Source organism: Typopeltis vanoorti, chromosome 24 (genome assembly GCF_054136105.1).
Source record: "Typopeltis vanoorti isolate ZY-2024b chromosome 24, IOZ_Tvanoo_1.0, whole genome shotgun sequence".
NCBI classification, from domain to species: Eukaryota; Metazoa; Arthropoda; class Arachnida; order Uropygi; family Thelyphonidae; genus Typopeltis; species Typopeltis vanoorti.
In genome coordinates this window covers 79,392,035-79,536,213 of record NC_143572.1, presented here as the reverse complement: position 1 = coordinate 79,536,213, position 144,179 = coordinate 79,392,035, and the positions used below count along the sequence as shown (strand labels likewise).

Below are 144,179 nucleotides of genomic sequence, written 5' to 3'. Positions count from 1 at the left end.
TAACATCCGCGTATACGAGGGTTACCTGTAATATAATTCTAAATATGGAAAGCATAAGGGTCAAATGAATAATAGTTATTCTTCTCTCGCGCCGTGTATGCGAAAAGCACAAGGGGATTTACGCTTCTTGGAGGGGGGATTATATTATCATTGGCAAACACTACAGTGAGACTCGAATAATTTGAATTTTGATACGATTGTTAAATACAGCCATATAATAAACATAGAAATCGAAAAAAGTAATCCCTTGGGAAATTATTAATTTTCGGTATTGAACTAAAGAAAGGCTGAAATAATTCGTTTTACTTATTTATACACAAGTTCTTACCTCCTTCATCTGTAATACAATCCGCGAAAGCTCTTGCAGAAAACGCGACATTCGGAAGATCGTCAACACTGTTTCCAATTGTAAATATGGGCAGAAAAGGTTATAGAAAATTACTTGTCTATGTCGGTGTCATAAATAAGTCAGTTCACACTTCACACACGTAAAACATGAAATCAGTAAACAAAAACAACTCATGACAAATGAGAACGTTCCATCGGAGTGCATGACACAAAAACCAATCACAGCCACTGATTTCTAGATGCATTTGTCTCAGCGCACATCCTGCCTCACGCTTTGGACGGTTTAAAACCATTGGAACGCAACAATTTGACCAGCTGCGCCATCTGTACGTCTGAAAGTTGTATTTGTTGCCGCACATCCAGGCTGTTAACGCGAACGTAAGGAGTGTTTTAGACAGGAGAGTGTTGTGGTCGGATTCTATTCCATGTTCCTATAATCCAGACTTATCGGATTTGTTGTGAAGAATATAAGATTGATGTTCTTGTATTTTTTTTTTTTATTGAACGTTCGTTTTGTCCAAAGTAAGAAATATGGCAGTCACATGGAACTTGGTATACACCAAGAAGAGACAGAGTTGAGCATTTATCTTTAGAAAATGGGAAATACGTGGAGAGTATATTAATACGAATATAAGTAGCTACTAACTTAAAAAAAAAAAAAAAAAACATAAAATAAGGAATTTTATTTCCTGAAAGGGAGTAAGAAGTGGTAAAACGGCTTAGTCAAATACGACTTTTACAAAAGTGCCTCAAGTGAGGAAATAAAATCGAATTTCTTTTTGGACTGCTTTTTGTTAATAGTTGAACAATTCTCTCCAGTACCAACTTGTACACGCAGATGACCTGTCTACACTTCGTACAAATAACAAAGCTATGAATCAGTGACATCGTGAAAAATTCTCAGACATACGGTTCGCTGCGTTCTGAAAATAAATTTTTAAAATTCATTATACCACAGCACAGCTTTAGACATGTTATCATCAGGTAGGTAAACACCCTAACAGGATGTGTTACTGTCTGAAATAATATGGGTACTACGGTCGATTTACTGTAATACATGGGAACAAAATCCCAACTTTCCGAGAGAAAAAAAACCTACTTCCCCGTGCCAGAGATCGACTATCTCGATAACAGTTCGAAGATAGTCTTGGAAAAAGTGCCTGCAGTCGACGACTAGATTTGAATCTAAGTCTAATTTCGAGCGACCAAGCCGAAGAGGACGCAAGTGCCACTTCCACTCTGCTACACAGATAATAAACGTAGAATAAATTATAAGAAAATTATTTATAATAATTCACAATATTAGAATAATTTTTAACGTGTTTAAAAATAACAGAATAATGCAAAAAAAAAAAAAATGCACACAAATTGCAGTCAAATGGAAACAACATGATAAATGGTTTGTTGCCTCATCCTTAGCTTTTACGACCGTTCGACGGTTGGGTATATTATTTACTAGCAGTTGTCTTTTTTTTTTTTTTAATCAAAAGATGCCCACGTGGTCTCCAGATAGGAAACAGTTTCATTTTTGTCTCTTAGGAATACTTCATGAAGGTGTTTCATCGTAATTCCCCACAAAATCTCAATTCGGTTTAAATCTAGTAAGTTTGCCAGCCATTGATTTGTCAGCTTGTAAATGAAGTCATTTACAAGCACAATTGGGAGTGTTACAAGAAGCTGAAAAAGGAAATCTCCATCACATTAATTTTGGAGCGCTTTCTGTTAACAGCATCAGATGATTTATATGATGGTGATTTCCTTTTTCGGTAAGATGGTACACTTTGGAATTAAATTTTTCGTACACAATACAGCTTCCCTAGACCCTTTGCGGTCATAAAAGCCCATACCATTAACAGAGGTTGCAAATTTCAAACGTTTCATGCATTCTTTATCAAATATTATAATTACAATCATATATTATAAAGTTTTAAGTATAATTTTGCTGTATTTTACAGTGCACCACATCCTTTACTCAAAGCACGAAAGAAATTATCAATTCCTTACATAGTGCTGTAACCACCTGTTTCACTATTAATTTCAGCAGCATCAGCTGAAATTAATAGTGATGTGTGTCTCTTAACGCTCAAGTGTTCGCTCGTTACCGTATTCTTGTTTCCGTGAATTTTTAATTTCTAAATATAAATATTTAATTCTCAGAGGTACAAGGATAAACCTTCAGACTTTGTGAAAGTTTGTTAGCTGTTTTTCCTGTTTCTTTTTCATGTTCTTTTTCCGCTTTTCGTTTTTTTATTTTTTTTATAAGCTCCGTATAATTTTTTTGTTCCCTTATACCCAAAAATTTATTTTAAAGTAAAATACCTATTGTACAAAAACTTGGTAAGATATAAAAATAAATATGAATACTTAAAGGCATAAATTCTCCTTTTGATTTGTAGACTTATTGGTTAAATTTTGAATCTACTTACTTTGGTGTATTCTCTGTGCGTTTAGCAATCAAAAATTCGAATCCTCAAAGAACGCGTAAATGTCACTGTGTAATAGAGATTAAGCCGGATACACGAACGCGCCTCAGATCCTAACTGGTGAATGCATGCACCATGTAAGAAAGAAAGTCGATAGTGTAAGGTTCCCAATGCCCTGGGCGAGATCCGGACTCATCCATTACTTCTCCCAACTCTATACTACACATAACGAAAAAAACTTGCGGTGTTTGCTAAATGTTATTAAAATTTGCAGTAATTAATACGATCTATTTAGTGCATGTGCATATTTTATTTTTTCCACTCACTTCAGCAGCCCTTAAAGAAGGCCCCGCGATGCGATGCATCGCCTGCTTACCACGAGGTTATGCCGACCCTACACACAAAACATAATTTCTCAGCATAAAAGTACATTTTTCCAGTCCTGTTGACCCTACAAAGTCTTTGCTTGCATCATCGCACTCTAGCCGCCTTTTGCTTGGAAGTCATAAAGGGCTTCGTCTTAGGCACACGTGATTTAAAACCTAATTTCTGAATATGTTCCAACATCGTACATTTAGACACATTCAAATCTACTTCTTTCCATCTCCTATGAAAATACCTCACTTCAGTAACGGTTTTTCCTCGACATTCTTCAATCTCCTTTCATCTCTTGATGTAGTGATTACCTTTCGATCGCTTCAACAGCGGTCGAAAGGTAATAACTAACGGTTTGAAATTGCGTTATTACTGTTAGTAATAACTAAAGGTAACTACAAAGGTTTGAAAACTCCGCTGATTAGAATACTGTTTCAATACTCTACTCACGCTTGCATTACAACATATCAATTCCTCAGCTAAAATCTGTGGAGAGAAATTTCGTACTCTGTCTCTATGCAAAGAAGGCCATTTATAATGGCCTTCTTTGCATAGAGACACCGTACGAATTTTCTTAGCTTCCGATATGTCACTCGTTCGACCCCTGGTTAGCAAATGATTAAGATTCCTCCCATACGAGTCAGTCCCGCAAATACTGAAATATATGTTATTTTTCTGCTCTCCTCAAAACCGATCGAAGAAATTTAGAATATTGTAATATTTTGAATCACATTAAAAATTATTCTAATTTTTTTGAATGTTTTCAAATAACCATTTTCTTATAATTTAAATTACATTCATACATTATTTAAATGGTTAAATAATATACAAAGTAAGTAGATTTAGACGATGATAATTTATATTTTGTAATAATTTTGCTTTGCAATAAATTAGAATTGCAAGTTTTAAACACATTTTGTTTGATTTTCTAATTTTTTGATTAGAAAGATTGGAGTGACTGTTAACAATCACTGCTTGTTAACAGTCACTCCAATAATACCAGTTTTATTATTTCATAATGTAGTGATTGTAATATATACTAATAAATATAATAATGAATGAAATTTAATAATTGACCCCAAATACACTTTGCAATTTGAGAATGTAGTTTCATTCTCAAACGAAAGTACACCATACAGGAAAGAAAAATTTGCATAACGAAAGAGCATTATGAGAGAAATAAATGAATAAAATTGAATTTAAAGTGATTATGAATGGATTAGAAATTAGGTAGTTCGCTGTCATCAATAGAACAGAATACTCGCATTAGTTCATTTGCATGAAGTTTTTTGAAGGGAGTTTCAAGAAACATTTCCATGAGTGAAAGTCGATGAGAGATGTACAAGTCTTATTTTGAAGTAGAGAAACGACTGTGTGTGTGTTTGTGTGATTATTGATCTAATTTGCTTTTTTAGAATTAAATTCAGTTATATCTCCAGAGACACATTGTCATATCGAAACCTGTTTTTTATAATTTTTTGAAAAGCTTATATATTAAAACGAGTTTTTGTTAAAAGCAATTATGTTATTAAAATATTATCATATTACAAAAAGAACTGCATTTTATTAAATATCAGAAAGTGAAGCTCCTCAGGGGGAAATTGCTAAGAAATTTCTGTTACATCACTTTTCTGCAAAGTAAATGAAAACAATTCTCATTTCACACTAAACTAAAAAATGTGGTAATGTAAACATAAATAAAAACTAAATAAACCAATAATGAATACAATAAAATTAATTAACTAAAATTTTATTCACCCAAAAAGTCACTGAAAAAGTCCTCTTTAAAATTTAGGATGAAAAAAATCTAAAACGTGTAGAATGAATTTGCACATTACGGTTTACTAGCTGCTGCCGTCTCCCACTCTCATTACTTTCGTTTTCTTATCTACTCTGACGGTCTCGAAACATTAACTTCAAAGGACGATGGGTAGTATGGCTACGCATTTATTGTGTAGCCATACTATACTACCCATCGGTTAGGCGATTACATCTCATGGTTACTAGATATCAGCATCTACAAATTCACTCGAGAGTTCTCAGAGAACAGAAGAAAATAATCAGAGTGATCTGAAATTATTTTCATCTGCCTAGGGCCTCGTACGAGAAACGCTCTTCAAACACTTATCTGAAACAGATTTTTCTTCTCTTTTCATCGTCAATTGCCAATCCATCTCTTTAATTTAAACATGCAAGGAACCGACCGAATACCATCAAAAAAAGAAAATCGCAGATAGTCCGTTAGTGAAACAAGTGTATGCATATCTTCAAGAGGATTTTATTTCTAAATTATTAGCAAAAATTAAGCAAAAAAATTTGTGAACCTTTGAAGTGACATCGGAAAATCCCTGCTTGATGTTAGCAGGTTCCCGATACCGCATTGAACTAAAGAATGTCTACAAGAGTTAAATTTTTGTGTGATATTAAAACCCATTCCGTTCGCACTGTTTTGATAAATTTTCCTTTAATCCACGTATGATATTTAAAACTCAAGTGACACTTGGAAAAGCAGTGCTTTTCAAAAAAATATCAATTTATTTTCGAAAAACAAATAATAATAAACCCATTCAGAAGGATTAATTTTAAGTTGTGCTTAAAAGGGCGACTTGGAGAAATGCAAATATAATTGTACATATGTGACAAGGACACCCACACATCCACCCACCACTCATTACCAGTGATGAATTCTTCAGTGCGTTACAAGATGTTCCTTTCAAGAGAATGTTTACCCGAACGTTAATAAGTGCCATGTGTAAATAATATAATATATAAATAATACACGGAAAAAGTTTCTTGGTGTGAACATTTTAGTGTCTTTTCAGGCGACCAGCCAAAAAATTTATTCTGGTAGATTTTGCATGCAAATAAACTATATCTGGTGTGCCTTTTCATGTCATTATTAAGAAAGCCTTCTTCAAAAAATTGTTTCCCACATATTTTACACGAAAAAATCTTTTCTTTAGCCAGAAGGTGTCGTTTCTGGTGCTTTTCAAGGAAGCTTAGAGTTGAAAAAATTGATCTTAACACCTGAAGTGAAAGTTTTCTCATCAGTATGTATTCTTTGATGTATTTTCAGACTTGAACTGACCGAAACCACTTGCTTCAAATTTCGCAGAGAAAAGATTTCTCACCAGTGTGAATTCTTAGATGTGTTTTCAGATGTGAACTCTGTGAAAAGCTCTTGTTGCAAATTTGGCATAGAAACGTTTTCTCACCATCATGTATCCTTCGATGTATTTCCAATCTCGAATTGACAGAAAATTTCTTGTTGCAAATACTGCACTGAAAAGGTTTCTCACCAGTATGAACTCTTAAATGTCTCTTTAGTGACGAACTGTTCGAAAACTTCTTGTTGCAAATCTCGCAGAGAAAAGGTTTCTCACCAGTATGAATTCTTCGATGTGAATTCAGACTAGATTTGTCTGAAAACTTCTTGTTGCAAATTTCGCAAAGAAAAGGTTTCTCACCAGTATGAATTCTAATATGTGTTTTCAGATGTGAACTCTGTAAAAACATCTTGTTGCAAATTTCGCAGAGAAAATCTTTCTCACCAGTGTGAATTCTTAGATGTTTTTCCAGATGTGAACTGTAAGAAAACCGCTCGTTGCAAATTTCACATAGAAATATTTTCTCAACAGTATGTACCCTTAGATGTCTTTTCAGAGTCAAACTGTTTAAAAACTCCTTCTTGCAAATCTTGCACAGAAAAGGTTTCTCATCAGTATGAATTCTTAGATGTCTTTTCAGACTCGAATGGTCTGAAAATTTCTTGTTGCAAATTTCGCATAGAAAAGGTTTCTCACCAGTATGAACTCTTAGATGTGTTTTAAGAGTCGAACTGTTTGAAAATTTCTTGTTGCAAATCTCGCATAGAAAAGGTTTCTCACCAGTATGAATTCTTCGATGTGATTTCAGACTCGATATGTCTGAAAACTTCTTGTTGCAAATTTCACATAAAAAAGGTTTCTCACCAGTATGGATTCTTTTATGTGTTTTCAGATGTGAACTCTGTGAAAACCTCTTGTTGCAAATTTGGCAGAGAAAAGATTTCTCGCCATCATGTATTCTTCGATGTTTTTCCAGGTTCCACCTGTAAGAAAACATCTTGTTGCAAATTTCGCATAAAAAAGGTTTCTCACCAGTATGAATTCTTTTATGTGTTTTCAGATGTGAACTCCATGAAAACCTCTTGTTGCAAATTTCACAAAGAAAAGGTTTCTCGTCGTCATGTATTCTTCGATGTATTTCCAGTCTCGAATCGACAGAAAATTTCTTGTTGCAAATTCCACATTGAAAAGGTTTCTCGTCGTCATGTATTCTTCGATGTATTTTCAGAGTAAAACTGTCTGAAAATTTCTTGTTGCAAATCTCGCATAGAAAAGATTTCTCACCAGTATGAATCTGTAGATGTTTTTTCAGACTCGAATTTTCAGAAAACATCTTGTAGCAAATTTCGCATAGAAAAAATTTCTAACCAGTATGAATTATTTTATGTGTTTTCAGATGTGAACTCATTGAAAACCTCTTGTTACAAATTTCACAGAGAAAAGGTATCTCGCCATCATGTATTCTTCGATGTTTTTCTAGATTCCAATTGTCTGAAAACTTCTTGTTGCAAATTAGGCATAGAAACGGATTCTCATTAGTATGAATTCTTACATGTGTTTTCAGATGGGAATTCTGTGAAAACCACTTGTTGCAAATTTCACAGAGAAAAGGTTTCTCACTAGCGTGAATTCTTCAATTTTTTTCCAGATTCGAACTATTAGAAAATCTCTTGTTGCAAATTTCACATGAACTGTTAAATGTGAACACTGTGGAAACCTCTTTTTGCAAATTTTGCCGAGAATAGGTTTCTCACCATCATGTGTTCTTCGATGTATTTCCAGGCTCGACTTTTCTGAAAATTTCTTCTTGTAAATTCCACATTGATAAGCTTTCTCACCAGTATGAACTCTTAGATGTCTTTTCAGAGTCGAACTGTTTGAAAACATATTGTTACAAATTTCGCATTGAAAAGGTTTCTCACCAGTATGAATTCGGTCTTTTCAGATCTGAAATCTGTGAAAAACCTCTTGTTGCAAATTTCGCATAGAAAAGGTTTCTCGCCATCATGTATTCTTCGATTTATTTCAAGACAGGAATTGTATAAAAATGTCTTGTTGCAAATTTCGCACAGAAAATGTTTCTCACCACTATGAATTCTCAGATGTCTTTTCATTTGCGAATTCTCTGTAAAACTCTTGTTGCAAATTTTGCAGAGAAAAGGCTTCTCACCAGTATGAATTCTTAGATGCTTTTCAGAATCAAACTACCTGTAAACGTCATGTTGCAAATTTAACATGGAAACGGTTTCTCTCTGGTGTGAACTCTTTCATTTCTTTTCAGGTTAAAGGAGTCCAAAAATTTCTCATGGCTTTCCATATCGTATGAAAGGAGCAATCTGTGGTGTGCCTTTTCATATGATTTTTAAAATAAGCCGATTGAGAAAATTGTTTCACATATTTTACTACAAAACGGTTTTTTCGCTCAGATTATGGCGTTTTTGTTGCTTTTTATAGGACTATAAACTCGAAAACATGGAGCTACACACAGGACTAGTAAAAGTTTTCTCACCAGTATGAACTCAGATTTGTTTTCACACTCGAACTGTCTGAAAGCGTCTTGTTGCAAATTTAGTACGGAAAATGTCTCTCTCTGGTGTGTATCCTTTCGTGACTTCTCAGGTGAGATGGGTCGAAGAATTTCTTGTAACAGCTTTCGGATGTAAACGAGTTATCTTTAGTTTGCCTTGTGATATGGTTTTTATGATTGAGAAAATTGTTTGCCACGTATTTAACACGAAAATCTTTTCTTTGGTGAAAGCATGATCATGGTGCCCTTAAAAAAGTTTCTACTGAATTCTACTGAGATGCTTCTTAAGGATGTCTATAGTCATATGATTTTCTACAAATTTCGCACTCATGCGGCTTCTCTGTTTCGGAGAACCTCTGATGTGAAACAAAAGCTCTCCGTTTTTATAAAGGTTCTCTCACATATTTCACAGCTGAAAGGTTTATCCTTTAAGTGCACACTACCTACTTTTTGTGGTGTTTTATTGTCTAGAGAAAGCAAATGTCTTGTGGCATATTTAGGATTGAAAAGGCTACTCAATTCGTGTGAAAAACGGAATGTCTTTTAAGAAATGCCATCGAGGAAAATGATTTGGCACCCACTTCACAGGAAACACGCCTTTCTCTCCTAGGAACTTTGCAGATTGATTTGAGGTCGGCTGTATTTGCTTTCTTTGTGCCTGGTAATTTAATCGGGAAGTATTTGCACTGTTTAAAATTTCTCAAATGCAACTCAAAAGAGTTAAAATAGGAAAATTCCTTTTTACTTTCGAATAAATGAAAACGTTTCCCAGTATGATACAGTTTCATGTCTTTGAAGACAGGACTGTAAGCGATATGTCTTTTTGCATTTGTCTCACTTGATGTTCCGATGCGTGAACCACAAGTTTGTGTATCTTCAAATAATATAAACTGGAAAACCGCCTGTCGCATATTTCACATGTCAACATATATTCATTGCCGTTCACTGTAGCCTTGTCCCTCTTCATTGTGTAAGCAAGTAAAAGGTCTTGCTCTAATTTTCAATGGAAATTGCTTCTCGATTGCGTGCGTTTTCAGATGCTCTCGAAGATTTGATGAATCAAGGAAATTCTTCTGACATGTTATACAGAAGGAATGTTTTTCTTCATCTTTCATGAGCATTTTCTGGTGCCTCTTTAGGCTGTCACAGCGATGAAAGTTTTTCTCATATTTTTCGCATGAATCTTTACTACTGGAGTCTGTTATTGTCCGATTCCTACGAATTGTCTCGTGGGATTTAAGTTGATCTAATCGGTTAAAGGCGTGTGGCATACTTTTGACATATATAAAGATTTTTTTTTTATTCGACTTATTATTGTGAGTTTTCTGATGTCAGTTTAGGCGACTTTGATATACAAACTGCTTCTTGCATGATCACATGCGAAATACTTTTGACTATTTTCATCTAAGCTGAATTATTTCAATAGGAAATGTGATTGAACCTTCTTCTCTGTTGCAGGAGCAGAATTACTCATTGCTTTTTGAATTTGTGTCGTAGATTCCATTCTCATTTTGAGGATTTTCCCTTATGGCACTAGAAATGCAACCTTCTCGGAAATATTTGATTTTTTATTTCGCAAATTCAACAACTTAACAATCTTCATAAATTGCTGGTTATCGGCTTGGTTTTAATGCATTGGTAGGCAAAATATTTCATGTCAGTAAACCTATTAACAATCTGTAAAGAAAAACGAGGTAATTAATGATAAATTAAAATTCCATTTAGTAAATAAATTATTCTGAACATATTATCTAATATTTAATGTATGAATTTTAATGTAGAAATTAACATTTCAAGTCTTTTTTTTTAAAAATATGTTTTTGTTAAACCTTGATAAATGGGAATCCTAGAGAATTCGACATCTATCATCGTTTAACAGATAGAAAATTAAGATACAAATTTTATGTACGAAAATGCTGGCTTCTAAGTATGTGATATAAAATTATTATTATTATTATTATTATTACGGGCAACTCCAGGGAGTCATTAGACTCATCACTTATGTTAGCATAAAGAAGAGAGATTGTAAATTGTTAGAGGAAATAATTTTTTTGATTGTGCAAGGCCTTTAATACTTGTATAAATTGAACAAAGATTTACTAAAATTTGTAATATTGTGAGGAATGACTTGCAAAAATATATTGTAAACAAAGGTTCAAAGGGCAAAGGCACGCCAACAGGAGAGGAGGCCTCAGGCATTCGCGTGCTCACGGCCCGTGCCGGAGCGCGGTCAGAAGAAAATCTGAAACAAACGGTACGAAGCGAGACCCACGTGGGTGAAGTGCTATGCATTGGGTGAGTTAAGAAGGTTGCAGTGATTACCGGTAAGGGAGATAGAAATAAAAGGGTTAGGAACCCACTCCCTTCTCTCTCTCACGAGTGAATTCGATTGACGGTTAGTGGTTACGAGATGGATTACGTAGTGTGATGTCGCTATCTGATCGTGCGCTACGAAAGACTGATTTCTGGAGTATGGATTATTCTGTCTCTTTTTTCTGAAAGAACTGTTACCAGCTAGATAGTAAAGTGATTGTGAATACCGTACAGCCTATGTTCCTACCAGCACCCGCACAGGTAACGGTAAGCTTTTGGCTCTTTCAGGCAAGTACCCCAGGCCCTCTCCTGTCCCCTGCCGTATGCCCGACAGTAGTTTTCCGCCTCTCGAAGGAGATTTCGACTGTCGGTCTACACTTCGTGGAAGAAAAGGGACAAGGCAGGTACTGAACTCCCCCCCCCCCCCCATTAACACCTACCATACATAATGAACGAATTAGACACCGACGCCTTGATAGAAACAGTAGATAAAGGACTGGCGTTAAGCTTACTCAAAAAGTTACTGAAAAAAGTTGAAGTGGAATGGCCAGGCTCCTTGAACCTGTACTCCACAACGAGGGACGATGAGGATAGCAAGGATATCTCTAACACCGAGGAAAAACTGGATTTGGTGGTCTTCAACACACCGCACCCCCCAGGACCAAGGAGAGACCCATACGCGGAAAAAATGCAAATCACAGACGACAGAACCACCCACGGATGAAGATATCGAGGAAGACGAACACAACCCAGACTCACCTCCCCCCCAAAAAAAAACTAAAGAGAAAGTGCCCCCAATTATCTTAAGAAAAAAGAACAGGTGGACAGAACTAAGGGCCACCATGACTGGTCTACAGATAGCAAACACAACAGCAAAGAATTTAGACGATGGCAAAAAAATCCAGCCTGCCACTATAATGGACTACTGCAGATTCACAAAGGAGCAAGACAATAAAGGTGTACAATACCACACCGTCACCCTCGACCTAGAGAGGAGCCTGAAGGTGGTTCTCCGTGGAGTATCAGAGCACATGCATACAGAAGACATAGCCGCCGATCTCTGCTACCAAGACCTACCACCCATCAAAGTCAGCAGAATAACAAGAGCAGATAAAAGTCCGATGTCACTCGTCTTAGTAGAGATCCACCACCATGCCTATAAAAACATATACGACCTAACATCAATTTGCAACCTAAAAATCAGCCCAGGAACCACTAAGAAAAAGGGCCTCATCAGGATAGTGCCAGGTGCCAAAGTATGGTCATGCCCAGAGATTATGCAAGGCTGAATATAAGTGCTTAAAATTCGGCGAGATCCACCCCATAAACACCTGCACCAAGCCAAAATTCACTCAGGGCTAAATGTGCAAACTGCGGGGGCCCTCATCCAGCAAACTACAAGGGATGTATGCAACACCAAAAAATCAGACGACCTACCTCCTCTTCTAGTCTACAAAGACAAGTAGCAGTAGTCCCAGCTCCTCAACCCACCAAAGGTCGCCAAAACACGACAGAGAACCAACTGCCACAATCAGAAGTTCCGATCGGAGCAAACTACAAACAGCAGACAAAGACCTATGCAGACATAGTCTGCTCAACCAAGGCCACTCAATACCACCCAAATTTAGCAGCCGTCATTACAAACTCCTTCGCGAATATGCTACAGGACTATAGCAAATCAAACCCCACATCTGACTCCAGAAAAAGATTTCTACAACATACCCAATCCATCCTAGCAGCACTCATAAATGCATGAAAACAAAAACATCCCAGATTCCATACAGATCATCGCGTGGAACGCGAATGGACTTAAAAACAAGAATTCGCAGTGAGATACAACCCAGACATCATCCTCATAAATGAATCTCACTTAAGACCAGCAGACAACCCCAAACTTAGAGGATACCTCCTCCACAGAAACGACAGATTAAACTACAGAGGCGGTGGCACCGCCATTTTCATAAAAAACTACATCGATCACCACTCAGTAAACAACCCCTCAACCAGAATCTAGAACTCACAGGAAGAGTAGTACCCACAAACTCAGCTGGGAAACTAAAACTTTATGCAGCTTACAACCCTCCATCAAAAAATCTGCTACATTCAGATCTGGATGCCATCCTGGGCAATAAAGAGCAAGTCATCATTGCCGGTGACCTAAAGGCGAAACACCCTGCATGGAACAGCAAAACCACCAACAGAAACGGCCACACCCTCTTCAGCTACTCCAGTTCAAACTATGCAGTTGTGGCAGGTCCAACGGAACCAACACATCATAGTACGTACGGCACAACTGACATACTTGACACTGCTACCCTGCAAAATATTAAGCTATAGTATAGCCTAGATTCTTTAAATGAGCTGACATCCGATCACAACCCAATCCTGCTCCAGCTGGGAAAGCAAGAACAATTGCCACCTGGCCCCCACTCCTTCATCTCATGGGAAAAAATTTCGGAAGCTCTACCGGAATACATCGGACCAGTCCCTTACATCATCTCCATAAAAGAAATTGAAAATGCTGTCAAAACTCTAACCCAGCAAATCAACACAGCCACAAAGGTTGTCACCTCTACTAAAACCTTCTTCAAGCCAAATCATCTTCCCGAAGATATCATGGATTTAATTAGGGACAAAAACAAAGCAACGAAAAGGTACCATAATACCCGTGCACCTCAAGACAAAAAGATCCTCGCCCAACTAAACAATGAAGTTAGAGAAGCAGTAAAGCTCACAGAAACGAAACATGGGGAGCCAAATTAGCCTCTATATCAACCGGTGAACACTCTACCTGGAAATTATTAAGAAGCCTCAGAAACAAAAACAAATTTCTTCCCCCGTACAACTTGAATATCAAGCATGTGTAAATCCACCACCATGTCAGATATGCACTAAAACTCCCCAAAGTCTGCAACAAACCCGCAACCACCTCACCAGCAGAAATCTACGATATCATAAAGAAGCTAAAGAATAAAAAAGCCCCTGGTCCTGATGGCATTACAAATAGAATTATTAAACTGCTGCCCAGAAGAGCAGTCGTTCATCTCACCACAATAATTAATGCCATGTTCAGATTCAACTATTTTCCCTCCTACTGGAAAGTGGCAGATGTGGTCGCAGTACATAAGCCAGATAAAGATCCACACACCTGCCTGAAAGCTATTGGCCTATCAGCCTGATCTCAAATTTAGGCAAAATTGCCGAAAAAAAATCATCCTCTCCAAACTCCAAGCCTCAGTAAATGATTAAATATCCTCCCAAAGGAACAATTTGGCTTTCGACAACATCACAGTACTACTCAAGAAATTCACAGGCTAATTGAGTACATTACCACCGGCTACAATTGGCACCAGCACAATGGAGCAGTCTTCCTCGACATAGCAAACGCTTTTGATAAGATATGGCACTTCGGATTACTATACAAACTCATCTCAGCAGGTATACCATCAAAAATATGCCCTAATTAAATCTTGCCTCCAGGACAGACACATACAAGTCAAAATAAACGGAACAGTTTCAAATCACCGACGGATCACAGCGGGAGTTCCCCAAGGTTCCCTACTCGCACCACTCTTATTTTCGATATATATGGCAGACATCATGCACAATCCAATGACATTCATCTTAGTACTCTATGTGGATGACACAGCAGTACTAGCCAGATCTCTACAGCCACATCTCGTCACTAAAAAACTGCAAGGAAATCTGCAAAACTAGAACAATGGTTCTCCAAATGGAGATTACAAGTGACTCCTCAAAAGAGTATAGCGATACTTTTCACCAGAAGATTGGCAACTCCCAAGGGGGACCTTTATCTATTCAACACCAAAATCCACTGGCAAACAGAAACAAAATATCTTGGGGTAACACTGGACAAGAGATTAACTATTAACTTTCAACCCACACATGAAAGCATCTAAAACCATCGCACAACTTTACCCTCTAATAAACAGAAAAAGCAAGTAAATACAAGAATCAAAGTACTCCTCTACCTGATGATGATCTGCCCAATAGTTACATATGCATCGTCAGCTTGGAGTCACACATCGAACACCAACATCCTCAAGCTACAAAGAGTGCAAAACAAATGTTTGCACATGATCCTACAAGCACCATGGTTTGTAAGAACCCTCCAACTGCATTGAGACACAAACACCCGTTACATCTACTCCTTCCTACAAACTACAGTGGCAAAATTCTTCTCAACAATCTCTACACATCCCAACTATCTAGTGAAACATGCAGCAAGCTACGACGAAACTGACCTCTTCAAACACAAGAGGCCAAAAGCCATCCTAAAAAGTAGCAAAGTCGAGTAATCACCATGACCCCCCCCCCCCCAGGACGAGCTTCCAGCTCATAAATATTTCCTTCAATTTGTCTTCCCTATCATACAACGAGGAATGAATAAAAAAGCATCTTGCTTCACCCTTCTGGCCAGTGATGTTATGGTTATTATGGTTATGGCCCCCCTCTCTAGCGCGAATTTTTTCTTCCCTTGGCTGGTGGTCGGAGGTCGTCTGGCAGGTAGAAGGTTGCACGGAGGAGCAGCTCTATCCCAAAGTGCTTCGACTAGGAACAGCGGTAAGCTATGTTCGGAGTCCGGTAGCAGGAAGGAAATGCCGCCCAAGTGTTGGCGATGTTAAAAGCTCCTGATCGTACGATGGAGTAAATCTCTGCTTATGTATCCACAGGCCTTGGAAACACTGAGCATCGAGGTAGCAGATACGCGAAGGAGAAATCACCCAATTCAACAGTTATGCCTGGAACAAGTCAGTCATGCCAGAATCTTGTGAATTCAGAGTGATCGGAGAATCCAAGACACTCACCAACTAAGTGAACAAGAAGGAAGATCGACCGGAAGAAAGCAGCCCAAATTGAGGGAACCAGTATGAAAAACAGTGTATGGTAACGTTAGAATTTCTTTTGTTTATGTTGTGTGTAACTTACTATGGTGTTAAGATAAGTGAAATTAAGAGACATTAAGGATCGAGGAATTTGATTTGATTTATTCGTGGAGGACTGTAGCATATTAACATTAGAAAGTACAGTGAGTTAGCTCATATACAGGTTAAATTAATGCGTATACTTTAGAGAAAACCGAGATGAATTAGCCTGAGTAACCTGATATAAAATGAATGTTTAATGAGAAAATATCACTCTAGAATAACCATTTTTGTGAATGATTTATTAGGAATTCCGTTTTTGATACTCTTGTTTCATTAAGGATACATGTAGTCTTATCTGATTAGTATTGGAATTCAGCATGAATGTCAATTGTATTGTAAAATGTGTTAATATGTTTAATAAACCGTTGCTATTTTTAAACTTAAGTGTCAGAGTACTAGAATCTAATGCACCACTTGTAAAAAGGTTCGAATCTGAGCAGGGAAGAATTGGAATGTTACATAGTGGGTCACGATTGCAAATCAATAGTCACTTGTGTACGTCTCGAAATCACTTCTTGGTTAAGAGAACTTTTCTTAATCTAACTGTTTTAAGTGGTGCAGCAAAAAAAAAAAAAATAATAAATATTCATAGAACTCTATGAGAAGATGGATTTCAAGAACCTTGCCACTTTGGTTTTGTATCACTCCTGAGGCAATACCTTTGTGTTTTGGAGGTACCACGTGACTCTTTAGGGAAGATCGGAAGTATAGAACACAAAATTAACAGTTTAAGAGATTGGGACACAACACTTTAAACATCGCAATTATTTCCAGATCCATTGGTTGTAAAAGAGAAGTCATATTTGGAGGTAAAAAGACTATTTTTACATTGGGGCAAATGTAAACTGATGAGAGATGACTAGGTGCATTGTTAATTATCAGAAGCACTTTATAAATACAAATTGTTTTTTCTAACAATAAAGTTTCACTTCATTAATAAAGTGATGCATAAGCTAATCTTCGAATAGGCAACCCGTGAACCAAGCCTTATTTGAATTCCGTATTGCTGGGAGAGTAGCTTTATTAATTACTTTTAAGCTTCTTGAATTTTCTGATCGATGCACAAATAAGGTGTTTAATTTGCAACAGCCAGCAGCATTTCCTCCTAATAGGAAAATGATGCGATCTTTCGATGCTTTAAAACCCGCCACTGATGAACCTTCTTTTGCAATATAAGGTCTTGCATACATCCGTTTCCAAAATACATCCGTCTTCGAGGTTACAAATCTGCGATGGCGAGTAATTTCCTTCTTTAATTATTTCTAATAATTTTTCTGGATAACATTTTGCAGCCTCACTATCAGCGATTGCAGCTTCACCTTGTATTTTAATTTTTTGCCAACCAGTCCGCTTTTTACAGCGGTCAAACCACTACTTGCAGCAAAAGTCTCATTGCAGTCATCCCCCTTTTTGGTCTTTCAGCATTCTAAAAACGGGTAATGCTTTGATGGGTCGTGATAATTTCGTATTCATTTATTTATTAACTATATGTATTAATCAAGGAACTGAAAATACAAAGCTTAGAAAATGTCAATCTAATTTGATTTCTATCTATTATTTATTTAGCGTTGTGTTTTATTCAATTTCAATAGTTGTTAATTACGAATTTTTAATGTAATATATAGTCAGGTATTAATATCAAAATAATCAATAATGAAAAACATAAAAGAAAAAAATTAAAAGAATAATAACTTCCCGAATCAACATCTGTACATAGGACAGATGTACGTGGGATAGAATTATTGAACTGGTGCTAAACTAGAAAACTAATTTTGCAATTTTCTTTTACATTATTGTAGTTTATGTTGTTCCAGTCTGGTATTGACGAACACGTTCGTGTTAAACTTATCTGAGTATGATACAGGATAAATAAGGTTTTGATCAGTTGAGACTTTGCCATTCCATTTTCAACCCCCCCCCCACATATTCCTCAAAAACACATTATCCGATTCTTATTTCCTCCTAATACATTAAGAGGTAAGAAATTCACCTTTGGTATCAACCAAAAATGCTGACACACCTTTAGCTGTCTAAAAACCCCTCTAAGTAATGCATACAATATAATAACTACATCCAGAGAAATAAGAATCGCTGAAAATGTCACTCAGATCCAAACGTATGACAAAAATTATTATATTTACAGCTATTTTGCCTGCTTTTGTTTAGGAGTGCCCTGTTTAAATGACAAAAATTTTCTAAGGTCAGATCGAAACATTAATAAAAGGGCGCCATAATCATCATCATACGTATCAAGGATTTAGGCCTAGAATGGCCTGTTCCGGCCTTAGAAGTCATCGTTGAATCGTTTAAGAGGACGTACTGGTTTTCTTTTTTTTTTTTTTTTTCTGGTATTGACGACCACGTTCGTGTTAAATTTATCTGAGTATGATATAAAATAAATAAGGTTTTGATCAGTTGAGTCATAATAAAAAAATAAATTATCTAACAAATTTATTGATGCAGATGGTGTCATCCTAGCTTTTCTATTACCCACCTGCATTTTCTGCGTGCCCTCTGCCACCAATCATTGCGCTCTTAGATTGGTATAACCATCTACATGCATTCTTTCGACAAAATGGAGGTTTTATGCAACGTTTAAAGAGAACACATCATCCTCCCTTCCCAGAAAATAAATATTCTCTCTAGAAATGAATATATTACTTCAAATTATAAAGACCAATTTGATTATTCCAATGAAAATATTCCAGTTCTTGTTTAATGCGAACATAATCGCATACTGATTTATGTTGAGAATTCAGAATATGGTAGAGCTGTTGTTCGATATAAGTGTTTAATAAGAAAAATAAGACCAATTTTGCATTTAAAATAAAAATGTCTGATCTTTTGCCCTCTGAGAACTCAATTTTTCATCCAAACAAGATATCATTTAAAGTGAAAAACAATGATTTTCAGATATTTTTTGTTTCGTAATATACAAAAAACTGCATTATCAATCAAATGATACGCAGGCACTCTGCTCATGTCTGGAGAATGGCTAGTATTAGTGACGCGTCATTCACGTTTGCTGCAGAGGCTTTCCTGAATTAGGATTTGGAGATGGATGAGTTCTTTCAAACGATGACATTCTAGTGAGTTTCGTTTGATCTGCCATCTCTTAGAAGAAAGTAATTGTGTTACTCTTAGCATATGGCACCCATGTATGCCTTTCCAGTGCGCAACGTGTAAACTACGTGATATGATGCTTTTTCTCAATACTTATTCGAAGTGATTTGCTTAATGATAAATGCGTACTCGATTAAAACTGACTTTTAGAGAGTTGTAGAAGGGCTATTGTTAATTATTAAATCACAAGAATGGGATAACGATTACTGTTGAATAATAAATTCAGTATAATAAACTTTACTCAAATTTTAAAAATGAAAAAAATAGATGTTATTTGTATATGATTTGATTTTTTTAAAATAAAGATGCCATTTGATATTAATGGGAACAGGTGAAATTCCATCAAGAAGTATTAGAAACCACCTTAAATAACATCATTTAAACCCATTCGTACTTTTCATAGAATTCCTTTAAAATATTCTGCTGACTGTTATTCTTGCCTTGTGTTCTGTTATGATGTTTCATTCCTGTCGTACAAATGAAATAAAAGCCTTTCTCTGCTTTCAAACATGCCGAGGATTCGTTCAATGCCAATACATGTGCCACTTTTTTTTCTGTTTAGTTCTGCTTGTTCTTGCGTATTCTACTTTTCCTTAAACTATTCATTTCACAAACAATCAAGAATAGCTGATCAAGTAAATGAATGAAATGATTAAATATCCTCGATCTTGTTAATTCTTGTCATTTCAAGTAGATGACATGGAAGACACTGATCGTGAAAATAGTTGCACTACCACTTTACTCTCTTCAAGATCAAATCATCACACGCTAGTCATTCCATGAAATAAACAGCAGATGGCAGCACAAGAAATCTTGAGCACATTTCGTCATCCGTTGTGACAGTGACAACGAAAATTCATTAAATATAATAGAACAAAAAAGAAGCAATGTTGAGAATAGTTGAGAAATTGTGTATGCAAATATTTCCTTTATATAAAGTTCTTGATCATAAAGAATTTTTAACCATTTCACTTCTCTCCATCATTTTTTCAAACTTCTAGTGTTACAGTTGTTGATAAAAAAGAAATTTGAAGTAGGAATATCCAAATGAATGCAATACAGCTAATCATGTCCATATGTTATCCGTTTCTACCAGCAATAGCATAAATCAATCAGCTTTTATTATACAACATATACAACTATTCGAAACTTTCCAGCCCTCATCTGCTGTGATGTGCTATTCGAATGCAATCGCACTTAGACGCCTACATCTTTCAACGCTTCACAGATTGAAAAAAAAAAAGAAAATTCTTCAATTTAAATTGCTCAGAAATACCTGTCTCCAATCCATTAGCCATCTTAAATGGAAACGTACTCAATATTCCGTTTGACCATATCAGATGGTGTTGATTGGTGAATTCTCAATCTTTTCTCAAGGTTTGTAATTCAGATCTTTACCATCTTATTTTCAGATGTCGCATTATGCTGGAACCTTTTATTAGATTAGTGGCAGTCCTGTGAGGAAAGGGAAAGAGAAATGAGTTTGAATCTTGCAGAGAACATGGGTTTGAATTTGAATGTGTTGGGGATGAATTTCATTTTCCGATACAACTAACTCGGGGACCTGATGGAGTTTCAAAATTTTCCTTTTCCGCTATCTAGAACACCGTTTCTGGGCTACAAAAATCAATCAAAACCCAACAGAATTATAATATTAATAAACAACAGGAAAAGATAATTAGGCAACGCAAGGTACGAAAGTTTACAAAAACCTTTCACATAGTGGGAGCAAGATAAAAAAAAAAAGTGTGCATACTTTTAAAGAGTGAAATCATAAATTGGAAGGAGGAAATTAATAAAATAAAAAATTAAAATAAAAAGGAGGAGGTTGAATAGAATAAATCAGCAGCAGTTCGCGAATTTTCGAGATAACACTGTTTCATGCAGTTAGTGATGGAGGTAATGTGGAACGGGTTATAAATTTGGAAACCACGTTGGATAATGAGAGGGTAGACGATATATTACCTTCCAGAACGGTTGCTGGAAACATCTGCGATAAGAGACCCTCTCTCCATTTTTCCGACAGAAGGCTATAAAATACTTGAAAATCAACTTAGAGTATTATGAGTAAAATAAAATAAAAATCTCTAATGCAGGAGATCAAAAGATTATTACGAGTATTTGGTTGAGACAGCACGAGCTTACTATAAAACAGGAATCTGTGTGAAGTAAATGAACAGAGAAAACACGCAAAGCAATAACACCATGTAGAAATATTTGGCAGTCACTTTATTATTTGTATGTAGTGATTCTGCTGGGTTTTTTTAGGATTTCGAGAGGATACCCCATGGAACACTGGTAAGCAAACTAGAAAAATTGGGAATGGATATTAAATTAGGGATAAGAGAATGGCTCATGGACAGATACCAAAAAAGTAGTGTATGGAGAAGCAGATGACCAGTGGTGTGTCTCAAGGCTCTGTGCTAGAACCATTATTGTTCAATTTGTACAAAAATGACATAGAAATGACTTGAAGAAAGATATTCAGTTGCTTGCTGATGATGCAAAGTTCGATAGCGCAATAATTAACCAAGCTGATGTAGAGAGTTTGAAAGGACGGTTTAAATAAGCTGGCAAATGGACAAAAGATAATGGATGTCAGTTCAAGTTGAAAAAGTGTAAAGCTATGCATTTTGGAATTAAAAAATTACAAGCAGTGTAATTGATGTAACTGTACCCCGAGAGATTGTGAGGTAAGAGATTTGGGGGGAGGGGTGTTGGTGGACAGGAAGTTGAAGTTCAGAGGTCATCATAAAACCCTCTACTGTTATCTGAAATAGTGTGAATTCTAAGTTGTTTTCCTTCCAGAATTTCCTGGAAGGAAAAAATCCTAGTTTCCTGCGCTGAATGTCGACCATCTGGAGACCCACCTTCAAAAGTAGTCTAGAAAACCTCACTCAACTCTTAGAGTCGTCCAGTGTAGTCATTGCTAACTCTAAAGATTCTGGCTCCACAATGTAATTTTAAAATGTGCGTCCCTTGCCTTTTTTTTTTAAATGTAATTTTACATTTTTGACGGTTAAAAACTCCCAACACATATTTTTATATAACATTGTATACTGTACTTTGAAAAACACATATATTAACTTCCCAACCTGCCAGGACGTCTATATCCGTCTAGCAAAATTAGACACGATGCATGCTGTCTGCTGAAAGAACATGGATAAATTTGGCGTCATTTTATTTGAATGTGCGATAATGCTTGACACTGAAGAGAAAACTTAATCAGATTATCTCGCGAACAAAGCTGTCTCGGTTGCCTATAACAAGAAATGCAGTTCCTTGTTTTATGCTGGGTATCGGACTATTAGTTATATTGGATAGACTAGAAATATGGAAATTGTTTTATTTTTTTTTCTCCTGTTATTGTACAATTTTTAATGCCAGAACAAAATTAGAGATCCTTGCATACTTTCTTCACTTAAATATATACTGCATTACCTTGGAGAACCAATGTCATTTTTATTTATTTCTAATTTTGCCTAATCACTTAGTCGACAACGCATTTTATTTCTTCTCAAAGAACTTAATTGAAGATAATAATTCGAAATATTTTGAAGGGGAAAACACAAAACAACAACAAAAAAAAGAACGGGCTGTTGACATTTCAGATTTTGTTCAAAATCAAATTTCGTAGAATATGTTAACAATTGCGTGAAGGACGCACATTGACGACGTTGTTTCATAGTTAGTAATATGAAAATCGTTAATCATTTCAAACGAAGTGAACAGTCTGAGAAAAGTGTTTAATGCGAAATTAAAAGAAAATAGACATTTTTAATTAATTTACTCTGCGTAGTTTTGTCAACGGTAAGAGGGTCGGAATACTTTCAAACTAACATAACATTTTAATAAGTTCCGTATAGGAGACATGTCTCAAATAATTTCGTCATATCTAGATTTATGTTCCTTCCACCCACGAAAGGTTAACAGCTGCCATGCATTTTTCCATACATCATAGTCGCGCAAGGTGAAATAAGAAGTATTGTTCAAACCTTATTTTTTGCAATAAATTTTGCTTGATAGCATTTTTTTTTCAGAATATTTAAAAAAAAACGGGAAAAAAGGCAGATAGTCCCCCACCAAAAAAAAAAAAAGCTGAACGCTTCTTCAAAACACATGAACTATTTTTTTTTTCAAAAAGAAAAAATTAAGTTTTCGATATTATAATTGAAATTGTGGTTATTACAAATTAAAAAATTATTTTGAAATAAAGACTGTATGAGACAGTATTGGAAATCTCTGAATTTCTATTTAGAATATAACTGAAAACAAAACAAGACTGCTGATGTATGACGCACTACTGCTTGAGACTCTTTAGTGTCATCTTCTAAAGAAGTGGTCTTTCTTTCGCAGTAGCGTTTAGCCTTAACCCTCCAGCTAAGATTATTCTTAAGACAAAAGTTATTTCCAAGCTGTAAAAGTCGTCATATTTCGAATTTTTTTCTGAAAAAACAAATAAACTCTATTGAACTTTCTTTTTTGTTGCATAGATGTACACGGTTATTAAACGGTGTAAATATGGAAAAGAATTTCTAAAACTAAGAACAATGTCGACAAACACCAGAACAAATGATTGTAGAGTGCAAAATAAAAAGTAAGGAATTACAAGTATCTGCTTCGACGGGTACAACAATGTTACTTCTTTTATCAAACGGTAATATGAAGTTAGAAATATTATTATTACGGGCAACTCCAGAGAGTCCTTAGACTCATCGAGGGAGGCCCTAAACATCATGCCAACACAACTTTATGACATTCTCACAGTATCTATCATACCTTGCCTTGAACTCACTCACCGTCATAGCACCCAAAACAGATTCTGGCAGCTTATTCCACTCATTTACCATTCTAAAAGTAAAGAACCCAGCTCTAACACCCCTGCTAGCCACACTCCTTCCCAGCTTCCATAGGTGTCCCCTAGTTCTCCCACCACCAGTCCTGATATCAAAAATATCCTCTGAATTAATCCTATAGAAACCCTTTAGCAATTTGAATGTCTCAATCATATCTCCCCTTTTCCGCCTATCAACCAATTTCTGCACCCACAAATATTCAACACGTTCTCATATGGTTCATTCCATAGATCCGCTATCATCTTAGTCACTCGCCTCTGGATCCTCTCCATCTCCTCCCCATCAAGAAGGAACCGAGGTGACCAAATCTGGGCACAGCAGTCGAGATGAGATCTTATCAAGGCTCGGTACAGAGGTACAATAACTTGCTTGTCTCTGCTCATCAAGGTATATTTCGACAACCAAGTGAGTTGATGAGCTGATTTAGCTACTTTTGCAATGTGCCCCCTAAACTTCATCTCCCTATCCACCAACACTCCCAAGTCCCTGGCCTCATCAATCTCCCGAGTACAGTTCCACCAATGTGGTATACTGCTGCTAATCTTTTCACCCCAAAATGCATAACCATACATTTTGTCACATTAAATTGACATCCATTCTCCTTAGTCCAGAACTCCAATCTATCCAAGTCATCCTGCAAGATTTTGACATCTTCTGCATTCACTATCGCCCTACCCAACTTTGCATCATCAGCGAACAAATGAACTGTCCCTCGTAGATCCTTCCCTATATCGTTAATGAACAGATTAAACAGCAATGGTCCAAGAACAGAACCCTGCAGCACACCACTTCACAGGCCGTCTTTGGGACTCTACTCCTGAATAAACTACTCTTTGATATCTCTCCATCAACCACATAAATATAAACATAAATGAATGGAACACATTCAAAGAATGAAAATAGAAAGATTACCAAAACAAGCCTTAAAGTACAAGCCATTAGGAAAAAGAAAACCAGGACGTTCTCTTAAACAATGACTTCTAAGGCCGGAACAGGCCATGCTAGGCCTAAATTCTTGATATGCATGATAACGATGACTAATATTCCCCCCCCCCTTCTTTCTTATGGTGAAAAGGAAATAACAGCAGTGCACATGCTTAAATTGGAATCGCTCTAGGTATACAATCACATGTTAATGGATTAAAACTACTGGGATGAAATTAAAATATATGAGATAAATTTATTTAATACAATTGAAGATAACAATTTTCCAAAGTTTTGGAATAGTGTATTGCATTTTTGTTGCCTAGATTATTATTATTAGACACCTCCAGGGAGTCGAAAGACTCATCAAGGGAGGATACTATAGCTCTGTCTCCGCCATCATCATGCGTATCAAGGATTTAGGCCTAACATGGCCTGTTCCGGCCTTAGAAGTCATCGTTGAATCGTTTAAGAGGACGTCCTGGTTTTCTTTTTCCTAATGGCTTGTACTTTAAGGCTTGTTTTGGTAATCTTTCTGTTTTCATTCTTTGAACGTGTTCCATCCATTCATGTTTATATTTTTTAATTTTTTCGATTACTGGTTCTTGGTTTAATTCTTTCATATCTTCGTTTCTTTTGTGATCAAATAGGATATACTTTGCAGTTTTTCTCATAAACTTCATTTCTGCTGTTGTTAATCTTTGTCTTTTTGTTTTATTGTCCAGATTTCGCTTCCATACATTAAGACCGGTAAGGCTAATGTATTGTATACTTTTAGCCTGGTTTGTTTTTGAACTAGGTTTGGTTTAAATATAGAGTTAATTACTCCTGTTATTTTTAAATATTTTGCAATTTTTATGTTTATATCTTTTTCATTTTCATAAGTGATCATACATCCTAGATAGTTAAATGAATTCATCTGTTCTAAGATCTTGTTATCTATTACTATTTTAGTTCTTGCTGGATCTTGTCCTTTAAAGGCCATAGTTTTTGATTTTTCTGTTGATATTATCATACCATGATCTTTGGATATCTTATTTAGATCTAAAATAGCTTTCTGTAAGTTATTTTAAGAATTTTTAATTATTATTTGGTCATCGGCAAAGAGGAGAGTGTTTATGTTAACTGTAGGAGAAAGTTCAATTCCTTGATGTAAATTTTTATTCCATTTTATTATTTCATTTAAGTAGATATTAAAAAGAGTTGCTGAGAGGGGACATCCCTGTCGGACCCCTTGGTTTATCTCTCTCGTATATGATAGCTCGTGATTTAATCTTATTTGTATTTGATTATTTTCATATATACTTGTGATAGCTTTTAGGATATTATTTAGTTTTTTTTTTTTTCTTTTAATATGTTTCTTTTAACTTTGTCAAATACTTTTTGAAAGTCAATAAATGCAATATGGGTTTCTAAATTGTATTCTCTTCTTTTCTCTATTATTCATTTTTGCCAAAAGGCCGGGTGAATACATGATCATCCTTTTCTAAATCCATTCTGTACTTCTAAAATAAAGTTTTCGGAATATTTAATTAGTTTGCTATTTAAGATTCTGCTATATATTTTGTAACAGGAATTTATTTATTACTGTTTGATTTGAGTAACCATTTTGATGAAAGGAAGTAAGAAGAAATTGAAGCTCCTTGTTAATATCTTCTTCACAGAGGAGTGAGCGAGCACCTTTGCCTGGTGTAGAGATAATACCAAGTTTTTGAGGTGGATAATGATGGGACAGTGCATGGAGATCTGTTGGTGTGAGTTGGTTTCTTGTAAATGGAGAGTTTTAATTTCTCAGAAATATGAGTGAGTTTGACATCCAGGAGCGGAAGAGAAAGCCATCAATTTCCAAGTCAACACTAAATTTGATTTTGGGGTGTTGACTGTTGAAGTGGTCAAGGAAGTTCTTTAAAGATTCAAGATTGTGCCTCCAGCTTAAGATGTCATCGATATTTCTCTTCCACAATTTTGTTTTCAAAGGAAAGGAGTAGACAGCTTTTTCTTCAACAGATTCCAAATATAGATTTGTTAGTAGAGGCGATAACGGGTTACCCATGGTTAAACCAGATTTTTTTTTGTTCATACAAACAAACAAAAAACAAAAATAAGGAGCCTCAGTTTCTTCTTATTACTACCTTTCAGCAAAATTGTTATTCGGAACAAACAGTTAGTAAATCATTTTTCAATCCACTTCCTCGCCATACTAAAGATAGAACTAGTCAAAGACGCTACATATTCCTGCATTCTCTCAGCTCTGATTTGCCTAAATTGGTGAATGCTCTTAAAAATATACCGTCTTGACTTGTTTCACTTCATTCTTTGCAAGTAAGCCCAAACAAAAACATGGCAAGCTGCAATATCTCGGTGCTTACCGAATTTGGTGCAACTGCAATAAACCTTATTTTGGCCATACAGAAAAATCCATCGAATTACGTCTTGAAGAACATAAAAGTGACGTCACATATGGCAAAACAAGAGCAAGTGCTCTGTCGAAACATGTCATGAATTCTTCTGACACTAATGAGCAAAACGTCATTCATCCAGTCTTATGGGACAAATCTGAAAATATCGTTTGCTGCTATGATGAACTAGAAACAATTGTGGAATCCAAAGAAATCGTCCTCAATCAAATACATCTTAACAACAACCTCATTTATAATCTCTCAGGTGCCATCCAACTTTGGTGTTCACAAGATGGTGAACGCATCAGCACACCCAACAATGAGGAGACACCCAGAACACCTTCAATTGTCAATCAGCTAATGCTTTAATGTGTAGATTTTTATTCTTTTGTAATTTTTAGTTATTTGTTCTCTCGGATTGGGCACCTGTCAAGATGACATTAATCGTGCTTTCTTAAACATTATTTTTTACTTTTATCTCTCGGTTATTCACCCATTTTAAAATCTTTTTAAAAGATATCTCTCAAAAAAAAATATATATATATCTACTCTATAATATAAAATTATAAGCTTTTTATGAAACATTTTTGTGTCACGTTTTTTGAAACGTTTTGAAACTCAGGCACTACCCTGAGTTTCGAGCCTTCAAAATTCTAGTTATCAGAATTCAAAGTGAACTGGCTTACCTGTCTGCAACTTAGTGGGGTGGCACCCATTCAAATAATCAGAATCCAAGGAGAACTGGGCTACCAATCAGAAACTCAGGAGTTTGGGCGCCGTAGGCACCGGGGGGAGGGTTGGCCCTCTTTTGAAGACTCTACACTCAGGGGCTACCCTGAGGGTCGAGTCTCCAAAATTCGAGTCATCAGAAATCGAAGTGAACTGGCTTACCAGTCCGGAACTCGGGTGGTTGGTTCGGGGGGGAGGGGGAGGAACCCCTTTCGAATACAAAATTCGAGTCATCCGAATTCAAGAACCGGCCTACCAGTCCGGAACTGGGGGGGGGGGTTGCCGTAGATATCAGTGGGGCAGAGCCCCCCCCCCTGCCAGTACACACACACACTACTTCTGAATTTCGTTTTTACATGCAGCTCGCATTTGCCAGTTAGTACATGAGGTGTACATAAGCATGTACACTTCATGTACTAACTGGCAAATACATGTACACTCTATGTTGGTAAATCATTGAATTGTTGACTGTTAAACACCCCACGAATATTACTTCTCACGGAGGTAAGTATATTCGAAATTTAAATCCAAGAATTATTGCATTGCTTTAAGTATTTATTTTTATTTTTTTCTATACATTTATTTTTTATGTCTTTCCAAATTTTTGGTTCAATATTTTTTTTTTATTATTTCAGAATGTTATGCCTAGAACTAAATTAATAATAACTACTCAATCTAATTTTCTACTGGTCTGAAAGTTTTCACAAACACAGTATTCAATATCTATCTTACTTCATTTACCCCGTTTGATAAAACAAGTAATATTGTTGTACTCACCAAGTTTTAGAAATTCTATTCTATATTTTCAAGATTTAAAAAAAAGGAAGTTCAGTAATGTTAGTTTTTTTTTTCTTTTTCTAAAAAAACTTCCAAAAATTACGACTTTTGCTGCTGCTGTAAATAACTTTGTCTTAACAATAATCTCCTTAGCTGCAGGTAAAGTCTAAAAGCTACTGCGAAAGAAAGGCCACTTCTTTAGAAGCGACACTAAATAACCTCAAACATTCTGTATTGCATCAGCAGTCTTATTTTGTTTTCAATTCTTCCCTAAATGGAAATAGCGATAATTTTTTTACAGTATGATACAATATTTATTTCAAAATAATTTTTTAATTTGTAATAAACACAATTTCAATTTATTATCAGAAACTTATAAATAATTTGATGCAGTTATTTAAGAAAGAAAGAAAATTGAATTTAGAAAAAAATTATGCATGTGTTGCAGAAGTTTTCAGCTTTTTTTGGCCTTCCCCTGGAAAAAATAGAATGGAACGGACCTGTTCCACCCTTGTTTGGAAATATTCTAGAAAAAAAATGTTATCAAGCAAAATGTATTGCAATAAGTAAGTTCTGAACATTACTTTTTTTTATTTTATCTTGCACTACTATGCTGTGCTAAAATATGCATGTCACATTCTTATGCTTACAGATTGAGATCTACTGCTGCTGTTTGAGAACAACGCTTTCTGTTTTTATGAACAAGATGTTAAATTACATTCCATTCTTCTTTCAAGGATAATTTTAATATATCGCTAAATTATATTCAGTGGTAATTCATATGAAATTGTAGTTGTAAAATGAAACAAAGTCATTATTTCTACGGTGCTCATTTCAATAATGTTGCCGTAAAGGCTTTATAAAATAACCGTTTGTGGGTGGAAGCAATAAATATGCATATGAAGAAATTATCTGAAACATGTCCTGTACAGAATTGGTTAAAATTTTGTTTTGAAGTATTATTCAACCCTCCCTCCTCCCTCCAGCTGCCACGACGCTGATAGTAACTGAATTATAAATGTCTAATTTGATCTAATTTTGTATTTCATACTTTTCACTGTATGTTCACTTCACATTTGATGTTATTAAACATTTTCATATTTTTGTCTGTAAAGCAAAGATGTCAAAGGGCTTCCTTCGGGCAATCTACGAAATTTGATTTTGAATAAAAATCAAAATAACCAAATCTGGAAAGTCGACAGACTATTTTTTTTTCCCCAAAACACTTTACATAATTATCTAGAAAAATGTTCTTCGAGAACAAATAAAATGTATTGTCGACTAGCCAGAATTACCACAAAAAATTGAAAATGACATTAGTTTTCTAAGGTAATGTAATATTCAAGTGAATAAAGTGTGCAAGGATCTCTTATTTTTTGCCTGGCATTAAAAATTGCTGGACGCACACAAACAGGCGTTCTGGCTTGTTGGGAGGTTAACGTATGTATTTTTCTAATACACACTTCTTCATTAAAAAAAAAAAAGCAGTTCTCACTTAATGAATTTTAAGTGGAATTATTAAAAGAAGAAAGGATAGAAACATTATACCACGACAGATTAAAACACATTTTAAAGATAACTCACTAAGCAGCGAACAACACATAGAAGATAATTGGAAGATTTTTAAAACAAATTTAACTGAAAGAAGAACAGAAATATTATGGGAAATATTAGGTCATTCGTAGGATAAATGAAGTTATTAAAGTGGCAAGTAAAGTCAGTAATGCGGCGTCATTTTTCACTGATTGGAGTTTCTTGTACGCGTTGAGTTAGGCCCAATTTACAATTGTATTACAACCATTGTATTGCTGGTAAATATATAACAATTTAGCTGCTAGTTTCATTGTTCCAACTTGTTACTGAACTTAAAAAATAAAAAAAACATTGTTACTAGATTATGAAGATGGAGGCTCAGCATATCTGCTTAAGAAGGAATAATCACCATATCAATGTACTAACTACTTTTAATGAATACTTTTTACGGAAACTTTTATAGGTGTGACTTTAGTATGTGAAGTTGAGAGACTTGTTGAGAGCACACAAAATAGTGTTGTCTGCTTGCAGTTCTTTCTTTTATGGCATATTTCTTGAAAACTCTTGTAAACATCCAGTTGTTATTCTCAAATATATAAAATACACTGATTTAAAAATGATAATAGATTTTAAGTACAAGGTTGAAGTGATCATTTTGCAGGACAAACTTGTTACACTGCTGCTAAAAGTCTGAATGTCGAGATGTGTACAGAAGTTGCACAGCAGGATACTTCCAGTATTGATATTCAGGAGAAGAGTGAACATGACTCAAGTAACCAGGCCTTGTTACTTGCTGAGTTGCAACTGAAAAAATGCAGCACAGAATTGTCACCAGTAATTAAGAAGAAGAGGAAGACCAAGGAGTAGATATCTTCAGGGTTCTAACAGTAAAGGCATGAAGACCAATGTGTCATCAAAAGTAAATGAATTATTCACACCAGAAGATACCAACAGGTCAATAAAGTCGTTCACAAGTGAAAGAAGGTTAGAACTGTCAGGAATTGATTATCCATGAAATGAGATTTCTGTTTCTAATTCACATATATATCCTAGTCCAACTCAGAACTCATTTCCATTTATACATAGTTCAGTGTTGGTAAAAGGATCACAACAAAGTGAAGATACAATAATAGAATTGGAGGAATCACAGGCAGTGGCAAAATCTTTTGAGAGTTTGCTCAAAGATTTGTTGTCAATCCCAGTAATCAATACAATGCCTATTCTTAATACTGTTGAGTTCATTGAAACTCACTCAAATAACACAGAATCGGGGATAAGTACAGATAGCCAAATATTAGTTCCTTGTTCTGTATCACCTGAATTATCTACTTTTCAAGTTGCACTGAGTATGATAAAAGAAATCAAACCTGGTGTCTCACTCTTATTATCTGGAGCTTTCACCTTGTGCTAGTTCTTCACATCAAGTCAGTAGATCCATGATGATGTTTGGGATACTGCTGTTATGCCAAACATTCCTAAAATGCATGATCAGCAGCTTCCATTACAGGATCAGAATGTTGCTCAAGAGAAGGAAAATTGGTCAGTTAATTATCCTTGGATATCCTAGTAAGAACATCAGCGTGAGGACTGTTGTAGATGCTGCACGACCAAATATATCCAAAGACATAATATGAAACTACATAAAAATGTCAGAAGGAATATATATTGGATGCAGACATGAAAGCAGAGTTGATAATGATGAGGCAAGAGATGAACTCCATGCGAAATCAGATGAAAAGAATTAGACATACATGGAAGAGTGAAAAAGAGCAAAAGGAAAGATGGCCATGCAAAAGATATATTGAATGATTCGAGAGTGGCTTTATATGGAGATTCCATTATTAGAGGTGTGGTGAATGAGAGGATGCATAAGGTTTGTTTTCCTGATGGTGGAATGGAGAGATTGATTGAAGCATTGGACATGAGGTATAAGACAGCACAAGGGTTGGTGGTTCTAGTAGGAGCAAATATTTGAATGGGAACAAGGAAAATGCCAGATTGGACCTAGAGGGAGCTTCAAAAATGAGATAAACTCTGTGTACGTAAGAAATAATATTGATATAAAATTAGTTGATGCTTGGTTTCACTACATTTCATTTGACTAATCTGGACATAGAGTGGCACAGTCTAAAAATATAAATTTCTCTATATTTAAATTAGTAATCAATAATCAACTTATTACTTGTTTAAGAATAGAGTTAAAACAAGATGGTGGATTAAAAACAAGGAAGTATGATCCAACACCGGTTCAGTGGGTCTGTGCAACTCCCACTATTCCCCATGTGAACAGTTCCAGTTCTCTCTATCAGTTTAATTTACCAAGTTTGTACAATGTTCTGATGTTGACAGTTGAAATATTATATATGCTCTTTGTGTTCCACATAGCTGTCTTCTTGCCTACTCTAAGTGGGCTTGAGTTAGTCATGTCAGCTCTCCCATATGCAGTAGCATTATTTCTGCATATATTTCCTGGAGAATTCATCTTTAAGGATTTTATGCAATTAATACAGCTGGCATGTTATTCCTCTGCTGCATACCTGTTGTCTGTATGATCAACGAATATGCAGAAAATTATAGAGAAGTAAGTTATTAAATACTTAATTAAAAGTATTAACAAGAATTCTAACTAATAAAATAAAGGAAATTAATCTAGTAGATGTTTTAGAGAACATAGATCATGTACAGATGCAATATTTATAATTAGACAATTGATAGAGAAAAGAATAGAATACAATAGGAAATTATTTATATGCTTTATATACCTGGAAAAAGCATTTGACAGAATATTAATTCAAGATGTAATGGAAATATTCTAGACAAGAAAAGTATCAGAAAACATAATACAAATAATTAAAGAAATATATGATAACAATAGTTGTATAAAAAAAACACAAGGAAAAACAAGTAAAGAAATACAAATTAATAATGGCATTTGACAAGGAGACTCCTTAAGTCCAAGAATATTCAATATAATGATGGACAAAATAATACAAAACGTTAATAAAATACAAAATGCAAGAGTGGAAATAAAAAAATAGAATAATAGCAACTATATGTTATGCAGGCGGCATCATATTAATTGCAGAAAATGAAACCCAGTTACTACTAATCACTACATGCATTTAACCCTGCTGAGTTTGCAGCTGATCTGACAGATACCTGCAAAATGGTTATGATATATATTCTTACACAATTCAGTGTGTAGCATGGAGGTCATGAGCAGCTGTGTATTCATATGATACATGTAATATTCTTCACTTTTTGCTGTCAGTTTGTTTTAACACATGTTATGTAAACGCTTGTGATATTTGACAGTAAACTGTATCTGAGAGATACCACGACTTCCAATGTCAGTCGAGTAGGGTTTGGTTTTTTTTTATTATTGTTATTCTTTGTTCAATAATTTCTAGATTGTAAATGAAAATAAATAAACCATCATGTATTACTGAAGTAGAGAGCCAAAGGCTTATTTATCAGACATGCCCTCTAGGAGATGTGCTTTACATTTATACCAAATAGTAAGGAAAGTGATCTGGAGATAACTCCACTTTTACTACAAGTTGCCCATAAGGTTGCTTATGCTTGCATCTGCCAAAACTTTTAGTTTCTAATTTGGCAGAAAGCTCTTGTAGTTTCTATATTCGGCTATTAAATAATGTTGGTTTCAATATCCACTTAATTTTTACCATCATGTATTATATTTGCAGTGTTTTATTGCATTTTACGACATACTAGTAGTGAATGTATCTCTCAGATATACCGCGATTTACGCTGCTATTATTACCACTGCGAGTTCCACAGAGTTAATAAAGCAGAAAAATTATATATTATGAAGATATAAAAAATTAAAACAAAATGTGTGAGAATATCAAAAGAACCACAAAGATGTGAATTAAATTGGAAGGTACTATTATAGAACAAATAACGCAATACAACTATTTAGGTATACAACTGAACTGCGAACGAAGTCAGAGAACAAGTTGAACAAGCTGCAAGAATATCAGGAAGCTTGACTGAAACAGTGTGGAAAAATAAATACCTTAGAGTAGAGAAAAAAACAGAATTTACAAAGCAGTAATCATGCACCCATTATGATATATAATGCAGATACAACACCAGACAGTACGAAAACAAGACAAATGTTAATTAAACAGAGGGAAATGAATATATTAAGAAAAATAGTAAATAAAACTAGACTGGATAAAATAAAAAATACAGATATAAGAAAACAATGTGAAAAATGAAGGACCTCCAACGATGAGTCTTTTGACTCCATTGAGGCCTGAATAATAATAATAAACAACTGGCTTTCAACCCTGAGGTAAAAATGGATTGAACATGTGCAGAGAAGTGAAAAAATAATCTCCAGTTGAAAACCAAACAATTAAAGAGGTACAGGAAGAACTAGAAAAATATTAAAAGATACCAATTACTCAAGAGCGTGTGCGACGCGAGTCTGTTATTCGTAGTTTTCTTCAATTACACCTGATTTTTTATTTTGTTTTCTTTTTTAACTATAATCCTTTTGCTCTTCCAAGAACGTCAAAAACAAGCAATAGTATGACAGAAAATGAGCAAAAGAAACAAAGAAAAGCAGATTAGAAAAAAAACGCGAAATTATCACAGCCATCAAGCGGGTATCACAGTTAAAGCTCTATCTGAGAAATTTTCTCTGCCGGTTCTCCGGTTTGCACCATTCTAAAGGATAAAGAAAAATATTTGAAAGAAAATAAAAAATGCAAAATCTTCGCCATCTAACATGGTTGCATAATAAAGAAACAGGTAGTATAATTCCTCATAAGGAAAAACTGTTAACTCCTTGAATCGGCACTGCAGTACCGAGCCGTTATCGTTCTGCTCTAGGAGAACTGTGCGTCACCTAGCCTTTGAATTGGAATTATCCATTTTGTCCCTTCCTACCGGTAACGTCAGATCCGGTTGCCAATGGAGACGGAGTGTCCTCACACCCAGTTATGCATCCGATGTGTTCTCCAATAGACTCCCGTGTTAACGAAGTGATCGTTTGGAAAGAAAGAGTTCGATTTTCAAAAAGGAATAATTCACAATGTGCTAATGAGTCTTAATTTTTCTTTGGTTGAGCTGCCATAACTAAAGGTTAAGAAAATGCATCATATGCAAATTATGACATTTAAACGATTCCGTAGATGCACTACTGTCAGGGCTTAGTGACACATTTGCTTGCTTTCAGTAGTGGAATGCATACCACTTTCGGACAAAGGCCTTCACCACTTTGAGCTTGATTGCTCTCTAAATTTTCATGTCATACTCTGACAGGTCAGGTTTCTGTCTTCTGATGATTTTTTGTACTGATTTCACTCAGTTCTGCGCAATAAACGTATAAAAATAACTCTAATTGTAAAAAAAAAAATTTTTCAATTAGAGTTGTCGCATCTAAGTAACACGCATGGGAAGCGGGAATAATGCGTAGTGAAAGAAGAAGAGTTAACACACACCTTATAATAGTCTTGTCATTAATTGTTATTTCCTCGCCTTTGCAGTGTATCGCCATATCCCAAGATCGGTACTTGCCATGTACGTAGGTCAGAAGTTTATGGTAGTACTCGGGTACGGAAACCTTTTTCATTGACTGTTAAGATACTATAAAGCGCACAATTATGAGTTACATCACCTTGTAAAATAGTTGATAAGGTTCATGACACTAAAATTTACTTACTAATTTGCAGTTAACCATACCGTGAGACTGTATTACATCAACTTACTCATGCTTCGCCACTGGAGTTCAAAACAAGGACTTCGCTACACTACTGTACAGATAGTGCAACAAACGACATCGGCTTGTTTATTCGACTGCTATGGGCGACACCTGTCGGAATTAAATTCAATCGGATGAAGAACAGTAATATAAAATTATATACAGTGTTATATTAAGGATACCAAGTAATTTTATGAAATTCCTTTTTTTACTCCTTCTCCCAAGTAAGCAAAATAGTTAAGTTTACGCCTGAACGTAGTTCAAGTCTAAAGGCAGTGCAACACCAGGAGTAAAAATAAATAAAAATAATACAAAATAAAAAACCAAGTTTATAAGGTTAAAAAATAAAAAAATAAAAACTTTTCAAATCTTATATACAGTGCTTTATACATAGTGGTGAAGTGATTAATTCGCGGTGTGTCGTATAAATGAAGTGGGAGGTCTCGAAGAAACTAGTGATGAAAATAATTGAACTTTAATTTTTACTCTCTTCGGGATGGTTTGGAACTCCATCATTTGCCAGTGAATATCCAGTGGGTAGGCAGCGGAACAAAAAATCATTTCCTACATTGCTCAAACCGTAGCGAAATGGACGATCAAATAAATTCGTCAAAACTCAGGGAACCAAAAGCACAAATTGTGAGTTATTTATGCCAATTCTTCAGATAAATAATCCTTACATAATTTGCGATTACAATATTTTTCGACATGGGATGAAATTCACGACATACGTACAAGTAAGAAATCACATCTGCTTATTTAGTACCTTCTCATGCACAACATCTATGCAAAGGACCACAAGCCAAAGAAATCCGATTGTTCAGCGGATATCAAAAATTCTTCCACAAAAGTATTTCAAAAACCCATAAAAACAAAACAAAATCCAAACATAAAAAAAAAAATAATCCAATACTAATTCTTAAGAAAAAAAAAAAACTTTTCATAACTTCACTAAATATCGAAGGCTTAAAAAGCAGTATAAACGATGTGCAGTGCCACTTACATAATGGAAATCAGAATAACTCTTCCTATGAGAACTCCATATGACAAAATACTAATCTTTTTGCCCAAAGGGTGGAACTTTTGCATTTACCAGAACCAAGATACCATGCCACACTGCAAATCCTTGAATATCAACTAACTGAACTGAATTGGCTCAAAATTTCTCTTCCAAATCAACTTGCCCTTTTCATGTGATCTGTTATTGCCCTACAAACTCCATCAAACACTCTAACATCTTCAGCTATCTTTGTCTAAAACTGAACTTTCTGCCGTCGAAATAATGCAATAGTTTAGAACTGTGAAGTCCTCCTCTTGGGGGACTTCAAAGTCCTAAATTCATATTGGTTCATATTCAGATTTCATATTCTTCAGTTTCATCAATCAATGGAGAAGGGATGTTGAAGTATTTTTCATCAGCAATGACCTATCTCAGATCGTCAATCTGCCTACTAGAATACCTTTCAACCCCCTTCAGTTTGCAAACGTACTTGACCTCATCGTAAAAAGCTTCCCATCCACGTGTACTGTGGTTATCATTTCTCTACTTGGTAACTAAGTAACACAAGTGTGCTATTTAGGAGGATCTCAGTGGATTATATTCCACCGTCCAATTGTCCGTCTATTGCATCAGTTCTTCAAATCTAAACCTCTGCCTAGATTGATTAACAGAAATTATCTTAACAGGAATGAAGCTTTGATCTCTAATTCCACTGGAAATTTTCATCCACCATCAAAGCCATGGTCTCAAAAAATGCCATCAATGCTGTAGAAGAAAAACACCTCTGCATATGATGGCTGTGTGAAGGCAAAATCTTCTGTTGCCCACTCTTACTGTTCTAAACCTCGCAACAGTCATAAAAGAATCATCACCAAATCGAAGTCGGACTTTGAAAAGGACAAATTCTGTTAACTCGTCTCATGCCCTAATAGCAGTCGGTCCTTCTGGTCCATTGCCAAGGCCATTAGGAGCAACTTCCACCCAAGTTCCTGGGTGGAAGTTGCTGGGATCATATCCTGGGAAGGTCTGGATATGATCTTACAGAAGTTATCCCACATAAAGACAAAGCCAACTTACTGGAATCATCCTTTCTTCCAATTCCTGCATTAACGATCTGGAGAAAGGGTACTTACCTCCACCAACAAAAGCACTCTTCATGGCATCGAGAGTTAACCGACAAAATGAAATCCGATGAATGCTTAATAACTTGAACAAAAACAAAGCATCTGGTCTTGACACTATCCTACCTATTTTTCTAAAAATTATTATTTTTTTTTATATTCGGCCCATATACTATAGTTTATTATATAGAAATTTATTATATAGTTTATATATAGAAAGTACTATAGGTTGGCTGGTCAACCTATAGTACTTTAGTACTGTACACGTGTATTGGGATAGGAAATGAGAAACTTGTTAACATTCGATTTAAAAGTCTCTATATTGTATTCCTTGGGAAATACATCAGGGGGAAACCGTTCCAGAGTACAGCAGTAGCAGGGATGAAGGAGTAGATAAGGAAATGTGTTCTGTAGGATTCAAAGTGAACTGTAAAGGGATGTTGGGAGGTGGCTGTATGCGTTCCAATGGGTTTAGTACAAAGTGGGAGAATTATTGATGTTGTTTCAGATGAGCATTTTCCATTAAAATGTTTGTGGATTATACAAATTGCAGAGACTAAATGTCTATGTGAAAGTGAGGGGATTGAGACGGTAAGAGATTAATCATTTATCAGTCTAATTGCTCTCCACTGTATTGAGTCAAGCATTTTGGGGGAGCTTTTAGGAGCCACACTCGAAAAGTGAGAACAGTGTTCGATATAGGGGCGGATTTGCGATTTGTATAAGGTTAACAGCTGTTTTGAAGTGAAGTAACGTCTTAAGTGAAAGAGAAGGCCAAGATTTTTGGAAGCCGAGGATGCAATCGTTGTGATGTGTTTGTGCCAGGAGAGGCCTGATATCATAGTGATTCCAAAAAGCGAAATTTCATCTTGTCTGGAAATTTGAGTGTTATCAAAAATAGTACTGAGGGAAACGGTTCGTTTTTGTGGAAAATAAGACAGAACTGGATATTATTAGCGTTGAAGTTGACAAGATTATCTGAGCCCCATCGGAGGATGTTTTGGAGCTCTGAGTTAAGGGAAGTTGTGGTTGATGTTCTGTGGGTTAAAGTGAGTTGTGTGGGGTAAGGTTTATGAAATGAAACAGAGGAGTGCAATGCGCTGTCATCTGCAAAACTGTGTATTGGGTTGGAGGTAAACTGAAGTAGGTCATCGATGTACAGCGGGAAGAGGGTCGGTGAGAGAACTGAACCTTGTGGGACCCCAGCATCAGTTGGGTAGTGGTAGGATAGGGAGCCATCAACCATTACACATAGAATGTCCTGACAGGGAGCCTGCAATCCATCTGCAGAAGTCCTGAAAAAGTCCAAATGATAAGTTTGCTTAGTAAGCCTTTGTGCCAGACCCAGTCAAAGGCTTTAGAGATATTAAGTCCCACTTCTTGGGATTTCCCAAATTTTTCCATGGCATATGTCCAGAGATGGGTGATATATGAGTGCAGGTCACCTGTTGATCGTCATCGACGGAATCCGTACTGGTGGTCACTTAATAGCTGGGTATCTTCAAGGTGGAGTAGGTGTGAATTGATGATTTTCTTCATCATTTTACATAGGATTCAGATGAGTTAGATGGGGCGGTAGTTAGATGGCAGCGATTTGTCTCACTTTTGGGGTGAGAAATCGCTGAATGGGTTAAATATAGGCCAATTTCCAGGCTTTGGGATATATACCAGTGGAGTAAGAGAGTGTTTACAGATAGCATAGGATAGTAGTCAGTTCTGCTGCACAGACCTTCAGAACAATTGGAGTTATGCTATCAGGACCAGCAGCTTTTCTGTGTCTAATTTTGAGAGCAGGTTTATGATCTCCCTCTGTCAAAAGCATATGGGAGCATTGTATGTTGGACAGTTGGGACAACTGGGGGCATTTACCATTGTCAATTATGCATGCATTTGAGGGAGAATGTGAAGCCAGGAGATTAGCTTTTTCTGTGGGTGATGTTGCAATTGAGCCATCTGGGTATGATTGGGGTGAGAGTAGTGTAGAGCAAAAGTTATGACTAATTGCTTTGGCAAGAGACAAATTGGCATGGCTGCTGCTAGGACAAGCCTGCAAGTTTCCTGGTTTTTTCCCGTTCAAAATCTCTTTTGGAATCATTGATAATTTTTTTCCTTCTGTTTCGGGCTTCAGTATAGAAACTAAAGAAGGATGGGGTTCTTAATTTGAGCCAATTGCAGTATGCCTGATTTTTCATTTGTACAGCATTGGCATATATCTTTTGGAGGACCAGGGTTTGGATAGGGCATGGCAGTTCAGAGTGGTGTATGGAATGTATGTTATCATGCCAGTGATGATTAGTTTGGTGATGTGTTCTGTGCATATGTTTGGATTGGAAGTTTGCAAACAATAGTCCAACCATGGGAAGGAAGCATAGTAGTTTCGGGGGCCGTCCCATTTGGCACTGTTAAAATGACAAACTCCTCTTATACAGGTTTGACTCTGTAAGCATTGTTGCATGGGGCAGATGAGCACTAGGTTGTGCTCAGAATTACCCACGTGGGCTCACTACATTCACTGTATCTTTGGACTAGATCTCTTCACTGGTAAGGAAGAGATCTAGGGTATTTGAGGAGTGATTTGGGTTATCTGGTATTCTGGTCGGCTTGTGAACAATTTGTGTAAAGTTGTGATGACAACTATTTCAGCTTCTCTGCCTGCAAGATCTGTACAACTGGAAGAGGAAAACCAGTTGGTGTTAGGGACATTAAAATCACCTAGGAGGATGATTTCACTATTAGGACAGTGGGACTGGAGGAAATAAACTTTTCAGGAGAGCACATTAAAGAGCTCGGGGTAATTGGTGGTATTGGGAGAGCGATAGAGACAGCAGATGAATTTGACTGAGTGGGGGAGGGATATTTTTAGCCAAAGAAGGTCAATGTTGGGTAATTCTAGGTTAGGTGCTCTCTGGTAGGGGATGTCAGAGCAGATATATATGCACGCTTCTTTTGATCCTTGGGTCAAAAGAAGTTAAATAGTGAATCGTTTGGATGGTTGAGCTGGACGGTGCCAGGGGATGGTGAAATTTGAGTTTCTGTTAAGAAGTGTAGGTGGGGTTTGGTTGACTGCAGATGATGGTGAATGCTATTAAGGTTGGAATTGAGACCACGGATGTTGGTATAGTGGATATGGAAGGGTCTGTGGGGCCTGGCTTTCACAGCACGAGACTTGCACGTTTCCTGTGCAGTGGCTGCATACTGGTCTTCTTGGTGGCTACTAGTGGCATCACTTGGTTTTTACACTAGTTTGGTTTGTTTGTAGTCTATGGTCCAGCTGTTGTCTAAATTTTGGTGTTTTTCTTCTAGCTGTCTTCGGAGTTGGCGTATTTTGTACAAAGATTTAGTCAGGGTGAGCATGTACACGCGATTGGGGCAACTCTCCTTTAGCTTGCTATTTATCGCCGTTATTAATTTGGAAGTGTTTGTCTGTGTATCACAGATCACTTTCACGAGACGTGGAAAGTTCGTTTCCTCCTTTCTTTTGTTTTTGGGACAGAAACGATGACATTTGATGATATTCCTGCGATCGAAGTTGAATCCACCTGCTAGTTTGCTAACTCTTCTTTTAAATATTTATATTTACTGTTTTCCTCAGGAAACTTCAGGATAACTGCGTGAGTATCCTGTTTTCGCCCTCGCGCGACACCGTTTACCGTTATACGATTAAATAACGGAGTTCGTTATCGGGTACAGATCTGCTTGAGATCGGTCGCGGGTCGTCGAGTATCTCGAGCGTTATTTCCAATTTTCGGATTTTGGACGAGAAAGTATTGATCGTGTTACTAAGTTGTTGTACGAGAGTTTCATCTCGTTTGCCTAGGTTCAGCAGCAGCAGAGCCGGGCCTAGAGGTATTTTCACCTGGAAACTTTCGCTCCTATGTATATAGTTTTTTTATTAGTAATAAGTATTAAATAAAAAATAAATAAATAAATGATTTTGGGAACAAAATAAATTTATTAATTATTAAATTAAAAAGTGACAGAACGCAGTAATAGTACAATAGTAGTAGGAACAAGAAAGTACACATATTAAAAATAAAATCACACCAACCGTAACAAAAGAAAAACAAAATAAGTATTACGCATGAGATGAATTAAAATATTACAAATTTTTCAGTAATTTTATTTAATAATAGAGACAAAATAATATTAATAACACTTAAATAAATAAATGCCGAATATAAAATATGTTTTAAAGTTTCACTTTTCTTGATTTTAGTGAAGCCAATTCATAAATTTTTTATCAAAATTAATTTGTTTTGTAAATTCTTGTTCGATTGATAAAATTGCCATATTTGACAATTTTTCCTGAGCAAATGACGATCTTAAATATGTTTTGATAATTTTAAGTTTACTAAAGCCTCTTTCACCAGAAGCTACAGTAACATATATTGTTAGGTCTATACTCAATGCAACTTCTAAATTTGGCTAGGACTGAACTAAACTATATTCATGAATCGTTTTCAAAAGATCTAAACTTGTAGCTGCTTTAAGGTCTGGAATTAACATCATTGTCTGATTTTTGAAACTAATTATTTCTGATAATAATACATAATTTATGTCGTTTTGACATTTACGGGATAAATCACAAGCTGCATTTTTTAAATTTTCTCTATCCGTCGACTTTAATTTTTCACCTGTTAAAAATTCGAAGTCAGTCGAAATCCCATATCGTTTTTCATATCTTAATCTAAGTTGTGTTATTAAAATAACTATTACTACTTTCATAATTACTGTAAATAAACATTTATCATTATAAGGAGCTGATTTCTGACATTGATCATCTAATTTAATAATTTGGCTTCGTTTGTTTTTAAAATCTGTAGACAATTACATTTCTGAAGCCAAATTTTCACTCTTAGAAAAATATTTTCCCATAAGGTGTCTCTCATTTGCTGCAACGAATTACATAATTCTTCTATTAAACGTGAAGCTTTAATTATAGTTATCGTTTCTGATTGCAAACGAACATAAGAATTTAAAATTTATTTGTTTCAATATGCTTTTAATTTCAGCGCATTGCAATGATTGCTCATTTTTCAAAACAGTTAAATCTTATACATTTTGGGTATTTGTTGGTGCAATTCCTTGATGGCATTTGCTCTTGAGGCCCATCGTGTGCCTGTATGCCCTTTTAAACTTGTTTTTTATGCAGACAGTAGTTTATCCCACCTAGTCGTCGAATTCACAAAAAACGTATAAAATCTCTGAACGATTCCGAAAAATGTGATCATGTTAGCATTTGAAGAAGCAGCATTTTTACAAACCATATTACGGCTGTGTGCCTCACAAGGAATCTACATAGCTTGTTCAATTTTTTTTTTTTTTTGAGAAATTATGGCTTGTACTCCATTATAAACACCCGCCATGTTCGCTCCATTGTGATATCCTTGGCCTCTAACGTTCAGAATATCGAGTCCATCTTTTTTTAATTTATTGACAATTTTATAGGCTAAACCGCAACCAGTTTTTACTTTTATCGCTATAAAATCTATAGAGCTTTCTTCAATCTTAATAGAATCGTTCCTAATAACTACATATCGAATAATTTCGCACATTTGTTCGTGATGCGATACATCAGGTGCGTAGTCAAGGAAAAGTATTTCGATTCTTTAATTCTAGAAAGAATTTCAGATCGAACATGGTTCCCTAAGAGTAAAAGAAATTCGTCCTGAATTTTATGAGATAACTATGAAACAGACTCCTTCTTATGATTAGCAACATGTTCTGCGATGGTCATATTGTATCGGCTTATTAATTCGGTCAAGTTTAGAAAAATTCCAGCATTCGGATTACCAATAATTTCTTGCGTACCTCTAAGAGGTATATTCTTTGCACAAAATAAAATTACATCCAACATCACACCTAAAATATTTCGCCATCTTTTCTTTTCTGTCTGTATTGCTTTTCGCAACAAACCTTCTATAAAACCCCCAGTTTTAAGTTTCTTTTCAAAGCATTTCCAATGGAAATACGCGTCGCGATGAAATACAGAATTTTCATGATCGAAAATTCGATTTAGATTTTTTCAATCTTTAAATCTTCGGCTTTGATTGCTGATGGCAGAATCCGTTTTACCTCCTTTACCAAAAAGGATACATGGAAAACAAAATATCGACATAGATATTTTTGAAAAAAAACGAGCCAGTAACGATAGACTCGCTCTCCATTGGAACATATTTTAAAAAACCATTCCTTTGAAAATCTCCTGCCATCCCCTGAAGCACATTCCCTAACATCTGCGTCTTCTCTTGTGTTCTAATTGAACATGAATCAGAACAATCTAATTTTATCCGTAATAGGCAGCCATGAAGGAGGATCGTTGAAATTAATTGAATTAAATACCTCTTTTTCTTGTTCTGTCGAATTTTCTCGTATTTCAATTTCTTCTTCTTCAACTTCCCTTCCTTTTTCTTGATCTTCAGTGGTAGTGTTTTCTTCAAATTCAATCGTCTTTTCTTGAAAGTCGATCGGTATTGTCTCGAGTGAACTGCTTCTATTTGAATACTCGGTTTTTCTAGCCAATTTTGCAACTGTATTACACTATGTTGATGTGTTTCGTTTCTCAATTTTCTTCTTTTCCTATATTCAGCACCACTGGCTTTTCTTGACGCTTCATCTGAAAAAGAAAAATTATATATTTGTAATGTAATCAAAAGTGATTACATTACAAATAAAAATGGAAAATAATATTGCAGTCGTAATATTATGTAACATACAATGAAACATTTTTACGAATTTCTATAATAGGAAACTTAAAATAATACCTTCTGCTCGCAGTCATGCTAGCACACTGCACAAATAATGCACATTAATGTACAACGACCATGCCCAAACTCGCGTACCATACCCCTTACTAGGGCGATATCTTACGAGGAAACGAGTGTATCGAGCGAGAGCGTCCGAAGCAAATCGTTAGTTTGCTTAAAGTATTTGACGAACATTACAAGATACATTTGGCTTTTTATTATTTTTTTATTTCAAGTTATTCATTTTTATTTTTCACCAATTTGCCGCCTTTTCCAATTGTTCACCTGAGGCAAATGCCTCGTTTGCCTCACCCTTGTCCCGGCTCGGTTCAGCAGCTGTTTAACTGAAGGAAGGCACATCGAACAGAAAAATGGCTGGTTCAGTTCGATAAAAGCTTGAGCGTCGATTCATCTATTTTCGCGCAGTTGCAACAGAAATCTCACGATATACCTTTTTTCCTTTCGGTAACTTCGGTTCCCGAACTGCGGCTCTTCGAATTGTCTTTCTGTTTGTTGACTATTGGCTGCGCTAAGCTGACTGGAGTCGAAGTAATCTTTCGTTGTTGGCCTTTGTTGCCGCCATCTTTACTTCACATGGTGGGCATATCTGGCGCTTTCACGTGGCTGTTTTTTTAGTTGAAAAAATTACGGATAATAATCCCTCAATGAAGCGCTCGGGAAAATTCACGAGACAATTCGATATTTGTTTAGCGCCATATTATGAACTTAAAAAATTGCAGCATATTGGTAAGCAAAGTCTTGTTACTGAGTTCTTGATAACTAAACCAGAAGAAGTGTGCAACGAGAATTAAAACAAATGATGTCCAAGAGATTTCAAGTGGCCAGAGGTCGTGATGACCTCTGGCCACTTAAAGAACATTTACGAAATATTATTTCTGAAGAAAGTGATGACGATTAAAATATGCGCTTTAATTTATAGCGTCTAAAACATTTATGCATTATGTGCAATGAAATTTATGTACAATTTGCAATTTTTATAATTTTATTCTATGTATTTGTCTCAGTTTATGTTTTCTTAACTTACATGAATTACCCTGAATTAAATAAAAATATTGTTTTTGCTGGATAAGTCATTGTTGTTTATATAATTTAAAAAAAAAAAAAACGATTTCGGAACCTAACCCTACTTTTTCTATATGATCTAAGTTTCGCATAATGCGATTTATATAATGCGGCATTTCTATGGAACCTAACATCCGCGTATACGAGGGTTACCTGTAATATAATTCTAAATATGGAAAGTATAAGTGTCAAATGAACAATAGCTATTCTTCTCTCGCGCCATGCGAGAAGCACAAGGGGATTTACGGTTCTTGGGGGTGATTAGATTATCACTGGCAAACACTAGAGTGAGACTCGAATAATTTGAATTTTGATGCGATTTTTAAATAACAGCCATATAATAAACACGGAAATCGAAAAAAGTAATCACTTGAGAAATTATTAATTTTCGGTATTGAACTAAAGAAAGGCTGAAATAATTCGTTTTACTTATTTATACACAAGTTCTTACCTTTAACTGTAATCTATCACACAATCCGCGAAAGCTCTTGCAGAAAACGCGACATTCGGAAGATCGTCAACACTGTTTCCAATTCTAAATATGGGCAGAAACGTTTATAGAAAATTACTTGTCTATGTCGGTGTCATAAACAAGTCAGTTCACACTTCACACACATAAAACATGAAATCAGAAAACAAAAACAGCAACTCATGACAAATGAGAACGTTCCATCGGAGTGCATGACACAAAAACCAATCACAGCCACTGATTCTAGGTTGTATTGTCTCAGCGCACATCCTGCCTCACGGTTTGGGCGGTTTAAAACCATTGGAACGCAAGAATTTGACCAGCTGCGCCATCTGTACGTCTGAAAGCTGTATTTGTTGCCGCATATCCAGGCTATTAACGCGAACGTAAGGCGTGTTTTAGAGAGGAGAGTGTTGTGGTCGGATTCTATTCAATGTTCCGATAATCCAGACTTATCGGATTTGTTGTGAAGAATATAACATTGTTGTTCTTGTATTCTTTATTTTTTATTGAACGTTCGTTTTGTCCAAAGTAAGAAATATGGCAGTCACATGGAACTTGGTATACATACACCAAGAAGAGACAGAGTTGAGCATTTATCTTTAAAAAATGGGAAATACGTGGAGAGTATATTAATACGAATATAAGTAGCTACTAACTTTAAAAAAAAATAACATAAAATAAGGAATTTTATTTCCTGAAAGGGAGTAAGAAGTGGTAAAACGGCTTAGTCAAATACGACTTTTACAAAAGAGCCTCCAGCAGTGAGAAAATAGAATCGAATTTCTTTTTGGACTGCTTTTTCTAAGTTGAACAATTCTCACCAGTACCAACTTGAACACAGAGATGACCTGTCTACACTTCGTACAAATAACAAAGATATGAATCAGTGACATCGTGAAAAATTCTCAGACATACGGATCGCTGAGTTCTGAAAATAAATTTTTAAAATTCATTATACCACAGCTTTAGACATGTTATCTTCAGGTAGGTAAACACCCTAACAGGATGTGTTACTGTCTGAAATAATATGGGTACTACGGTCGATTTACTGTAATACATGGGAACAAAATCCCAACTTTCCGAGAGAAAAAAACTGCTTCCCAGTGCCAGAGATCGACTATCTCGATAACAGTTCGAACACAGGCTTAGAAAAAGTACCTGCAGTCGACGACTAGATTTGAACCTAAGTCTAGCTTCGAGCCAAAGAGGACTCAAGTGCCATTTCCACTCTGCTACACAGACCATAAACGTAGAATAAATTATAAGAAAATTATTTGAAATCATTCACAATATTACAATAATTTTTAGCGTTGTTAAAAACAACAGAATAATGCAACAAAAAAAAAATGCACACATATTACAGTCAAAGGGAAACAACATGATGAATAGTTTGTTGCCTCATACTTAGCTTTTATAACCGTTCGTAAACGGTTGGGTATATTATTTGCTAACAGTTTTTTTATTTTTATTTTTTTAAATCAAAAAATGCCCACGTGGTCTTCAGACTAGAAACAGTTTCATTTTTGTCTCTTAGGAATACTTCATGAAGGTGTTTCATCGTAATTCCCCACAAAATCTCAACGGGGTTGCAATCTGGTAAGTTTGCCAGCCATTGATTTGTCTTCCTTTGAAGTCATTTATAAGCGCAATTGGGAGTGTTACAAGAAGCTGAAAAAGGAAATCTCCATCACATTAATTTTGGAGCGCTTTCTGTTAACAGCATCAGATGATTTATATGATGGTGATTTCCTTTTTCGGTAAGATGGTACACTTTGGAATTAAATTTTTCGTACACAATACAGCTTCCCTAGACTCTTTGCAGTCATAAAAGCCCATACCATTAACAGAGGTTGCAAATTTCATCAAACGTTTCATGCATTCTTTATCAAATATTATATACTATAATCATATATTATAAAGTTTTAAGTGTAATTTTGTTGTATTTTACAGTGCACCACATCCTTTACTCAAAGCACGAAAGAAAATTTCAAATCCTTACATAGTGCTGTACAACCACCTGTTTCACTATTAACTTCAGCAGCATCAGCGTCACCTAATTTAATGTGTGAACTGCGCATGTCTCTTAACGCTTAAGTGTTCGCCCAGTACCCGTATTCTTGTTTCCGTGAATTTTTAATTTCTAAATATAAATATTTTATTCTAAGAGGTACAAGGATAAACCTTCAGACTTTGTGAAAGTTTGTTAGCTGTTTTTCCTGTTTCTTTTTCAAGTTCTTTTTCCGCTTTTCGTTTTTTTATTTTTTTTATAAGCTCCGTATAATTTTTTTGTTCCCTTATACCCAAAAATTTATTTTAAAGTAAAATACCTATTGTACAAAAACTTGGTAAGATATAAAAATAAATCTGAATACTTAAAGGCATAAATTCTCCTTTTGATTTGTAAACTTATTGGTTAAATTTTGAATCTACTTACGTTGGTGTGTTCTCTGTGCGTTTAGCAATCAAAAATTCGAATCCTCAAAGAACGTCTAAATGTCACTGTGTAATAGAGATTAAGCCCGATACACGTACGCGCCTCAGATCCCACCTGGTGAATACATGCACCATGTAAGAAAGAAAGTCGATAGCGTAGGGTTCTCAATGCCCTGGGCGAGATCCGGACTCATCCATTACTTCTCCCAACTCTATACTACACATAACGAAAAAACTTGCAGCGTTTGCTAAATGTTATTAAAATTTTCAGTATTTAATACGATCTATTTAGTGCATGTCCACATTTAATAAACGCTAATATTAAAACATGTTCATATTTTATTTTTTCCACTCAGCAGCCCTTAAAGAAGGCCCCGCGACGCGATGCATCGCTTGCTTACCGGGTTAAGCCGACCCTGCACACAAAACATAATTTCATCGCATAAAAGTACATTTTCCCAGCCCTGTTGACCCTACAAATTCTTTGCTTACATCATCGCACTCTAGCCGGGTTTTGCTTGGAAGTCATAAAGCGCTTCATCTTAGGCACACGTGATTTAAAACCTAATTTGTGTATTTGTCACATCATACATTCAGACACATTCACATCTACTTCTTTCCATCTCCTATGAAAATACCTCACAGAAACGTTTTTCCTCGACATTCTACAATCTCCTCTCATCTCTTGATGTAGTTATTACCTTTCGATCACTTCAACAGCAGTCGAAAGGTGATAACTAACGGTTTGAAATTTCGTTATTACTGTTAGTAATAACTAAAGGTAACTACAAAGGTTTGAAAACTCCGGTGATTAGAATACTGTTTCAATACTCTACTCTCGCTTGCATGATAACATATCAATTCCTCGGCTAAAATCTGTGGAGAGAAAATTCGTACTGCGTCTCTATGGAAAGGCCATTATAAATGGCCTTCTTTGCATAGAACACTGCACAAAATATCTTAGCTTCCGATATATCGCTCGCTCTACTCCTGGTTAGCAAATGATAAATTGAAATACATGCGCAAACGATTCCTCCCATACGAGTCAGTCCCGCACGTACTGAAATATATGTTATTTCTATGATCTCCTCAAAACCGATCGATGAATTTTGGAATATGTAATATTTAATATTTTGAATCACATTAAAAATTATTCTAATTTTTTGAATGTTTGCAAATAACCATTTTCTTGTAATTTAAATTACACTTATATATGATTTAAATGGTTAAATAATCTAGAAAGTAAGTAGATTTAGACGAATGCTAATTCATATTTTGTAATAATTATGCTTTGCAATAAATTAGAATTGCAAATTTTTCAACACATTTTCTTTGATTAATCTAATTTTTTGATTCGGAGGTGTGGAATCTGTGGGGGACTTATAAGTGGTGACTGTTAACAATCACTACTGCCTGAAATTTTAATAATTGACCCTAAATACACTTTGCAATTTGAGAATGTAGTTTCATTCTTAAATGAAATTACACCATACAGGAAAGAAAACTTTGCATAGAGAAAGAGCATCATGAGAAATAAATGAATAAAATTGAATTTAAAATTAGGTAAATCGCTGTCATCAATAGAAGAGAATACTCTCATCAGTTCATTTGGGTGAAGTTTCCTCAAGGAAGTTTCAAGAAACATTTCCATGAGTAAAAGTCGATGAGAGATGTACAAGTCTTATTTTGAAGTAGAGAAACGACTGTGTGATTATTGATCTAATTTGCTTTTTTAGAATTGAATTTCAGTTATATCCCCAGAGACACATTGTCATATCGAAATCACTTTATTGTAATTTTTTATAAAGCTTATACATTAAAACGAGTATTTGTTGAAAGCAATTATGTTATTAAAATATTCTCACATTACAAAAAGAACTGCATTTTATTAAATATCAAAAAGTGAAGCTCCTAAGCCGAAATTGCTAAGCAATTTCTGTTACACTAATTTTCTGCAAAGTAAATGAGTTTTCTGAAATTATTTTCATCTGCCTCGTACGAGAAACGCCAATTTCTTCAAACACTTCTCTGAAACAGATTTTTTTCTCTTTTCATTATTAATTGCGAAGTCCTCAATTTAATTTAAACAATATGTGAGAAACTGACCGAATAACATAAAAAAAAGAAAATCGTGGATAGTCCGTTAGTCAGACAAGTGTATCCTTTCCTCCAAGAGGATTTTATTTCTAAATTATTAGCAAAAATTAAGCAAAAAAAATTGAGAACCCTTGAAATGTAATCGGAAAATCCCTGCTTGATGTTAGCAGGTTTTCGATACTGCATTGCACTAAACAGTATCTTCAATAGTTAAATATTTGGGTGATATTAAAACACATCCCGTTCACACTGTTTTGATAAATTTGCGATGAATTTTCCTTCAGTCCACGTAAGTATATTATTTAAAACTCAAGTGACACTTAGAATAGCAGTGCCTCTCAATAATGTATTATTTATTTTCGAAATAATAATAAAAATAAACCCATTCACAAGGATTGATTTTAAGTTGTGCTTAAAAGGGCGACTTGACGAAATGCAAATATAATTGTACATATGTGACAAGGACACACATACACACACCACCACACATTAGCAGTGATGAATTCTTCAGTGGGTCACCAGATGTTCCTACCACGAGAATGTTTTCCCGAACGTTGACAAGTACCTTGTTTCTCATCAGAATGTGCAAATTATACACGGTGTGAACATCTTAGTGTCTTCTCAGATGAGACCAGCCAAAAAATTTATTCTCGCAGATTTTGCATGCAAAGAGACTATCTCTGGTGTGCTTTTTCATGTCATTATTAAGAAGTCTTCTTCAAAAAATTATTTTCTGCATATTTTACACGAAGAAAGCTTTTCTTTAGTCAGAGGGTGCCGTTTCCGATGCTTTTTAAGGGAGCTTAGAGTTGAAAATTAGAGCTAAACACGTGACGAGTGAAAGTTTTCTCATCAGCATATATTCTTAGATGTATTTTTAGACTTGAACTCACGGAAACCGTTTGTTGTAAATTCTACATAGAAAAGATTTCTCACCAGTATGAATGCTTATGTTTCAGGTGTGAAGTCTCTTGTTGCAAATTTTGCAGAAAAAAGATTTCTCACCAGTGTGAATTCCTAGATGCATCTTCAGATGTGAACTTTGTGAAAACTTCTTGTTGCAAATTCCGCATTAAAGAGGTTTCTCGCCAATATGAACTCTTAAATATCTATTCAGAGTCGAACTGTTCGAAAACTTCTTGTTGCAAATCTCGCATAGAAAAGATTTCTCACCAGTATGAATTCTTCGATGTTTTTTCAGACTGGATTTGTCTGAAAACTTCTTGTAGCAAATTTCACACAAAAAAGGTTTCTCACCTGTATGAACTCTTAGATGTCTTTTCAGAGTCGAACTGTTTGAAAACTTCTTATTGCAAATTTCGCATAGAAAAGGTTTCTCTCCAGTATGAATTCTTATATGTGTTTTCAGATGTGAACTCTGTGAAAACTTCTTGTTGCAAATTTCACACAAAAAAGATTTTTCGCCTTCATGTATCCTTCGATGTATTCCTAGACTCGAATTGTCTGAAAACTTCTTGTTGCAAATTAAGCATAAAAAAGGTTTCTCACCACTGTGAATTCTTAGATGTTTTTCCAGACTCGAACTGTAAGAAAACATCTTGTTGCAAATTTCGCATAGAAAAGATTTCTCTCCAGTATGATTTCTTAGATGTTTTTTCAGATTTGAACTCTGTGAAAATCTCTTGTTGCAAATTTCGCAGAGAAAAGGTTTCTCACCAGTGTGAATTCTTAGATGTTTTTCCAGATTCGAACTGTAAGAAAACCCCTTGTTGCAAATTTCACATAGAAATGTTTTCAGATGTGAACCCTGGAAAGACCTCTTGTTACAAATCTTGAATAGAATAGGTTTCTCGTCATCATGTATTCTTCGATGTATTTCAAGTCTAGAATTGTCTGAAAACTTCTTGTTGCAAATTCCGCAATGAAAAGGTTTTTCACCAGTATGTACTCTTAGATGTCTTTTCAGAGTCGAACTGTTTGAAAACTTCTTATTGCAAACCTCGCATACAAAAGGTTTCTCACCAGTATGAATTCTTAGATGTATTTTCAGACCCGAATTGTCTGAAAATTTCTTTTTGCAAATTCCGCATTGAAAAGGTTTCTCACCAGTATGTACTCTTAGATGTCTTTTCAGACTCGAATTTTCTGAAAACTTCTTATTGCAAATTTCGCATAGAAAAGTTCTCTCTCCGGTATGAATTCTTAGATGTGTTTTCAAATGTGAACTATGTGAAAACTTCTTGTTGCAAATTTCACACAAAAAAGTTTTCTCGCCTTCATGTATTCGATGTTTTTCTAGACTCGAATTGTCTGAGAACTTCTTGTTGCAAATTAGGCATAGAAGAGATTTCTCACTAGTGTGAATTCTTTGATGTTTTTCCAGACTCGACCTGTAAGAAAATATCTTGTTGCAAATTTCGCATAGAAAAGGTTTCTCACCATCATGTATTCTCTGATGTAATACCAGTCTCGAATTGACAGAAAATTTCTTGTTGCAAATTCCGCATTGAAAAGGTTTCTCACCAGTATGAACTCTTATATGCATTTTCAGATGTGAATTCTGTGAAAATTTCTTGTTGCAAATTTCACACAGAAAAGATTTCTCACCTTCATGTATTCTTCGATGTTTTTCTACACTCGAATTTTCTGAAAACTTCTTGTTGCAAATCTCGCATAGAAAAGGTTTCTCGCCAGTATGAATTCTTAGATGTTTTTTCAGACTCGAATTTTCTGAAAACTTCTTATTGCAAATTTCGCATAGAAAAGGTTTCTCACCAGTATGAATTCTTAGATGTTTTTTCAGACTCGAATTTTCTGAAAACTTCTTGTTGCAAATTTTGCATAGAAAAGGTTTCTCACCAGTATGAATTCTTATATGTGTTTTCAGATATGAACTCTGTGAAAATCTCTTGTTGCAAATTTCACACAGAAAAGATTTCTCGCCTTCATGTATTCTTCGATGTTTTTCTAGACTCGAATTGTATGAAAACTTCTTGTTGCAAATCTCGCATAGAAAAGGTTTCTCACCAGTATGAATTCTTAGATGTTTTTTCAGACTCGAATTTTCTGAAAACTTCTTGTTGCAAATTTTGCATAGAAAAGGTTTTTCACCAGTATGAATTCTTTTATGTGTTTTCAGATGTGAACTCTGTGAAAACCTCTTGTTGCAAATTTCACAGAGAAAAGGTTTCTCACCAGTGTGAATTCTTAGATGTTTTTCCAGATTCGAACTGGAAGAAAACCTCTTGTTGCAAATTTCACATAGAAATGTTTTCTCACCACTAAGGACTGTTAGATGTGTTTTCAGGTGTGAACACTGTGAAAGCCTCTTTTTGCAAATTTCGCCTAGAATAGGTTTCTCACTATCGTGTATTCTTAGATGTATTTCCAGCCTGGAATAATCTGAAAATTTCTTGTAAATTCCACATTGATAAGCTTTCTCACCAGTATGAACTCTTACATGTCTTTTCAGAGTCGAACTGTTTGAAAACGTCTTGTTGCAAATTTCGCAGAGAAAAGTTTCTCACTAGCACATGAATTCTTAGATGGTTTTCCTGACTCGAACAGTAAGAAAACATGTTGCAAATTTCGCATATAAAAGGTTTCTCACCACTATGAATTCCAGATCTTAAATATGTGAAAACCTTTTGTTGCAAATTTCGCATAGAAAAGGTTTCTCACCATCGTGTAATCTTGGATTTATTTCAAGACTGGAATTGTATGAAAACGCCTTGTTGCCAATTTTGCAAAGAAAATGTCTATCACCACTATGAATTCTCAGATGTCTTTTCATTTGCGAATTTTCTGTAAAACCTCTTGATGCAAATTTTGCAGAGAAAAGGTTTCTCACAAGTATGAATTCTTGGATATTTTTCAGAATCGAACTGTGTAAACATAATGTTGCAAATTTAACACGGAAACGGTTTCTCTCTCGTGTGAACTCTTTCGTTTCTTTTCAGTTTAAAGGAGTCCAGGAGTTTCTCATGACTTTGCATATCGCATGAAAGGAGCAATCTCTGGTGAGACTTTTCATATGATTTTTAAAATAAGCTGATTGAGTAAATTGTTTCACATATTTTACTACAAAATATTTTTGTTGCTTTTTATGGGACTATAGACTCGAAAACAGAGCTACACACAAGACTAGTGAAAGTTTTCTCACCAGTATGCACTCTTAGATTTGTTTTCACACTCGAACTGTCTGAAAGTGTCGTGTTGCAAATTTCGCATGGAAAGGTTTCTCTCTGGCGTGTTTTCGTGACTTCTCAGGTGAGATGGGTCGAAGAATTTCTTGTAACATATATCACATGTAAACTAGTTATGATCTTTAGTTGGCTTTGTGATATGGTTTTTATGATTGAGAAAATTGTTTGCCACGTATTTAACATGAAACTCTGATATTCAAACTGCTTCTTGCATGATCACATGGGAAATACTTTTGACTATTTTCATCTAAGTTAATATATTTCAATAGGAAATGTGATTGAACCTTCTCTGTTGCAGGAGTAGAATTACTCATTTCTTTTTGAATTTGGGACGTCGATTCCATTCTCATTTTGAGGATTTTCCCTTATGCCACTAGAAATGCAACCTTCTCGGAAATATTTGATTTTTATTTCGCAAATTCAGCACGAGATGTTTCCAACAACTTAACAATCTTCATAAATTGCTGATTATCGGCTTGGTTTTAATGCATTGGTAGGCAAATGTCAGTAATCCTATTAACAATCTGTAAAGAAAAAAAAAGAGGTAATTAATGCTAAATTAAAATTCCATTTAATAAATAAATTATTCTGAACATATCTAATATTTAATAATAATTAATGTATGAATTTTAATGTAGAAATTTTAATGAATTTTAATGTAGAAAAAAAAGTCTTTTTTTTTTTTTTTTTTAGAAAATATGCTTTTGTTCAACCTTGATAAATGGGAATCCCATCAAATTTTATGTAGGAAAATGCTGGCTTCTAAGTATGTGATATAATATAAAATTATTATTATTACGGGCAACTCCAGGGCGTCATTAGACTCATCACTTATGTTAGCATAAAGAAGAGAGATTGTAAATTGTTAGAGGAAATAATTTTTTTGATTGTACAAGGCAACTAATACTATATAAATTGTACAAAGATTTACTAAAATTTGTAATTTTAAATTTGAAACTTTCAAATTTCAGTTCTTATCCATGTTCTTTCAACACATGGTTTGAATCTTATCCAGATTTAACTGGATGTCTATAGACGTCCTGGCCGGTTGGGAGGTTGAACCCTGTTCAACCGCAGGTTAACTCCACATTGATAGAACATTGAAATGTTCACACGATTTCAGCTTATTCAAGTCATCTTGAAAGATCTCTATGTCTGTTTTATTTACTCTTGTCATCCTCAAATTAGCATTATCAGCAAACAACTTAATAACTTACCTTCAGTATTGTTAATGGAGAAATTAAAGAGGAATGGACTGTTCTCTGGAATGTGGAAGAACAGAGCCTTGCAACACACCACTGGTCACCAACTAAATCTTTGACTACACATCACCACCATACATTACTCTTTGATTTCTCTCTGACACCCATATTCTTGTTTATTTCACTAAACATCCAATCCATCCCCTGTTCACAACCATAATGCCTACTATGACATACCATATTCTGATTTCAACATTTTTGAATTCGGTCTTTAACTGACTTTTTAAACTTTAATCACCTCTTTACTAAAAGGTCTGTAATTTTCAGCCTCTGGTGTTGATTTGCCTGTAAATAATAGCAATACCCTGCCTACCTTCCACTCTCTTGAAACTACCAGATCTAACACGTAAATTGCACATCACAGTCAAAGGAAATATGCGTTGATATTCCAAGTATTAGAATTCCACTTGGTATTTTGAAATATTGCATGCACCTCCCTTTCGTATATTACCAGCTCGTAGTTTCTCAAAGAACACATCACTGTCTGTCACATTAGGAACTGACTTAGGTGCAATCTGACGTAATACTTCGCAAAATATTCACTCACAAATGCAATTATTCCTTTGGTTTAAGTTACTCTCATTCCTGCAGAATTACTTAGCTATCTTTCCATAATCACTTTTCCTTTTACCACCCACTAGAAAGAGAAAGATATCTGGGATATTCTTTGCCCTGAACAGCTAATTTTACCTCATAATTTCTTTTGTATTCTTAACCTGGTTGGTAATCATTCTTGCCCGCATTTATTTATTAACTATATGTATTAATCAAAGAACTGAAAATACAAAGTTTATAAAATGTCTCTCTAACTTGATTTCTATCTATTATTCATTTAATGTTGTGTTTTATTCAATTTCAATAGTTGTTAATTACGAATTTTTAATGTAATACATAGTCAGGTATTAATATCAAAATAATCAATAATGAAAAACACAAAAGAAAAAAAAATTAAAATAATAACTTTCCAAAGTATCATCTGTATATAGGACAGATGTACGTGAGATAGAATTATTGAACTGGTGCTAAACTAGAAAACTAATATTGCAATTTTCTTTCACATTGATGTAGTTTATGTTGTTCCAGTCTGGTATTGATGAACACGTTTGTGTTAAAGTTATCTGAGTATGATATAGGATAGATAAGGTTTTGATGAGTTGAGACTTTGCCATGCCATTTTTAATCCCCTCACATACTCCTCAATAACACATTATCCGATTCGTTATTTCCTCCTAATACATTAAGAGATAAGAAATTCACCTTTGGTATCAACCAAAAATGCTGATACACCTTTAACTGTCTAGAAAACCCTCTAAGTAATGCATACAATATAATAACTACATCCAGAGAAATAAGAATGGCTGAAAACGTCACTCAGATCTGAACGTATGACAAAAATTATTATATTTACAGCTATTTTGCCTGCTTCTGTTTAGGAGTGCCGTGTTTAAATGACAAAAATTTTCTAAGGTCAGATCGAAACATTAATAGAAGAGCGTCGTAATAAAAAAATAAATTATCGAACAAATTTATTGATGCAGATGGTGTCATCCTAGCTTTTCTATTACCCACCTGCATTTTCTGTGTGACATCTGCCACCAATGATTGCGCTCTGAGATTGGTATAACCATCTACATGCATTCTTTCGACAATAAATATTCTCTCTAGAAATGAATATATTATTTCAAATTATAAAGACCAATTTGATTATTCCAATGAAAATATTCCAGTTCTTGTTTAATGCGAACATAATCGGCATAACGATTTATGTTGAGAATTCAGAATATGGTAGTGCTGCTTACTATTAAACACTAATATTCAATATTAGTTTTTTAATAATAAAAAGAACAATTTTGCATTTAAATAAAAATGCCTGATCTTTTGTCCTCTGAGAACTCAAATTTTCATCCAAACAATATATTATTTAAAGAAAAAACAATGCTTTTCCGATATTTTTTTTTCGTAATATACAAATAAGAACTGCATTATCAATCAGATGATAAGCAGGCACTCTGGTATGCCTGGAGAACGGCTACTACCAGTAACGTGTCCTTCACGTTTGCTGCAGAGGCTTTCCTGAAGTAGGATTTGGAGACAGATGAGTTCTTTCAAACGATGACATTCTAGTGAGTTTCGTTTGATCTGCCATCTCTTAGAAGAAAGTAATTGTGTTACTCTTAGCATATGGTACCCATGCATGGCTGTGCAGTGAGCAACGTGTAAACTACGTGATATGATGATTTTTCTCAATACTTATTGGAAAGTGATTTGCTTAATGTTAAATGCGTACTCGATCAAACTGAATTTTAAAGAGTTGTTGAAGGGCTATTGTTAATTATTAAATCACAAGAATCGGATAACGATTACTGTTGAATAATAAATTCAGTATAATAAACTTTACTCAAATTTAAAATGTAAAAATATGTTATTTTCATGATTTAAAAAAAAAAGTTGCCATACAATATTAAGGGGAACAGGTCAAATATCCTCAAAAAAGTATTAGGAACCATTTTAAATAGCATCAGTTAAAACCATTCGTACTTTTCACAGAATTCCTTTACAATATTCTGCTGATTGTTATTCTTGCCTTGTTCTGTTATGATGCTCCATTCCTGTCGTGCAAATGAAATAAAAGTTTCTCTACTTTCAAATATGCTGAGGATTCGTTCAATGCCAATACATGTCCACTTTTTTTTTTCTGTTTAGTTCTGCTTGTTCTTGCGTGTTCTACTTTTCCTTAAGCTATTCATTTCACAAAAGAATCAAGAAACACTCCTCAAGTAAATGAATGAAATGATTAAATATCCTCGATTTTGTTAATTCTTGTCATTTCAAGTAGATGATCTGGAAGACACTGATCGTGAAAATAGATGCACTTCCACTTTACTCTCTTGAAGATCAAATCATCACGCGCTAGTCACTCGATGAAATAAACAGCAGATGGTAGCACAAGAAATCTTGAGCACATTACGTCATCCGTTGTGACAGTGACAACGAAAATTCGTTAAAAATAATGGAAAAAAATGAAGCAATGTTGAGAATAGTTGAGAAATTGTTTATGCAAATATTTCCTTTATATAAAGTTATTGTTCATAAAGAATTTTAAACCATTTCACTTCTCTCTGTCATTCTTTGAAAGTAGTGTCACAGTTTTTGATAAAAAACTGTGACACTACTACACTAAAATCTGAAGTAGGAATTTCCAAATGAATGCAATACAGGTAATCATGTCCATATGGCATCCGTTTCAATCATTTATTATACAACATATACAACTATTCGAAATTTCCAGGCCCTCATCTGCTGTGATGTTCTATTCGAATACAATCGCACTTAAACACCTATATCTTTCAACCCTTCACACATTGGTGAAAGAAAGAAAATTCTTAAATTTAAATTGCTCAGAAATACCCATCTCCAATCCATTAGCCGTCTTAAATGCAAACGCACACAATATGCCGTTTGACCATATCAGATGGTGATGATGGGTGAATTCTCAATCTTTACTCAAGGTTAGTAATTCGGATTTTTACAATTTTGCAGTCTGTGTCATTCTCAACAAATAGTGCAATTAGAGACGGATGGAATAAAAATGGCGCTAACTAATAAATGACATGTCCCCTCTCACAGAAACTATGCTGTACAGACTTAAGCAAAACCATATGTTGCACTGAAACACAGTATCTAACTAAAAACTATTGTCCAATTTTTCAATTACGAAATAAGTATTTGTGTTATTGCATTTCGAATTCTGGATGTGATTATGACAGATCGCAAAGGCTAACTTAAAATAAAAGACTACCAAGAATTGAAACATGCCATAAAATGAATGTATGAGTTCACCTGCCAAGAAGCCATATAATTCAACCAAGGGTTGGAACGTTTGTGTGAGTTGAGTCAGTCAGTAATGAGAAGTTCCGTCGGAACGATAAATGACACCCTGTTGTGAATGTGTTAAAACTAATAGTGAATGTTATTATGACAGTTTCAGATGTTATGGAATTCGATTGAAGAGAATTAGCATTTCAACTCAACACTTGTCGGTTGCTTTTGTCTGTGGGTCGCGCGCTCTTTTGTTAATATCGCACCAATCATATGCACGTCTTTATAGCTGCTGTCTTGTGTAAAACAAAATTCAGCTTGTACGTATTGTAACAATTAAAAAAAAATTGAATAATTTATAAGCGTATCACCTGTAAATCGTTGACATGCCAGCAAAATTCTCAGACGTACCACCTCTGGCACGAGTGTCATAGGTTCGCCATTTAGGGTTTACTGTATAAAGTGTTTATTGTTGAAAATTGTCTTCGTTTTCTGCCAGGAAAGCGCATTTAAAATCATAAGTGTGTTATTCTCAAGCTGAGCAGTTTATTTTCTGGTGAGTGACATACATATGTAATGCTTTTTTTTTATGTAAAATTTTATTTTTATTGTAATAGCCACTAAAACTGCAATGAAAGGGAAAAAACCAACATTGAAGATGAAATTCATTTCTCTTGAAGAAAAAATTAAAATCTTGGATCGGTTGAAAATTGAAGAAAACCAGGAGTTGCTGCAGGTTGTTGAATTTAAATGAATCAACAATTCGAACAATCAAACAAAATGAACATAAAATCCGAGAAAGTGTTATTGCTGGGTCAACGGTAAGTGCAAAGCGCGTTGCTCATGTTCGCGATATTTTAATAGAAAAAATAGAGATATCTCTAATGATTTGAATAGAAGATTGCACTCAAAAGAAAATTCATTTGGATGGATGGACACATTATTAAGCAAAAGAACCCGATCAAGATTCTTCAGAAGAAATCTCTCATCATGGATTTTGTGCCAGTAGGGGGTTGGTTCGAAAACTTTAAAAAGCGGTTTTCTCTGTATAATCTTAAACTCCAGGGAGAATCAGCATCAGCAGACGTTGAAGCTGCCCGGAAATACCCAGCACAACCTTTAAAAATCATTAAAGAAGGTGATTATAGTGGAGACCAGGTATTCAATGCAGATGAATCCGGGTTATATTGGAAAAAAATGCCAAAAGCACCTATATTTCGAAAAATAAGATCAGCTCCTGGATTCAAAGTTTCCAAAGATAGAATTACTCTACTGTTTTATAGTAATGCATCAAGCGATTACATGACAAAACCAATGTTTATTAACCGATCTGCAAATCCTCGTGCGATGAAAGGGCTCGTCAAGTCCACCCCACCTGTTTATTGGCGGGCCAACAAAAAGTCATGGGTTACAGCTAGCATGTTTGAAAATTGGTTTTTCAAGTGTTTTGCACCCGATGTAGAAAGTTACACAAAGAAAAAGAATATGGACTTTAAAATTCTACTAATTTTAGATAACGCACCAGGCCACCCAACAAATTTAAGCCATCCGAATATTAAAATAACTTTTTTGTCGCCTAATACTACTTCACTTATTCAACCACTCGACCAAGGAATAATATCAGCATTTAAGCCATATTATATTCGGCGAACATTTCAATTAATTTTGGAAAAAATGGAATCTAATCCAAACATGACACTGCCTCAAGCATGGAAAGAGTTTGAATAAATAAATATTGAATTGTGTAAAAATTATTTTTCTGTCCATGAAGGAATTACAACCCTCCACGCTGAATGCTTGCTGGAAAAAAAATATGGCCTGAAGCCGTTCTGGAACAAAATTTCGTACCTCCAGTGGATGCTGAGCTACGTCGTATAATAAACGTCGCACACATTTCTGGTGGACAAGGCTTTTGCGATATGGTTGAAAACGAAATTAGTGAATCTGTTTCTCCATCAATTAGATGGAGAAACTGATTTAAATGAGGAGGAACTGGTACAATTAATAGATGGCCTCGAACCAAATGATGGGGAAAGTTCTTCCGAAGATTCTGATTGTGATGAATTCAGTTTAAAGAAATTAACAGAAGCATTGGGCTTGCCAAGTCCAATGATTCGTCCAAGTCCAGCACTCCATCGAGGGACAGTGATCCCTCAATGGAGCGCTTGGGAAAATTCACGAGACAATTGGATATTTGTTTAACGCCATATTTTGAACTTAATAAAAAATTGCAACTTAGTGGGAAGCAAAGTCTTATTACTGAATTCGTGATAACTAAACCAGCCGAAATATGCAATGAAAATTACACAAATGATGTCAAAGAGATTTCAAGTGGTGACGGCCTCCGGCCACTTAAAGAACATCTAGGAAATGTTATTTCTGAACAGTGATGACGATTAAAATATGCACTTTATTTTATTGTGTCTAAAACATTTATGCATTCTGTGCAATGAAATTGATGTACAATTTGTAATTTTATACTACGTATTTGTCTCATAGTTTATGTTTTCTTAACTTACATCAATTACCTGAATTAAATAAAAACATTGTATTTGTTGGATATATCATTGTTGTTTATAGAATTTAAAAAAAAAAACGATTTCGGAAACTAACCCTACTTTTTCTATATGATCTAAGTCTCCTATAACGCGGCATTTCTATGGAACCTAACATCTGCGTTATACGAGTTATCTGTATTCGGTTGAGACAGCACGAGCTTACTATTAAACAGGAATCTGTGTAAGTAAATGAACAGAGAAAACACGCAAAGCAATAACATCACGTAGAAATATTTGGCAGTCACTTTATTATTTCAACGTAGTGATTAAGCTGGATTTTTTTAGGATTTGGAGAGGATACCCCATGGAACACTGGTAAGCAAACTAGAAAAAATGGGAATGGATATTAAATTGGTAATGGGGATAGGAGAATGGCTCATGGACAGATACCAAAAAATCAAATTTCGTAGAATATGTTAACAATTGCGTGAAGGACGCACATTGACGACGTTGTTTTATAGTTAGTAATATGAAAATCGTTAATCATTTCAAACGAAGTGAACAGTCTGAGAAAAGTGTGAAATGCGAAATTAAAAGAAAATAGACATTTATAATTAATTTACTGTGCATGGTTTTGTCAACGGTAAGAGGGTCGGAATACTTCCAAACTAACATAACATTTTAATAAGTTCCGTATAGGAGACATGTCTCAGATAATTTCGTCATATCTAGATTTATGTTCCTTCCACCGACGAAAGGTTAACAGCGTGCCATACATCGTAGTAGGGCAAGGTGAAATAGGAAGTATTGTTCAAACCTTATTTATTGCAATAAATTTTGCGTGATAGCATTGTTTTTTTCAGATTTTAAAACAAGCGCGGAATAGGGCAGATAGACACACCACAAAAAAAAAAAAAAAAAAAAAAAAAAAAAAAAAAAAAAAAAAAAAAAAAAAAAAAAAGCTGAACGCTTCTTCAAAACACGAACTATTTTTTTTAAAAAAGAAAAAATTAAGTTTTCGATAATAAAATTGAAATTGTGGTTATTACAAATTAAAAAATTATTTTGAAATAAATATTGTATCAGACAGTATTAGAAATGAAAACAAAACAAGACTGCTGAATGTATTAAGCAACACTGCTTCAGGCTCTTTAGTATCACTTCTAAAGTGGTCTTTCTTTCGCAGTAGCGTTTAGCCTATACCTGCAGCTACAGAGATTACTGTTAAGACAAAAGTTATTTACAAGCAGTAAAAGTCGTCATATTTGGAATTTTTTAAGGAAAAAAAAAAAACTCTATTGAACTTTCTTTTTTTTTTTTCTTGCATAGATGTAAACAGTTATTAAATGGTGAAAATATGGAAAGAATTTCTAAAACTTAGAATAATGTCGACAAACACCAGAACAAATGATTGTAGAGTGCAAAATAAAACGTAAGGAATTACAAGTATCTGCCTCGGCGGGTAGAACAACATGACTTCTTTTATTAAACAGTAAAATGAAGTTAGAGATATTGCATTCTTGTTGCCTAGATTATTATAATTAGACACCTCCAGGGAGTCGGAGGACTCATCATGGTATCAATATACATGGTATGCAATGCACTCGGCCAGCCAGGTTGGCCGACGATTATGAAATGATGAAACAATAGAAAAGAATTTCTAAAACTTAGAATAATGTCAACAAACATCTGATCAAATGATTCTAGAGAGCAAAATAAAAAGTCAGGAATTAGAAATATCTGCTTCGGTAGGTACAACAATATTACTGGCTTACTTCTTTCATCAAACAGTAATATGAAGTAACAGATATTGATTACTGTGTATGATGCCTTTGAAACCAGTAGAAAATTAAACAGAGTAGTTATTTATAATTCAGTTCTAGGAGTAACATTCTGAAATTAAGAAATTTATTGAATCAAAAATTTGATAAGACATAAAAGATAAATATATATAATTAAAGAAATGCATACATTTTTTTTTATTTGTAAAGTCATAGGTTAAATTTTGAACACACTTCCCTCTGTGAGAAAGAACTGTGCATTCATGGTGTGTTTAATAGTCAACAATTCAATGATTAAGAAACATAGGGCTGGATACACGTGCACACCTCACATCCTAACTGGCGAATGCATGCTGGAGTTATAAAATGAAATTCATTAGTGTAAGGACGTCCCCTGTAGACCGACGCCCCGTTGTCTAGTGTTTCCGCCAGCTCTATACTATACAAACATGACAACCTGAAATGTCCCGGCGCTTAACGTGGTGCAACTACAATAAACCTCATTTTGGCCTGAGAGAAAAATCCATCGAATTATGTCTTGAAGAACAAAAAAGGGACGTGACATATGGCAGTACAAGAGCTAGTGCTCTGTCGAACCATGTCTGTTGAATGCTCCTGCATGTAAAAAAAAAAAAAAAAAAAATCCACAGTGTAAGGGCGCCCTCTGAAACGATCACCCGGAAGAGCGTCCGGCTTATCTAGTGCTTCTGCCAGCTCTATAATATACAAAGCGTAAAACAAGTTGCATTTTTTGCTTAATGTTATTAAAAGTCGCAGTATTTATTACAAAATATTTAGTGTATATCGACATTTAATAAATATTCATGTTAAATGTGTTTTTATGTTATTTTTTCTACTCGCTTCAGCGCTCTTTGAAGAAGACGTCCCTATGCGACTCATCATCTGCTTCACGTGTAAACTCGGCACTGTAGTTATGCGCGGCATCTATACAGTGGCCCGCAACCCAAAGAAATGCGATCTCAAAAAATTCACCCACAAAAAAATTCAAACCTTTATAAAATATATATATATACAGGGTGTTCGGGATAAATTTGACAGTTTCGTAAGGAAAAAGAAAATCTTCTTTGTATCTATTAAATTTAATGAATTGACAAAAAAACATTACAGGCAGAGTTAATTACAATACTATCAACAAGATTTACTCAAAATAACCACCATTAGCATCGATCACAGCTTCAATTCTGCTTCGGAACCTCGAACAAGCTGATGCTACAGTCTCCCTGGGAAGGGCCGCAAAAACTGTTTTAATTTTATCCATTAACTGGGCTTTTGTATTACTGGAAGTGCGATTGGTGTCTTTTTCAACTGCGCCCCGTACAAAATAATCCATGGGGTTAAGGTCTGGGGAGTTTGGAGGCCAAACATTTGGACTGGTGAAGTCGTAGAAATTTTCAGACAACCATTTTTGACTTTTCCCAGAGGTGTGGCAAGGGGCCGAATCCTGCTGCCATACATACGGCCTACCATTGGCTACCCTTGTTATCCAGGGCTTGACTACAGTTAGCAACTCCACGAACAAAGCCCGAATTCCAATGCCAGGGTTCTTCAACACCTGTTCCTGCAGATTTGCGAGGAATTCTGCTGTACGAACGCAATCAGATCGTCTGCTAGGGATCTTTCTTCTTGCTACATCCTCGTAGTCACCATTGCAAGTCTCTAGTTCATGCCTGATTGTTTTTACTGTATTCAGGGAGCATTGGGCAGCAGTCGTAATATCCTTATTTTGATGGCGGGCACGAATCATCATGATACAAGTTATTCTCTTCCATGATTCATGTGGGTTCCAGCTATCCATCCTTTCTGACATCTTGTATATGAATGAAGAAGGGTCCAAACTTTTAAATGAAGAGAAGTGTGTGTTAATACATGTAACTTACGGAAAAATATAATTAATTATAAATATATCAAATTTATCCCGAACACCCTGTATATATATATATATATATATATATATATATATATATATATATATATATATATATATCCAACCATAAAAAAGAACAGAAAAAAAACGAACTAAATAACCCATAAACACTAATTATTACCAAAAAAAAGTTTTCACATACGCTTCACTGAACATCCATGGCCTAAAACAGCAATATAAATGATGTTTAACACAATTTACGGTCGTCTTAACCAGGATTACTGTTCCTGTCAAAACCCCAACTGGCACCCTCAACTGCCCCGACTACCCATTACACAGCTCTTTTCATCACAAGGGCAGATCTCCGCATTTAACAGAACCTACATACCATGTCAGAGTGAAATCCTTGATTACCTATTGTTTGATCTGCGGTGGCTCAATATTTCTCTACTAATTCAATCTGCCATTTTGGTATGATCCAGTTAGCGCTCTCCAAAGTCTGTCAACCGCTCCGTTTAGAGCTGAAATTTCGGCCATTGAAACCACAATAGTGAAGTTATCCTTCTAGAAAACTCAAAATCCACAACTTGAATTGGCTTCCCTTTCTCCGTTGTCGTAGATCAAGCAGGCAGGGATTCTGATATGTTTGCCATCAGCAATGACCTACTCAGATCATCAATCGACCTACCAGAATACTTGACAACCCCTCCAATTTGCCAATACAGTTGACCTCTTCCTAACAAGCTCCTCTTCCAGGTGTACTGCGCTTGACAATTCTATTTGTAACACAGCACTACAATGTTGCTTCTTCTGATCAAAACACCAGCTCGGACCGAATAACAGAAATCATCCTCACAGTAATGAAGGCCTTCATCTCGTATTCTGCTACAAATTCTCAGCCACCATCAAAGGACTGATGCTCAAAAAAAAGTGAACCAATGCTGTAAAAGAAAAACCTGTGCTTTACTACGAATGGCTCAAACGAAATCTTTTGTTGCTTACACTGCCTGAACTACAACCTGCAACAGTCGTAAAAGAATCATCACCAAATGGAAGTCAGACTTTGAAAGGGTGAAATGTTGCTAACTCGCCTCTGGCCAAATGGCAGTCGGTCTTTCTGGTCTCCTGCCAAGCCTATTGAGAGCAACTTCTGCTACACAGTTTCCCATCACTCTCACATTCTGATGGTACAGTAGTTATTTCACCTAAATCCAAGACCGACTTATTGGCATCACTCCTCTCTTTCAATTCCTGCATTGATGACCTGGAGAAAGGTCCCTTTCCTCCATCAACAAAGGCACTCTTCATGGCAGCCATAGTGTTCCGACAAAATGGAATCTAAAGAATTCTAACCTGAACACAAAGAAAACACTGGTCTTGATAGTAACCTGCCCACTGTGTTAAAAATTATGCCTCAAAATGAACACCTATCCTGTGTTGCCATGTCAATATATTATATTCATCTGCCATCTACTTTACAACATGAAAACAGGAGACCTATCAAAGCCATAAAAAATTTGGAGAAAACATGGTTACTGTCTACTTTTCAAAGACATTTGAGAGGGTTTGGCAAAGGAGTTTACTTAACAAACTGCCATCCTAATTTCTGCCTTACCCACTCGGCAACTGGATCAATTACTTTCTCATTGGTCACTCACTACATATCATGGTGGACGGTTTACCCTAAAGATTTAAATAACTATGTAGGACTACCCCAAGGTTCTGTTCTTTCTCCCATTCACTTCCTCTCATATATAAACGATCTGGTCTTTAAAAAACGTATCCATAGCCTAATGATGATGACAGGACACTCCGTTCCTCCTTTTCAATCGAAAAACATGTAGTACTCAAGTATTAGAATCCTCAATGTCTATCATGAGCAGTGACCTGAACTCGGAACTCAGAGCTATATTCCAGTGGGGAAAGTTCAACCTTGTAAACTTTAATGCCACCAAAACTTAGTTCTCTCTGATCTCTCACAGGAAAGAGCTTGCATCATTCCATCTTACCTTCAGTAATATTGAGATATCCAAACATGATCAGATTTTTCTTCTTGCACTGAATTGGACATCCAATCTTTCTTGGCACAACCACATTTCAGCTATAGCTTCTGCAGCCTTCAAAATACTTGAATTCAAGAAATGGTTCAACAGAGCACTAGCTCTTGTTCTGCCGTATGTGATGTATCTTTTGTTGTTCAAGACTTAATTCGATAGATTTTTCGCTCTGGCGAAAGTAAGGTTTATTGCAGTTGCACCAAATTTGGTAAACACCGTGATATTTTCAGGCTGAGATGTGTTTGTTTGGAACTACTAAGAAAGGAACCGTATGTTCTTTGAAAAACCAGACTGTTCTGGTTTCTGAAGAGGAGTGAAAGAAGTCCAGATGTATTTTTTAAGAACTTTGGCAAAACGGTGCTGATATACGATAGGGATATGTAACCTTTTTCACTGTTTTATCTTCAGTGTAGCAAGGAGGCGGATTGAAAAGTAACTTATTAACTGTTTGTTTCGAATAAATATTTTGATGAAAGTTAGTAAGAAGAAACTGAAGATTCCTGTTAATATCTTCTTCACAGAAGATTGAGCGTGTTTGCCTATCGTAGAGATAATAGCAAGCTTTTGCGGTGGATAATGATGGGACTGTACATGGTGACATCTGCTGGTGTGAGTTGGTTTCCTGTAAATGGAGATCTTTAATTTCTCAGAAATACGAGTGAGTTTGACATCCAGGAATGGAAGAGAGAGCCATTAATTTAATTTTGGGGTGTTGACTGTTGAGGTGGTCATGGAAGTTCTTTAGAGATTCATGATCGTTGCTCCAGATTAAGAAGATGTGATCGATATTTCTCTTCCACAATTTTAGTTTCAAAGGAAAGGAGGAGACAGCTTTTTTTCTTCAAAAGTTTCCAAATAAAGATGAGCTAGTATGGGCGATATCGGATTTCCCATGGCTAAACCAGATTTTTTTTTGTTTACACAAAAAAACAAGGAGCATCAGTTTCTTCTTACTACCTTTCAGCAAAATGATAATTCGAAACAAACCGTTAAATTACTTTTCAATCCACCTCCTTGCCATACTAAAGATAGAACTAGTGAAAAAGGATACACATCCCTCCTATATCAGCCCCGTTTCGTTTAAATTGGCCAAAGTTCTTAAAAAATACACCATCTGGACTTGTTTCACTTCCTTCCTTCCTTGCTAAGTAGGCTCAAAAAACCATGGCAACCTGAAATATCTCGATGCATGCTTACCGAATTTGGTGCAACTGTAATAAAACTTATTTTGGCCAGATGGAAAAAGCCATCGAATTATGTCTTGAAGAACATAAAAGTGACATCATGTATGGCAAAACAAGAGCTAGTGCTCTGTCAAACCATGTCATGAATTCAGCTGACACTAATGAGGAAAACATCACTCATCCAGTCTTATGGGACAAATCTCAAAATATATTTTTTGTGGAAGAATTGTGGAATCCAGAGATATCATTCTCAATCAAATACATCTTAACAAGAACCCCAGTTATAATATCTCAGGTGCAATCCAACTTTGGTGTTCATGAGGTGTTGCACACATCCACACACCCAACAATTAGGAGAAACCGAGAACAGCTTCAACTGTCAATCCGCTAATGCTTTAATGTATAGATTTTTATTCTTTCGCAAATTTTAGCTATTTGTTTCCTCTAATTGTGCACCTCAAGAAGTATTCTTTGTATATGACATTTATCGTACTTAATTAAAACTTTTTTTTTTACTTTTTATCTCGGGTTTCAATCAATTTAAAAACGTGACTCAGCCAAGTAAATCCATTGTCTGCTGCATGTATGAAAAGAAATTCAACAGTAGTATGCTGAGTTACATAACACCACCAAACCTACGAAAACATGATGCTCTACTACATGAATATAATAAAATACTCAGAAATACTGAATTGCCTATACACAATGACATACTAGAGCTCAAGATCTGTAGCGCTACAGCTCGACAGACTGAAATCAAGAAAGCCCCTCCATGAAGCTAAGCACCTGAGAACGATCAACTACAATACCAGAGAATAATGGAAACAAACGTAGAGCCTAAATTCCAATGCTCAACTCCAAACTTGGTTTGATAGGCATCGTCTCAACATCCCAGGTATGGATGTTGAGACGATGCCTATCAAACTGATAGGCATCGTCATAGACTGAGCCGAAAGGCATGGACAACGCTGAACAGAATTCGCACTGGACATGGAAGATGTGCAAGTGGGTAAAAATTCCCTCACTGGAATGTGACTGCAGGCAACCGAATCGATCAATCCACATCTCTACTGAGTACAGTCTTCGTGCATACACAGGACAAAGAAACGACTTCGTGCAGGCGACATCGCCTGTTATAGACTCAATCAGACAACTTGATTTTCACCTATAAGCATTTTGTTTGTTGAAAGTATAAGTGTCTTTTTTTTATTCTAATTGTTTGTCACTTACTTTTTATATATTTATTTTGACTTATGTACCTTTATAACTTCATGTAGATAGCCATACGCTTAATAATATATATATATACACACACACACATACTACTGCTGAATTTCTTTTTATACATGCAGCCCGCATTCACCAGTTAGGACGTGAGTTGTGCACATGTATCCTGCTCTATGTAAATCATTGAATTGTTGACTGCTAAAAACCCCATGAATATTATTTCTCATGGAGGTAAATATATTCAAAATTTAAATTATGACTTTACAAATCAAAGAAGAATGTATGCATTGCAGTAAGTATTTATTTATATTTTTATCTTACCAAATTTTTGGTTGAATAATTTTTTTTTAATTTTTTTATTTCAGAATGTTATGCCTAGAACTGAATTATAAATAACTACTCTTTAATTTCTACTGGTCTGAAAGTTTCACAATATCTGTTACTTCATTTTACAGGTTGATAAAACAAGTAAGCCAGTAATATTATTGTACCCGCCGAAGTTTTAGAAATTCTATTCTATATTTTAACCATTTAAAAACCATTTATGCAACAAAAAAAAAAAAAAAAAGAAAGAAAGTTCAGTAGTGTTAGTTTTTTTTTTTCTTAAAAAATTGCAAATATTACGACTATTCTTGCTGCTGGAAATAACTTTTGTCTTAACAATAATCTCCTCAGCTTCAGATAAAGGCCAAAAGCTACTGATGTATTATGCAGCACTGCTTGAGGCTCTAAAGAGCCTCAAGGAGTGCTGCATAATACATCAGCAGTCTAGTTTTGTTTTCAATTCTTTCCTAAATAGAAATACCGATATTTCTTTTACAGTCAGATATAATATTTATTTCAAAATAATTTAATGATCACAATTTCAATTTTATTATTGGAAACTTATAAATTATTTGATGCAGTTATTTAAGAAAGAAAGAAAGATTTGAATTAAGGAAAAAATGTGTATGCCTTGTATTAGTGTTCAGCTTTTTTTTTGGGGGGGGGGGGATTGGAAATAGCCTACCCTATTCCAACCTTGTGTTAAACAATTGTTTTAAAATATTCTGAAAAAAAAATTTATCAAGCAAAATTTATTGCAATAAATAAGTTCCGAACATTTTATTTTATCTTGCGCTACTATGATATACGAAATATTCATGTCGCGTTCTTATGCTTACAGATTGAGATCTACTGCTGCTGTTTCAGAACAACTCTCTCTGCTTTTATGAACAAGCCAATAAACTGCATTACATTGTTATTTCAAGGCTAATTTTAAAATATCGCAAAATTATATTCAATTGTATCTCAGAAGAACTTGTAGTTGTAAAATGCTCAAATTGTTATTATCGTTATTTCTAGCGTGCTCATTTCAATAATAATCTAATTTTGATCTAATTTTGTTTTCATACTTTTCACATATGTTCACTTCACATTTGATGTGATTAAAGATTTTCATATTTTTGTCTGTAAAGCAAAGTCGTCAAAGTGCTTTCTTCAGGCTATGTATGAAATTTGATTTTGAATAAAAATCAAAATAAACAATGGAAAGTCGACAACACATTTTTTTTTTTCAAAATATTTTAAATAATTATCTTGAAAAATGTTCTTCGAGAACAAATAAAATATGCTGTCGACTAGACAGAATTAGCACAAAAAATTAAAAATTACATTAGTTTTCCAAGGTAATGTAATTATTATTATTATTATTATTATTATTTTGACACCTCCAGGGAGTCCAAAGACTCATCGAGGGAGAGTGTGCCGACAGCATCGAACGATTGGCCCCCTTCCAACTACTAACCGCGCTCAAACTTACTTAACTGAGCCATTAGTAGCAGAGGCTCTACCAATCGACCAACCTTCGCCGGCTCCAAGTGAAAAAGTATGCAAGGATCTCTTATTTTGTCCTGGCATTAAAAATTGTACAATAAAAGGAGAAAACAAAAATAATTTCTATATTTTTTGTCTATCCCATATAAGTCCAGTTACCAGCATGGAACTGCATTTCTTCTTATTTGCAAATTATAAGCTGCGAAAATTGTGAATTCTCTTCAGGCTGAAGGTTTATCGCACATTCAAATGAACATGATGCAAAACCGCACTTCTAGTCCATGAACTTCCAACAGAGCATGCATTGTATCCAGATTTTGCCGGACGTTAACGTATGGGAGGTTAACGTATGTATTTTTCTAAGTACACACTTTTTCATAAAAAGAAAAATTCAAGTAGTTCTCACTTTATGAGTTTTAATCTTAATGCATTTTTTGGATTGGAATTTTTATTTTAAATTGTGTGAGGTGAAGGCAATTAGGGGTGTATACGTAGAATTATGCAGTGTATAATGCCATACCTCTCTAAATCCTATCCTTACCTCATCGTGGCAGAGATGTGAACAGGTGAAGTATCTAACAGATAAGTTTAGGTGTTGACGGTTATTTGTAATTTATTTTTCATGGTATTAACAACTTCACACAATTTTATCAAAGAGGTATTTTATTAACTGCTTATTTTGGCTGAATTTCAACTCAGCATCATCAGAGCACAGCATAGTGAGTGAGTGAAACAATACAATTGCAATGGACAAAAGATCTAAAGTCCTATTTTTTTGCATCCTCTAATGCGAGAAAAAAAAAAAGCTATGCAGAAATTTCTCTAAGGATAACAGTCTCCCAAATTTTTGGCAAATTAATGCAACCATATTCATGTTTCTTAAGTTTGCAAGAATTCTTCAAAGCCATTGCTGACTCAAAAAATAATCTTTCAGATCTGAAATGACTACTAAACAGTTATTCCTAGACTTCGTAAACAGTTATTTGATTCTTTTTCTACTGTGAAGTGGATTTTGGGGTGTTTCTCTTTAGGTAGAGCAACTTTTTAGGTAGAAAATTCTACAAATAGATTAATGGTACTGCTATGGTTGAACCCATAGCAGTACCATTAATCTATTAGCAAATTTTTACATGGCTTGTATGTAGCTGTGGTAAGTAGTTTGTTTTCAAAGTGTTCCACGTAAAAATTTCCTAACGGGGAGGAACCCATAGCAGTACCATTAATCTGTTTGTAGAATTTTCCTCATCATGTAAAATAACCTGCATTCATAGTAAATTTAAATAATTCAAAAATATCATGGGGAAATTTAGACTTGACTAAACAGCCAACACCCCGAAATCCACTTCACAGTAGAAAAAGAATCAAATATCTGTTTACCATTTCTTGACACATCAGTCACCTGCCTTTCAGATGGATCACTATCTTTTTCAATTTACAGAAAGCCTACACACACACACAGGAAGATACCTAAATAAACAATCACATCATCATCCAATCCAACAGTATGGCATTTTAAAAACACTTACACACAGAGCCAGAGCCATCTGTTCTAACTATACAGCTCTGACCACAGAAATCAAATATCTCTGCCATACGTTCTTAGCTAACAGCTGTAATCCCTACAAAATAAATAAAATCCTACAGAGGCCCATTACTCTGCCCTCTCCTAATACACAAGAATACAACATGACCATTTCTATTCTCTATTGTCCCAAAAATTAGGGAGAATTTTATCCTAAGAGAAACTCCTGCATAGCTGTTTTTTCTTCCGTTAAAGGGCACCGAAATAGGACTTTAGATCTTTTGTCCATTGCAATTGTATTGTGTCACTCACTCACTGTCAAGTCTACAAGTGCTCCGATGATGCCGAGTTGAAATTCAGCAAAATATAAGCAGTTAATAAAACATTGCTTTGATAAAATTATGTGGTGTTGTTAATACCATGAAAAATAAGTCATGAACAGATGAAGTATGTTGGAAGCTTGGTCTTCCAGAAGGGCCGCCCTAGGCATGAAGGCTACATCAATATTCCTGGCTAACGTGAGAGGCAAATGGTAATCGGGCTAGCAACTCGTCATTGGATGTAAAACAACATTGTTCAAGAAACCAAGAGAAATATGAATCGGATGGGAAAATTGGATATTGATCAGAAATGGAAAAGAATACAATATCGAATCATAAAACTAACAACATGGAATGTAAGAGCAATTAATGGAAAAGAGGGAGAACTTATTCAAGAAATAACCAAAGAAACATTAAAATATGTAGCATAACAGAAACAAGAAAAAGAGAAATGGAATGGAATAATGAATATACATGACTAACATTTATATAAAGCGGAGTAAAAAAAAACAAAATAGAGCTGAAGCTGGAGTGGGAATAGTAATACATAAAGAGTTAAAAGAAAATATAGAAGAATATAAATATATAAATGAGAGAATATAATTTAATTAAATATAATTACAGTATATGCTCCAGAAGAATGAAGAAAAGAAAAAACAGAATCTTTTCATTATGACTTACAACAAATAGTACAAGAAATAAAACCAAATGGAAAATTAATTATAACACGAGACCTAAATGCAAGAATTGGAAATATACCCATAAACTGAATTATGCAAAGATTTAATGAAGAAACAATAAAGGAGAAACATTGATAGAACTCTGATCAAAAATAAGTTCGAAATAATGAATACGTTTTATCAGCATAAAAAAACATTTGGGAACACAAAAGGGCAGGAATCAATAATCGATTATATTATATGCAATAAAAGTAATACACCCATCACAAATAGAAGATGTAATAGTCTTAACATCAGTAGAAATTGGAAGTGACTGTAACCTGTTAATATGTGAACTAAGACTTTACAAGAAATGGGTGAAAATAAAATTTAATGAAAATCAACACAATGCAAAAATAAAATTGAAAGTGGAATTATTAAAAAAAGAAAGGATAAAAACATCATACTACAACAGATTAAAACAAAGTTCGAAGATAACTCACTAAGCAGTGAACAACATGAAGATGGTTTAATGAAAGAATAAAAATATTAAGAAATGAAAACAAATAAGTGGAACGAATATAAAGAAATAAAGTTAATCAAAAGAAAATAGAAAGTAAAAATCAATTTTGGGATTCATATACAAAAGATCTTGAATATGATTTTTGGTATATAGTAACAAATGTGGAGATTTATTAATACCCAAAAGAAAGAAGAAGCAGAATATATCACGAATATTAAAACTGGAAACAGAAGAATTGGAAAATTATTTTAAAAACCTTATAATTAAATAGTTGAAATAAAAGTAGAATTAGGTAAACAAACAAACCAAGAAGAAGAAATAAATACAACTGAGATAAAAACTGAAAAAATCATGAAATTGAAATCACTAAAACTGAAGAATAGGAAATCTCAGGGTCTAGATATACTATACAATCAAATAATAAAAAAAAAAGATCGTGGTAGAATGGAAAAAAAATTAATAATATGAATATTTAAAAAAGGAGATTAAAAAGAAAACAGAAAATTATCTTCTCTTCCATTCATGGTGGTTGAGTTCCTCAAAGACAAATCTTTGTCATTTCTTTCTGTCTTCTTATGAAGTTCTATTCTGGAGTTGAAGTGGGTGCTTTCTTTAAACTTGTCAACCCATTTCTTTCTTGGTCTTCTTCTGCTAGGCTGTCCTTCGATTCTATCATTTAATATGTTACGTAGTCTTTCTTGGTTCATTCTTGAAACATGTTCAAGCCAGCTCAGTTGGCTCTATTTTTAGTGCAGTAATTATTGTTTCTTCAAAGTTAAGTTCTTTGGCATTTTCATTTGTTTTTCTTTCTGCCTAGTTTGTTCTATTGATTTTTCTTAGGCATTTCAGAATTCAAAAGCAGAGTTTATCCATTTCTATTTTTCTGAAGATCCATCATTCTGAGCCATAGAGTACTGTGGAAATTATCATTGTTTTATATATCTTTAATTTGAGTTCTTTGCTTAATCTGTTATTGTTGCATATTTTTGTTGTCTGCCAATTGTTATCCATCCATTATTGATTTGGTGTTTTATGGTTTCGAAATGGTCTAGATCTTGAGTGATCATTGATCCTAGGTAATTGAACTGCTTTACTTGTTCTATATTATAGTTTCTTATTTTTGTTTGGATTGCTTCCCATTTTCTTCCTATTACCATTAGTTTTTGATTCACTAAAATCAATTTTCATATCATATTTGTTACTTGTTTAGCTTGGTCAGGATATTTTCTAATTTCTCTTGGCTGTCTGTAGTGATACTACATCGTCAGCATACTTTAAATGTGTTATATTTCTTACATTTACCATTATGCCTTCACACATCTGCAGTGCTTCATCTACTACTTCTTTTAGGTACAGGACGAATAAATATAGTGACAACAGACAGCCAAGCATAACTCCTTTTTTAATTGCTATTTGATATGTTTCTATGTTTTTGTATTTTACTATTGATTGTGCTTCTGAATTGTAATTCTTGATACAATTATATGGGTATTTGTCAAACCATCTGTTTTCTAGAATTTTAATGAGTTTGCTTCTGTTTATCGAGTCACAAGCTTGTTTGAAGTCAATAAAACAGCAGTATAGTTTATTTTTGTCTCTCATAAGATCCACTAATCTGATTAATGTGAAAATTGCATCTATCGTGCTTCTGCTATTTCAAAATCCCATTTGCTCTTCTTCCATCTGTTCTTCAGAAATGGATAACTCTATCTTGAAGAATCCTGATGAATATTTTATAGCAGTGGCTTAGAAGGGTGATTGGTATATATTTAATACAGGATCTGGCATCTCCTTTTTTGTGGATGGATATGATCTAGCCTGCTCTCCATTCTGTTAGTAAATTTTCTTTCTTTAGTATTTTGTTGAACAGTTTCCTTAGGAAATTTATTTTGCTCTCTCCACAATTTTGTAGAAGTCCTTTTTGAATGGTGGAAACATAAGCGCCCGAAAGCTGCTTTGCTTATCGATTCTGATACCTCCGTACAACCCTAAATAGGGTGAGCCAGGTGCTCGCTAACTCTTAATACATGACTGTTTCATACAGATTAAGGGATCGAAGTCCACGGGACTGTAATCCATCAAGCCATATCAGGTTATCAGGTTATCAGCTTGATTGCTCTCTAAATTTTAATGTCATGCACTGACAGGTCAGGCTTCTGATGATTTTTTGTACTGATTTCACTGTTTTGCGAAGTAAAAATAAAAAAAAAAAAATTTAAAACGTTACAGTTAGAGTTGTCGCATCTAAGTAACACACGGACCCTGCATGGGAAGCGGCTATTTACTCGCATATCGGCTATATTATCGGCTATTTACTCGCATACTTAGCAGTGTATCGCCATATCCTAAGATTGGCACTTGCCATGCACGTAAGTCAGAAGTTTATGGCAGTACTCGGGTATTGAAACCATTTTCGTTGACTGTTAAGATACTATAAAGCGCACACAATTATCAGTTATATCACCTTGTAAAACAGTTGATAAGGTTCATGACACTAAAATTTACTTACTAATTCGCAGTTAACCATACCGTGAGACCATATTACAGCAACTTACTCATGCTTCGTCACTGGAGTTCAAAATAAGGACTTCGCTAGGGATAGTGCAACAAACGACATCGGCTTGTGTATTTCACTGCTATGGACGACACCTGTCGTAATTAAATTCAATCGGATGAAGAACAGTAATATAAAATTATATATAGTATTTCATACATAGTGGTAAAGTGTTTAATTCGCGGTTTTTGAAGTGTATAAAAGAAGTGGAAGGTCTTGAAGAAACTGGTGATGAAAATAATTGCACTTTAATTTTTACTCTCTTCAGAATGGTGTGAAACTCCATCATTTGCCATTGAATATTCAGTAGGTAGGCTGCAGAACAAGAAATCATTGCTCTTGTTGCCTACATTGCTCAAACCGTAGCGAAATGGACGATGAAATAAATTCGTTAAAACTCAGGGAACCCAAAGCACACAATTGTGAGTTGTTTATGCAAATTCTTCAGATAAATAATCCTTACATAATATCAGATATATGAAGAGACAAAGGCTTCAATTAGGCGATATATGACTTGTTTAAGTTAAGGGATATTACATCCCGTATTGTTTCTTAGCCGAATAAGAAAGTCAAAGAGTTTCATGCCGAATATAGTAGCAACTATATAAAGTTCGGCTATTCCAAGCGTAAGCAAATACCTGGATACTGCCGCAGCTGACCCTTAAGGTAGTGCAAGCTGAGGCACCTCGTGTCAAAGATGGAGCCAGCTCCGATCACTATTTTGATATTTACCCATAATGTGAACTTAGCTCCTGGGAGCTGTATTACTGTTCAACATTATGAGAGAAGGTCACTACCCAGACCGGTTTCAACCTTATGAATAGGTGAAGCAGGCTCTAAAAATAAGACTAACCCAAAAGATCGCCCAACTTAGCGTTGTTCCACCGACGACAGGCTCACCCCGTCACCGAGAAGAACTTCTCAGCATTGGCTCTACCCAATGGCAGGCTCACCCCACCACCAAGCACAGCCATAATCTCAACGGTGGCCCCACTCAGAGACAGGCAAAAACCTACCTCCAAGTGGAGCATCTCAAAGCCAGATCCTCCCCGCACTGGTTTCCACCCTCATTGGGGTCTCATCAGTGAGTAGGTAGACCTAGTTAATGTCAAGTTTGTAGCAAACAGAATTTACAACCCTTCTATGAGTATTGCCAAGAGGTGTCCTAATAAATTTTTAGATATAAGAAGAGCCAAAGGCTTCAATTCGGCGACATATGACTTGTTTAAGTTAAGAGATATTACATTCCATATTGTTTCTTAGCAGAATTGGAAACTCAAAGCCAGATCATGCCGAATATAAGAGAAACTATATAAAGTTCGGCGATTCCAAGCATAAGCAAATACTTGGATACTGCCGCAACTGACCCTTAAGGTAGTGTAAGCCGAGGCAACTCATATTAAAGATGGAGCAAGCTCCGATCACTATTCTTGATATTTACCCATAATGTGAACTTAGCTCCTAGGAGCTGTATTACTGTTCAACATTATGAGAGGTCACTACCCAGACCGGTTTCAATCTTTATTGAGGTCTTATCAGTGAGTAGGTAGACCTAGTTAATATCAACTTTGTAGCGAACAGAACTTACAACCCTTCAATGAGTATTGCCGAGAGGTGTCCTAATAAATTATTAGATATATGAAGAGCCAAAGGCTTCAATTCGGCGACATATGACTTGTTTAAGTTAATGGATATTACATCCCATATTGTTTCTTAGCCGAATAAGAAACTCAAAGAGTTTCAATTATTAGATATATGAAGAGCATATGGGATGTAATATCCCTTATCTTAAACAAGTCATATGTTGCCGAATTGATGCCTTTGGCTGTTCAATTACTCCAAGGTAGAGTAGGAGGTGAGAATTGATTTTCTCCATCCATTTTACCAGGGGAGTAAGAGAATGTGTGTATAGATGGCATAGGATAGGAGTCAGTTCTGCTGCACAGACCTTCAGGACAATTGGAGGAATGCTATCAGGACCAGCAGCTTTTCTGTGTCTACTTTTGACAGCAGGTTTATGATTTCTATCTTGCAAAAGGATACAGAGGGCTTTGTATGTTGGGTATTTGGCACAACCGGGAGTATTTGCCATTGTCAGTTATGCATGCATTGGAGGCAAAGTGTGAAGCCAGGAGATTAGCTTTTTCTGCAGGTGATGTTGCAATTGAGCCATCTGGGTATGATATGGGGTGAGAGTAGTGTAGGGCAAAAGTTACGACCAATTGCTTTGGCAAGAGACAAAGAGCATGGCTGCTGCTAGGATAGGCCTGCAAGTTTCCTGCTATTTTACCTTTTAAATTCTGTTTTGGAATCATTGATGATTATTTTGCATCTGTTTCGGGCTTCAGATAGGCATTGAAGAGGGAATGGAATTCTTAATTTGAGCCAGTTGCAGTATGCCTGATTTTTCATTTGTAAAGCCTTGACATATCTTTTGGAGAACCTGGCGTTGGATAGGTGATGGCAGTTCAGATTGTTTTTGGAAAAGTTTGTTATCATGCCAGTGAGGACTTTGGTGATGTGTTTGGTGCATATGTTTGGATTGGAAGACGGCAAACAATAGTCCAACCATGAGAATGCAGCGTACTAGTCTCGGTGGCTGTCCCATTTGGCACTGTAAAAACGACAAACTACTCTTGTGCAGGTTTGACTGTGTAAGCGTTGTTGCACTGGGCTGGAGATGAACACTAGGTTGTGGTCAGAATTACCCAGGGGTGGGGCTCATACATTCACTGTATATTTCAGTTGCAAGAACTGTACAACTGGAAGAGGAAAACCAGTTGCTGGTATGGACATTAAAATCACCTCGGAGTGATGATTTCACTATTAGGATAGTGGGACTGGAGGAAATCAGCTTTTTTGGAGAGAAAATTAAAGAGCTCGTGGGTAATTGGTGGTATTGGGAGAGTGATAGAGAGAGCAGATGAATTTGACTAGGTGGGGGAGAGATATTTTGGTTTGTTTGTAGTCTATGGTCCAGCTGTTGTCTGCCTTTTCGCGTTTTCCTTCTAGTTGTCCTCGGAGTTGGTGTCTTTGTTCCCTTTGTACAAAGATTAAGTCAGATCGAGCACGTACACGTACGCTCCTTTAGCTTGCTATTTATCGCCGTTATTAATTTGGAAGTGTTTGTCCGTGTATCACAGATCACTTTCACGAGACGTGGAAAGTTCGTTCTCTCCTTTCTTTTGTTCATGGGACAGAAACGATGATATTTGATGACATTCCTGAGATCGAAGTTGCATTCACCAGGTAGTTCGTTAACTTCTCCTTTTAAATATTTACCGTTTTCCTCCGGAAAGTTCAGGAAAACTGCTTTGAGTCTACTGTTTTCGGCCTCGAGCAACGTGTGTACCGTTCAACCGATTAAATCACGGAGTTCGTTAGCCAGTACAGATGCACTTGAGATCGACAGCTGGTCGTCGAGTATCTCCAGCTTTATTTCTAACTTTCGGATTTTGGACGAGAAAGTATCGATCGTGTTATTCAGGTGAGGTTTTCATCTCGTTTGAGATTTTCATCTTGGTTGCCTAGGTTCAGTACGAGAGCCGGGCCTAGTGGAATTTTTACCTGGAAACTTTCACCTGAGGTAGGAGGATAAATTTTCGGCCCTATGTATATAGTTTTTTATTTCTAATAAGTATTAAATAAAAATAAATAAATAAATGATTTTGGGAACAAAATAAATTTATTAATTATCAAATTAAAAAGTCACAGAATGCAGTAATAGTACAATAGTAGTAGGAACAGAAAATTACACATATTAAAAATAAAATCACACCAACCTTAACAAAAGAAAAACAAAATAAGTATTACACATGAGATGAGTTAAAATATTAAAATTTTTCAGTTTTTTTTTGTCTTTATTATTAAATTTTTAATTTAATAATACAGACAAAATAATATTAATAACATTTATATAAATTATGAGCCTGTGTAGCTCAGTGGATGTGGTGTTTGCACACCACGGCGCTTGGCCGCACGAAGGAAGATTGAGTTTCGAGTTTAGTCGGTGAATACAGGAAATTTTTCTAAGCCTTTTTTTGACCGTTCCCGAGTTAGTTGATCTCTGGCACGGGCAAGCGGGTTTTTCCTCCCGGAAACTCAAGAAAATCGACCGTAGAACCCACATTATTTCAGACATTAAATATATTGTGTTAGGGTTAGGGACCACGAGATGGAGGCACATTTCAGCTGTCTCTCTTCACTGTGTACTGCTTAATTAGTGATAGCCTTAGGCCATCTATCTCTGATTGGTACCAGTGGAGATTGAACTGCCCACTCAGGCTCCAAAAGTTAGATAGGGCTAAATGGCCTCGCCTACTCCCTGTATACGGGAATAAAAAGGCATTAGCTGATTTTTTTTATATAAATAAATACCAATACCAATATAAAATCTTTTTTGAAGTTTCACTTTTCTTGCTTTTAGTAAAGCCAATTCATCAATTATTTTATCAAAATTAATTTGTTTTGTAAATTCTTGTTCGATTGATAAAATCGCCCTATTTGACAATTTTTCCTGAGCAAATGACGATCTTAAATATGTTTTGATGATTTTTAGTTTATTGTAGCCGCTTTCACCAGAAGCTACAGTAACAGGTAGTGTTAGGACTATTCCCAATGTAACTTCTAAATTTGGATAGGACTGAACTAAACTGTATTCATGAATCATTTTTAAAAGATTTAAACTTGTAGCTGCTTTAAAGTCTGGAATTAACGTCATTGCCTGATTTTTGAAACTGATTATTTCTGATAATAATTCTACAGAATTTATATCGTTTGGATATTTATGGGATAAATCACAAGCTACTTGTTTAAATTTTCTGTATCCATCATATTTAATTTTTCGCCTGTTAAAAATTCGAAGTCAGACGAAATCCCATATCGTTTTTCATATCTCCATCTAAGTTGTGTTATTAAAATATCTATTATTCCTTTCATTTCTATTTTAAATAAATATTTATCATTATACGGCACTGATTGCTGTCATCTAATTTAATAATTTGGCTTCGTCTATTTTCAAAATCTCTAGACAATTCCATTTCTGAAGCCCAATTTTCACTTTTATTATTATTATTATTATTATTATTATTATTATTATTATATGATCATCCGCATGGAGTCGGAAGACTCATTGCGACGGAAGACTCATTGCGATTGCAATCCTTAAATGTCCCTGGTCTTGTAAATTGTTGATATTTCAAGTGAATGATCTGGAAGAAACTGTTGATGAAAATACTTCCCCTTTCAGGTTTACTCGTTTCAGGATCAAACCAGCCATCGCTAGTCACTGCTTGAAGTAAACAGCAGGTGACATACAAGAAAGCGTTGATCGCATTTCTTTTATTTTTAACGAAAATTCGTTAAAAATAATGGGATCAAAATGAACCAAAGTTCAGAAGTTGTTTATGAAACTAAAAAACTTCTCAACGTTAAAAAATATTATCTTTTTATAAAGTTTTTCTTCGTAATGAATTTAAAACAGTTCACTTCACTAGGTCATCCTTTGTCAGTCTATAGTGTTACAATAGCTGGCAAAAAAAAAAACATGAAGTAGGAATATCCAAATGAATGCAGTGTAGCTAATTATGTTTACATAACAGCCATTTTAATCAGCATTAAATAGTATACAACTATTCGAAACTTCACTGCCTTCATCTTTCCTGCTGATTGATGTATTATTTAGAGAATTCAATCGCTACGCAAAAACGCGTACATCTTTCAGCGCTTCAGAAATTGCTTAAAAAAGAAAATTTTCCAATTGTTGGGTTCCCAATCTCTTCTCAGGGTTGGGAATTCAGATTTTTACGATCTTACCTTCATATATCGCATTCCGCTTCAACCAAATATATTGAACATAAAGTATGTTGAACACGGCAATAATCTAAAGAAAGGTTGAAGCTGCTCAACATACTTCTTGTTTATCCGGATTTTAATATTTCATTTATTAATTTTAGTAGGATAGGATCTATTGCATTTATCTGTTGCTTGATATCCTTAGGTCTTATACAATCGATTCCTGTTCATTTCTTGGTTTGTTTTGATGTATTACAGAGAGAAGTTCTGCTTCTTTTATGGTTGGAAACCATAATGTCTGCTTTGATTGCGGTCAAAGTGGAAGAAAACGTATTTGGATTCGAGGGATATTTCTGTGTAGTTTTTTTGATAGAGACTTCAAAGTATTGGGTAGAGTTATCTATTAATTGTTGGATAGAACTTTCTCGAATGTGTTTTATGATTTCAGAGGTGGTGGCATTGGTAGCACAATTTAATATCGCGTTGATCAGATGCCAGGTGTGTTTCGTGTTATTTTCTGATGAGGTTGATTTTTCTTTGTTTCTTTGTAACAGTTTCTTTCTGTTTCTTATTTGCTTTGTAAGACGATTCCTTGGTATCTTATATACAGTGTTTAAAGCTGCGTTATTTGGATACCGCTTTAAATGTTTCCATAGGATGTCATTTCTGTGTATATCCAGGATTATAGTTTGCGTTATCCATGGATTTTGGCTTGTTTTTTGAACGAATTCTGACGTTCTTTGCAGCTTTTTTTATATATTTCATACAGTGAAAATATTATGTTGTTGTATATGGTATGTATTTAATCTGGTGACGCCATTTATTTCTAGTCTATTTTTATTTTTTCCTAGTTGACTATTTCTTCGTCTATTATTGTTTTTGTTGCGTTTCATACGTGGAGCATTGCATGGATGTTGTCTTAGTGTGCAGGTTTAGAGCTGTTAAGTAATGGTTTGCTACATTGCATTTTATGTCTGCTGCACTATTTGGTGGTGGCCGAATGTTTACATGATCTAAGCAAGAAGCTGTGATAGATTTCGGACTATTTCTCCTCTAGTATTTGATATTATGGTAATATTGAGTTATACATAGATAGCGTATCTGGGTATTGTACAGTGATCTTATGGTTTTCGTTTATAACATTTATGTTTAAATCACCGATTATCATTGGGTATTCAGTTCAGCATAATTCTTAGCGTGAAAGCCAGCAATTGAGTTCGTGCAAGAATTTTATCACGTTTACGTTTGGTGGCCGGTAATTAGCATTTAGTATTAAGGGGTGTTGTCTAATGGCAGTATTAATTATTTCGATTGAAAGGACTACAGCATACTCAAACTGATAAACAGTCTCTTTTGCTATTAATTTATATTCGATAAATATTAATATTCCACCCACTCATTTTGTTTGGCGATGTAATCTATGTTGTTGAAAGTCTGGAATTTGAAAAGTTGTTGCTTCATCATCAGTAACGAATACTTCTGTTAGGACCGATATATCAATAACATCGTTGCGTTCTTCAGATAAACCTGAAGCATTAACCGTTTTCCGATGCGACTACTGTTAATATGAAGGATGGAGAGACCTCCCTTTTGTATTATATGTTGTTTCCATGCATCGAGGTAGTTAAAGGTACAATTGCTGATATATTCTGGTGTATTTACATCTACCTGATGTTCACAATCATTGTTGTTGTGCTGAAGTCTTCTTTTTGATCTAATTAGAAATTTACTGTTTTACTGTGGCAGCCTGTCTATGTCTTCCGAGAATTTGATTTGTATCGACTTTGAAGGTTGCGATTCTCCAAGAATATCTTAGCATTTCTGTATGAGAATAGTTTACAGTTTTTGCTTTTCTGGTTTATTAGAACAGATTCTGTTAAATACTCAAGTAGCAAGACTGGTGTATTGTTTTGCATTTCGTTGAAGCTCTTGACAACACGTTTTTCAGTCTGCTGGCTTTTATGAGATTGTCTCTAATGGATTTCCTTTTAAGACGAACCATGACTGATGCGTGTCGTGGCAACTCTTGTTTTTTGTCCTTCCTGGGAATTCTACAGCTCTACAGCGTAACGACACTAAGATTCACGGTTTTAGTGTCGTTATGCTGTAGAGGTAAGGCAATTGAAAGGCCTAATGTTATAACTTCGTCTGTAAAGTTTTGTGTAGGTGTAGTTTCAGTAATATCGTGTCACCATCGTAGGTAGCAGCGTTTCTTTGTTGTCTGTGGAGTATAGGCACTTCCATTCCACGCGTTTTGCATTGGGGTTATGTTGTCAGGTTGTTTCTGAAAGGGTGGAACATTTAAAGTGGAGATTCCAAACGCATTTCTATAGGTTATATGATTTCCATCGGAAGACAGATCCTTCAGATACTGGTTGCACTTCATGACTCACCTTTTTTCACTTCAGAAATTCTAGCTTTGTCCTACGCTCCTGAGTGACCAGGGTCCACACTGTGTTCAATTTTCAGCACTCAAAATTAGGATTCTACAAAGGCGATTTCGACCATTTATATATGGCTGTCTTTAGCGTGACAAGTAGAATTATTTACACAATTTAAAAGTGTGCAACACTTTTAAATTAAATACAGGAATTAGAACCACATTAAAGCTATAAAAGCTGGGGAGCAGCTATATAAAAGGGGTATCACTGTGTTTGCATACTAAGAGGTATCACCATATACATTTCAATGCCAACACAGCGCCCTCTATGATTATTATTTATATTGTAATAATAATAATAATTTTAAAAAAAAATTTTTTTAAATTGTTTTTTCAAATATTTACATATGTACAATGATCATCTATTCAGTATATTATTTTACAAGGTTCAGCACTTTGTGCTACATATAATGAGATTTAAATAGTAACGATGATAACAGTTTTTTATTTATATATAACAATCATAATAATAATTTACAATTATATTGTTCAGAGTTACATAAGTTGTATAATATTACATGTTGTAGTTTACTATTTTTTTTTTTCAAGTTTGAAAAGGTGTGATTATACAACAGTATTTACACATATGCAATCTAAATATTATATTTCCTTATTCTCACACACACATACAGGGTAAACTCATGATTTACATTTAAAAGAATTTTTTTTTTTTTTACATTGCATACATTTGTTACAGTTATTATATACATTACATACATTTGTTTACATATGATACATTACTTGCATTTGTTTACATGTGATATTTACATTACGTACATTGGTTTACATATAATACATACATTACATACATTGGTTCTCATGTGATACGTATATTACATGCATTTGGTTACATATGATACATCTTGGATGAGAACTAATTTCTTTGCTTTCATTCTCGAAGTTTATATGTAAGCTTATCTGAGGATCACACCAGTTGGTTATTATGTATTGTTTTTTTCTTTTTTTTTTTTACAGCCAATAATAATAAATATAATAATTTTCAAAATATCGGTATACAATTTTGTTTAATAGGAAAAAATAATTCATCTGGATGATTTCAAAAGATACCTTGTTTATAAACAAGGATTAACTGGCTTATTTGTATACACAGTTTTTCTTTAATCCGACAACAAATATCTGAATTTCGGCAAAAAGTGTGAAAACATTTATGAATGACCCGACTTGTGATAATAGATTAGAAAGTGGAATTTAGATCCAATGTCCATTTTTTTTTATTTACTAAATGTCACGCAAAAGATATCAGGAAATATCGGGTTCTCAATCGGTGCCTTTTAGAATCCAAGAACGTGTTAGACATTTTCAATAAAAGGAACAAACTTTGTCCCTCCCCTTTGTTCAACTCCCTAAATAATGGAATTCAGTAAGACAATAAAATTTGAATGCAGACTCTCGAAAATATATGATCTTTCTTTGATAATATTATTTTCTTCTGGAACACAACAAGTGTTAGTCATTTAAATATGCACTTTCTTTCGTGAAAGAATTAGGGCTCATTTTCTGTGTTGTGCTTCAGTTAATAAAAGAACGAACTTGATTCAGCTAGTTGAAATGTGGGAATATTATCTTATACGAAAAGGAATGTGAATAAGAGTTAACATTTCATTGCATGTCGCAAATTACGCCTGCGATGGTAATGTGAATTCAATAGCTCTGAAACGCTAAAATTATCTCATTAATTTTGAATAACTGCCATGTATAGCAATAAAATAATAAGAGAAACCTTGTTTGACATTAGAAGACTACTCCTGTTAGTAACAAGAATAAACTTTTTCGTTCATATATCTGCAGAAACGAGCGAGCGAGCGAGCGAGAGAGAGAGAGAGAGAGAGAGAGAGAGAGAGAGAAGATTTGTTGGATAAAAGTAAGGCAGATCCGATCTCCATATCCTCATCCAATTATATGGAGATCATTGTCGACATGGCTCCGAATTCCACAGATCCTCTTACAAAAACCATCATTTTTGTAAGAGGATCTGTGGAATTCGGAATTTATAAAAAACCATCGTTTTTAATAAATATAAAAACTATAAGATTTTGTATTTATAAATTTTTGATGCATCCCAATCTAGAATTATGTGTGGTCGGATTTGGTCGGTGGGTTTCCTCAGGCTGTAGAAGTGGTTGAAAGTCTTCAATGGCAGTTTGTCTCAAGGTGCTTTCAGGTTTGTGGAAGAAATTCCAAAGAGAGGGGAGCAAGGATCATCGTTGGAAATTTAGTAACACAGTGTAGTTAGCAAGGATTGATTGTTATATATGGTTAGCATATCTATGGTTAGCATAGATTCAGATCGTCTGATACGAGAGTGACGAAAGGGTGGAATCAGATGCTTGAAGTGGTTCCCAATGAGAACCGCCAATTAAATTTAAATCCGATAGAATTTTTCATATCTGATCCAGAAACGAACGGTCAGAAGACATACAGCACATTAGTGCCATGTGTGGGCAAGAGGAATACAAGAAAGGAGGCATCTGTTCACATGTTGCTTGAACAGCTGAGGTTTTAATCTTTGGGGAAATCATAGTGGCGAGATTTCTCCAAAGGGCAGAAGCAGATGGAATAAAAGAGGAGGCAGTGAAGTTAGTTCGGTGAATGTCAAGATGGTCTTTAATATTTGTTAGCAGTTGCCGTTGTTCTAATGATTTTAAAGTAGGATGGAAGAATATTAAAGTCAATTCAGCATTACACCGTGTATGAAAGTATCTGTAGAAGCGGCACAAGACAGAAAGTGAGGATCTATTAGAGAGGGATTGATGTGGGTATTCGAGAAATGATCATTAATTAGTTAGATTTCCCACTTCTGGGTAGATTCGAGCAACCTTAGAGTGGAGCTTGGTGTACCACTCCAAATATAGAAGCAATATTCTATGGCTGACAAGATTTGGGATTTGTATAGAGTGAGAGTCTATGGAGGTCTAAAGTAGTGTCTTTTGCGAAAAAATACAAGTATTTGGGAGGATGCAGAAGCCATAGTTGAAATTTGGTTGTGCCAGGAAATACAGATCAGTAAAAAAAGAGAAATCTGATCAGGTTTGATTATTTCAATATTACTGAAGGCAACAGGGAAGGAATGCAAACTCTTTCTTCGGAGAGATAAGAGAAATCTGAGGTTTTTTTTCATTGACACTTACAATGTTGTTCTTTCCCCATTGGAAAAGCTAGGAGATCAGAGTTCAAGTCATTGGTCATGACATTGAGGATTCTAATACTTTAGTACTACAAGGCTTGTCGAATGAAAATGAGGAATGGAGTGTACTGTCAACTGCAGAGCTACGGTTAGATTGGAAAAGACCAGATCATTTATATAGAAAGAGAAAGGGGATAGAATGCAACTCTAGGGTGTTTCCTACATTGTTTGGTAACTCTGAGCATAAACCCTCCACTATGATATGTAGTGAGCAACGAGTGGGAAGATTAATGATCCAGTTGCAGAGTAAGTAAGGCAGACCATAGGATGGATGATTGTTACATAGGATTCTTAACCATACCAGATGAAATGCCTTTAAAATGACAAAAACAACCATGCCAGTTTTGCAAATTTATCTGTGGTCTGAGTCCAGAAGTGATTGGTGAACACAAGAAGTTCAGCTGTAGATGGAGAGTAAAGGAAATCATACTATTGGTCATGATTGGTTGATATTTGTCTAGATGGTTCAAGAATTAGTTGCTCATAACCTCCATTGTTTCAGAGGCAACAGGAGTGAGACGAATTAGATTGCATTTCGTTGGTTGGCTTTTATCATTTTTTTTAGGATGGGCTGGATGTGATCATGCTTTCATGTTGTAAATTAGATGAGAGCTAAATAGGATGGAATCAAGTGGCAATCCAGGATGGGTGTCTGTTCTGTGGCATAATTTTTAGCACAATAGGTAGGATAGTGTCAAGACCAGATGCTTTGTTTGTATTCAGTTTATTAAGGATTCTTCGGATTTCTTTTTGTCGGGAAACTCTGTAAGCCACAAAGAACGCCCATGTTGTTGGAATTAAATAACCTTTCTCCATATCGTTAATGCAGGAATTGGAAGAGCAGAGTGATTCCAGTAAGTTGACTTTCTCTTTATGTGAAACAACTTCTGTACCATGAGTTAAAAGAGTGAGAGGAACCTGGGTGGCAGAAGTTATGCCATTTCGGCATCAGGCAAGTTTACAGAATTTGGCCCTTTGAAAGTCTTATTTCGATTTAATGATGAGAATTTTATGACTGTTGAGAAGTTTAGAAGAGGCAGTGGGCAAGAGAAAGTTTTGCCTTCACCCAGCCATCATATGCAGAGATGCTTTTCTTTTACAGCATTCATGCAGTTTTTTGAGAACATGGATGTGATGGTGGTTGAAAATTTCGAGTGGAATTAGAGATCAATGCTTTCATTCCTGTTAAGATAATTTCTGTTATTCAGTCTAGGCAGAGGTTTGGATTTGAAGAACTGAAGCAATACACAGACAATCGGATGGCAGAATATAATCCACTGGGATCCTCCTAGATGGCACATTTGTATTACTTAGTTACCAAGAAGAGAACTGATAACCACAGCATACCTGGATGGGGAGCTTATTACAAAGAGGTTAAGCGTGTTTGCAAACTGGAGGGGGTTGTCAGGTATTCCAGTAGGAAGATTAATGACCTAAGATAGGGCATTGCTGATGACAAACATCTCAACATCCCTTCCTGATTGGTCGACGAGACTGGAGAAGTGGAACCAATATGAATTTGGACTTTTTTAAAGTCACCAAGAAAGTAGACCTTGCTATTGCAGTATTTCAACTACAGATAGTTCAGTTTTAGACAAAAATAGCTGAAGAGGTTACAGAGTATGATGGAGTTTGGAAAGCAATAAGAGAGCATATGAAAAGGGCAGGTTGATTTGGTAGAGAAATTTTGAGCCAGTGCAGTTCAATTGGTTGATATTCAAGGATTTCCAGTGTAGCATGGTATGTTGGTTCTGGTAAATGCCAAAGTCCACCCTTTGGGCAAAAAGACCTGTGCAATGAGCAGTTTGCAATATGGGGTTCTCATAGGAAGAGTTATTCTGATTTCCACTGTACCTTGCACTGCTCATTGTTTATACTGCTTTTCACGCCTTCAATATTTGGTGAAGTAAATGTGGAAAGTTTTTTTTTTTGTTAGAATTAGCATTGGGTTATTTGCTAGGATTTTTGATGCCTTTTATGTTTGGATCTTTTTTTTTGTTTTGTTTTTATGGGTTTTTGAAATACTTTTGTGGAAGAAGTTTTGAGATCCGCAGCAAAATCGCATTTCTTTGGCTTGTGGTCCATTGCATAGATGTTGTATATAAAAAGATGTGATTTCTTGCTTGTACGTATGTCGTGAATTTTATGCCATGTCGAACAGTACTGTAATCTCAAATTATATAAGAGTTATTTATCTAAAGAATCTGCATAAACAACTCACAATTGTGTGCTTTTGGTTCCCTGAGTTTTGAGGAATTTGTTTTGATCGTTCGTTTCGCTACGGTTCGAGTAATGTAGGAAATGATTTCTTGTTGTGGAGCTTACTCACTGGATATTCACTGGTAAATGATAGAGTTTCAAACCATCCCAAAGACAATAAAAGTGAAAGCAATTACTTTCATCACCAGTTTCTTCAAGGGCTTCCACTTCAAATATCGACACTTCCAAGACCGTGGAATTAATCACTTTACCCCTATGTATAAATATACCATTTTATATTATATTACTGTTCTTCATCCGATTGAATTTAATTCTGACAGGTGTCGCGCATAGCAGTGGAATAAACAAGTCGATGTCATTTGTTACAGTAGCAGTAGTTTTTCATTATGAGGAATTATACTAGCAGTTTCTTCTCACGATGTGATTAACTGCGAATTAGTAAGTAAATTTTCGTGTGTCATGTACCTTATCAACTATCCTACAAGGTGATATAACTAATGATTTTATGACCTTTATAGTATCCTAACAGTCAACGAAAAAGTTCTCCAAATCCGAATAGTGCCATAACTTTCTGACCTACGTACATGGCAGGTGTTCGGAAATGGCGGTACGCTGCCAAGTATGCGAGAGTACAGCCGATGATAACAAGACTATTATAAGGTGCGTGAACTCTAATTGTAACGTTTTTGTTACAATTAGAGTTTATTTCATTTTTACTGGGCAAAACTGAGTGAAATTCAGTACAAAAAAATCCTCAGAAGACAGAAACCGACCTGGCAATGTATTACATGAAAATTTAGAGAGCAACCAAGCTCACAGCGGTCAAGTCCTTTTCCGAAAGCGATATGCATTCCACTGCTGAACAGCGGTCGAAGGCAAATGCTCAGCCCGGACAGCAGTGCTGCCAGCGAATGGAATTAAATTTCAAAATTTGCATATCATGTGCTTTCTTAACTTTTAGTTATGATAGTGCATCTAAAGAAAATTGGACTCGTTAGCATATTTTGAATAATCCATTTCTAAAATTGGACCCTTTTCTTCCAAACGGTCAATTTCTTAGCACGGAAGTTTAATGAAGATCGCAACGGTCGCATAACGGCGTGATAGGGCACCTCTTATCCGTTCGCAACCGGATGTGACTTTACGGTAGAAGGGGACGAAAACTCCCATTTTAAGGCTCTATTTAGATTAAAATGGAAGTTTAACATCAACAAGACAAAATACATGATCATCAGCAAACGTCCAGCCTCATCAATGAAACTGACACTCAATGGGAAAAATATTGATCAAGTGTCAAGATATAAATGCCAGCCTGGTTGGCCGAGTGGTTAGCGTATCCGCTCTCCAGCCAAAAGGCTGCGGGTTCGAATCCCTCCGTGGGCATGGATGTTTGTGCTTGTCTGTGGAAATACTAGTGGTGGTGGTCATCAGTAGATGGCGTTGGCGTAGTTAATGGATTGAGTGGTGGAGACAGAGTTGTACAGCAGGTGCCCTCCCTCGATGAGTCTTTGAACTCCCTGGAGGTGTCAAATAATAATAATAAATATCTTGGTTGTTGGCTTAATGAACGGTGGGATCCAGAAATAGATATAAAGACAAGGATTGAAGTTGCACGGCAGTCCTTCATGAAAATGAGAACACTATTCTGCAATAAAGACCTAAACATGGAAGTCAGATGCCGAATGCTGAAATGTTACGTGTGGTCTATTCTGCTCTATGGAGTTGAAACATGGACATTGAAGGTGACAAATATCAAGAAAATCGAAGCCTTTGAGATGTGGCTATACAGAAGAATGATAAAGATATCATGGACCAAAAAAATTACCAATGAAGAGGTCTTAAAATCCATTGGCAAAGCTAAACATCTTGTACAAATAATCAAGAAACGAAAAATATCATATCTTGGCCACATCATGAGAAACAGCAAATACTAACTTCTACAAACTATTTTGGTAGGAAGAATTGATGGCAAAGGAACTAGAGGAAGAAAAAGAATATCATGGTTTGACAACATCAAGATGTGGACAGGAAAGAGCAGTGCACAACTGCTCAGATTATCACTAGACCGCAGTTTGTTCGCCAAGATGGTCGCTGACCTTCAATAGAAGATAGCACAATAAGAAGATTTAGAGCCTTAAAATGGAAGTTTTGCATTCAAGGGCTAGGTGACGCAGAGTTCTGCTAGAGGGTCTCGCTACTCGAGTGCTGATTTAAGGTGTTAACAGTTTTTCCTTATGAGGAATTATACTACCAGTTTCTTTATTATGCAACCATGTAGACAACATAGATTTCTCATTTTTTACTCTTTCAAATATTTTTTTTTTATCCTTTAAAATGATGCAACCTGTACAACCGCAAGAGAAAATTTTTCAGAAAGAGCTTTAACACTGATACCCGCTTGATGGCTGTTAATAATTACACGTTTTTTTTTTTTCTCTAATCAGCTTTCCTCTGTTTCTTTAGCCTGTTTTCTAGTTTTTCACTGTGCTTCTTTTTGACATTCTTGGAAGAGTGAAGGGGTTATAGTTAAAAGAGAACAAAATAAAAAATCAGGTGTAATTGAAGAAAACTATGAATAACAAACGCACATTTGTACCTGACTTAGGTTTGTTCATTACATCATTACCTTCTTCAAGCATTACGTATAATATAATATCTGTTGCTACCAACACTTCATTTTCTTTTATGGTATCTTTTAATCTTTTTCTATCCTGTTCCTCTTCTATTCTTTTGGTTTCCAATTGTAGATTTGTTTTATTATTCTTTCGTCACTACTTCTCTGCACATATATTGAATCCATTTTATTCTTCGGGGTGAAAGCCAATTGTTTATTGCTCGTATTTCACATTGTTTTCTTATATCTGTGGTTTTTATTTTATCTAGTCTAGTTTTGCTTAATATTTTTCTTAATATATTCATTTCAGATGTGTTTAATATTTGGCTTGTTTTCGTAGCGTCTGATCTTGTTTCTGCATTATATGTCATAATAGGACCTTACTGCTTTATAAATTCTGGTTTTTGTCTCTACTCGAATGTGTTTATTTTTCCATACTGTTTCATGCAAGCATCGTGATATTCTTGCGGGTTTTTCAACTTGTTCTCTGACTTCTAGATGTGGCTTTCCTTCCCAGTTCAGTTGTATGCCTAAATAGTTGTATTGCCGCTACGTAAATTTGAATGTAAGGAGTCTCCTTGTCTAATACCAGTATTAATTTGTATCTCTTTAGTTGTTTTTCCTTGTGTTTTTCTGTGCAACTATTGTTATCATACATTTCTTTAATTGTTTATATTATAATGTTCTGATACTTTTTTTTCCCTCTACAATATTTCCATTACATCTTGAATTAATATTCTCTCAAATGCTATTTCCAGGTCTATAAAGCATATAAATAATTTCCTATTGTATTGTATTCTATTCTTTTCTCTATCAATTGTCTATTTATAAATATTGCATCTCTTTATGACATATCTTCTCTAAATCCTTGTTCTTCATCTAGTAGATTTATTTCCTTTGTTATTTTATTATTAAGAATTCTTGTTAGTACTTTTAATGATGTATTTAATAACTTTAACCCTCTATAATTTTCTCTTGTCCCTCTATAATTTTGTGAATACTGGTTGGTCATGCAGACCAAGAGGTATGCAGCAGAGGTATAAAAATGAGCTGCATTAATTGCCTAATATCCTTAAAGATGAATTCTCCAGGAAATAGAAGCAGAAATAATGCTACTGCATATGAGAGAACAAACATGACTAACTCAAGTGCACATAGAGTAGGCGAGAAGACAGCTATGTGGAACACAAACAGAATATATAATATTTCAACCATCAACATCAGAACATTGTACAAACCTGGTAAATTAAAACTGATGGAGAGAGAACTGAAACTGTTCAAATGGGGAATAGTGGGAGTTGCAGAGACCCACTGAACAGGTAAGGGAAAACTCAACATAAAAAAATGCAACCATATTTTATTCAGGAAAGAAAAATACCCATCACAGAAGGTCTAGCACTAATCTTTAAAAAATATTTCTTAAAATCAATAGTGGAGGTATGACCAATTTCCTCATGAATCATCTCTATACGATCCAAGCAAAAATTGAGGATTATTCATAAAAATAATAGAAGTTTATGCCCCAGACCAATCACATGAAAAGGCAGACTATAGTTGATTTCTTGAACAACTGCAAGAAGAAATCATTCAAAGAAGCACAAGAGATATCTTGATTATAATGTTCAATTTTAATGCAAAGATCAATCAGTACTCTGAAGAAAAAGCAAAAGTAATCGGAAAATTTGGTCATGGAGAGATGAATGAAAGAGGAGATGACTTGATTAATTTTTGCGAAAAAAATAAATTGTTAAACGAAAATACATTATTCTATCACAACCGCAACACAATATACACCTGGACATCACCAAACAACAAAATCGAAAACTGTATAGACTATATAATTGTTAATAAGAAATGGAAACATTCCTTCCACAATGTCAAAACATTATAGGAGATTGACGTGGATACAGACCATAAGCTACTATGAGCCAAACTAAAAATCAGTTTAAAAAGAAAGAGAATAAACCACCAAACACAAAAGAAGATAGACATCTCAAAACTCGATGATAGCTTGACCAGATCTATCATGGATCAATGAAAGAAAAATAAAATAATCTTTCTTTAGATACAGTCCTGGAGTCTTGGAAAAAAATAGAAATTATTAAGGAAACCGTAACAAACACCTAGGCTACCAGACAAGAATAAATGAAGATTGGCTCACACCAGAGAGAAATCCAAAACTATCCTCTCAAAAGAGATAATGAAGAAAATAGAATATTATACAAAAATTTGAATGAAGAAATCAACAAAAAATGCAGATTAGCAAAAATCACATATATAGAAGAAAAAGCAGGAATCTGTGAAGAAGCATACAAAAAACATGACTCCAAGACTATATATGAAATAGTTAAAGAGATAACCTGAACATACCCAACCCAGTTTCCATATTGCAGCAAGATGGAGCCACAAGTAGCACTGAAGTAATAAAAGAAATATGCACTAATAATTTTAAAGAAACATTTGTAGCTGAAGAAAACATGGATGAAATGGCTGAAGAAACTTCTGACTCGAGCCATCCTAAATGAGGAAATACATAGAACAATCAAACAAATGAAATATGATAAAGCACAGGGCATAGAAAACATTCAAAATGGACTTCTAAAAAATTAGGGAGAAAGCAAAATAAATATCCTAAGGAAACTGTTCAACAAAATACTAAAGAAAGGAAGTTTACTAACAGAATGGAGAGTAGGCTAGATCATACCCATTCACAAAAAAGGAGATGCCAGATCCTGTATTAAATATATACCAATCACCCTTCTAAGTCACTGCTATAAAATATTCATTAGGATTCTTCAAGACAGAGTTTTCTGAAGAGCAAATGGTTTTTTGTAATAGCAGAAGCACGATAGATGCAATTTTCACATTAAACAGATTAGTGGATCTTATGAGAGACAAAAATAAGCTCTACTGCTGTTTTATCTGCTTCAAACAAGCTTGTGACTCAATAAACAGAAGCAAACTCATTAAAATTCTAGAAAACAGATGGTTTGACAAATACCCATATAATTGTATCAAGAATTACAATTCAAAAACACAAGCAGTAGTAAGATACAAAAACATAGAAACAGATCAAATAGCAATTAAAAAAGGAGTTTTGCATGGCTGTCTATTGTCACTATATTTATTCATCCTGTATCAAAAAGAAGTAGTAGATGAAGCACTGCAGATGTGTGAAGGCATAATGGTAAATGTAAGAAATATAACATTTAAAGTATGCTGACGATGTAGTATCACTACAGACAGCCAAGAAAAATTAGAAAATATCCTGACCAAGCTAAACAAGTAACAAATGTGATATGAAAATCGATTTTAGTAAAACAAAACTAAGGGTAATATGAAGAAAATGGGAAGCAATCCAAATGAAAATAAGAAACAATGATATAGAAGAAGTAAAGCAGTTAAATTACCTAGGATCAATGATCACTGAATATCTAGACTATTTCCATAAAAGACCAAATCAATAATGGATGAATAACAATTGGCAGACAACAAAAATTTGCAACAATAACAGATTAAGCAAAAAACTCAAATTAAAGATATATAAAACAATGATAATTTCTACAGTACTCTATGGCTCAGAATGATGGATCTTTTCTGATATAAAGATAATTTTCTGTTTAGTTTTTAATCTCCTTTTTTAAATTTTGATATTATTAATTTTTTTTCCATTCTACCAGAATGCTTTTTTTTATTATTTGATTGTATAGTATATCTAAACTCTGAGTTATAATTTCTTTACTATTTTTTTTAATAATTCATTATTGATATTATCTATACCTGGAGATTTCCTATTCTTCAGTTTTCGTGTTTTCAATTTGATGTTTTTTCAATTTTTATCTTGGTTGTATTTATTTCTTCTTCTTGGTTTGTTTGTTTACCTAATTCTACTTTTGTTTCAACTATTTAATTATTAGGTATATAAAATAATTTTTCAATTCTTCTGTGTCTAGTTTTAATAGTCCTGATATATTCTGCTTCTTCTTTCTTTTGTGTATTAATAAATCTCCTCATTTGTTTCTGTATACTAAAAATTATATTCAAATTCTTTTGTATATGATTCCCAAAATTGATTTTTACTTTCTATTGATTAACTTTATTTCTTTATATTCGTTCCACTTATCTGTTTTCATTTGTTAATATTTTTATTTCTTCATTAAACCATCTTCTTCATGTTGTTCACTGCTTAGTGAGTTATCTTCGTACTTTTTTTAATGTGTTGTAGTATAATGTTTTTATCCTTTCATCTTTTAATAATTCCACTTTAAGTTTTATTTTTGCAATGTGTTGATTTTCGTTAAATTTTATTTTCACCCATTTCTTGTAAAGTCTTAGTTCACATAACAGGTTACAGTCACTTCCAATTTCTGCTGATGGTAACACTATAACATCTTGTATTTGTGATGGGTGTATTACTTTTATTGCATATAATATAATCGATTATTGATTCCTGCCCTTTTGTGTTTCCAAATGTTTTTTTATGCTGAAAAAACATATTCATTATTTCGAACTTATTTTTGATCAGAGTTCTATCAATGTTTCTCCTTTATTGTTTCTTCATTAAATCTTTGCATAATTCAGTTTATAGGTATATTTCCAATTCTTGCATTTAGGTCTTCCATTATAATTAATTTTTCATTCTTCTGGAGCATATACTGTAATTATATTTAATTTACCTCTATCTGTTTTTATCCTGACTATTAATATTCTCTCATTTATATATTTATATTCTTCTATATTTTCTTTTAACTCTTTATGTATTACTATTCCCACTCCAGCTTCAGCTCTATTTTGTTTTTTTTTTTACTCCGCTTTATATAAATGTTAGTCTTGTAAGTTCATTATTCCATTCGATTTCTTTTTTTCTTGTTTCTGATATGCTACATATTTTAATGTTTCTTTGGTTATTTCTTGAATAAGTTCTCCCTCTTTTCCATTAATTGCTCTTACATTCCATGTTGTTAGTTTTATGATTCCGTATTGTATTCTTTTCCATTTCTGATCAATATCCAATTTTCCCATCCGATTCATATTTGTCTTGGTTTCTTGAATAATATTGTTTTACGTCCAATGACGAGTTGCTAGCCCGATCACCATTTGCCTCCCACGTTAGCCAGGAATATTGATGTAGCCTTCATGCCTAGGGTGGCTCTTCTGGAAGACAAAGCTTCCAACATACTTCATCTGTTCATGACTTATTTTTCATGGTATTAACAACACCACACAATTTTATCAAAGCAATGTTTTATTAACTGATTATATTTTGCTGAATTTCAACTCGGCATCATCGGAGCACTTGTAGACATGACAGTGAGTGAGTGATACAATACAATTGCAATGGACAAAAGATCTATAGTCCTATTTCAGCACCCTTTAACGGAAGGAAAAACAGCTATGCAGGAGTTTCTCTTAGGTTAACAGTCTCCCAAATTTTGGGGACAATAGAGAATAGAAATAGTCATGTTGTATTCTTGTGTATTAGGAGAGGGCAGAGTAACGGGCCTATGTAGTATTTTATCTGCCCTTTCCTAATACACAAGAATACAACATGACTCTTTCTATTCTCTATTGTCCCCAAAATTTGAATTAAGAAAATCAAATATCTGTGCCATACGTTCTTAGCTGTTAGCTAAGAATGTATGGCACAGATATTTGATTTCTGTGGTCAGAACTGTATAGTTAGAACAAATGGCTCTGGCTGTGTGTGTGTTTTTAAAATGCCATACTGTTGGATTGGATGATGATGTGATTGTTTATGTAGATATCATCCTCTGTGTGTGTAGGTTTTCTGTAAATGGAAAAAGATAGTGATCCATCTGAAAGGCAGGTGACTAATGTGTCAAGAAATGGTAAACTGATATTTGATTCTTTTTCTACTGTGAAGTGGATTTTGGGGTGTTGGCTGTTTACTGTCTAAATTTCCCCCTGATATCTTTGAATTATTTAAATTTGCTATGAATGCAGGTTATTTTACATGATGAGGAAAATTTTACAAACAGATTAAGTACTGCTGTGTGATCCCCCCGTTAGCAAATTTTTACGTGGAACACTTTGAAAACAGAGTACTTACCACAGCTACATACAAGCCATGTAAAAATTTGCTAACGGGGGGGAACCCATAGCAGTACCATTAATCTATTTGTAGAATTTTCTACCTAAAAGTTGCTCTACCTAAAGAGCAGCACTCCAAAATCCACTTCACAGTAGAAAAAGAATCAAATAACTGTTTAGTAGTCATTTCAGATCTGAAAGATTATTTTTTGAGTCAGCAATGGCTTTGAAGAATTCTTGCAAAGTTAAGAAACATGAATATGGTTGCATTAATTTGCCAAAAATTTGGGAGACTGTTATCCTTAGAGAAATTTCTGCATAGCTTTTTTTTTTTCTCGCATTAGAGGATGCAAAAAAATAGGACTTTAGATCTTTTGTCCATTGCAATTGTATTGTTTCACTCACTCACTATGCTGTGCTCTGATGATGCTGAGTTGAAATTCAGCCAAAATAAGCAGTTAATAAAATAACTCTTTGATAAAATTGTGTGAAGTTGTTAATACCATGAAAAATAAATCATAAATAACCGTCAACGCTTAAGCTTATCTGTTAGATACTTCACCCGTTCACATCTCTGCCACGATGAGGTATGGGTAGGATTTAGAGAGGTATGGCATTATATACTGCATAATTCTACGTACACACGCCCCTAATTGCCTTCATCTCACACAATTTAAAATAAAAATTCCATTCCAAAAAATGCATAAAGATTAAAACTCGTAAAGTGAGAACTACTTGTATTTTTCTTTTTATGAAAAAGTGTGTACTTAGAAAAATACGTACGTTAACCTCCCATATGTTAACGTCCAGCAAAATCTGGATACGATGCATGCTCTGTTGGAAGATCATGGACAAGAAGTGCGGTTTTGCATCATGTTCATTTGAACATGCGATAAACCTTCAGCCTGAAGAGAATTCACAATATTATTCACTGCTACTCATTTGCAAATAAGAAGAAATGCAGTTCCTTGTTCCATGCTGGTAACTGGGCTTATATGGAATAGACAAAAAATATAGAAATTATTTTTGTTTTCTCCTTTTATTGTACAATTTTTAATGCCAGGACAAAATAAGAGATCCTTGCATACTTTGTTCACTTGAATATTACATTACCTTGGAAAACTAATGTAATTTTTAATTTTTTGTGCTAATTCTATCTAGTCTACTGTATATTTTATTTGTTCTCGAAGAACATTTTTCAAGATAATTATTTAAAATATTTTGAGGGAAAAAAATATGCTGTCGACTTTCCAGACTTTATTTTGATTTTTATTCAAAATCAAATTTCATACATAGCCTGAAGAAAGCACTTTGACAACTTTGCTTTACAGACAAAAATATGAAAATCTTTAATCACATCAAATGTGAAGTGAACTTATGTGAAAAGTATGAAATACAAAATGAGAACAAAATTAGATTATTATTGAAATGAGCACTGTAGAAATAACGATAATAACAATTTTTGCGTTTTACAACTACAAGTTCATCTGAGATAGAATTGAATACAATTTTGCGATATTTTAAAATTAGCCTTGAAATAACATGTAATGCAGTTTATTGGCTTATTCATAAAAGCAGAGAGAGTTGTTCTGAAACAGCAGCAGTAGATCTCAATCTGTAAGCTTAAGAACATGACATGCATATTTTCGTATATCGTAGTAGTGCAAGATAAAATAAAATGTTCAGAACTTATTTATTGCAATAAATTTTGCTTGAGAAATTTTTTTTTTTTTTTTAAGAATATTTTAAAACAATTGTTTAACACAAGGTTGGAATAGGGTAGGTCCTTTCCATCCCCCCCCCTCCAGAAAAAGCTGAACACTAATACAACACATACACAATATTTTTCTTAATTCAAATTTTTCTTTCTTTCTTAAATAACTGCAACAAATAATTTATAAGTTTCCAATAATAAAATTGAAATTGATTATTAAATTATTTTGAAATAAATATTATATCTGTCTGTTAAAGAAATATCGGTATTTCTATTTAGGAAAGAATTGAACACAAAATTAGACTGCTGATGTATTATGCAACTCTGCTTGAGGCTCTTTAGTGTCACTTCTAAAGAAGTGGTGTTTCTTTCTCAGTAGATTTTGGCCTTTATCTGCAGCTGAGGAGATTATTGTTAAGACAAAAGTTATTTCCAGCAGCAAGAAAAGTCGTAATATTTGCGATTTTTTAAGGAAAAAAAAACTTACACTACTGAACTTTTTGTTGCATAAACGGTTTTTAAAAGGTGAAAATATAGAATAGAATTTCTAAAACTTCAGTGGGTACAACAATATTACTGGCTTATTTGTTTTATCAACCGGTGTTAAGTAGCAGATATTGTGAAACTTTCAAACCAGTAGAAATTAAATAGAGTAGTTATTTATAATTCAGTTCTAGGCATAACATTCTGAAATAAAAAAAATTAAACAATTATTGAACCAAAAATTTGGTAAGACAAAAAATAAAATAAATACTTAAAGCAATGCTTACATTCTTCTTTGATTTTTAAAGTCATAATTTAAATTTTGAATATATTTTCCTCCATGAGAAATAATATTCATGGGGTGTTTAGCAGTCAACAATTCAATGATTTACATAGAGCAGGATACGTGTGTGCAACTCACGTCCTAACTGGTAAATTCGGGCTGCATGTATAAAAAGAAATTCAGCAGTAGTATATGTGTGTGCGTGTATATATATATTATTAAGCGTATGGCTATCTACATGAAATTATAAAGGTACATAAGCCAAAATAAATATATAAAAAAGTAAGTGACAAACAATTAGAATAAAACAAAGACACTTATACTTTCAACAAACAATATACTTATAGGTGAAAATCAAGTTGTCTGATCCAGTCTATTACAGGCGATGTCGCCTGCACGAAGTCGTTTCTTTGGCCTGTGTATGCATGAAGACTGCACTCAGTAGAGATGTGGATTGATCGATTCGGTTGCCCATAGTCACATTCCAATGAGGGAATTTTTACTCACTTGCACATTTTCCATGTCCAGTGCGAATTCTGTTCAGTGTTGTCCATGCCTTTCTGCTCAGTTCCATACCCGGGATGTTGAGACGATGCCTATCAAACCAAGTTTGGAGTCGAGCATTGGAATTTAGGCTCTACGTTTGTTTCCATTGTTCTCTGGTATTGTAGTTGATCGTTTTTCAGGTGCTTAGCTTCACGGAGAGGGGGCTTTCTTGATTTCAGTCTGTTGAGCTGTAGCTCTACAGACTGAATTCAGCAATTCAGTATTTCTGAGTATTTTATCATATTCACGTAGTAGAGCATCATGCCTTCATTGGTTTGGTGGTGTTATGTTACTCAGTTAGAGCTCGCGGAAACACTAGACAATGGAGCGCTCTTACACTACTGAATTTCATTTTATATCTCCAGCATGCATTCACCAGTTCGGATGTGAGGTGTGCACGTGTATCCAGCCCTATGTTTCTTAATCATTGAATTGTTGACTATTAAACACGCCATGAATGCACAGTTCTTTCTCACGGAGGGAAGTATGTTCAGAATTTAACCTATGACTTAACAAATCAAAGAAAAATGTATGCATTTCTTTAATTATACATATTTAGCTTTTATGTCTTACCAAATTTTTGATTCAATAAATTTCTTAATTTCAGAATGTTACTAGAACTGAATTATAAATAACTACTGTATTTAATTTTCTACTGGTTTGAAAGTCTTCACACATAGTAATCAATATCTGTTACTTCATTTTACCGTTTGATGAAAGAAGTAAGCCAGTAATATTGTTGTATCTACCAAAGCAGATATTTCTAATTCCTGACTTTATTTTGCTCTCTAGAATCATTTGATCAGATGTTTGTTGACATTATTCTAAGTTTTAGAAATTCTTTTCTATAGTTTCATCATTTCATAATCGTAGGCCAACCTGGCTGGCCGAGTAGTTAGCACATCCGCTCTCCTTTTAAAAAGCCGCGGGCTCGAATCCTGCCGTGTGCATGGATGTTTGTCATTGTCTTTGGAAATACTAGTAGTGTTGGTCGGTGGTAGATGGCGATGGTGTAGTAGCGCTCAGTTTGTGGATGGAATGGCGGAGACAGAGCTATAGAGCAAGTACCCTCCCTGGAGGTGTCTAATAATAATAATCTAGGCAACAAGCATGCAATATCTAACTTCATTTTACTGTTTGATAAAAGAAGTAATATTGTTGTACTGGCTGAAGCAGATACTTGTAATTCCTTATTTTTTATTTTGCACTCTACAATCATTTGATCTGGTGTTTGTCGACACTATTTTAAATTTTAGTAATTCTTTTCCATATTTTCACCGTTTAATAATCGTTTACATCTATGCCAGAAAAAAAAAAAGTTCGATAGAGTTTTTTTTTTTTTTTTCTTAAAAAATTCCAAATATGACAACTTTTACTGCTTGGAAATAACTCTTGTCTTAGTGGTAATCTCCTTAGCTGGAGAGTTTAGACTAAACGCTACTGCAAAAGAAACACCACTTCTTTAGAAGTGACACTAAAGAACCTGAAAACCTGAAGCAGTGTTGGTTAATACTTCAGCAGTCTTGTTTTGTTTTCGTTTATATTCTAAAAGAAATTTTGAGATTTCCAATACTGTCTGATACAATATTTATTTCAAAATACTTTTTTAATTTGTAATAACCACAATTTCAATTATATTATCGAAAACTTAATTTTTTCTTTTTGAAAAAAATGGTTCATATGTTTTGAAGAAGCGTTCAGTTTTTTTTTTTTTTTTTTTTTTTCTGGGGTGTCTATCTGCCCTATTCTGCGCTTGTTTTAAAATATTCAGAAAAACAATGCTGTCAAGCAAAATTTATTGCAATAAATAAGGTTTGAACAATACTTCCTATTTCACCCTTGCGCTACTATGATGTATGGCATGCTGTTAACCATTCGTGGGTGGAAGAAACATAAATATAGATATGACGAAATTATCTGAGCTATATCCTGTACGGAATTGATTAACATTTTATGTTTGTTTGGGAGTATTCCAACTTTCTTGCCGTTGACAAAACCATGCATAGTAAATTAATTATAAATGTCTATTTTCTTTTAATTTCGCATTTCACACTTTTCTCAGACTGTTCACTTCATTTGAAATGATTAAAGATTTTCATATTACTAACTGTAAAACAACGTGGTCAATGTGCATCCTTCAGGCAATGGTTAATGTATTCTATGAAATTTGATTTTGAACACAATCTGAAACGACAACAGCCCATTCTTTTTTTATGGTTGTTTTGTGTTTTTTCCCTTCAAAATATTTCGAATTATTATTTCAACTAAGTTCTTCGAGAACAAATAAAATGCATTGTTGTCCACTAAGTGATTAGGCAAAATTAAAAGAAATAAATAAAAATGACATTGGTTCTCCAAGGTAATGCAGTATATATTTAAGTGAAGAAAGTATGCAAGGATCTCTGATTTTGTTCTGGCATTAAAAATTGTACGATAAAAGGAGAAAACAAAAATAATAGTCTGTTAACTAATAGTCTGTTAACCAGCATAAAACAAGGAACTTCATTTCTTGTTATAGGCAACCGAGACAGCTTTGTTCGCGAGATAATCTGATTAAGTTTTCTCTTCAGTGTCAAGCATTATCGCACATTCAAATTCAAATAAAATGACGACCAAATTTATTCATGTTCTTTAAACAGACAGCATGCATTGTGTCTAATTTTGCTGGACGGATTATAGACGTTCCGGCAGATTGGGAGGTTAATATATGTATTTTTCTAAATACAGTACACAATGTTATATAAAAATATGTATTCGATGTTTTTAACCGTTAAATGTTAAACTTGCATGTAAAACGTAAAATTACATTAAAAAAAGGTAAGGTACGCACAATTTAAAATTACATCGTGGAGCCAGAATCCGTAGAGCCAGCAATGACCACACTGGATGACTCTAAGAGTTGAGTGAGGTTTTCTAGACTTCTTTTGAAGGTGGTTCTCCAGATGGTCGACATTCAGCATAGGAAAGTAGGATTTTTTTCCTTCCAGGAAATTCTAGAAGGAAACAACTTAGAATTCACACTATTTCAGATAACAGTATAGGGTTTTACGATGACCTCTGAACTTCAACTTCCTGTCCACCAACACCCCTCCCCCAAGTCCCTTACCTCACAATCTCTCAGGGTACAGTTCCATCAATTTCACTGCTTGTAATTTTTTAATTCCATAATGCATAACTTTACACTTTTTCAACTTGAACTGACATCCATTATCTTTTGTCCATTTGCTAGCTTATTTAAATCATCCTTTCAAGCTCTCTACATCAGCTTGGTTAATTATTGCGCTACCAAATTTTGCATCATCAGCCAGCAACTGAATATGTTTCTTCAATCATTTCCTATAACATTTATGTACAAAGTAAACAATAATGGTCCGACCACAGAGCCCTGAGACACACCACTGGTCATCTGCTTCATCCTGTACGCTGCTTCTCCATACACTACTTTTTCGGTATCTGCCCATGAGCCATTCTCTTATCTCCATCCCCAATTTAATATCCATTCCCATTTTTTTTAGTTTGCTTACCAGTGTTCCATGGGGTATCCTCTCCAAATCCTAACAAAATCCTGCTTAATCACTACATAGAAATAATAAAGTGACTGCCAAATATTTCTACGTGGTGTTATTGCTTTGCGTGTTTTCTCTATTCATTTACTTCACATAGATTCCTGTTTTATAGTAAGCTCATGCTGTCTCAATCAAATACAGATAACCCTCGTATAACGCGGATGTTAGGTTCCATAGAAATGCCGCGTTATACGAGACTTAGATCACATAGAAAAAGTAGGGTTAGTTTCTGAAATCGTTTTTTTTTTAAATTATATAAACAACAATGACTTATCCAACAAAAAACAATATTTTTATTTAATTCAGGTAATTGATGTAAGTTAAGAAAACATAAATAATGAGACAAATACGTGATATAAAATTACAAATTGTACATAAATTTCATTGCACATAATGCATAAAAGCTTTTAGACACAATAAAATAAAGCGCATATTTTAATCATCATCACTGTCTTCAGAAATAACATTTCGTAGATGCTCTTTAAGTGGCCGAAGGTCGGCACCACTTGGAATCTCTTTGACATCATTTGTATAATTTTCATTGCATATTTCGGCTGGTTTAATTATCAAGAACTCAGTAATAAGACTTTGCTTCCCACTATGTTGCAATTTTTTATTAAGTTCATAATATGGTGCTAAACAAATATCGAATTATCTCGTGAATTTTCCCAAGCACTCCACTGAGGGATCACTATCCCTCAATGGAGTGCCGGACTTGGACTTGGCAAGTACAATGCTTCTGTTAATTTCTTTAAACTGAATTCTTTAACGGATTCATCACAATCAGAATCTTCGGAAGAACTTTCCCCATTATTTGGTTTGATGCTATCTATTAATTGTACTAGTTCATCCAAATTTAAATCTGTTTCTCCATCTAATTGATGGAGAAACAGATTCACTAATTTTTTTCAACCATATCGCAAAAGCCTTGTCCACCAAAAATGTGTGCGACGTTTATTATACGACATAGCTCAGCATCCACTAGAGGTATGAAATTTTGTTCCAGAATGGCTTCAGGCCATATTTTTTTCCAGCAAGCATTCAGCATAGAGGATTGTAATTCCTTCATGGACAGAGCAATAATTTTTACACAATTCGATATTGAAAACTCTTTCCGCGCTTGAGGTAGTGTCATGTTTGGATTAGATTCCACTTTTTCCAAAATTAATTGAAATGTTCGCTGAATATAATGACTTAAATCTTGATATTATTCCTTGGTCGAGTGGTTGAATAAGTGAAGTAGTATTAGGCGACAAAAAAGTTATTTTAATATTCGGATGGCTTAACTTTGTTGGGTGGCCTGGTGCGTTATTTAAAATTAGTGAAATTTTAAAGTCCATATTCTTTTTCTTTGTGTAACTTTCTACATCGGGTACAAAACACTTGAAAACCCAATTTTCAAACATGCTAGCTGTAACCCATAAATTTTTGTTGTCCCGCCAATAAACAGGTAGGGTGGACTTGTCGAGCCCTTTCATCGCACGAGGATTTGTGTATCGGTTAATAAACATTGGTTTTGTCATGTAATCACCTGATGCTTTACTACAAAACAGTAGAGTAATTCTATCTTTGGAAACTTTGAATCCAGGAGCTGATCTTTCATTTTTCGAAATATAGGTGCTTTTGTCATTTTTCCCCCAATATAACCCGGATTCATCTGCATTGAATACCTGGTCTCCACTATAACCACCACCTTTAATAATTTTTAAAAGTTCTGCTGGGTATTTCCAGGCAGCTTCAACGTCTGCTGATGCTGATTCTCTCTGGATTTTAAGATTATACAAAGAAAACCGCTTTTTAATGTTTTTCAACCAACCCTTACTAGCATGCTGAGGGATTTCTTCTGAAGAATCTTATTATTATTATTCTTATTATTTTAACGATTGAGTTAAAATAATAAGAATAATATTATTTTCTCCATGGAGTCAAAAGACTCATCTTGATCGAGTTCTTTGAAATGTTTTTAAACTTCGAGAACTTTTTGCTTAATAAGATTCCAACCATCCATCCATCCATCCAAAGGAATTTTCTTTTGAGTGCAATCTTCTATCCAAATCATTAGAGATTTCTCCATTTTTCTATTAGAATATCGCGAACACGAGCAACGCGCTTTGCACTTATTGACCAAGCAATAACACTTTCTCGGATTTTATGTTCATTTTGTTTGATTGTTCGAATTGTTGATTCGTTTAAATTCAAAGTCCCTGCAACAACTGGTTTTTCTCCAATTTTCAACCGATCCATAATTTTAATTTTTTTCTTCGAGAGAAATGAATTTAATGAGAAATGAAAGGGCTCGACAAGTCCACCCTACCTGTTCAATGTTGGTTTTTTTCCCTTTCATTGCAGTTTTAGTGGCCATTACAATAAAAATAAAATTTTGCATAAAAAAAAAGCACTACATATGTATGTAACTCACCAAGAAAAAAAAAAAAAAAAACTGCTCAGCATGAGAATAATACACTTATGATTTTAAATGCGCTTTCCTGGCAGAAAACGAAGACAATTTTCAACGATAAACACTTCATACAGTAAACCCTAAATGGCGAACCTATGGCACTCGTGCCAGACATGGCACGTCACAGAATTTTGCTGGCATGTTAACGATTTACAGGTGATATCCTTTTATACGCTTATAAATTATTCAATTTTTTTTTAATTGTTACAATACATACAAGCTGAATTTTGTTTTACACAAGACAGCAGCTACAAAGACGTGCATATGATTGGTGCGATATTAACAAAAGAGCGCGCGACCCACAGACAAAAGCAACCGACAAGTGTTGAGTTGAAATGCTAATTCTCTTCAATCGAATTCCATAACATCTGAAACTGTCATAACAACATTCAGTATTAGTTTTAAAACATTCACAAAAGAGTGTCATTTATCGTTCCGATGGAACTTCTCATTACTGACTGGCTCAAATCACACAAACGTTCCAACCCTTGGGTGGATTTTATGGCTTCTTGGCAGGTGAACTCACATTTATTATATGACATGTTTCAATTCTTGGTAGTCTTTTATTTTAAGTTAGCCTTTGTGATCTGTCATAATGACATCGAGAATTTGAAATGCAATAAAACAACCACTTATTTCATAATTGAAAAATTGGACAATAGTTTTTGGTTAGATACTGTGTTTCAGTGCAACATGTGGTTTTGCTTAAGTCTATACAGCATAGTTTCTGTAGAGGGGACGTGATTTAATAGTTAGCACCATTATTATTCCATCCGTCTCTAATTGCATTGTTTGTTGAGAATGACACAGACTGCAAAAGTCTCTGTACAGTACCTTGTTCAGTGATACAATAAAACTAAATTACTTGTGCGATATCGGCAGACACAAATTTAGCGAAGATAAATTTGATTTTTAAGTTGCGCATTGAAAAATATATGAAAAAAAAAGTGGTGCTAGAAATTGTAGACCACGTTGAACAAGGGATACTACAATATGTAGATCGCGTTATATTGAAACCGCGTTGTATAAGTACCGCGTTATACGATGGTTACCTGTACTCGTAATTATCTTTTGATCTCTTGCATTAAAGTTTTTTATTTTATTTCACTCGTAATCCTCTAACTTGATTTTCAAGTATTTTATAGCCTTCTGTCTGGTGGACAGAGGGCCTCTTATCTCAGATGTTTCCGGCAACCGATCTGAAAGGTAGTATATCGTCTACCCTCTCATTATCCAACGTGGTTACCAAATTTATTACCGTTTCCACAGCATTACCTTCATCACTAACTGCATGAAACAGTGGTATCTTGAAAATTTGAGAAATGCTGTTGATTTATTCTATTCTTCTATTTCCTCCTTCCAATTTATGATTCCACTCTTTAAAAGTATTCACACTTTTTTATCTTGCTCCCACTAAGTGAAACGTTTTTGTAAAGTTGTAGTAGTTTCATACCTTGCGTTGCCTAATTATCTTTTCCTGTTTATTAATATTATAATTCTGTTGGGTTTTGATTGATTCTTGTAGCCCAGAAACGGTGTTCTAGATGGCGGAAAGGAAATTTTTGAAACTCCATCAGGTGCCCAGTTAGCTGCATCGGCAAATGAAATTCATCCCCCACACGTTCAGGTTTAAACCCATGTTCTCTGCAAGATTCAAACTCTTTCCCTTTCCTCACAGGACTGCCACTAATCTAATAAAAGGGTGAAGCATAATTTGACATCTGAAAATAAGATTGTAGAAATCTTAATTACAAACCTTGAGAAAAGATTGAGAATTCACCCATCACCACCATCTGATACGGTCAAACGGAATATTGAGTACGTTTCCATTTAAGATGGCTAATGGATTGGAGACAGGTATTTTTGAGCAATTTAAATTGAAGAATTATCTTTCTTTCGCCAATTTGTGAAGGGTCGAAAGATATAGGTGTTTAAGTGCGATTGTATTAAAATAGAACATCACAGCAGTTGAGCACTGGGAAGTTTCGAATAGTTGCATATGCTGTATAATAAAAGCTGATTGAACTAGGCTATTGCTGATTGAAATGGATGCCATATGGACATGATTAACTGTATTGCATTCATTTGGAAATTCTTACTTCAGATATCTTTTTATCAAAAACTGTGACACCACTTTCAAAGAATGACGGAGAGAAGTGAAATGGTTTAAAATTATGAACGAGAACTTTATATAAAGGAAATATTTGCATAAACAATTTCTCAACTATTCTCAACATTGCTTCATTTTTTCCATTATTTTTAACGAATTTTCGTTGTCACTGTCACAACGGATGACGGAATGTGCTCAAGATTTCTTGTGCTGCCATCTGCTGTTTATTTCATGGAGTGACTAGCGCATGATGATTTGATCTTCAAGAGAGTAAAGTGGAAGTGCATCTATTTTCTCGATCAGTGTCTTCCAGATCATCTACTTGAAATGACAAGAATTAACAAGATCGAGGATATTTAATCATTTCATTCATTTACTTCAGGAGTGTTTCTTGATTCTTTTGTGAAATGAATAGTTTAAGGAAAAGTAGAACAAGCAGAACTAAAGAGAAAAACAAAGTGACACATGTATTGGCATTGAACGAATCATCAGCATGTTTGAAAGTAGAGAAATGCTTTTATTTCATTTACATGACCGGAATGGAGCATCATAAAATAAGACAAGAATTACAATCAGCAAAATATTGTAAAGGAATTCTGTAAATTATGAATGGTTTTAAATGATGCTATTTAAAATGTTTCCTAATACTTTTTTGAGGATATCTGACCTATTCCCCTTAATGTTGTATGGCAACTTTTTTTTTAATATCATGAAAATAACATTTATTTTTGCTTTTTAAAATTTGAGTAAAGTTTATTATACTGAATTTATTATTCAACAGTAATCGTTATCCCATTCTTGTGATTTAATAATTAACCATAGCCCTTCAACAACTCTTTAAAATTCAGTTTTAATCGGGTATGCATTTAGCATTATGCCAATCACTTTCCAATAAGTATTGAGAAAAATCATCATATCATGTAGCTTACACGTTTCTCACTGCACAGTCATGCATGGGTGCCACATGCTAAGAGTAACACAATTACTTTCTTCCTTTCTTCTAAGAGATGGCAGATCAAACGAAACTCACTAGAATGTCATTATTTGAAGGAACTCATGTCTCCAAATCCTAGTTCAGGGAATCCTCTGCAGCAAAAATGAAGGACACATCACTGGTAATAGCCATTCACCAGACATGAGCAGAGTGCCTGCTTATCATCTGATTGATAATGAAGTTCTTATTTGTATATTACGAAAAAAAAATATCGGAAAAGCATTGTTTTTTCTTTAAATAATATCTTGTTTTGATGAAAATTTGAGTTCTCAGAGGATAAAAGATCAGATATTTTTATTTTAAATGCAAATTTGTTCTTATTTTTATTATTAAAACTAATATTGAATATTAGTGTTTAATAGTAAGCAGCACTACCATATTCTGAATTCTCAACATAAATCAGTATGCTGATTAAGTTCGCATTAAACAAGAACTGGAATATTTTCATTGGAATAGTCAAATTGGTCTTTATAATTTGAAATAATATATTCATTTCTAGAGAGAATATTTATTGTTGAAAGAATGCATGTAGATGGTTATACCAATCTCATAGTGCAATGGTAGGTGGCAGATGTCACACAGAAAATGCAGGTGGGTAATAGAAAAGTTAGGATGACACCATCTGCATCAATAAATTTGTTCGATAATTTATTTTTTTATTACGACGCTCTTCTATTAATGTTTCGATGTGACCTTAGAAAATTTTTGTCATTTAAACAGGGCACTCCTAAACAGAAGCAGGCAAAATAGCTGTAAATATAATAATTTTTGTCATACGTTCAGATCTGAGTGACGTTTTCAGCGATTCTTATTTCTCTGGATGTAGTTATTATATTGTATGCATTACTTAGAAGGTTTTCTAGACAGTTAAAGGTGTGTCAGCATTTTTGGTTGATACCATAGGTGGATTTTTTACCTCTTAATGTATTAGGAGGAAATAACGAATCGGATAATGTGTTTTTGAGGAGTTTGTGGGGGGGGGGATTAAAAATGGCATGGCGAAGTCTCAACACATCAAAACCTTATCTATCCTATATCATACTCAGATAACTTTAACACAAACGTGTTCATCAATACCAGACTGGAACAACATAAACTACATCAATGTGAAAGAAAATTGCAAAATTTGTTTTCTACTTTAGCACCAGTTCAATAATTCTATCCCATGTACATCTGTCCTATATACAGATGTTGATTTGGAAAGTTATTATTCATTTAAATTTTTTCTTTTATTTTTTTCATTATTGATTATTTTGATATTAATACCTGACTATATAATTCATTAAAAATTCGTAATTAACAACTATTGAAATTGAATAAAACACAACACTAAATGAATAATAGATAGAAATCAAGTTAGAGAGACATTTTCTAAGCTCTGTATTTTCAGTTCTTTGATTAATATATATAGTTAATAAATAAATGCAGGCAAGAATGATTACCAACCAGGTTAAGAATACAAAAGAAATTATGAGGTAAAATTAGTTGTTCAGGGCAAAGAATATCCCAAATATCTTTCTCTTTTTAGTGGGTGGTAAAAGGAAAAGTGATTAATCAAAAGATAACTAAGTAATTCTGCAGGAATGAGGGTAGCTTAAACCAAAGCCATAATTGCATTTGTGAGTGAATATTTTGCAAAGTATTGCGTCAGATTGCACCTAAGTCAGTTCCTAATGTGACAGACAGTGATGTGTTCTTTGAGAAACTACGAGCTGGTAATATACGAAAGGGAGGTGCATGCAATATTTCAAAATATCAAGTGGAATGCTACCACTTGGGATATCAACACATATTTCCTTTGACTGTGATGTGCAATTAACATGTTAGATCTAGTAGTTTCAAGAGAGTGGAAGGTAGGCAGGGTATTGCCATTACTTACAGGCAAATCAACACCAGAGGCTGAAAATTACAGACCTTTTAGTAAAGAGGTGATTAAAGTTTAAAAAGTCAGTTAAAGACAGAGTTCAAACATTTTGAAATCAGAATATGGTATGTTATAGTAGGCATTATATTTGTGAACAGGGGGTGGATTGGATGTTTAGTGAAATAGACAAGAATGTGGGTGTCAGAGAGAAATCAGAGTCATTCATGGCAGTGGTGTGTTGCAAGGTTCTATTCTTCCACATTCCAGAGAACAGTCCATTCCTGTTTAATTTCTCCATTAACGATACTGAAGGTAAGTTATTAAGTTTGCTGATAATGCTAATTTGAGGATGACAAGAGTAAATAAAACAGACATAGAGATCTTTAAAGATGACTTGAATAAGCTGAAATTGTGTGAACATTTCAAAGTTCTATCAATGTGGAGTTGTGTACCTGCAGTTGAACAGGGTTCAACCGGCCAGGACATCTATAGACGTCCAGTTAAATCTGGATATGATTCAAGCCATGTGTTGAAAGAACATGGATAAGAACTGAAAGTTTCAAATTTAAAATTACAAATTTTAGTTAATCTTTGTTCAATTTATACAGTATTAACAGCCTTGCACAATCAAAAAAATTATTTCCTCTAACAATTTACAATCTCTCTTCTTTATGCTAACATAATTTTACATTATATCACATACTTAGAAGCAAGCATTTTCCTACATAAAATTTGTATCTTAATTTTATATCTGTTAAACGATGATAGATGTGGAATTCTCTAGGATTCTCATTTATCAAGGTTTAGCAAAAGCATAAATGTTAATTTCAAGTTAATTTCTACATTAAAATTCATACATTAATTATTATTAAATATTAGATATGTTCAGAATTATTTATTTACTAAATGGAATTTTAATTTAGCATTTACCTCTTTTTTCTTTACAGATTGTTAACAGGGTTACTGACATTAGATATTTTGCCTACCAATGCATTAAAACCAAGCCGATAACCAGCAGTTTATGAAGATTGTTAAATTGTTGCAAACATCACATGCTGAATTTGCGAAATAAAAATCAAATATTTCCGAGAAGGTTGCATTTCTAGTGGCATAAGGGAAAATCCTCAAAATGAGATTGGAATCGACGTCTCAAATTCAAAAAGCAATGAGTAATTCTACTTCTGCAACAGAAAAGAAGGTTTAACACATTTCCTATTGAAATATCTTAACTTAGATGAAAATAGGCAAAAATATTTCGCATGTGATCATGCAAGAAGCAGTTTGTATATTGTCAGAGTATCAGAGTCACCTAAACCAACATCAGAAAACCCACAATAATCAGTTGAATAAAAAAAACAACTTTATGTATGTCAAAAGTATACTACACAGCCTTTAAGCGATTAGATCAACTTAAAACTCGCGAGGCAATTAATAGCAATCAAACAGTAACAGACTCCAGTAGTAAAGGTTCATGGAAAAATATGAGAAAAACTTTCATCGCCGTGACAACCTAAGAAGCACCAGAAAATGCACGTGTAAAATGAAGATAAACATTCCGTCTGTACAACATGTCAGAAGAATTTCCTTGATTCATCAAATCTTCAAGAGCATCTGAAAACGCACTCAATCGAGAAGCAATTTCCATGTGAAAATTAGAGCACGACCTTTTACTCGCATACACAATGAAGAGACACAAGGCTATAGTGAACCGCAGTGAATATATGTTGACATGTGAAATATGCAACAGGCGGTTTTCTAGTTTATATTATTTGAAGATACACAAACTTGTGATTCACACATTGGAACATCAAGTGAGAAAAATGCAAGAGGACAACGACTACAGTCTTGTCTTCAATGACGCATAAAGCTGGCTCATACTGGGAAACATTTTCTTTTATCCGAATATGAAAAGGAGTTTTTCCTATTTTAACTCTTTTGAGCTGCATTTGAGAAATTGTGGACACTTCGCGATTAAATTACCAGGCAGGGAGAATGCAAATACAGCCGACCTCAAATCAATCTGCAAAGTTCCTAGGGGAGAAAGGCATGTTTCCTGTGAAGTTAGTGCCAGATCATTTTCCTCAATGGCATTTCTTAAAAGATATTCCGTTGTTCACATGAATTGAGTAACCTTTTCAATCCCAAATATACCACAAGATATTGGCTTTCTCTAGACGCTAAAACACCACAAAACGTAGGTAGTGTGCACTTAAAGCAGAAATATTTGACCTGTGAAATATGTGAGAACCCTTAAAAATAGCTTTTGTTTCACATCAGAGAGGTTCATGTAAAAGAGAAGCCATATAAGTGCAAAATTTGTATAAAATCATATGCCTATGGACATCCTTAAAAAGCATCTCAGTTCTCACACTCAAGAAATATCTTAATTTCTTGTGTAGCTCTTGGTTTTCAATTCTACAGTCCCGTAAAGGGCACCATTCATGCTTTCACTGAAGAAAAGATTTTCATGTTAAATACGTGGCATAACAATTTTCTCAATCATAAAAACTATATCACAAGGCAAACTAAAGTTGATAACTAGTTTACATGTGATATATGTTAAAAGAAATTCTTCGACCCATCTCACCTGAGAAATCACGAAAGGATACATGCCAGAGAGAAACCTTTCCATGCGAAATTTGCAACAAGACACTTTCAAACAGTTCGAGTGTGAAAACAAATCTAAGAGTGCATACTGGTGAGAAAACTTTCACTAGTCTTATGTGTAGCTCTATGTTTTCGAGTCTATAATCCCATAAAAAGCAACAAAAATATTTTGTAGTAAAATATGTGAAAAAATTTTCTCAATCAGTTTATATTAAAAATCACATGAAAAGGCTCACCACAGATTACTCCTATCATGTGATATGCAGTCATGAGAAACTCCTGTAACCTGAAAAGGAACGAGAGTTCACACCAGAGAGAAACTGTTTCCATCTTAAATTTGCAAAATTATGTTTACACAGTTCGATTCTGAAAAATATCCAAGAATTCATACTTATGAGAAACCTTTTATCTGCAAAATTTACATCAAGAGGTTTACAGAAAATTCGTAAATAAAAAGACATCTGAGAATTCATAGTGGTGATAGACATTTTCTGTGCAAAATTTGCAACAAGGCATTTTCATACAATTCCAGTCTTGAAATAATCGAAGAATACACGATAGTGAGAAACCCTTTCTATGTGAAATTTGCAACAAGAGGTTTTCACAGATTTCAGATCTGAAAAGACAAGAATTCATACTGGTGAGAAATCTTTTATATGCGAAATTTGCAACAACAGGTTTTCACAGAGTTCACATCTGAAAACACAATAAGAATTCATGCTGGTGAGGAATCTTCTCTGTGTGAAATTTGTAACAAGATGTTTTCAAACACTTCGATTCTGAAAAGACATCTAAGAGTTCATACTGGTGAGAAAGCTTATCAATGTGGAATTTACAAGAAATTTTCAGATAATTCCAGGCTGGAAATACATCGAAGAATACATGACAGTGAGAAACCTATTCTAGGCAAAATTTGCAAAAAGAGGTTTTCACAGTGTTCACATCTGGAAACACATCTAACAGTTCATAGTGATGAGAAAACATTTCTATGTGAAATTTGCAACAAGAGGTTTTCTTACAGTTCGAATCTGGAAAAACATCTAAGAATTCACACTGGTGAGAAACCTTTTCTCTGTGAAATTTGCAACAAGAGGTTTTCACAGAGTTCACATCTGAAAACACATACAAGAATTCATACTGGTGAGAAACCTTTTCAATGCAGAATTTGCAACAAGAAATTTTCTGTCAATTCAAGACTGGAAATACATCAGAGAATACATGATGGTGAGAAACCTTTTCTATGCAAAATTTGCAACAAGATGTTTTCTTATAGGTCGAGTCTAGAAAAACATCTAAGAATTCACACTGGTGAGAAATCTTTACTCTGCCAAATTTGCAACAAGAGGTTTTCACAGAGTTCACATCTGAAAACACACATAAGAATGCATACTGGTGATAATCCTTTTTTATGCTTAATTTGCAACAAGGAGTTTTCAGACAATTCGAGTCTAGAAAAACATCGAAGAATACATGAAGGTGAGAAATCTTTTCTATGTGATATTTGCAACAAGAGATTTTCACAGAGTTCACATCTCAAAACACATATAAGAATTCATACTGGTGAGAAACCTTTTCTATGCGAAATTTGCAATAAGAAGTTTTCAGAAAATTCGAGTCTGAAAAAACATCTAAGAATTCATACTGGTGAGAAACCTTTTCTATGCGAGATTTGCAACAAGAAATTTTCAAACAGTTCGACTCTGAAAAGACATCTAAGAGTTCATACTGGTGAGAAGCCTTTTCAATGCAGAATTTGCAACAAGAAATTTTCTGTCAATTCGAGACTGGAAAAACATCAAAGAATACATGATGGTGAGAAACCTTTTCTCTGCGAAATTTGCAACAAGATGTTTTCTTACAGTTCGAGTCTGGAAAAACATCTAAGAATTCACAGTGGTGAGAAACCTTTTCTCTGTGAAATTTGCAACAAGAGATTTTCACAGAGTTCCCATCTGAAAACACATATAAGTATTCATACTGGTGATAAACCTTTTTTATGCGAAATTTGCAATAAGAAGTTTTTAGAGAAATCGACTCTGGAAAAACATCTAAGAATTCATACCAGTGAGAAACCTTTTCTCTGCGAAATTTGTAACAAGAAATTTTTAGACAATTCGAGTCTGAAAAAGCATCTAAGAATTCATACTGGTGAGAAACCATTTCTATGCGAGATTTGCAACAAGAGGTTTTCAAACAGTTCAACTCTGAAAAGACATCTAAGAGTACATACTGGTGAGAAACCTTTTCAATGCGGAATTTGCGACAAGAAATTTTCAGACAATTCTAGTCTTGAAATACATCGAAGAATACATGATGGCGAGAAATCTGTTCTACTCAAGATTGGTAACAAGATGTTTTCCCAGGGTTCACCTCTGAAAACACATCTAAGAATTCACACTGGTGAGAAAACATTTCTGTGTGAAATTTGCAACAAGCGGTTTTCTTACAGTTCGAATCTGGAAAAACATCTAAGAATTCACACTGGTGAGAAACATTTTCTCTGCGAAATTTGCAACAAGAGGTTTTCTCAGAGTTCACATCTGAAAACACATATAAGAATTCATACTGGTGAGAAACCTTTTCTGTGTGAAATTTGCAACAAGAAGTTTTCAGACAAATCCAGTCTGAAAAAACATCTAAGAATTCATACTGGTGAGAAACCTTTTCTATGCGAGATTTGCAACAAGAAGTTTTCGAACAGTTCATCTCTGAGGAGACATTTAAGAGTTCATACTGGTGAGAAACCTTTTCAATGTGGAATTTGCAACAAGAAATTTTCTGTCAATTCGAGACTGGAAATACATAGAAATATACATGATAGTGAGAAAACTTTTCTATGCGAAATTTGCAACAAGAAGTTTTCACAAAGTTCACATCTGAAAATACATCTAAGAATTCACACTGGTGAGATCTTTTCTCTGCAAAATTTGCAACAAGAGGTTTTCCCAGAGTTCACATCTGAAAACACATAAGCATTCATACTGGTGAGAAATTTTTTCTATGTAAAATTTACAACAAACGGTTTCAGTGAGTTCATGTCTAAAAATACATCTAAGAATATATTCTGATGAGAAAACTTTCACTTTTCACGTGTTTAGCTCTAATTTTCAACTCTAAGCTCCCTTAAAAAAGTACCGGAAATGACACTCTGACTAAAGAAAAGCTTTTTTGTGTAAAATATGAGGGAAGTAATTTTTTGAAGAAGGCTTTCTTAATAATGACATGAAAAGAGAGAGTTTCTTTGCATGCAAAATCTGCGAGAATAAATTTTTTGGCTGGTCTCACCTGATAAGGCACTAAGATGTTCACACCGTGTAAAATTTGCACATTCTGATGAGAAACAAGGTACTTGCCAACGTTCGGGAAAACATTCTTGTGGTAGGAACATCTGGTGACCCACTGAAGAATTCACTGCTAATGTGTGTCCTTGTAACATATGTACAATTATATTTGCATTTCTTCAAGTCGCCCTTTTAAGCACAACTTAAAATCAGTCCTTGTGAATGGGTTTATTTTTATTATTTTTTTGGAAAATAAATAATACATTATTGAGAGGCACTGCTTTTCCAAGTGTCACTTGAGTTTTAAATATTATACTTACGTGGACTAAAGGAAAATTCATCGCAAATTTATCAAAACAGTGCGAACGGAATGGGTTTTAATATCACCCAAAAATTTAACTCTTGTAGACACTAGTGCAATGCAGTATCGGGAACCTGCTAACATCAAGCAGGGATTTTCTGATTTCACTTCAAGGGTTCACAAATTTTTTTGCTTAATTTTTGTTATAATTTAGAAATAAAATCCTCTTGAAGGAATGGATACACTTGTCTCACTAACGGACTATCCACGACTTTTTTAATGGTATTCGGTCAGTTCCTCACATATTGTTTAAATTAAATTCAGGATTTTGCGATTAATAATGAAAAGAAAAGAAAATTCTGTTTTCGAAAAGTGTTTGAAGAGCATGGTGTTTCTCATACGAAGCACTAGGCAGATGAAAATAATTTCAGATCACTCTGATTATTTTCTTCTGTTCTCTGAGAACTCTCGAGTGAATTTTGTAGATGCTAATATCTAGTAACCATGACAAGTTTCCACCCAAACTTTTCAATGTGTAGCCATACACCCCAAGTCCTTTGAAGTTCATATTTTTCACAGACCGTCAGAGTAGACAAGAAAACGAAAGTAACGAGAGTCAGAGATGGAAAGAAGTAGATGTGAATGTGTCTAAATGTATGATGTGACAAATACACAAATTAAGTTTTAAATCATGTGTGCCTAAGATGAAGCGCTTTATGACTTCCAAGCAAAAGCTGGCTAGAGTATGGTGATGTAAGCAAAGACTTTGTAGGATCAACAGGGCTGGGAAAATGTACTTTTATGTGATGAAGTTATGTTTTGCGTGCAGGGTCAGCATAACCCGGTAAGCAGGCGATGCATCGCATCACGGGGCCTTTAAGGGCTGCTGAAGTGAGTGGAAAAATAAAATATGAACATGTTTTATTAGTATTTATTAAATATGGACATGCACTAAATTTTTAAATTATTAAATACTGCGAATTTGATAACATTTAGCAAACACTGCAAGTTTTTTCGTTATGCGTAGTATAGAGTTGGGAGAAGTAATGGATGAGTCTGAATCTCGCCCAGGGTATCGGGGACCTTACACTATCGACTTTCTTACATGCTGCATGCATTCACTAGTTAGGACCTGAGGCGTGTTCGTGTATCCGACTTAATCTCTATTACACAGTGATATTTAGGAGTTCTTTGAGGAATCGAATTTTTGGTTGCTAAATGCACGAGGTAAGTAGATTCAAAATTTAACCAATAAGTTTACAAATCAAAAGGAGAATTTATGCCTTTAAGTATTCAGATTTATTTTTATATCTTACCAAGTTTTTGTACAATAGGTATTTTACTTTAAAATAAATTTTTGGGGGCATAAGGGAACAAAATTATATGGAGCTTATAAAAGAAAATAAAAAACTTAAAGCGGAATAAGAAACGGGAAAAACAGAGAACAAAATTTCACGAAGTCTAAAGGTCCTCGTGCCTCTTAGAGTAAAATATTTATATTTAGAAATTAAAAATTCACGGTAGCAAGAATACGGGAACGGGGCGAACACTTGAATATTAAAAGACACACCTTAAATTCGGTGACACTGGTGCTGCTGAAGTTAATAATGAAACAGGTGGTTGTACAGCACTATGTAAGGAATTGATGATTTCTTTCGTGCTTTGAGTAAAGGATGTGGTGCACTTAAATACTGCAAAATTATACTTAAAACTTTATAATATATGATTATAATATATAATATTTGATAAAGAATGCATGAAACGTTTGAAATTTGCAACCTCTGTTAATGATATGGGCTTTTATGACCACAAAGGGTCTAGGTAGGCTGTGTATCGTGTACGAAAAATTTAATTCGAAAAAAGTGTACCATCTTACCGAAAAAGGAAATCGCCATCGCATAAATCATCTGATTCCGTAACAGAAAGTGCTCCAAAATTAATGTGATGGAGATTTCATTTTTCAGCTTCTTGTAGCACTTCCAATTGCACTTATAAATGAATTCAAAGGAAGACAAATCAATGGCTGGCAAACTTACCAGATTGCAACCCCATTGAGATTTTTTGGGGAATTACAATGAAACACCTTCATGAAGTATTCCTAAGAGACAAAAATGAAACTGTTTCTAGTCTGGAGACCACGTGGGCATCTTTTGATTAAAAAAAAAAAAGAGTGAACTGCAAGTAAATAATATACCCAACCGTTTACAAACGGTCATAAAAGCTAAGATGAGGCAACAAACTATTCGTTTCCCTTTGACTGTAATTTGTGTGCATTTTTTTTTTTTTTTGCATTCTGTTATTTTTAATCACGTTAAAAATTACTAATATTGTGAATGATTTCAAATAATTTTCTTATAATTTATTCTATGTTTATGGTCTGTGTAGCAGAGTGGAAGTGGCACTTGCGTCCTCTTTGGCTCGAAGTGAGACTTAGGTTCAAATCTAGTCGTCGACTGCAGGAACTTTTTCTAAGCCTATCTTCGAACTGTTATCGAGATAGTCGATCTCTGGTACTGGGAAGCAGTTTTTTCTCTTGGAAAGTTGGGTTTTTGTTCCCATGTACTACAGAAAATCGACCATAGTACCCATATTTCAGACAGTAACACATCCTGTTAGGGTGTTTACCTACCTGATAACATGTCTAAAGCTGTGGTATAATGAATTTAAAAAATTTATTTTTAGAACGCAGCGAACCAAATGTCTGAGAATTTTTCACGTGTCACTGATTCATATCTTTGTCATATGTACGAAGTGTAGACAGGTCATCTTCGTGGAGAGAATATCTCTACTATTAAAAAGCAGTCCAAAAATAAATTCGATTCTACTTCCTCACCGGAGGGCACTTTTGTAAAAGTTGTATTTGACTAAGCCGTTTTACCACTTTTTGCTCCCTTTCAGGAAATAAAATTCCTTACATTTATTTTGTGTGTTTTTTTAAGTTAGTAGCTACTTATATTCCTATTAATATACTCTCCACGTATTTCCCATTTTCTAAAGATAAATGCTCAACTCTGTCTCTTCTTGGTGTATACAAAGTTCCATGTGACTGCCATCTTTCTTTGCTGTGGACAAAAAGAACGTGCAATAAAAAAAAGAATACAAGAACATCAATCTTATATTCTTGACAACAAATCTAATAAGTCTGGATTATCGGAACATGGAATAGAATCCGACCACAACACTCTCCTGTCTAAAACATGCTTTACATTCGCGTTAACAGCCTGGATGTGTTGCAACAAATACAACTTTCCGCCGTTAGATCAGACAGATGGCGCAGCAGGTCAAATACTTGCATTCCAATGGTTTTAAACCACCCAAAGCGTGAGGCTGGTTGTGCGCTGAGACAATACTACCTAGAATCAGTGGCTGTGATTGGTTTTTGTGTCGTGCACTCCGATAGAACGTTCTCATTTGTCATGAGTTGCTGTTTTTGTTTTCTGATTTCATGTTTTATGTGTGTGAAGTGTGAACTGACTTATTTATGACACCGACATAGACAAGTAATTTTCTATAACCTTTTCTGCCCATATTTACTATTGGAAACAGCGTTGACAATCTTCCGAATGTTGCGTTTTCTGCAAGAGCTTTTGCAGATTGTGTGATAGATTACAGTTGGAGGTAAGAACTTGTGTATAAATCAGTAAAACGAATTATTTCAGGCTTTCTTTAGTTCAATATCAAAAATTAATAATTTCCCAAGTGATTACTTTTTTCGATTTCTGTTTATTATATGACTGTATTTAACAATCGTATCAAAATTCAAATTATTCGAGTCTCACTCTAGTGTTTGCTAATGATAATCTAATACCCCTCCAAGAAGTGTAAATCCCCTGTGCTTCTGGCACACATGGTGCGAGGAAAAAATAGCCAGTTTTTTGTCAGTAATTTGCCAGCTTCATACAGAGTTCTGACATTCCATGTTGCAATTTTAAAAGTGGACACCATTTTGAGCCCAGAGATTCTTCGCACCCCTGTCCCATTTAAGGGACGTCAGGAACTTGGGGCCAATTGTAAGGGTTTGCTCGTCATGGTGGTTGTTCTGGCGATAAGGTAGAGCAGTAGTTTCTCCGTTTGCTTTCTGCTCCGAAGTATTACAGACGTACACAATATAATCATATTGCCATCTGCAAATCTCTGATCACAAGCTTTTCCGTCATCATTTGGCTTCAACCTTGTGTCAGTACTGATAATGCTGCTTCCCAGTGTCAGGGGCAATGACCCCAGCAGGTACTTATTTAATGGCGGCACTACTCGCCATGTCACCGTGTTGTCATTGGGCTTTGTGAGGTTTTAAGTGAGACAGAGTTGCCACTTCTGCTCCCCCACGCCCTGATAGCTCAGTCGCTGTTGGTCCACGGCTGCTTATTCGCCAGATTGCTCTGCTTATGTCACAGATAGCCTCCATATCTGAAGGCTGTTCCCCAATCCGCCACCTGGGGACGCACCCGGTAGTAGTCAGCTCTGCCCCAGGAAATGAAAGCTTAGGAAAGACCAAAAAATTCAATAAAAGAAAAAAACTGAAGATCTGGGATGATACAATCAAAGAAATAATCAAAAAGAAGCCTATCACAAATGGTTAAGCAGTAAAAGATTAGAAGATGAAATAGAATATAAAAGAATAAGAGCCATAGCCAAAAGAGAAGTCAGAAAAAGACATAGAGAATCATGGAATAAATTTGTTTCTAATTTAGAACATGATTTATATAAAATAAGACCCAATGTATATAAGATTTTGAAACACCTAAATGCAGATACCAAAGAAAACATAAAATCAAACACTGAATTGAAATTAGAAGAATTTCTAAATTACTACACAGAACTGTGGGCAGACAAATATTTTAAAAAAGATAACTGGCAAACAATTAACGAAAATGAAAAGGAAATAACTGAAGAAGAATTAGAAATCAGCCTGAAAGAAACAAGAAACGGAAAATCACCTGGAAAAGATAAGCTAGGTTCAGAACTATATAAATACGCAGGAACAAGATTCAAAGGAAGCCTCTTATTATTTTTAAATAAAATTTACTCAACTGGTATCTCCCCAATAGAATGGAAAAAAGCAATTGTGATTCCTATCTTTAAGAAAGGTAATAGAGATGACCCTAAAAACTATAGAGGTATCAGTATACTAAATTCATGTTACAAAATATACAGCAGAATCTTAAATAACAAACTAATGAAATTACGAAAACTTTATTGTAGAGGTACAAAATGGATTTAGAAAAGGACGATCATGTAGAGACCCAGCCATCTGCCTAAAATTAATAATAGAGAAAAGAAGAGAATATAATTTAGAAACACATATTGCATTTATTGACTTTGAAAAAGCATTTGACAAAGTTAAAAGAAACATATGATTTAACATATTAAAAGAAAGACAAATACCAAATAATATCCTAAAAGCTGTCACAAGTATATATGAAAATAATCAAATACAAATAAGATTAAATCATGAGCTATCATATACAAGAGAGGTAAACCAAGGGGTCCGACAGGGATGTCCCCTCTCAGCAACCCTTTTTAATATCTACTTAAATGAAATAATAAAATGTAGTAAAAATTTACATCAAGGAATTAAACTTTCACCTACAGTTAACTTAAACACTCTCCTCTTTGCAGACGACCAAATAATAATTAAAAATTCTGAAGATAACTTACAGAAAGCTATTTTAAATCTAAATGAGATATCCAAAGATTATGGTATGATAATATCAACAGAAAAATCAAAAACTATGGCCTTTAAAGGACAAGATCCAGCAAGAACTAAAATAGTATTAGATAACAAGATCTTAGAACAAGTGAATTCATTTAACTACCTAGGATGTATGATCACTTATGAAAATGAAAAAGATATAAACATAAAAATTGCAAAATATTTAAAAATAACAGGAGTAATTAACTCTATATTTAAACCAAACCTAGTTCAAAAACAAACCAGGCTAAAAGTATGCAATACATTAGCCCTACCGGTCTTAATGTATGGAAGCGAAATCTGGACAATAAAACAAAAAGACAAACAAAGATTAACAACAGCAGAAATGAAGTTTATGAGAAAAACTGCAAAGTATACCCTAGTTGATCACAAAAGAAACGAAGATATAATGAAAGAATTAAACCAAGAACCAGTAATTGAAAAAATTAAAAAATATAAACATAGATGGATGGAACACGTTCAAAGAATGAAAACAGAAAGATTACCAAAACAAGCCATTAGGAAAAAGAAAACCAGGACGTCCTCTTAAACGATTCAGCGATGACTTCTAAGGAGGGAACAGGCCATACTAGGCCTAAATCCTTGATACGTATGATGATAATGATTATGACACTTTGAAACCTACAAGTTTCTTTTCCTCCTCCTTCATCCCTGCTACTGCTGTACTGTGGAACGTTTTCCCCAAAAGGAATACAATACAGGCTTTTAAATTGAATATTAACAAGTTTCTCATTTCCCATCCCACTACAGTACTAAAGTACTATAGGTTGACCAGTCAACCTCTGGTATATGGGCCGAACATAAAAAAAAAAAACAATATTATTTATCAAAATAGGTAGGATAGTGTCAAGACCAAATACTTTGCTTGTGTTCAGGTTATTAAGGATTCTTTGGATTTCTTATTGTCGGTTAACTCTCGAAGCCAGAAGAATGCGTTTGTTGGTGCAGGTAAGTGACCTTTCTCCAGATCATATCGTTAATGCAGGAATTGGAAGAGAATGATGATTTCAGTAAGTTGGCTTTGGCTTTATGTGAGATTACTTCTGTACCATCAGGATATGAGAGTGATAGGAACTTTGGTGGCAGAAGTTGCTCCTAATGGCCTTGGCAATGGACCAGAAGGACTGACTGCCATTAGGACATGAGGCGAGTTTACAGAATTTGGCCCTTTCAAAGTCCGACTTCAATTTGGTGATGATTCTTTAATGACTGTTTCCGGGTTTAGAACAGTAAGAGTGGGCAACAGAAGATTTTTCCTTCACACAGCCATCATATGAAGAGGTTTTTTTTTCTTCTACAGCAATGATGCATTTTTTGAGAACATTGCTTTGATGGTGGCAGAAAATTTCGAGTGGAATTAGAGATCAAAGCTTTCGTTCCTGTTAAGATGATGTCTGTTATTCAGTCTAGGCAGAGGTCTGGATTTGAAGAACTGAAGCAATAGACGGACAATTGGACGGTGGAATATAATCAACTGAGAACCTCCTAAATAGCACACTTGTGTTACTTAGTTAAGAAGTAGAGAACTGATTACCACAGTATACCTGGATGGGAAGCTTTTTACGATTAGGTCAAGTACGTTTGTAAACTGGAGGGGTTGTAAGGTATTCTGGTAGGCAGACTGACGATCTGAGATAGGTCATTGCTGATGAAAAATACTTCAACATCCCTTCCTCATTGATTGATGAAACTGAAGAATATGAAAACTGAATATGAACCAATATGAATTTAGGATTTTAAGTCCCCCAAGAAGAGAACTTCAAAGTCCTAAAGTACTGCAGTATTTTGACTGCAGAAAGTTGTTTTAGACAGAGATAGCTGAAGATGTTAGAGTGTTTGATGGAGTTTGTAGGGCAATAACAGATCACATGAAAAGGGCAGGTTGATTTGGAAGAGAAATTTTGAGCCAATGCAGTTCAATTAGTTAATATTCAAGGATTTGCAGTGTGGCATGGTATCTTGGTTCTGGTAAATGCAAAAGTTCACCCTTTGAGCAAAAAGATCTGTGCAATGAGTATTTTGCCATATCCAGTTCTCATAGGAAGAGTTTTTCTGATTTCCATTATGTAGGTGGCACTGCACATCGTTTATACTGCTTTTTAGGCTTTCGATATTTAGTCAAGTTATGAAAAGTTTTTTTTGGTAAGAATTAGTATTGGATTATTTGTCTTTTTGATGTTCTTTTGGATTTTGGAATGTTTGGATTTTTTGTTTTGTTTTTATGGGTTTTTGAAATACTTTTGTGGAAGAATTTTTGATATCCGCAGTACAATCGGATTTCTTTGGCTTGTGGTCCTTTGCATAGATGTTGTGCATGAGAAGGTACTAAATAAGCAGATGTTATTTCTTACCTGTACGTAGGTCGTGAATTTCATCCCATGTCGAACAATATTGTAATCGCAAATTATGTAAGGATTATTTATCTGAAGAATTTGCATAAATAACTCACAATTGTGTGCTTTTGGTTCCCTGGGTTTTGACGAATTTATTTGATCGTCAATTTCGCTACGGTTTGAGCAATGTAGGAAATGATTTTTTGTTCTGAAGCCTACCCACTGAATATTCACTGGCAAATGATGGAGTTTCAAACCATCCCGAAGAGAGTAAAAATTAAAGTTCAATTATTTTCATCACGCCTGTGCAGCTCAGTGGATGTGGCGTTTGCACACCACCGCGCTAGGCCGCACGAAGGAAGTCTTGGTTTCGAGTCTAGTCAGCGACTAGAGGAAATTTTTCTAAGCCTTTTTTCGACCGGTTCCCGAGTTAGTCGATCTCTGGCACGGGCAAGCAGGTTTTTCCTCCCGGAAACTCGGGTTTTTCGTCCTGTAAACTCAAGAAAATCGACCGTAGAACCCACATTATTTCAGACATTAAATATATTGTGTTAGGGTTAGAGACCACGAGATGGCGGCACATTTGAGCCGTCTCTCTTCACTGCGTACCGCTTAATTAGTGATAGCCTTGGGCCATCTATCTCTGATTGGGTACCAGTGGAGATTGAACTGCCCACTCAGTCTCCAAAAGTTAGATAGGGCTAAATGGCCTCGCCTACTCCCGTATATACGGGAAAAAAAAGGCGTTAGCTGATTTTTTTTTTTTTTTTTTATTTTCATCACTAGTTTCTTCAAGACCTTCCACTTCATTTATACGATACTTCCAAGACCGTGAATTAATCACTTCACCACTATGTATAAAACACTGTATATAAGATGTGAAAAGCTCTTTTTTTTTTTTTTTCCTTATAAACTTGTTTTTTTTATTTCATTTTATTTTTATTTATTTTTTACTCCTTCTGGTGTTGCCCTGCCTTTAGACAAGAACTACGCCCGGGCGCAAACTTAACTGTTTTGCATACTTGGGAGAACGAGTAAAAAAAACCAAGTTTATAAAATTACTTGGTATCCTTAATATAACACAGTATATAATTTTATATTACTGTTCTTCATCAGATTGAATTTAATTACGACAGGTGTCGCCCATAGCAGTGGAATAAAAAAGTCGGTGTCATAGATTGCATTATCCTTACAGTAGTGTAACGAAGTCCTTATTTTTAACTCCAGTGGCCAAGCATGAGTAAGTTGCTGTAATATAGTCTCACGGTATGGTTAACTGCAAATTAGTGAGTAAATTATAGTGTCATGAACCTTATCAACTATTTTACAAGGTGATATAACCTGATAATTATGTGCCCTTTATAGTATCTTAACAGTATAAAGAGTACTGCCATAAACTTCTGACCTATGTACATGGCAAGTGCCAATCTTGGGATATGGCGATACACTGCAAATTATGCGAGAAAATAGCCATTAATAACAAGACGTGTTAATAAGGTGTGTTAACTCTTCTTTCACTACGCGTTATTCCCGCTTCCCATACGTGTTACTTAGATGCGACAATTCTAATCGAAACGTTTTTTTTTTTTTACAATTAGAGTTTTTTTATATTTTTTACTTCGTAAAACTGAGTGAAATCAGTACAAAAAATCATCAGAAGCGTGACCTGTCAATGCATGACATTAAAATTTAGAGAGCAATCAAGCTCACAATGGTCAAGTCCTTTATCCGAACGCGATAAGCCTTCCACTACTGAACGCAAGCAAATGTGTTACTAAGCCCTGACAGCAGTGCAGCTACGGAATAGTTTAAATGTCATAATTTGCATGTGATTTATCTTCTTAACTTTTAGTTATGACAGCGCAACCAAAGAAAATTAAGACTCATTAGCACATTATGATTTATTCCTTTTCGAAAATCGGACTCTTTCTTTCCAAACGATCAATTCGTTATCAAGGAAGTCTATTGGAGATCGCATCGGACGCATAACTGCGTGAGAGGGCACTCCGTCTCCGATAGCAACCGGATCTGACGTTGCCGGTAGGAGGGACAAAATGGATATTTCCAATTCAAAGGCTAGGTGACGCACAGTTCTCCTAGAGGAGAACGATAACGGCTCGGTATTGGAGTGCCGATTCAAGGAGTTTTTCCTTATGAGGAATTATACTACCTTTTTATTATGCAACCATGTTAGACGGCATAGATTTTGCATTTTTCGCTCTTTCGAATATTTTTCTTTATCCTTTAAAATAGTGCAAACTGGAAAACTGGTAAGAGAAAATTTCTCTGAAATAATTTTCCGCTTTTTCTCTAATCTGCTTTTCTTTGTTTCTTTCATACTATTGCTTGTTTTTGACATTCTTGGAAAATCAAAACGATTATAGTTAAAAAGAAAACAAAATAAAAAATCAGGTGTATCTGGAAAAAACTACGAATAACAGACTCGCGTCGCCCAGGCTCGTGAGTGATTTGGGTTCGTTCATTACGTCATTATCTTCTTCTTCACGCATTGTATGTAATATAATATCTGTTTCTACCAAGACTTCATCTTCTTTTATGGTATATTTTAATATTTTTCTAGGTCTTCCTGTACCTCTTTTATTCTTTGGTTTCCAACTGTAGATTCTTTGTTCACTTCTCTGCACATGTTCACTTGCTTTTTTCCTCAAGGTTGAAAGCCAAGTGTTTATTGCTCGTATTTCACATTATTTTCTTATATCTGTATTTTTTATTTTATCCAGTCTAGTTTTATTTACAATTTTTCTAAATATACTCATTTCCCTGTGTTTAATTAACATTTGTATTGTTTTCATAGTGTCTGGTCTTGTATCTGCATTCGTCATCGTCCTGTAGCATCCTCTAGCAAGAGGGTTGCAGCAGATGAGCAGCTCTTCTCCATTTTTGTCTGTCTGTCGCTTCCATCATTCTTAAACCAGTCCATTCCATGATGTCATTAAACCACTCTCTAGTTGGTACTTCCATGTCTTCTCTTCCCCTCAGCTGTCCCGAAGAACCTCTCAGAAGATGTCCTGCAAATCTAGTCTTTCTTTGCATAATATTCTTTAGCAGTGTTCTTTCCATCCCCACTTGTCTTAAAACTTCTTGATTTGATATTCTTTCTGTATAGCTAATCTTTTCCATCTTTCTATAACACCACATTTCCAGTGCATTAATTCTTTCCATATCCCTCTTTCTTAGTGTCCATGACTCACTTCCATAACTTGCAATACTCCAAACTGTTGCTTTAACTATTCCAATTCTAACACTTATTTTAGTGTTCTTGTTTATTAAAATTCTCTTCATTTCCATAAATGCCGATTTAGCTTTGCTATTCTATTTCTAATGTCCAACTCTGAAGTTCCTTTCTCTGAGATCCAGCTACCTAAATATTGAAATCTTTCCACTTCTAAAATCTTTCCTCCACATCTTATTTTTACATTATCTCCTATTTTTCTACCCATTATCATAAACCTTGGTCTTTTTTTGTGTTAATTCTTAGTCCATACTCTTCACAAGAGTTTTCAATTCTTTGAATAATTTGTTGTAACCCATTTTCACTTTCTGCCATCACTACTACATCATCCGCATATCTTTAAGTTATTAATGATTCTTCCGTTTATTTTTATTCCTTCTTCTACATCCTCAAGTGCCTCTCTAAACATTTGTTCACTATAAAAGTTAAACAATAATGTTGTAACTTGCATCATTGTCTGACTCCTCTCTCCACCGGGAATTCTCCTGTTTCCTCTCCATTTACACATACTGATGCTATTTGTGACCAATATAATCTCTTTAAAATTTCCAAGTCATAAGAGTCAATATCAGTATTTTCTAGAATGTCAAAAAGCCTTTCATGTTTCACTGTATCAAATGCCTTTTCAAAATCTAGAAATCCCCAAAACAACTTTCCACCATGGTTTAATGTATTCTCCCCAATAATTCTCAGACAAGTTATAGCCTCTCTAGTTCCTCTGTTGGTTCTGAATCCAAACTGTTCCTCATTCATTTCGTTTTCTATTTTATTCCTAATTCTCTCTAAAATTATTTGCAGCAGAATTTTTGCTCTGTGAGTTATAAGACTTATCGTTCTAAAATTGTTAGTCTAAAACTCCCGTCTTTTTTGGAATGGGGATAAAAATTGATCTTCTAATCTCCTCTGGTAATTCTTGTCCTTCATAAATTCTGTTAATAATTTGCCATAATACTTCCATACCTTTTTCACTTATATTCCTTATAAGTACTACCTGTATACCATCTATTCCAGGGGATTTTCCTTCTTTCATCTTTTGAATTGCTAGATTCAATTCCTCCCTCATGATGCACAGTCTCTGCCCACTATGTTCTTTCCTTTGATTTTCTCCTCTTTCCCTGTCTTCATAAAGTTTACTTACATATTCTTCCCATCTCTGTAATATCTTCTCTTTTTCTATCAGAATTTCACCTCTTTCATTCTTGATTGCTCCAGTCCTTAGCATCTTTCTCCTTCCTGTCATCATATTAATGTTTTTATAAACACCTTTTATGTCCTTCCTTTCTGCCTTTGCTGTTGTATCTTGACTTATTTCATCTAACCACTCTTCCTTTTTCCTTCTGATCTCTCTTTGTATCTCCCTACTCAAGTCTTTATACTGCTTTTTTTCCTCCTCTGTTTTACTATTAACTAACGTTCTTTGTGTTATTTTCCTCCAAATGTTTTCCGTCATCCATGGTTTCTTTCTTTTCTCTCTTTCTTCCTCTTTTTTAGCTAAATATAATTCTGTAGCAGTAATTATGCTTTCCTTCAGAATCTGTCATTTTTCACTTGCATCATCATTTTCTTGTATATTTCTCTCGTCCATTTCTTCCTCTACTTTCTTTGAGAATTCATTCGCCATACTTGGTATCTTCAACCACTCCATATTCCATGATTTGTTCCATTTCCCTGTAGTTACCTTTTTTAGATTAATCCTTATCTTAGTTGACAACAATATGTGATCTCTATCACAGTCTGCTCCTGGATATGTTGTCACATCTTTTATAATGTTTCTATATCTTTTGTTTATCAAAATATAATTATCTGATTTCTTCTACTATTTATATCCTCCCCTGGGGCTTTCCATGTGTACAATCTTCTTGGATGTTTCTTAAACCAAGTGTTCATAATTGCTAAATCATGCTTTCTACAGCAATCCAACAACATATCTCCTCTTTCATTTCTCACTCCCAATCCAAATATCCCAACAATATCTTCCTCTTCCGATTTTTGCATTCATATTGCCTTGTATTATAATTATATCTTTTGTTTCTTTACATTTCAAGCCCTGTTCTATATCGCCATAAACTCTCTCTACCTTCTAATCCTCATAATCACAAGTAGGTAAATACATCTGGATAATTAGAATATTTCTTGGTTTTGCTTTCAACTTTACTACTAAAACTCTGTCTGAAATTTGCCAGTAGCCTTCCACACATCCTGCCACTCGTTTAATCAGTGTTATTCCAACACCTGCTTGATGTTGCTCTTCCCCTCCTCAGTAAATTATTCTTATTCCATCCTCTGTTCTAAAATCTCCTTTTCCTTTCCATCTCACCTCAGCCATTCCCAGAACATCTATTTTCAATCTTAGCATCTCCATCCTTACAATCTCCAATATTCCAGTATCTGCATTATATATCATAATAGGTGAATGATTACTGCTTTGTAAATTCTGTTTTTTTTTTTCTACTCTAAGATATTTATTTTTCCATACTGTTTCATTCAAGCTTCCTGATATTCTTGCAGCTTGTTCTCTGACTTTGTTCCAGTTCAGTTGTATTGTGTTATTTGTTCTATAATAGTACCTTCCAATTTAATTCACATCTTTGTGGTTCTTTTGATATTGTCACACAGTTTGTTTTTAATTTTTTATATCTTCGTAATATATAATTTTGCTGCTTTATTAACTTTCTGGAACTCGCAGTGGCAATAATTGCAGCGTAAATCGCTGCATATCTGAGAGATACATTCACTATTAGTATGTCGTAAAATGCAATAAAACATGAAGATAAAACACTTCAAATATAATACATGATGGTAAAAATTAAGTGGATATTGAAACCAACATTATTAAATAGCTGAATATAGAAACTACAAGAGTTTCCTGCCAAATTAGAAACTAAAAGTTTTGGCAGATGCAAGCATAAGCAACCTTATGGGCAATTTGCAGTAAAAGTGGAGTAAGCTCCAGATCACTTTCCTTACTATTTGCTATAAATGTAAAGCACATCTCCTAGAGGGCATGTCTGATAAATAAGCCTTTGGCTCTCTATTTCAGTAATACATGATGGTTTATTTATTTTCATTTACAATCTAAAAATTATTGAACAAAGAATAATAATAATAAAAAAACTAAACTGTGCTCTACTGACATTGGAAGTCATGGTATCTCTCAGATACAGTTTACTGTCAAATATCACGAACCTTTACATAACATCTTCTAAACCAAACTTACAGCAAAAAACAGTGCAGAATATCACATGTATCATATGAATACAGAGCTACTAATGAACTCCAAGCTACACACTGAATTGTGTCAGAATATATATAATAAACATTTTGCAGGTATCTGTCAAATCAGCTGCGAGATCTGCAATGTTAAACGCATGTAGTAATATTTGTAAGTGGGTTTCATTTTCTGCAGTTAATATCACATCATCTGCATAACATATAGTTCCTATTATTCTATTTTTTTATTTCCATTCTTGTATTTTGTATTAACGTTTTGAATTATTTTATCTGTTATTATATTAAATATTCTTGGACTTAACGACTCCTTGTCTAATGCCATTATGATTTGTATCTCTTTACTTGTTTTTTCTTTTGTTTTTATTATACAACAATTGTTATTATACAACAATTTCTTTAATTATCGGTATTATGTTTTCTAATACTTATCTTGTCTACAATATTTCCATTACATCTTAAATGAATATTCTGTCGAATGCTTTTTCAAGGTCTATAAAACATAGAAATAATTTCCTATTGTATTCTATTCTTTTCTCTATCAATTGTCTAATTATAAATATTGCATCTCTACATGATCTATGTTCTCTAAATCATGTAGTAGATTAATTTCCTTTATTTTATTATTTAGAATTCTTGTTATTACTTTTAATGAAGTATTTAATAACCTTATCTCTCTATAATTTTCTGCATACTGGTTGGTCACATAGACCAACAGGTATGCAGCAGAGGAATAACATGCCAGCTGCATTAATTCCATGAAATCTTTAAAGATGAATTCAATCTTTAAAGATGAATTCTCCAGGAAATAGATCCAGAAATAATGCTACTGCATATGGGGAAAGCTGACATGCCTAACTCAAGCCCACTTAGAGTAGGCAAGAAGGCAGCTGTGTGGAACACAAACAGCATATATAATATTTCAACCATCAACATCAGAACATTGCACAAACCTGGTAAATTAAAACTGATAGAGAGAACTCGAACTGTTCACATGGGAAATAGTGGGAGTTGCACAGACCCACTGAACCGGCAAGGGCAAAATCAACATAAAAGAATGCAACCATATTTTACTCTCGAAGGAAAGATAACGATCACAGAGAAGGTGAGTACTAATCATTAAAAAACGGTTCCTGAACTCAATAGTTACGGGAAGACGAATTTCCTCATGAGTCATCTCTGCAAGATCCAAGTCAAAGATAGAGGAATATTCATAAAAATAATAGAAATTTATGTCCCAGACTAATCGCACAAAGAGGTGGAATATAGTCAATTTCTTGAACAATTGCAAGAAGTCAGGCAAGCAAATACAAGATATATCTTGATTATAATGGGAGATTTTAATGCAAAGATTGGTCAGTACTCTGAAGATAAAGCAGAAGAAATTGGAAATTTTGGTCATGGAGAGATGAATTTTCATTCATCTCTCCATGAGGAGAGGACTTGATTAATTTTTGCAAAATAAATCAACTGTTAAACACAAATACCTTATTCTAACAGAGGCCACAACAAATACACCTGGACATCACCAAACAATGAAATCAAAAAATTGTATAGACTATATAATTGTTAATAAGAAATGGAAACATTCCTTCCAAAATGTCGAAACAATATAGAATATTGACATGGATATAGACCATGACCTACTATCAGACAAACTAATAATCAGTTTCAAAAGAAAGAGAATAAACCACCAAACACAAAAGAAGATAGACATATCAAAACTAAATGATAGTTTGACCAGATCTATCGGAGATCATTGAAAGAAAAATGAAATAATCTTACTTTAGATACAGTCTTGGAATAAGGGTAAAGAAATTATTAAAGAAACTGTAACAAAACACCTCGGCTACAAGACAAGAGAAAATAGAGATTCATTTACAGCAGAGAGAAAAAGAATATCCAAAACTAACCTCTCAAAAGAAGATAATGAAGAAAATAGAATAGCATACAAAAATTTGAATAAAGAATCAACATAAAATTCAGATTAGCAAAAATAACACATTTGGAAGAAAATCCAGGAATGTGTGAAGAAGCATAGAAAAAACATGACTCCAAGACCATTTATGAAATAGTTAGAGATAACCAGAGCATACTCCCCCAACCCAGTTTCAATATTGCAACAAGATGGAACCACAACAAGTAGCATTAAAGCAATAAAAGAAATATGGATTAATCATTTTAAAGAAATACTTGCAGTGCAGAAAACATAGATCAAAATGCCTGAAGACATCTGACACAAAAGACATCTTAAATAAAGAAGTACATAGAACAATCGAAGAAATGAAATATGCATTTTAAAAAGCACTTCTAGAAAAAAAAAAGGAGAGAGTATAATAAATTTCCTAGGGTAACTGTTCCACAAAATACTAAAAGGAAATTTATTAACAGAATTGAGAACAGGCCAGATCATTCCCATCCACAAAAAAAGGAGATGTCAGATCTTGCACTAACTATAGATCTATCATCCATCTAAGCCATAGTTATGAAATATTCATCGGGATTCTTCAAAACAGAGTTAAACATTTCTATGAAGAAAAGATGGAAGAAGAGCAAATGGGATTTCGAAATAGCAGCAGCACATCTAATAAGTAATGCAGTTTTCACATTAAATAGATTAGCAGATCTTATGAGAGAAAAAATAAACTACTGTTTTAATCAGCTTCAAACAAGCTTGTGACTCGACAAACAGAGGCAAACTCATTAAAATTCTAGAAAACAGAGTTTGACAAATACCCATTTAATTGCATCAAGAATTACTATTCAGAAACACAGCAATAGTAAGATACAAAAACATAGAAACAGATCAAATAGCAATTAAAAAAAGGAGTTATGCACGGGGGTATGCATTGTCAACATATTTATTCAACCTATACCTAAAAGAAGTAGTAGATGAAGGACTGCAGATGTGTGAAGGCGTAATGGTAAATGTAAGAAATATAACACATTTAAAGTATGCTGACGATATAGTTATCACTACAGACAGCCAAGAAAAATTAGAAAATATCCTGACCAAGCTACATCAAACAAGTAAAAAATATGATATGAAAATCAATTTTAGTAAAACAAAACTAATGATAATAGGAAGAAAAAGGGAAACAATCCAAATGGAAATAGAGAAGAATAATATAGAACAAGTAAAGCAGTTCAATTACCTATGATCACTGAAGAAAGAGACTATTTTGAAACCATAAAACACCAAATCAATAATGGAATATGAATGGGCAGACTGCAAAAAAAATATGGAACAATAAAAGATTAAGCAAATAACTCAAATTAAAGATACAGAAAACAATGATAATTCCACGGCTCTCTATGGCTCAGAATGCTGGATTCTAAGAAAAAAGGAAATGGATAAACTCAATGCTTTTGAAATGAAATGGCTAAAAAAAACCAATGGAACGAACTGGACAGAAAGAAAAACAAACAAAAAGTCAAAGAAGAACTTAACTTTATAGAAACAATAACTACTGCACTAAAAAGAGCCAAGTAAGCTGATTTGGACATTTTTTTAAGAACTAACCCAGGAAGACTACCAAACATATTAAAATGATCGAATCAAAGTACAGCCCAGCAGAGGAAGACTAAGAAAGAAATGGATTAATAACATTAATTAAAGCACCCACTTAAGAATAGAACTTCATAAGATGACAGCAGAGAGAAAGAAATGGCAAAGATTTGTCTTTGAGGAACTCAATCCACCATGAGCAGAGAAGATAATTTTCTGTTTTCGTTTTAATTTTTTTTTTCAATATTGGTATTATATTTTTTTCCATTCTACGAAATCTTTTTTGTTTTTATTGTTTGATTGTATAGTGTATCTAAACTCTGAGTTAGAATTTCTTTACAATTTTTTTTAATAATTCATTATTGATATCTAGACCTGGTGATTTGCTATTCTTCAGTTTTTAATTGCATTTTCAATTAAATGTTTTTTTTTCAATTTTTATCTCTGTTGTATTTATTTCTTCTTGGTTTGTTTGTTTACCTAGTTCTACTTTCATTTCAACTATTTAATTATAAGGTTTTTAAAATAATTTTCTAATTCTTCTATTTCTACTTTTTAATATTGCAATATATTCTAGGCTTCTTCTTTCTTTTGTGTGTTAATAAATCTCCACATTTGTTCTGTATACCATAAAAATCATATTCAAGTTCTCTTGTATATGATTCCCAAAATTGATTTTTTAAATTTCTATTTTCTTTTGATTAACTTGATTTCTTATTTCTTTATTATTATTATAAAACCTCTATGGAGTCAAAGACTCATTGTGGGAGGTCCACTGCTATACATGCAGTTTATTATTCTGTGCCATAAATATATTCACTGTCTCTGCACCCACCACACTCTCAGGCAAAGCATTCCAATCACTCACCACTCTCCACGCAAAAAACCTGCTCCTCACTCCCTCCAAATACAGCTTCCAGGAATGATCTCTTGTTCTCCTGCTATCCTCACCCATTCTGTGCAAAACCTCCCTGACATTAATCTGGTAATAACCTCTTAACAGCTTATGTCTCAATCATATCTCCCTCCTCATCCCTCTGTCCACCAATTTCTGCAAATTGCATTTTGTTAATCTGTTTTTTATACTCCACATTCCAGAGACCAAAAACCACGTTAGTCAATCACCTGTGAACTTTTTCCAACGCAATTTCATTTTTTTGGAAACCAGGTGACCAGATCTGTGTACAGCAAACCATATGTCACCTGATCAAAGCCTTATACAAAGGAACCATAACATCCTTACTTCTACAAGTCAATGTCCTCCACCTCATTCCCATTATCCACTGTGTTGTCTACACAATTTTAGTAACATGTCCCCAAAAGTTTGTCCTTGTCTACAATCACTCCCAGACCTCTCATCTCCTCTACCTCTTCCAAGATATTTCCACTGATTATGTATTTTACATCCCATCTCTGCTTCCCAAATTTCAAAACCTTACATTTTGAAACATTTGAATTGACATCCCCATTGATTTACCCATTCTGCCAGTGTATTCAAGTCCTCTTGCAAAGCTGCTGCATCCACACTACTCCTTATAGCTCTCCCCAACTTTGCATCATCTGCAAACAGCATCATCATTCAGACCTCTCCAAATATCATTTACATACAAATTAAACAGCAATGGACACAAAACAGACCCTTGAGGTGCACCACTAGTAAATTTCCTCTTCTGGTATATTGCTCCTCCATAGACAACTCGGTGACACCTATCAGACAGCCAATCTCCAATCCTGTGAACCAATCTACTGTTCAGCTTCATCTTTTCCAATTTAAGTACCAGCTTGTCATGCAGTATTTTATCAAATGCCTTTGCAAAATCTAAATATACCACTGTATATGCAACACCCTTATCCACTGCATTTGTCACTTTATTATAAAAAGTACGTAGATTGCTAAAGCACGATCTTCTTTTAGTAAATCCATGCTAGCTGCAAAAGAGTATTTTTCTGTTGTCAGCCCAATTCTGAATCTTATTCCTAACTTCTTTAATACCTTGACCACAACTCTAGACACACATACTGGTCTATAATTGAAAGCCTTACTCTTACACCCCCCCCCTTATGAATTGGAAAAATTTTACCCTCTTTCCACTCCTTTGGAACTTGGCCCATTGAGAGACTCATGTTGAAAAGATATACAAAACCTGTTGTTGACTCTGGCACATTCCCTCAAGAGACGTGGTGAAATAGCATCAAGATCCCACAGCCTTTTTTACATAAAGTCTCTTCAATTCCTCGTATACCTCTTGTTCACTTACTAACAATTCCTACTCCTCCTTTCCCACTGCTTTCAAGTTCTGCATGATGCCACATTCACAAGAATAAAATACCTTTAGAAATTGCTCACTAAATATCTCAACTATATCCTCTGCAGCGGTTATCATTACTCTGTTTTCACCAATCAATTCCATTCTACCATAATCATTCTTTCTTCTACTAGCTGCATATCGAAAAAACTCCTCAGGTTTTCTTTTTGGGCCGCTTTAGCTAACTGCTGCTCATACTGCATTTTTCCTACCCTTATCAAGCTAGTCACCTTCCTTGCCTGCTCTTTGTACTTCTCATGCAACTGGTTGTTATAAATACTCATTTTGTGTTTCTTCCATAATACCTTCTCCCAGATTGCATACCTTATCTCTTGATTCATCCATTTTACACCCACTCTATTTCCCTCTTAACCTTTGGAATACACTCTGATATTGCTTCCACCTAATAGTTCTTGAATATGGCACAAGCAGCATTAATATCCTTTCCATCCAGTTCCTCTTTCCAATTTATTATCGCGAGCTGTTTCATGGGTTTTTCATAATTACCAGTCTTATAATTCCACATGTATCCCTTTCTAACAGACGTCCTTCAATGACTAGTCATCCTGCACGTGATCACCTCATGGTCACTCTTACCAACTGGCGGAAGATTTGACACCTCATTTATAATAACATCATCTGATGAGATGATCAAATCCAATACTCTTGATCCTCGTGTAGCCTCCATTACTTGCTGCCTAAGGTATGGTATCCATTACATGATGCATAAGGTAAGGCATCTGGGGGTAAACCTGAGGTTTACCCCCAGATGCAGTCTATATTATCATAATTAAAGTCATCCGTAATGATAACTTGTTTCTTGCTAGCTAGGCTAATTTGCCTATACGTTTCCTTCTCATTACCCTCCATATTACCAGGTCTATAGCAACACTCAATTAAATATTTCATCCTGTTTACTTCTGCATCAAAACCATGACCACTATTTGCACCTTGCAAATCCACCTTAGATGGGCACAACTCATCTGCTACTATTAACGGTACTCCTCCTCCCTTTCTTCCCTGTCTTCACTTAAAATATCATATCCGTTCATCTCTATTCCTGTTAGGATGTCATCGTCACCTAATCACATCTCACTTATACCAACAATTTTGAGGCAAACAGACTCAAGCAAAGCAACAATTTCGTTCCCCTTATTTCGAATACTTCTAGCATTAGTGAATAAACATAAGAAATCATTACTGCTTCTACAAGTCCTACGATGTGACTCTTCAATACCTTCCTCAGTCACTTCCTCTATATTACCACCAATTCTACAACTTTCCTCACACCTAAACTCTTCCCACCCATCCCAGGCCATCTCAATCTGTGTTTGCCCACTTATACATTCGCTTCTGAATTCGGCATCCACATGCTACATAAAGTTACTCCTCGTCCACCCTGACTCCCCCCATTTCCCTGTTAGTGTTGTACCTCCACTCTCTCATTTACTTCGTTCATAATATTCACCTCCCCATTTGCAAGTGGACAAATACCTCTCCCTATCCTGCTTTTTTGCTCTTTCATAACACTTCACACCACCTCAGATATATTCATTACAGTCATTACCTCTCCTGCCAGTAACAATCTCTTCAGCAGACTCGACACCAAAACCATTTAAATGTAGCCCATCTTATTTATACAGTTCCATCCATCCTTCAAATTCCTCCCACACATTCACAAAATGCACTCCATTCTCCTCACATAACTATGCTAACGTATCGTTCATAATCTTTGCTCGGCTCCTCAATTCATCAATATCATACCTTGGCAACACACTGACTACCGTTCCTACCACACTGTTATCTTTTACTCTCCTTATATCCAATCTGGCATTTTCCTTGTTCCCATCCAAATCATTTGTTCCTACTACAACCACCAACTCTTGTGCTGCCTTATTCCTCATGCCCAATGCATCAATCACTCTCTCCATTCTACCATCAGGAAAAGAAACCTTATGCATCTTCTCATTTACCACACCTCTATATAATGGAATCTTCATATAAAGCCACTCTGGACTCATTCAATATATCTTTTGCATGGCCATCTTTCCTTCTGCTCTTTTTCACTCTTCCATGTATGTCTAATTCTTTTAATCTGATTTCGCATGCAGTTCATCTCTTGCCTCATCATTATCAACTCTGCTTTCATGTCTGCATCCAATATATATTCATTCTGACATTTTTATTTAGTTTCATATTATGTCTTTGGATATATTTGGTCGTGCAGCATCTACAACAGATCTCATGCTGATGTTATGACTAGAATATCCAAGGATTGACTGACCCATTTTCCTTCTCTTGAGCAACATTCTGATCCTGTAATGGAAGCTGCTGATCATGTATTTTAGGAATGTTTGGCTTAACAGCAGTATCCCGGATGTATCCCAAGATATCGTCATGGAACTACTGTCTTGATGTGAAGAACTGGCACAAGGTGAAAGCTCCAGATAATAAGAGTGAGACACCAGGTTCGATATTTTATCATACTTTGTGCAACTTGAAAAGAAGTAGATAATTCAGGTGATACAGAACAAGGAACTAATATTTGGCTATCTGTACTTAGCCCTGATTCTATGTTATTTGAGTGAGTTTCAATGAACTCAACAGTATTAAGAATAGGCATCGTATTCATTAATGGGAATGACAATGAATCTTTGAGCAAACTCTCAAAAGATTTTGCTCAAAGATTCATTTGAGCAAAATTGGAGGAATCACCGCTTGTGATTCCTCCAATTCTATTGTATCTTCACTTTGTTGTGATCCTTTTACCAACACTGAACTATGTATAGATGGAAATGAGTTCTGAGTTGGACTAGGATATATATTTGAATTAGAAACATAAATCTCATTTAATAGATAATCAGTTCCTGACAGTTTTAACCTTCTTTCACTTGTGAACGACTTTATTGACCTGTTGGTAACTTCTGGTGTGTCTAGTTCATTTTACTTTTGATGACACATTGGTCT

The 144,179-nt window shown here is 34.7% G+C and overlaps 3 protein-coding genes across 3 annotated transcripts; 1 reads left to right on the top strand and 2 right to left on the bottom strand.

Annotated features, from left to right (window-relative positions):
* Positions 1 to 4,745: 4,745 nt before the first annotated feature.
* Positions 4,746 to 7,782, bottom strand: LOC150093439 (uncharacterized). Its single transcript, XM_090413501.1, has one exon. The coding sequence runs from the start codon at positions 7,584 to 7,586 to the stop codon at positions 6,249 to 6,251; it is 1,338 nt and encodes a 445-aa protein (XP_090269627.1). The 5' UTR covers positions 7,587 to 7,782; the 3' UTR covers positions 4,746 to 6,248.
* Positions 7,783 to 50,753: 42,971 nt separating this feature from the next.
* On the bottom strand, positions 50,754 to 83,061 carry LOC150093438 (uncharacterized). Its single transcript, XM_090413613.1, has 2 exons — positions 82,719 to 83,061; positions 50,754 to 54,552 (listed from the first exon to the last, which is right to left on the bottom strand). The coding sequence occupies exons 1-2, from the start codon at positions 83,059 to 83,061 to the stop codon at positions 52,142 to 52,144; spliced, it is 2,754 nt and encodes a 917-aa protein (XP_090269739.1). The 3' UTR covers positions 50,754 to 52,141.
* Positions 83,062 to 92,401: 9,340 nt separating this feature from the next.
* On the top strand, positions 92,402 to 120,984 carry LOC150093437 (uncharacterized). Its single transcript, XM_090413329.1, has 2 exons — positions 92,402 to 92,437; positions 115,630 to 120,984. The coding sequence occupies exon 2, from the start codon at positions 117,946 to 117,948 to the stop codon at positions 120,259 to 120,261; it is 2,316 nt and encodes a 771-aa protein (XP_090269455.1). The 5' UTR covers positions 92,402 to 92,437; positions 115,630 to 117,945; the 3' UTR covers positions 120,262 to 120,984.
* The last annotated feature ends 23,195 nt before the right edge of the window (positions 120,985 to 144,179 follow it).

Coding starts and splice junctions, on each gene's coding strand:
- LOC150093437 (XM_090413329.1), top strand. CDS start 117,946: ATGCGAAATTTGCAACAACAGGTTTTCACAGAGTTCACATCTGAAAAC.
- LOC150093438 (XM_090413613.1), bottom strand. CDS start 83,061: ATGACGTTAATTCCAGACTTTAAAGCAGCTACAAGTTTAAATCTTTTA. Junction 54,553..82,718: donor AAGATTTTATATTGGTATTG/GTATTTATTTAT, acceptor TGTGCTAGTGAG/AAACTTTTCTCTGCGAAATT.
- LOC150093439 (XM_090413501.1), bottom strand. CDS start 7,586: ATGTTTTCTGAAAATTCGAGTCTGAAAAAACATCTACAGATTCATACT.